General features: G+C 50.5%; 4 protein-coding genes across 11 annotated transcripts; 2 read left to right on the top strand and 2 right to left on the bottom strand.

Moving 5' to 3' along the window:
- Nucleotides 1-8,861: 8,861 nt before the first annotated feature.
- EMILIN3 (elastin microfibril interfacer 3) lies at nt 8,862-14,847 on the top strand. Its single transcript, XM_065754385.1, has 4 exons — nt 8,862-9,043; nt 10,544-10,666; nt 12,207-12,454; nt 12,956-14,847. Exons 1-4 carry the CDS (start codon nt 8,862-8,864, stop codon nt 14,845-14,847), a joined length of 2,445 nt encoding a protein of 814 aa, XP_065610457.1.
- Nucleotides 14,848-29,789: 14,942 nt separating this feature from the next.
- On the top strand, nt 29,790-52,666 carry ZHX3 (zinc fingers and homeoboxes 3). 5 transcript variants are annotated; one of them, XM_065754297.1, is made up of 5 exons: nt 29,790-29,911; nt 33,406-33,496; nt 47,732-49,984; nt 50,177-50,666; nt 51,475-52,666. In XM_065754297.1, exons 3-5 carry the CDS (start codon nt 47,894-47,896, stop codon nt 51,483-51,485), a joined length of 2,592 nt encoding a protein of 863 aa, XP_065610369.1. In that variant the 5' UTR covers nt 29,790-29,911; nt 33,406-33,496; nt 47,732-47,893; the 3' UTR covers nt 51,486-52,666. The 5 variants fall into 5 exon arrangements, with proteins under 5 accessions (XP_065610369.1, XP_065610365.1, XP_065610364.1 ...); XM_065754293.1 differs by adding an exon at nt 46,109-46,271 and having other exon boundaries at nt 47,732-50,666; XM_065754292.1 differs by having other exon boundaries at nt 47,732-50,666.
- A 4,488-nt stretch (nt 52,667-57,154) lies between these two features.
- On the bottom strand, nt 57,155-85,587 carry PLCG1 (phospholipase C gamma 1). 4 transcript variants are annotated; one of them, XM_065754288.1, is made up of 32 exons: nt 85,366-85,587; nt 74,258-74,410; nt 73,217-73,310; nt 72,918-72,965; nt 71,156-71,240; nt 70,722-70,805; nt 70,527-70,549; nt 69,869-69,941; nt 69,111-69,212; nt 68,432-68,550; nt 67,996-68,081; nt 67,708-67,828; nt 67,144-67,312; nt 66,392-66,514; nt 65,456-65,557; nt 65,152-65,339; nt 64,825-65,025; nt 64,541-64,660; nt 63,943-64,123; nt 63,586-63,663; nt 62,787-62,890; nt 62,495-62,591; nt 62,347-62,419; nt 61,726-61,883; nt 61,207-61,303; nt 60,654-60,878; nt 60,089-60,237; nt 58,898-59,012; nt 58,531-58,692; nt 58,334-58,422; nt 57,699-57,886; nt 57,155-57,373 (listed from the first exon to the last, which is right to left on the bottom strand). In XM_065754288.1, exons 1-32 carry the CDS (start codon nt 85,553-85,555, stop codon nt 57,331-57,333), a joined length of 3,840 nt encoding a protein of 1,279 aa, XP_065610360.1. In that variant the 5' UTR covers nt 85,556-85,587; the 3' UTR covers nt 57,155-57,330. The 4 variants fall into 4 exon arrangements, with proteins under 4 accessions (XP_065610360.1, XP_065610362.1, XP_065610361.1 ...); XM_065754290.1 differs by having other exon boundaries at nt 57,699-57,883; XM_065754289.1 differs by having other exon boundaries at nt 62,347-62,416.
- Nucleotides 85,588-88,714: 3,127 nt separating this feature from the next.
- On the bottom strand, nt 88,715-122,024 carry TOP1 (DNA topoisomerase I; the record flags this gene model as incomplete). The annotated part of the gene is made up of 19 exons (XM_065754508.1): nt 88,715-89,311; nt 89,700-89,849; nt 90,395-90,489; nt 91,598-91,725; nt 92,342-92,456; nt 93,079-93,147; nt 94,299-94,484; nt 95,563-95,706; nt 96,694-96,838; nt 97,219-97,406; nt 98,859-98,981; nt 99,669-99,790; nt 102,895-103,010; nt 106,562-106,659; nt 107,652-107,727; nt 108,939-109,034; nt 111,662-111,720; nt 112,317-112,443; nt 121,741-122,024. Coding segments are annotated over 19 exons (2,424 nt in total), but the record flags the coding sequence as incomplete, so codon positions are not given.
- Nucleotides 122,025-140,632: the final 18,608 nt, after the last annotated feature.

Here is a 140,632-nt window from a genome sequence, read left to right as displayed (position 1 = left end):
GGTATTGCCCTGAGATGGGCAATAGAGCCTGGGCAGTGGGGCTGTGTCTGGCTGTGGGACTGCTGCACGGCCCATCTGTCCTCCAGCATCTGGAAATGAGGCAAGGAAAGCATTTGTGAGTGGGAGGGAAGAGGGTGGACAGATCCATTGGGGTGGGAATGCAGGGACAAGATGGATCGCTGCGCGCTCCCGCTGTGTGTGTGCAGAGCTCCTGCCTGCAGCACAGATGCAGCGTGCTGTGTGTCCCCCTGCACAAATCAGTGAGGGACCACTGAGGGGACCCGGAGCAGTGAGTGCCCTGACAATTACCTCTTGCTGAGCCTCTAATGTGCAGGGGAAGAGGATGTGGTACCTGAGCAGATCAGCGACAAAGGGGTCCTGGGGGTGAGGAGTTCCTGTTTTGGCACTGCATTGGAGCAACACGTGTTTTCTCTGTCTTTCTTTTTTGCCCCTTTGGAACCACTCAGTCGTGCTGCTCCCAGGATGCAGCTGTGCCTTTCCAGCTGCCTCCTGTGCACTTGCAGCTCAGCTGGACCCGATGTGAAGGGTGCCATGGGGCTGTCTGCAACGTGCAGGTGTCTGGAGAGTGCCTTGGGGATGCACAGGGGGTGGGGAGCACCGGCACAGCCCACCCTCACCAGGAGCAGGCAGAGGGCACAGAACAGCCCTCCCTGTGCCAACGCAGCCTTGGCACTGGTGCAGTTTTCCCTTCCCACAGCAAGGTGCCCGAGCACTGCCTATATTTAGACACTGGGATTTTTTAGGAAACAGTTCCCTTTCCTCCCTCTCTCCCAGCACATGAATATTTATCCTTGGCCATCAGCATTCCTACAGGAATTCCTCTTTCTCCTGCTGCTGCCGTGGAGTGCAGCGCGGGGCTGGGGAGAGGAGGGGGGGCAACCCCTTTTCATTTCCAATCCCCCCATCCTCGATGGAGAGCAAACATTGTTCTCGCACAAAGGCAGGCATTGTGGCAGGGCCGGGGATACGGGGGATGGAGCGCGGGCGGGAGGGCGGCACGGGAGAGCCCCCGGAGAGGAGGGTGGACGGGATGTGAATGTGAATTCTGTAAATATTTTCTTTAAGGTGCTGTGTGTAATCCCAGGAAATAGATCTGGTTTCATGGGGAGTGGGGTTGTGCTGAGAGTTTCTCCCCGTCAACCCCGAGTTCTGGTGCAGGGCTGTGGGGCATCAGGGTCTACAAAACTTGGGGAGCACCCAGAGAGCCCTGCCCTGTCCTCTCCACGAATGCCCCTGTGACAACAGCTCTGGGAGGGCCATTGCCAGAAGGAGTGGGGTGCTCCTGCCCGGCCTCACTGGGCTTGGGGAGGAGGTGTTTGCATGCTGACCAGAGTGCAGCATTGAGAAAGCTAAGGTAAATGGGCTTTGGATAATGCTGTTAAGGATGTATGGCTCCACAACCACACTGTTGCTGAGCTGGAATGGGGGCAGGTTGTGCTAAGGCAACAGCAGGACCCTCTGTTGGGTCATACCCACAGCCTAGCTGTTGCCTGCTGACAGCCAAAAGCGCAAGTGCTGCTTCCCCATACATTGCCTTGGGCACTGTGCAAGGAGAGCTATGCACCAGCATGGCCAAGGGCCACGGCTGCCACCTGTGATGTCACTGCAATGTCCTCACAATGTCCCTGTGACAAAGTGGTGCAAGAACATGCAGCACCGCATACAGGAATCCCTATTTTCCAGGCAATCCCACATCCCACAATCCCTCTCCACCCTTTGTGTTTCCCAACCCTCACAGGTCTCCCCATCACAGCCAGCCCCAGGAACGGGCACCATTCACTGTGACAACTGTCCTGCAGGGTATTGGGGAGGTCGGAGGTATAAGCGCATTGCAGAAGAGATTAGGGAGGTGCAGGGAGGGCTGCTGAGCCCCTTGCAGGGTGCTGCACCCCTTTGCTGCCGGCTGCATCCTGGCACAGCTCCTTCTCCTGTCCTGGAGCACGATCTGGGAGCTGAAGCAGTCCTATGGCACAGCGGGCAGCCTGGCTCAGCCCTGCTGGGGGACCCTGCCCTCTGTCCCCACTGGGAGCCCCCTCGCTGGGTAGCCCACCTGGGCAGCTCCAACCTCACATGTGGCCTCCGAGCAGCCGCAGAACGGGTTTCAAATTTCACTTTCCATGTTTAAAATCTCCTCTCCCTTCTCATTTCCTTTCCCTTCCTTCCCCAGCAGATGTGCTAACCCTGGCTCCAGCCGGTCCCAGCCCATCCCGGGGTGGCTGATGTCCCCGCTGGCAGCAGGGCTGTGCGGTGCCTCCCTCTGTGCATCTGCAGGCAGCCTGTGCTCACACAACCAACCTGCAAGCATCCCTCACCTTGCAGCTACCCAAACGCTGTGACCCCTCCATCCCAAAGCAAGCGCTGCATCTCATATGAGCACCGCAGCTGTCCAAACAATATCATTTTGTCCAAAAACACCAAATAAAGAGCGGAGTGTGGGAACCTGCCCCTCCTGGCACCCAGGTCCGCTGTGAACCTCATCCCGATGGCAATCCGGGCACGTTGCACGGCCCAGCTGGGTTCGGCTCCATGCAGCAGGCTGGAGGGGTATGGGAGGGTGTGGGAAGGGGCCGCAGATCGGGGCTGATGGGGCCTGGCACTTTGGCAGAAGTTTCTAGGACAGTTTGTACAGTGTCCGCCCCATACAATGGCCGTGTCTCGCCGCCGCGCTGCAGCTCTCATTTCCATGAGCGAGGAATTCAACCGAAAAGTAAACAGGAAAAAACGTTACATCTCACAGTTTATAAATATGTGCAGCGTTATTTAGGCAGTCAGGCCAATTTGCACAGATGCCGTGTATATGCTGTGACAGATCCCCGTGTTGTTTTGCAGCCACCCCTCTGAATGGGAAGCAGTGCTGGTTCCTCGCCATGTCTGCGTGAGATATCGGCATCCTGGCTGCGAGCGGGAGTGCTGTGGCTCTTGGGAACAGGGCTGGGAGCTGAAGTGAGTTGTTTGCACGTAGTGCTGCGAGGCTTAGGCCCCCGTGTTCCCATCTCAGGCTGTGGGAGGCTTTGGGAAGAGGCAGGGGTGTTTGCATGGGGGTTTCAGGGCAAGGGGAAAACTCATTCTGGGGGAACTGATGCACATTTCCACCAAGAGGAGGGCTGCAGAACCCCGTTCCCTTGTCCCAGGGGCTCAGGCAGGGCAGACAAATCCCAAACTCCATGCAGGGCACCCAAACCTTGCTGCCCCAATGGGAGCATCCCGCTCACCTCCCCCCAGCATCATCCAGAGGCTCCCTGGTCCCGTGCCAGCTCTGCAGAGAGAGACACTGTGACTGCGCTTTTCCAGCAAAGCCCCTTCCTCCCCCCTCACCCCCAGAGGTTTATTCAAGCTGACAGCCGGGTGACTTGCTCGTTCCAAGCAACGTCTTAATTACGGGACGTCCTCCGTGGGGCTTTGGGCTGTGGCCGGCAGAAGGAACTACTCCCCCAAGCAGCACCGAGCCGAGCGGGCAGCTCACACAGTGGGGATATTGTTTTGGCCATTGCCTGAACAGCCCCAGCCTCTCAGCTGTAAAATTACCTAGAGGATAACTAAACAAACCCCAGACAAACACTCCTTTAAACACGCTGCTTGCTTTGCAGCGGCGGTTTCTCCCTCTGTGCTTGCTGGGTTTTCTTTTCCTTCCGCTCATGGGCAGCACTTTCACCGTGCCACGGAGAGGTGCTGAGGGAGAGGTGGCACATGGAGGGCTGTGGGGCACTGTGGGTCATTCTGGTCCAGGCTGGAGATCTCATGGTGAGGGAGCTTCAGGAGCAGAGATGCTTTGGGCTGGTTGATGCCAGGCCCTGTCCAAAAGGCTCCATCCTGACGCACTGCCTTGGGAATGGCTTCTCCAATACTAAGAGGATCTGGCCTCACCAGCCTGGCTCAAATCCTGCTGAACACCGTGGAAAAGCTGCCCCAGACTCCAGCATCACACACGACCCAGTGGGACCACTGATCTCCTGGGGCTGAGATCAAGCATTAAGGGATGACAAAGCCCCTCTGGGCAGCAGGGGAGGTCAAGACAGGTCTCCTCCAGGAGGTTTCTTCTCTTGCCAGCTACCCCCAAAAATAGGAGAACAGCTTCTGGCCGAGCCACTCTCAGAGCCAGCGTCAGCATTTCCTGACTCAGTGTTGATTTCACAGATTAAAGCTGGTTGAAAAGGTCCTGGTGGAAATCCAGACAGCATTAATTTGGGGGAAAAAAAAAAGTTGAGGAATTTCATGTGAGTTTGTTCTAAGGGGAAGGGCTGTGCTCTTCCCACCCAGAAGTTTGTTTGCTCTTAAAATCTGTGCAATAAACACACACGTGTCGAGCTCCCACTGCAAGCAGCAAGCTGCCTTCTGCAAACATCACAGCGTTGGTTTTGGTAAAAGCATTTTGGTCAGTGTGGGGCCATGCCTTTGCTTTCAGGTCAGCACGTGAACCACTGACACACAGCTTACAACTACACCAATGTTTCCACATTGGCATGAGGGTTGCAGCACGGCATGGGTCTGGCACAGGGAAGCCGTGTGGGATTTCAGAGCCAAACCTCTCCTCCATCCCAAAACAAAGGACATGGAATAAACCCTTGTGTTCCCACAGGTAGAGGGGCTTTCCTTCTGCCCTTCCCAACCTGCTCAGATAGAGCACAGCCCCGTGAAGACGCAGGTGGGAACCCAAAACACAGCACCGCAGAGTGTGCTCTGAAAATATCCGAAGCCCCATTGAGGCAGATCCCAATGTTTGGCAGATTCCTGAGATCAGGAAATTCCTTGAGAGTTCGGGAAGCCCTCCAAGCCTGAACCCAAGCTATTTCACTTGCAGCAGATATCGAGTTCTCCTCCTCTTTTATTTTTTTGGTGGTGGGTCAGTGGGACTTTGGCGAGCGCGTGAGAATCAGAGCAGCAAAACAGTTCGGAAGGCCAAGGGCAGACGTGGGGCTGAGGAACAGCTGCTCGCGAAGGGAAGCGGGGCGGCCAAGGCTCATCCACGCGGTCCCAGCGCCGAGCAGGGCTGGAGGCAGCCCAGCAGGTATCAGTTACGCTCTTCCCCGCTCCTTTGCGTGTGCAGAAAGCACTGCCTGTTATTTATGGCCGTTCCCACTGCACACGCTGCACGCGTGATGCGGGGTCGGCTCGGAGGACGGGGCAGGGCTGGGGACAGCCATCACCCCCTGGGCCCAGCACATCCACCTCAAACTGCCTCTGAGCTCCATCTCCTGCTGAGCTTAGCCCTCGGAGCAGCGGGCGGGATGCTGGGCAGCCCCTGAGCTCTGCAGGACAGTCAGAGACAGGGCTCGAAGGTCATAACTAGCTCAGCTGTGCCTTGGCACCGGCTCCTAAAAGACAGCAAAAAGGTCAGTTCATACTAGTGTCCTTCAGTATTCCCCAGCTCCCAAAGGAAAAGTATTTTCTTTCCGCTCCTGTGGTATTTTTCTTCCACCGTGTGCAGCAGTGAGGTCACCGAGCAGGGTTTTATGGTGAAGTCCCTGGGCTGCTGCCATCAGCTAAAGGAAAGGCAGGAGATGGCCCAGCTGAGCGTGCGGCCAAGGAGGAACATGGACCTTCCCAAGAACCGGAGGCACAGCTCCACAGAGCGCATCCGCTCTCGGCACAGGACACAGCCAAGCCCTGGAGAAGCAATCAGACACCCTGGTTTGCAGCATTTCCTTAAACCAGAACACCAGTCTGCCACTCCTTCCACTTCTAGTTGAACATTTCTTGCACCGAGAACAGTCCTTAGGCAAAAGCATTGTGCAGGAGAAATGGAAAGGACCACCCGAAGTCCTCTGAGCCCGTGAAGCAGCAGCAAGGAAAGGATGGAATTATTTGCCTAGCACACAAGGCCACCTTCTGCTGCAGAGCTCTGCTTTGGTGGAGCCTTCCTAAGCACACCCTGCAACCCCATAGCCACGCAGTTTCCCAAAGCCAAGTCTCCTTGCTTACTGCAGACCTCAGGATATTGCGTTGGGATGGAAGAGGCTGAGAAAGGCTTTTCTGAACCCATCACCCCTGTCCCACCCATGGGACCTTCCTCCTGCCTCTCGCCCTTGCTAAGTCCACCCTGCCTGCCCTGCTGGAGGAAGGACACCAACAGAGCAAGCTGTGTGCCCCCAGCAGAGCACTGTAACCCATGGCTGACCCCCCCAGCCCCAGCCCCAGCCCCAGCGTGTGCTGCCGCTGCTGCTGCTCTGGCATTTTTATGAATGGCCGCGAGCCCGGGGAAGAGATTTGAGCATGGATTTGGAACAGCTCCATCCCTTCTACCGCACGCGCTAATCTTGACAAATGATCAGCGTGTGGGTTTCAGAAGCAGAGATAAGGCCGTCCGAGCGCTCCGTGTCCCTGCGCTTTCCCATGAAGAAAGGGTGCTTGTTTTCAGACTGCAGCATCATCCGCAGCCCCCGCTGCCCCCACCCCACGGAGGGGCTCCGTCTGCGAGCACCACCTGGGCTCTCATGCCCACGAGACCCCTCCGAATCAACCAACAGGAGCCGTGGCTCATGTCCAGCTGGATCCATCCTCATCCTCAGCCCGTGCACTGGGAGCTGTGGTGTGGCAGAAGATGGAGAAATGAATTTGTACTCCGAAACACTCATCCTCGGTGAGCTCTTGGGAAGACATCCAGTCTATTTCCCTAGTCCAAACTGATCTGGAGAGAATTTTTTTTAATCTAACCTTTCCTTTAAGATCTCTAGATGGCTCAATACGGACTCCTCCAGGGCTATATTAATTTTACTGCCAGAATATCTCTTTCATTAATACCCAGCTTAAATTCCTCTTGCTGGGGACATGTTCCTTTCCCTTTGGCAGCACAGAGGGCAGCTGTGTTCCACCATTGCACCCCAGCACACTGTGGTGGCTGAGGATGGGCATGGCCAAAGGATGGGGATGGGAGCAGTGCTGCAGAGCCCCTGGAGAAGCCTGAAACCCTTCAACCTCAACATGGGAATGGAGGGGGATGTGAGGTGCAGCCACCAAACATCATAAGCAGGTGGGAATGGGGGGGGGTCAGAGCTTCCAGCTTGCTGATCCATGAAGGGAGGCAATTATATGGCTGGTGGGGCCAGGCAGGTGTTAATTAAAGACCACGTGGAGCAGAATGAGTCACTGTTTGGTGTCATCGGCTTGTGAAATTGGCACTGTCACCGTGCCTGCCCCAGGGCAGAGCAGGGGAACCGCTGCCCGTGGGATATCTGCTCCTGCTTCCATCCGAGCTCCTATTGTGGGCACCTCTGGGTGCAGGGATGGACACCTCTGGGTGCAGGGATGCTCACAGTGGCATCAATGGGCACAGACCCCCGCACCAAGCCCCACTGCTCTTCCCCTTGGTTTGCCCAGGAGCTGGATTTCACCCCCAGCAGCAGATCTGACATGGCTAGCCAGGCACGGGAGAGCTTTTGCCATGGTTTGGGGCATCTGTAAGGGCTCTCTGGTGTGGTTTCTTTCATGTCTTACAATAGAGTTGAGTCTGAATCTATTTCTTCATTGGGACCAAAGCTTGGCCCTCCCAGGTCTACCCAGCTGCTTTTATTTTCTTTACAAAACAGAGAATGGAGCAACATACTGGAATTTACTCTCCCTGAGGATCTTGCTATGAAATCCAGCAGAGAGTGACCCGGCATTTCAGAAATGGGGTCGGACCGTGGGACAGGCAGACTGATAGGCACATTCAAGCGTGGTGGCTCACACCTCCTTCCCATGGGAGCAGGTTGCTGAGCACCACGCAGCCTCGTGGCTGCCCTGCCGTGCCCGGCTCGGGCTCCAGCAGCGTGGCCAGGGCCTGCAGACACTGTGAAGTGGCAGCAGATGTTTTTTTCTTGAGGCCTCAGACATGCACGTGCAGCACGCTGTTATTAAAGCTGGATCGTGCTCCCTGCACACAGGGAAAAAAAATTAAGGCAGCATGCAAGGTTACTTCTCGGCTTTGGCATCCAGCGTTAAGCCATGCAGGCTCGGTAGGCTTGTGTTTGTTATTACAGAGCAGACTGTCCCTCCTGCTTGTTCCAGCAGCCTGGGATTTTCTTCCCCCCACCTGATGGCAAAGGCTCACACTGAGGCAGGGAAGTGTTGGCTCCAGCAGCCCCGTGGTTAATGGTGTGGTGTTGGGGTAGGGATCTGTTGCTGTGTGCGGGGTATGCAGTATGGGATAATGGGATCTCAGGAGGGCTAGAAGAGCAGGGTCTGCTTTCAGAAGCCACCTAGAGAAGCTGCAGTTCTGCAGGCATGGGCAAAGGGTCCCAGCGCAGCGCTGGACATGCAGCTGCATCCCTGAACTGCACATCTGGGCATCTGGTGAAGCAAACGGGGAACCTAGGAAGTGAATCTTCACCCTCTTTCTCCTTCTGAGAAACCCAAGTGCTGGGTTCACCGACCCTGAGAGAGCTGGTGCTACCGGGACAGCAAAAACTGCCTCGGGCCAAGGGGTTCCCGCAGCCTGCCCCAGACGCCCCGCAGCTGCACCTGCTGCCCGCGGGGGCAAACGCCCGCAAACGGCAACGGGGGGTGGGGGGAGGGCGTGGATCGGGGTCCCGTCACACCCGCAGAGACACGCGGCTCCATCCGCCCGGCAGCGCGGGGCTCCGAGGGGCGGGGGGCTCGGCTTTGTCTCCCCGCCCGCGGGGCCGGGGGTCGGGGGCCGGGGGAGGGCTGGGGGAGGAGCGCGGCCCGCCCCTGCCACCGCCCTACAAAAGGGGTCGGGCGGGCGGCGGAGCAGCGTGTGCCGGCGGGCAGGGCAGGGCAGGGCAGGGCAGGGCAGGGCAGGGCAGGGCAGGGCAGGGCAGGGCAGGGCGGAGCTCCGACCCCTCCGCAGCGGAGCCCGCGGCCGCCCCGTCCCCGTTCCGCCCCGTCCCCGCTCCGCCGGGACCATGCGGCGGGCGCTGCGCCGCGGAGCTCTGCTCGCCTGCTTCTCCCTGGGGACGCTGCTGGCCCTCGCCGATGCCAAAGGTACCTTCTATCCCCCCGCTGCCCCCCTGCCCTACGGCGGCAGGTACAGCCTCTACACGACCGGTTCCAGCCCGCAGCTCGGCAAGCCCGTGGGCAAGCACAAGTAAGTGACCCTGTGCGCGGCCGTCGAGCATCGCGGGGTGGGCACCGGCTGTCCTGGGCTGGGGGTGGGTCGTGGCCCCGAAAGGGACCGGGTTCTGCGTGCGGGTCCCGTAGGGGTGCGTGTGCTGCAGTCTCGGGTGGGATGGGGTGGGGAGCGGGTGCGGATGGGGTTGCATTTATCTGTGTACGGGGCTTACTGGGACTGAGATGTATTTTCTTTAAGTAACCTGGAAAGCTCAGGCAAGAGAGGAATGCGAGCTTTGCATGTTTGATACGCTTTTCCATTCCCCAGCAAAAAGGATGTTGTTATGTTTGTGGGGGGCTCTGTGCTTGTTTGATAGAGCAGTTTTGTATCTAGCCCTTCTGAAAAGGGGAGGATGTGATGTTAGAAAGAAGCTGAAATGAATAAAGTAACATTTGAAATGAACAATACTGGCAATGCCAGTGAGAGCTTTCCAAGCCCTGTAACATTTTCCAGCTGCTCACCCTGAAAACATCAGGCTGCAGCTATAAAGCTGCTACCCACAGGTGGGTGAGAAGGAAAGGGGTGTTTCTGCAAAGGGGAGCAAGCCAGAGCCATCCCAACCCAAGCAGCCACAAATGTGCACTGTTCATCAATAGTGGCTAGCAGATTGCCTGTGTTGGCTACTAGCTTTCTTAGAGAGGAGGCTTGAGGTGTTTTAAAAGTAAATCCTGGATTTATGGATAGAGAGTGATTCTAAATTTCCACATGCACACATGATCTCCCTTCCATCCAGCTAAGAAAAGTTGCTGGCCTTAGTTCTCGAGTAGCCCTGTGCATGGGTAAGTGACTCACCCTGGAGCAGCGATCTGCAGCACTGAGCCATGCACGTGTCCAGGGCCTGGCAGCCTCTCATGGGAGCACCGGGGCTGGAAATGACAGGAATTGCTGTGATTATCCCAGGGGTGCAAGGAGAGCTCCTGGAGAGGGGCTGTGGAGAAGGGGATGCACTGTGTCCTCCTGCCTTGCAAATCTCTGATCCAGCAGCTCGCTTCAGCCCATCTGCTCTGTCATGCTGACCCTCCATCACTGCCTTTGCCCTCTTCTCCTCCCGCTCTGCCATCTGCTGTGTCCCCACCCTCAACCCATGCCTCACCACACGTCCCCACTGCCTGCCCCCAAGGACTGCGTCCATCTGCTCCAGCCTGCTTCCAGCAGAGCAGCCTTGGCCTCCATCTGTCTAGCAGGACTCCTGCATCCTTTCTTCCAGCTGTCTCTTGCTCTGGAGCTGGTGCTACCCAGTGGCACCCAGCTGTGGTCATGGTGGCAGAAGGGAGGAGGCTCTGCACCTTGCACTGCTGCTCTGAGGGAACTGAGGAGGTTTCTTTGCGGCTGATGATTCCCAGAAGCCCTGTTGCTGGGGGTCTCTGCTTGTCCCCATGGTTTGTCTTGCTGAGCATAGCTCCAGGTGACTGAGGGCTGTCGTGCTGTGCCCCTGGGGCAGAAGGTGATGCTGCATTGCTGTTCTTCCCCCCACAGGAGTTACTGTGCCTATGTGGTGCAGCGCAATGTCACCTGCACGCTGCAGGACGGTGCTGAGAGCTACGTCAAAGCTGAGTACCACAAATGCAGCTGGGGTCCCAAGTGCCCAGGGAAAGTGCTGTGAGTATGGGGACACGAAGGGGCTGGAGGGCTGCCCTTCCCTGAGGGAAGGGGGAAGCAGGGTGGGCTGAGAGCTGCTGCCACGGGGAAATGTTGAATTTCAAGTTCTCTGCTACCTCCTAAATGCTGTGCTGGAGCAGGGCAGACAGTAAGGCTTTGTGCTTTCCCCCCCACCAGGCAGGGATGCTCTGCTGTAGGAATGCCATGCTTCCATCTCTTCCCTGCACCTCCTGGGAATAGGAGCACCAGGAAAGCAGGGCTGGAAGGGGCTGCCCTGGGAGCCAGGCATGGGGAAGGTGCCTGCCTGCTGGAGTCCTTGCTTCATGTCACTGGTGGTGGCTGTCACAGCAGCGTCCTGCTTTGCTGCTGGGCCTGGAACCTGTGGGCAGAAGGAAGGAAGGACCACGGCTCTTCAGCTTCCAGGAAGAGGAACAGAGCTTTTTTTAAGCTCGTTTTCCACAAGTTTGAAGCCCTGGGAAACTGATGCTGTGAAATGTTAAAATTATTCAAATAGTAGAGGATTTGTTGGGTTTTTTTTGTTTGTTTGTTCGTTTTTTTTTTCCCTCTCTTCCCCTCACTGTGAGCGACTTCTTCATGTGGTTCTTGCTGCAGAGGTTGCAGTCTGGGCAGGGACGCTGGAGATATGGAGGGGACAGTTATAGTGCTCAGATAGGGGGTGCCTGGTGTGATGGATTGGTGAGAACACTGCTCTTTAGGATGCATGTGCAGTCTCCTCTGAGACTTTCTGCTGAATGGGCTGAAGAACAAGGGCCCAATTGTGCACGCTGTTTCAAAATAAGGAACTTCAGGGTTTTTAGCTCCTGGTAAACTAAAATTGGAACTTCACAGAAGGCAGTGTCAAAGCACTGGCTGTGTGGAGGTGGTGAGAGATGGGTCTTTCACCCCCCATGAGATATGGGGACAGATGCTGGCTGGCTCCTGACCCAGCCCTGCCAGGGCTCTGGGCTCCTCCTGGCAAAGTCCATGGGAAGCTGGGAGCACACAGCCCTCACTGCTGTCTGCATCTTGCCTGAGAGGTGTGAGCTCACAAGGGCTCTGGTGTCACTTCCATCATTCCTACTCGTGCACCTCTGTGTTGGAAGTTGCCCAACTGTTCAACATCTGTCACAGTTCATCTGTTGGGGGACCAGAGCAATATACTTGCTGCTGCTTTTCCAAGCTGATATCAGGAGTCCAATGTTTAAAAAAAAATGATAATAAATAAAAATCAACCCATGCCTCACTAATAAAAAAAACCCTCTCCATGAAGTATAATGGCACCTGGCTATCACAGCTTATGATCCAGTCCTGGGGAGGCTGTGGGATGCTTTTGCAGAGCTGGTTAATGAGCTTGGGAAGGTGTTGCTGGTGCTGCACTGAGCATTGGTGCTGTGAGTGGGAGTGGGTAGGCTGTGCTCTGTGTGTCTCAGCCAGGTTCTCTTTAAACCCACCAGAACCTGTGGCCCCGCTCTTCTCTGTTACTCAGAGCTGAAGTTGCCTCTCTAAACTGCCTTCCCTTTCCCTCCCCTCTCCTGGAAAGGTACCGCACCTTCTTCAGACCCAGGTACAAGATTGGCTACAAGACAGTGACTGAGCTGGCCTGGAGGTGCTGCCCAGGTTTCATGGGAGAAGGCTGCCACGACACCCCCACTGAGCAGCCTGGCCTGATGCCACAGCACCCCGGCCCCAAAATGCCTCCTGGGCCGAAGATGTTCCCTCTCCCCAGAGTGCCCCCCCATCCGAAGAGCCACCCCGACCTGTTTGCAGGACCAAAGAAGAATCAATATGGTGAGACCTCACTCTTTGTGTCCTCGTGTTACTGCACCATTGGTTTTGGTCACAAACATGGTCACAGCTTTGTGTTCCAGCATAGGGCATGAGTCTGACAGACCTGTGTGACCAGATGCCTGACCTCTCATTGCTTTGAGGATCACTTATCTGCTACATTTCAAAATGTGTGGCTTCAAAATTGCTGTACCTCATTGCTTATAGTAGGTTGGGAGGGAGCATCCTCAGGCTGCCCAGGGAGGTGGTGGAGTTACCATCCCAGGAAGAAAGCAGGTTCTCCCCATTAAACTGAATAGATACTGGGCTATAAGGAGGAAGGGTGAGGTGATGCTTGGCTGAGACAACAAGAGGCAGCTGATCCCAGTAAGGAGAAGGGTTGGAACCAGATGACCCCTTCCAACGCAACCTGTTCTATGAGACAATGGAAAGGACTTGAACCAATTAGAAGCTCAGGAGGGAGGTAAAGGACACAACCCTGACCATCTCCTCTGTCCCCTGCAGGCAGGAAGCTCCCTGGGTTGGTTGGGGACCGCCTGGAGCGGCTGGAAGAGGAGGTGCGGCGCTTGGCCCAGGCCTACGACAGCCTGCACGTGCTGGTGAGTGGGCTGGGGGACCGCCTGCGCCTGGCCATCCAGGAGGACACCAGCAAGATGATCGGCTCGCTGATGAACAGCCCCGGCACGCCCGACTCCTCCGTGGGCTTTGGCATCATTCCCGACGGGCTGGTGGATGTGGCGGACAAAGCCGATGTCGCTTCGTATCCACCGGTTGGGGAGATCCTGACCAAAGTGGCGGAGGTGAGCGATGTGCTGAAGTCCAAGGTGGATCTGCTCCACGAGGTTCGCGGCATGGTGCTGGAGCACGACGGGCAGCTCAAACACCTGCTGGAGGCGGCACGGCCTTCGCCCCTCACCTCCATGGAGCTGCTGGAGGAGTACGTGGCGGCACGGCTAGGCAGCCTGCGTGGGGAGCTGCTCGATGGCTTTGAGAAGCAGCTGGGTAAGATCCAGACCGCCTGCGACTTCCGCATCCAGGAGGTGCAGCAGCAGTGCGAGCAGGAGAAAGCTGCCAACCTACGGCTGCAGCAGACGCTGGATGGAAAGGAACTGGAGATCAAGAAAGAGATCTCCCAGCTGGAGACCCAGATCCAAGGGCTGACGGTGGTGGAAAGCTGCTGCAGCAGCCTGGACTACCTGACTGACCGCATGAACATCCTGGAGAAGGGCCTGCACAGCATCTCTGAGTCACAGAAGAACTTGCACTCGCGAATGGATGGAGAGATGTCCACCGTCACCCTTGGGAACCTCTTTGAAGGGCGCTTCGAGGACATGGAGGCCAGGCTGAACGCTACCGAGAGAGAAACGGTGAGCTGCTGTTCCAGCATGGAGGACAGCATGAGAGGCACAGTGGTGGCAGAAGTGGATGGCATGAGGACAGCCTTTGAAGACAAAATGCAGACCCTGGAGGACAGGTTCATGGGCATCATTGGGGAACTGAACAATGTTAGTGCTCCCGTGGACATGGACGGGGCGGTGGTGCCCGTGCTGGAGGGGGAGCTCGCCAGCATGAGGAAACGCACGGACGAGAAGCTGGAGGTGCTGCAGAACCGCCTGGTCACGCTGGAGAGCACCTGTTCCTCAGGCTGCAGCTCTGCCTCCAAAGACGTGGAGACCTTCCGCACGGAGATCGAGGACTGCCAGAACAAGAACCAGGACCTGCTGCTCCGCATGGACAGCACCTCGGAGCTGCTGCGCAAGCTGAACGCCACCATCCTGGAGATCCAGCGGCGCATCGAGGAGGAGGCGGCGGGGGCTCTGCAGGGGGAGATCACCTTGCTGAAGATCAACCTGAACACGGTCAGCAAATCCCTGACGGGGCTCAAGGACTCCGTCTCGCAGTACTCAGACACCGTGACGCACGTCAACTCCTCCCTGGATGAGCACGAGCGGAAGATCGAGGACGAGGTGCACTCCATCCAGGAGAAAGTCAGCGACCAGGGCTCCCAGCTCTTCTTCAGCAACCGCCGCGTGCTCAACCTGAAGGGCGACCTGGAGCGCCTCAAGGCACGCATCGCTGGCGAGCTGAGCTCCTGCCGCAGCGCAGCCCGCAGCCTGCAGCACGACGTCGCGCACTTCGACGAGCGTGTGGCGAGGGTGGAAGGAGCCTGCAGCCGGCTGGGAGCTGTGCTGGGGAGCCTGGACGGGGTGAGGGGCGAGCTGGAGAAACAGGCAGGCGGCCTGTGGGACCGCATGGACCGCCTCAACGGGACGCTGGCTGCCCACTCTCAGGAAATAACAGGGCTGAAGGACAACCTGCTCGACTGCCAAGCGAAGGTCTTGGAGCTGGCGGAGCAGCTCGGCCACCTGGAGGAGCGGGCGGGTGGGAAGCATTAGCCCTGCCAAAACGCGCCGCTTCCTCTCTTGACTCATATCACACAGACTCCAATGTGACAACTTCTTATTTTTATTATTTTTTTTTAATGAAAAGATAAATTAAAAGCTGCTACACCCTCTCCTCCACCCCCTCCTTTTTAATTTTTGGATTTTTTTTTTTAATTTGTGTTGGTTTTGGTGCTTGCCTCGTGGTGCAGCAGCTGCGCAGCCCCCGCAGCAGCGGGTACCAGCACAGGGCTGGAGGCGGTGCGTGGGCTGAGGGGCTGATGACCCCAGAAGGACAATTCAGGAGGAAGCTGGAGGCAGGAAGGTTTATTTTTATTTTTTATTATTATTATTTTATTTTTATTTTTTGTGAATTGATTGCTTCTTGAAGAATAAAACGCTGTAGTTGTCAGTTGAGGGATAGAAATTCTCTGACCTAAAGACCACCTGCATCTTCATCCAGGGACTGAACAGAGCCAGGGCTCCTTCCAGGGAACAACTCACTGCAGGAACTGTGGATTTCAAAGCCAACACGTACTCGTGCAGCCCTGGGGAGCTGCACTCCCCTCCTCGGGCCGACAGCCCTCCCTGCAGAAGGTAAATCCATTTCTACTGTTGCCTTCTCCATGCAAACGCACATGCCTTATGGAGCACATGAGGATATACATTAGGAAAACACATGCATATATATGTATATGGTGTGTGTGTGTATATATTTTTGAACAATCTGCTGTCGTGGTTCTCATCCCCTTGCAAATCTTTCTCTTGCTGCCCCCATTTCTCTTGCTGTACTCTGAAGAGCTGCATGGAGCACCTCTCACCAGTCCCAGCAGCATTTGCATGAGCCCACGTGCTCCCTTAGTGCTGCTGTGGTTTGCAATCCTAATGTACTTTTCTGTCTTGTTCCACCTGGCACTGATGCAAAGGGTTATGGAAAAACTTGTGTCTTTCCCAGAGACACGTGTGCATAGATCTCTGAAGAGACAAAGCCAGGCATGGAGCAGCCTCCTGCCCTCCAGCTCTGGTTTTCTCCTGTTTTATTACTTCAACTGTGAACATGGTTTCCTCACCTTATCCAGAGGCAGGCAAGGTGTGGCTGCTCCAGGATGCGAGCATGAGGGCACACCTGCTTGTGGGTTTCCCCATCTGGGAGCAGGAGCGTGTTTCTGCTTTGGGATCCCCTGGCTCTGAGGGGATGCTGAGGATCCAGGGACCCCAGAGTGAGGCAGCGCCTTGAGAAGACTTCTCCTGAGCTCAACCCTGGGGAAAGGCTGAGCTGTGCTCCTGGGTCAGCACGGGGCTGGAGGTGGTATGAAAACCAAAGTGATTTACCCAATGTCATCCTGCTTTCCCATGAAGACTGGAGAAGGTCAGTGTGTGCCAAGCAGTGCCAGCCTGGCCTCATGGAGCAGGTGCCCACATTTCCCAGGGGTGCATGGGCACCCTCTGCTGCTCAGCCAACAGGGACATTGTTTCCAGAAAGGATGAAGAGGAGACTTAGCCTCCACCTCACCAGCTCTGGCACTTTATAGCAGAGGAACATTCTTCTCTCAGCTCAGTGTTGTAGCTCATGGGCCCTTCCAGCTCAGCTCCCGCTCTGTGCCTTTGCAGGTTCCCCTTGCTGCCCCACATGATGGGAACAGTGAGCAGTGCCCAGCTGCAGTTCTGCTCCCGGAGAACCTGCTCCAGCTGAGGAGCAACCTCCAGCTGCTGTTGGGTATCCCAAGAAACCTGCTTTTAAACAGGACAAACTCATTTCTTCCCCTCAGCAGAGGGCAGGGAGCTTGAGGCAGCCCTTTGTGATGGGCCAGGGCTGTCCTTGCCTTACAGGAGCACCCTGCCCCACGCCCCAGGAGGGCTGCAGCAACCAAAGAGAAAACCCAGCCCCAGGCTCTCCTCTGCCAAGCCGTGCGGCCAGGGCTGGGGCAGAAAGCAGTGGGACAGCTTCCTGCAGCACAGAGCCAGGGCTGGCACTGACCGAACCGGGACAAGGAAGAAGTCTGACCTTCCAGAACATGGTGCTATCTTTGGACTATTCCTGACTAGTCACTTGAAGGTAGTTTGTATTTCAGTTCTCAGCTATCAGTGTCTAAAAGTGAAAGTGTAAAATAGGGCATTTTTTTGCTTGCAGAGAAGGAAGGAGATGGTGCCCATGTGGTTGTCCTGTGCTGGGCAGCTTTCCGAGGCAGCTGGCAATAGGTACTGGTAAAAGGCTGTGTTTTATTGTTTTTAAAACCTTGTACATTGTTCAGATGTTAAAAGCTGAAAGACTGTTTGTACTGGAAAGGAAAAATAAAATATTTCTTGCTGAGGTTTCCGGTATCAAAACGACTTCTGTGGCTTTAGGAAGAGAGAAGCGTAACACCAGGCTTGTGTTAAGACAGGGAGCTCAAGTTAAACACTGAGGCTATTTAGACAGAAAGAGAGGGAATCAGGCTAGCAGGAAGTGGTTCACACACACAGCATCAGAGGAGGAAAAGCTGGATGCAGAGCTGAGGAAGGAGCCCAGCAGTGTTCCTGCCTTGTAGTGCATGGGGCTGCAGTGGACAAGAGGCAGCCTGGATTAAAGCAGTGTTCATAAATTATTGCTGCTAGTGAAAAATGCTCAAAGCTCAGCAGCTTCCATCTCGCTTTATAAGTTAAGCCACATGACAGCTTCACTCCAGCAGCTATGCCCACCACACAGGAGTGCTGGGCATGCCAGAGGCTCATGTATAAATAAGAGTGACCCATCATCACCTTTAAAAGAGAGCCGTGTTTAAAGATGAATAACATTAAGACACTTGGCTTACAGAAGTTTTCAGTAGTCAGAGCTCTCTGCTGCTTCCTCTGTGCCATGAAAAGAGGTGCTTTAGTGCAGACTAGGACCTGTGTTAGAAGTACAAAATGCCTGAGCAGCAAATGAGGATGCCTCTGCAGCACCCAGCCCTGGCAGAGGACTCACAGAGAGCCCTGGGACAGGTGATGCGGTCAGGAGAAGGCCTTCAAAGTCAGTGGCAGTCAGCAGGGATCTTCAGTAGGCTAAATGAGTAAGCACTGACATCCTGACCCAGGAGGGCCAGAAGGTGTGAGAGCTGCAGGAATGTACCACCACTGCACAGCCCAAGCCACCCTTTGCCCCAAGAGACACACACGCATTAGTTCTGTTCCCAAAGGCTGCATAGAAGGGCATCTCCCTGGCAAACAGGTTTTGGATATCTGTTAAGCACATGATCTTGAATGCCTCTGGCTTCTTCTCAATGACCTCTTTGGAGCACAAGGCAGATGGAGGCATGAGAGGTCAGAGTGCAGGCTGGACTACACACAGCCAGGCAGTTTGAGGGCTCAGAGAAGATTCTTGGAAAGCAGAAGAGGTTTTGTGCATTGCGAGAGCTTCACCGAAGCTCTAAGGAAGATGAGCTGTGCCCTGCTGCCTCCCAGGAAAGGCATCCTGCACCAAGGAAACCAACTTTAAGGCTGCAGCAATCCCCAGTGTAGCAGCAGGGAGGGGAATGTCATCCCCTGGGTACAGGACTGGGGATGGGGGAGGAGAAGAGGCTGCTGGGGCGAGCAGTCTGGGGCCCCTGGGGTGGGCACAGCCTTGCTCGTCGTCCCACTTGGGGTAGCCCTTGGTGATGTGTGCTGCGTTGATTGCTCGGGCTGAGCAGAAGAGGAACTTGTAGCCGTTCCTAAGGAGACACAGGGAAGCCCTCCTGCTTGTCCTGCCTTGCTGCTGAGAAACCCAGGGAGCAGCAGCCCCGCCAGCAACAAAGCGAGCTGGGCTCAGCTCCCTGCTCAGCCCCCAGCTCAGGCTGGGATGCACCGAGCTTTATAGGACAGGAGATGAGAAAAGCCAGCCGAGATGGAGACGAACCATCTGCGGCCCCACAGTGCCTCTCAGCGGCCAGAGAGGCTGCGAGCATCACACAGCTTAGAGGAAATGACCCCACTCAGTCTCTGCTACTGTGTTCCCTCTCACATGGTTTGCAACAAGGAGACCGAGGGTTATTTGAACTACTCATGCCACAGAGTTTGCAACAGTGCTGCATGTCAGGTGCCCCCAGCATCCCAGACAGCACAGCAAACCTCAGCCATTGCTGACAACAGAAAGTTAGGGCTGTGTTATCCAGCACCTGAAAGCCCCATTCAAAGGTTCTCTCCTCCCTGCAAGCAGATGTTGAAGGAGGAGGAAAACACATATGGTAGGTCAGAGGAGAGACGCAGGGATTTCTGTGCAGAGATATCTGTTGCTAATTCATCTCCTGGACACAGGGACTCATCACCACTAGAGGACACCTCCTCCTCCTGTCTACACGGGGAAGAGCATGCTGGCTTCATCCCGCAGCCCATAGTTCTCTGTATGAGGAACAAAGCAGAATCGGAGGGGACCCAGGACAACCCACCCACCTGGCCATGGAGAAGCTGGGCCAGACTGGGGCTCAGCCAGAGATTTATTATTATTTTAACAGAGCTTTCTACCTTTGTACAGTAGGTAGATTTGGGAATAACTGGTCATTTAGGAGGAGAAAATACCAAAAATCCACACAGACCCCTAAAGACAGCCTAGGTTCCCCAACTGGGGACATGGTGGGGCAAGGAGACCTGCAAGCACATGGCTAGAGGCCTCAATGTTGCAAGGGCTACATTACTGCATTATCCAGGCCTCGTTTTGCTGCTCAGACACGACCAGACCCAGGGGATAGCAGCCACCTTCACTGTACCACAGTGTTCCTCTGGATGCTCCCACACTCAGCCTCAGACCACTGTCCCCAGAACCTCAACACTCTACTCCCCAGCCCCTGCCAACCACCAGAATGACTCCTGTTCCCTGGGGACGTGGCTGTCACAGACACCACGACAGTGAGAGGACACAGCTCTCCTGAGCACCAGCGGTGGAAACCCACAGTCAGCAGCATTCTGCCAGGGCAGCCCCACTCACCACCTTCTCCCTGGAGCACAGCACACCCAGCTTCCTGAAGCACACGTGGAAAGGGGAGCACTGGGAGGAGTTTTCAGGCTGCCTCACCACCACCACATCAGTGCAGCCTGACAGGGTGGCAGGGTTCAGACCCCGGTACAATTCCTTCATGGTGACAAAGACTGTCTCAGCAAGCTGCCCCGCATAGTTCATTGTCTGTGACTGCAGGACACATGCAAGAACAGGCTCAGCTCCTGGACTGTCCTTAAAAGGCTCAGAACAGAGAGGCAAGAAGCCCAAGGAGTTGCCACATACACCATGCACTCACTTTGTTCAGAGCTGTAACTAACACTGTACACCAAAAGTGGTGCACAACACCCAAATGGTCAGATGCAGCCCTTGCTAAAGCCACAGCTCTCTGATCTTCATGCTTTGGCCACTGCTGTCATACAGCTCTGTGACATGATTTTCAAGAGGCATTAACATACTTTGAGGTTGCATGTCTGTGGCTTGTTTTTTCTTGTTAGCAAGAACATGCTCTAAGTAAGTCTGTCACTGCTGCCAGCGAGCAAGAAGCTCTCTGTGCTCAGTGCCCATAGGAGACGCACTGTTATCAGAGCAGGAGCTGGCAGCGTTGCAGCAGCACAGGAACACCTTTTCAGAAGAGGGCAGCATTTCTTTACTAGCTGCAGACATCCTCAGCTGAGCACGAAGAAGTAAAGCAGAATGCACAGGAGCACACGAGCAGCACATCCTTGCTCATCCCACAAGCCCCCATCTTCTGGACGCTGGGGCAAATATTTGAGACTCGAGCACCTTGAGGAAGTTCCTTCCCCATCCCATGTCTGCTTTGAGGCTCCTTGCTCATCCCTGCTGACCCTCCCAGCCTAACTCCCAATGCAGCGTGTTTGTTCCTTCCCCAGTACTGCACTGTGCTTCCAGCACAGCCACACGGCACAGCTGGGTACTCTGATGCTCCCTGGAGTGCACCTGAGGTACCCAAGGCTCCATGTTTCCCAGGCTCTGCCGAGTCCTCAGCAGCTGTCTCTGAGCCACACGGCATGCTGCTTACTGACAAGGTGAGCCCTGCAGATCCGTGCCTCTCTGGGCACCCCAAACTCCCTGCATCCTCTCACCAAGAGAGGTGCAGCAGGCAGAGCTTTGTTCTGGGACCTCCACAACCCACGGATGTTTGCAACAAGCCTTTATCAAACAAAACCGCTATTTATTACTCAACTGAGATGCGGCACTCTCAGCCCCTTGTGTTCCAACGGAAAAAACGATGCTCACAAGTACACGTCTGTCTTGGCAGCTCTCTGCTGCATCCTGGGGCTCCTTGCCTGCATTGGGCTGCAGACAGCAAGGTCAGGGGCTCCACCGCCCAGCAGCAATCTGGCAAGCACAATACAGCGTCCTGGAGCAACACAGAGCTGCAAGGAGGGTAGGGCCAGGGAATGCTCCTTAGGTTTGGGTGCAAAAAGGCCTTCCCAAGGGCCGCACTGCCGCCCACCCCAGCATCCTGCTGCAGGCTGAGCAGCGCACCAACAGCAGCAGTCGGGCTCTGCACCCAGGCGAGGTCTGGAGCTCAAAGTCGGATAGCTGGAAAAGCTTTTCTCTTCCACCCAGCGCCGGGCTCTTATTTCAAGACAGAAGATGTTTCCGAGCCACTCTTAAACACAACAATAATAAAAGAGCGAGCGTTTTAACGCACACGCGGCCACGGCACGGCCCGCACGGCGGCACGAGGCGCGCACCCCGCGCATGCGCCCCCAGCTCTGATGACGTCACCGCCCCGCTCGGCCCGGCGCTGGAGCTCAGCTAATGGCGCTGTGTGCCGCGCCCGCCCGCCCCGTTCTCGGCACCGCCCGCCCGCCCGCCCCGCCCCGCCCCGCGCTCGCCGCCGGGGCCGGGGCCTCCACCGAGCCGAGCCGCTGCGGCGGCGGGGGAGCTTGCGGCCGGTGGGTGCCGGGCGGCCGCCTCAGCTCCTGCCGCTCTCCACCTCCCGGGACCTTCCCCGCGCCCCGCGGAGCCGCGGGCGGACGGAGGTACGGGAGCTGTCAGCGGGGGGGTCCGGGGAGCGGCCCTGCGCGCTCGTACAGCGCTGTGGGGCTGAGCTGCCCGTCGGGGTGCGGTCCCGTCGGGGCGGCGGTGGGCGCGGGGCAGAGCTCATCCGAGCGGTTTCTGTTTAAGGGATGAGGAAGGAGGGAGGGAAAAGCCCTCCCTGAGATCGGGAGCGAGCTCGTCCGGGATAGCGTTGTGTTTGCTGTTGGAGAAGACGGCAGTCGAGGGATAGCTGTCGTTAGCGATGTGAGGTCCGCTGCTGCTTCCCGGCCGTAACGCCCGCGCGGTCCCCGAGCCCGGACCCGGCGGTGGGGGTGGGAAGGACGAGGCTGTCGGGCTGCGTTTGGTTCCCGATGCGGCCAGCTGGGGCTGGAGCTGGTTGTACTGGAGACGGCTGGAGCTTAGCAGAGGCTTTTCCGACAGGGCTCAGCTTCCACGGTTCCGGTTGCCGTAGGAGAGCCGGGGTGGTTTGCTGCCCCGAAGCCGCTCCGGGTGACGCGTGGCTGTCGGTGGAATCGCTGCCGAGCCGCAGCAGCGCGGAGCGGGATCCTGTCCCCACTGGTGGTCGTGGGGCGGGGGGTGCGAGCTGCTCTGAGGGTCCTTCCCACCCTGCCCTCACCGCTCTGCTGTTCTGCTCAGCGAAAGGATTTTCCCTTTCCTGTTCAGATCTCCTTTTCCTTCCCTCCGAATACTCGGTGCCTCCGTGTATGTGAGCTGTGCTGTTTTCTTTATCTGTCTCGGTTACTATGGTGCTGGTGTGTGAAAGCAGCTCCTCTCACAGCGGGTAAAGCAGCCAAAACTTGGTTTTGCCGTGCTGCAGCCAGCCCTCATCGCTCCTTCCTGATCGCTTTGCCCTGGGGCTGCCTGGGTGCTGGGGCAGCTGCTCCAGGGCCTTTTCTGAGGTTTCCAGTGAAGCAGCAGCAGGCAGGGCTGCAGCTCACTTGCAAAGCTGCTGGGAATGGAAACTAATGATGCAGGGCCGGTGGAAGTCCGTGCAAACGAAAGGCAGAGGTTGGGAACAGCCTTGTGCCAGGACTGGGACCGTCCCAGCTTTGCTCAGGCACGGGTCTGTACTGATGAGGGTTAGTGCCGTGTCCGAGCTCTGGGCTGCCTGCTGGAGGTGCTTCTCTGTGCATTGGAGCAGGATGGTGGTGTCTGTGATTTGGTCCAGATCAGATAAACGCAGATCCCACTCTGGGGGCTAACTTGGAGGAGATCCTTCTCGGGGTGCTGCAGGACCCATGGTTGGCACAGGGAAGCCTACAGCATCTTTCCCTTTCCAACTGTGATGGCTTTGTTGAGTAGGAGAGGGGTGATGTTTCTAATTAAAAGGAGAAAAACAGTCTGTCCTTCTCCCCTTCTTTGTTTGTTTGTTTGTTTTGCTCTCTTTTCTCTGCGCCAGTGTTCTAAATAACAATGCTTAAAGTGCAAATGGAGCGAGTTTGTGCAAAGCAAAATCCCAGAGCAGTGCTGCGGTGGGGCTGGAGCTCAGCGATGACAGCGTGGCACAGGGCAGAGCCGGGGCACTTGGTTTGTCACCGGGGGCACTCACAGGCACCACAGCCATCTTCGTGCAAGGGGTGTTCCCAGGCTTGTCAGAAATTCCATCCTTTTTCTGTCTCCTTTCAGAGCAGGACTGTGTCCTGATGTCTTCTCAATTTAGGGAAGCAGCTTCGGGGGAGGTTGTCCTGGATGAAGGAGAAGAGCCTTTCGGCCTTTTTTTGCTTTTCTTCTCGTTAATACAGGGATGCTTGAGAGGGACACGTCAGGAACAGGGTGAGGAGAGTGCCTTGGAACGTGGCCTGCAAAGCGTCCTTAACATGGAGAAGTGCCTTGGTGGGACAGGTTTAGGTCAGAGCCCTTAGAAACTCACAGAGGTGAAAGGCAGTGGAAAGGGTGTCCAGTACTGGGTTTTGTGTGGGCATCCTTAACTCTTCCTCTCCTTGATTCTTGTCTTGGGGTTAGGTTGCTCCCATAGGGAGATGAGGAGGGAGTGTCGCCCCGCAGCTTAGCTTGAGGCTCTGCCTTCAGCCAGGCACGTGCTCTGCTCCAGAGCTTTGGTAAATAAAGAGGTTTGCATGAAGCTACTAATAACTTCTCTTGGAAATGGGTCAAGCAAATATTTATTTGCCTAAGGTGTCATGCCAGTATTGTACAGATACTCAGATGGGGACTCACACTGCTTTTTTCGCTGCTTTTTGTGCCTGTTTGGTGCTCTGTGACAAATGACACCTGTTGATGGTTGTTTGAACCAGTGATGTACTTAATGAGCTCAGATCTCTGCTTTAAGGCTCCAACCACATCACTCCCAGGGCTCCAGGTGGCATCTTGGAGGTGAGGAGCACCCCAAGGCAGTGCTCCTCCACTGGGGGGGACCAAGTGAGGCTGCTTAGAGAGTGGCTTTTCCCAGTCCTGGCAAGGTGAGTCTGCGTGCTTGGTGCATTCAGGTGAATTGCCCCTGGTGTGTTTGTGGTGCTGGGTAGTCATGCGGGTGTGAGTGTTGGAAATGTGTCATCCTGCAGCACGTGCAGGGCATTGCGTGGGGCTGGCGTTGTGTTTGTTAGGAAGGGTGAAAATACAGACTCCTCTTCTGAAAGGGGTCTTACTCTCCCTTTCTTTGTTGAGAATCATTTCCGTGTTGGCAAATATTTAGGAAAAGGGGAGCCTTTCTAACAGGGGCAGAGCTACTTTAGAAAGAACTCTGGGAAAGAGCCCCAGCTGTGTGAGCAGAGCAGGAACAGGCATGTGGCCTGGGTTTGGAGCCAGATGGGGAATGGGAACGTTCTGCTGGGGCCCAGCACACCTGTTGCTGGCTGCTGTGTGCCTCTGCTGCTTGTGCACTGTGAGTGCAGCGGATGTTGGAAGGAACAGCCAAGTGTTTTAGAGAAGAGCCGAGGATGAGGTGCTTTATAATGGTGCTTTACAGGCAGGAAGGGCTGGGGTGGTGCAGCGGCCGTGGGGCATTTGCAGATCCCTCCTGCATGCTCAAGGAGAGCTGGAGGTGCTTGGCTGTTACCGTGAGATGCCACGTAGTGCTCGTTTGCTCCAGGTGGAAGGCCAGTTCCTTTGGTCCTGCATTGGCACAGGCTGCCCAGGGAGGTGGGGGAGTCACTGTCCCCGGAGGTGTTCAAGAGCCGTGGGTATGTGGCACTGGGGGATGTGGTTGTTGGGTTGGGGTTGGACTTGGGGATCTTAGAGGTTTGCTTCAAGCCCATGCTGCTGCTTACTTGCGTCTGCTCTTCAGGCGTAGTTTTCCATCTTACTCTGTGATTTGGGGACATGTATGTATTCCCGAGGGAATGTTTCCTGAAGGAATCTCCCATCTGCAGGTTGCAGTACCTTTGCTTTTCTCAGTCACCATCAGTGGATGCCTGAGAGCAGCGTGTGGATCCCCAGTGGTGTGTGGGGGGTGGGAGGAAAGCCACTGCTTCATAAGGAGAAGAGCCTCAGTTGTTTAAAGGGACTTTAAAGTTTTTGTGTTCCTGCTTTTATCTTCTCTGGTGTTTGGGATAGGTATCTTTCTTCTTTCTCTTTATTTATTTTTTCCCCGTTGTAGTTTGCAGCTTGCTGTCAGAGCTGAGTGGGTGAGGACAGGAGGAGCTGCTGCTTTCAGGGGCAGCCACCACTATGATGGTGCTGCAGGTGGAGGCAGCAAGTCAGACTTGAGGTGAAGATTGCAAACCTCTGCCTCACTCTGGCTGTGCCTCCAGGATCCCCAGCAGCAACCAGCACACAGCTGGCAGATCCAGCAGCTTGAGAAAGCAGCCCTTGCAGGTGGCATCTGCGGGCTCTCTCCCTTTCTCCCCTACCAGCCACCCTCTGGGGCCAGAACTGAAGCCATCGGGAGCCCTCAGGTGCTGGGATGCTGCTGGAGCAGTGGGATGTGCCTGCCTTCATCCTGCTGCTCCTGCATAGGCTGCAAGCATAGCAGCGGCCTCCTAATGCAACAGAGCTCCTGGGCTTGGAAGTTGAATTGCCATATATGAGGAGGGTTTTGCTTTAAAATTCTAGCTGAGTGGGAAAGAGTGCGATTAGTGTGAGGCAAGAGAGATGCTGTTGTGAGCATCAGAGAAGCTGGTAAACAAGAGAGGCTTGCATCGCCTTCCCAAAGGCCTGTGCCAGGGATGTGATGGTTGTTCTGCTTCTCAGTGCTTGGTGCCAGGGTTGTTACTCGGTTTCTTGTAGGCATCAAGCTTAAAAGAAAACTCAAAGGAAATTATGCTGAATTTCAAACATCCTTGGTTGGTGGGTTTTTTCTTTTTTCTTTTTTTTTTTTTGTATTTTCCTTCTAATTTAATCAATTCCCCGCGGTGTTGTAAATTCCAAATGTGAATGGGAAATAATCCCACCACCACGATAATTAGCGTGTAACCATTGCGTGCAGAAAGCCCAGACTGCTGGGCTCACTGCTGAATGCATGCTACTTTCTGAATTAATGGCAATAATCGCATCTCACATTAATAAGAAAATGGGGTGGGGGGGAAGTCTTGAATTTTCCCAAAGCTGAGCGCGGTGATCTGTGTATGAAGAGTGATATGTGCTGTTTTCCACGTGATCATAGGAAAAGAAAAGAGGGAGGTTCTGTACACCGGATTGTGGAGACAGAGCGTTGCCCATCTTGCAACTGAGAGTCTCCATTTCTTCTTTATTTCTTTAAATTGAATGTAAGAACTGTGAGTATAATAATTGTACACGTAATTGCGTGTGAATGATGGTGTGCTGGGGGGAGAAAGCCTTCCCCTGCGGAGGTGCTTTGTTGCAGTATGCAAACATAAGTCCGATGGCGTCGATGAGTACTTACATTGGTTTCCTTGCTTGGTGTGCAGCCAGCAGCTCCTGGACGCTTTGCTGCATGATAGCCAGGAGCTGCTTGGAGGGGAAGGCATCGTGAGCCAACGGGAGCAGACAGTGCTGAGGTTACACCTGGGGACTGCTGGAGCAAAGGCAAGAAATGGATGTGTTGAATGGGACACCCCGTGCATGCAGAGCTTTGCCACCAGATGCCTGTGGGGTGCGGTGTCCCCTGTGCCCCGCAGGGCTGCCTGCAGCAGCCGAGCAGGTCCCCTGCTCCCTCCCGGAGCCTCAGGATGCGGTGACGTCCAAAGCTGTCAGATGTTTTTAAAAACGTCCAAATGCTTTGAAACAGTATTTATTATTTTATAAAACCGGGCCCTGCGTTCTGTGGGAAGGTATGTGAGCGGATCGCCACGGTATTTTCTTTGCATATTTTCCTAATGTTAGAAACTGTCCCAAAGAAGTATTGCATTGTCTCATTTCCCTCTCCCCTAAAAATAAAAGCTAATGTCAGCAGCCCTTCGCTAATGAGTGGGTGAATCTGCACGCTGTGCTCCCGCTGTTTTTTTGGGGGGTGGGGGGGAAAAGAGCACGGTGTATCTGGTAATCACATTATAAAACGTGCATAGAAATGTATCTTTTAAACCAGCACGCCGGTACGGTTTGTTGTTTTTTCTTCTTTTCCTTTATAAAATGCCTTTAATCCAGTTAGAGGCAGAAAATACCTTCACAAAGTGGGCTGGGAAGGGTCAGTTGAGGTGAATAAACAAGTAGGCTTTTTCAGGAAAGGCCGAAAACTGGCCTGCTGCTGCTGCCTTGTGTCTTAGGGGCGCCTTAAATACAGTGTCCTTCAGAGCTGGAGCTGTGCTGGCAGGCATTACCAGCACCTGGTGCAGCAGTGATGCCCTCCTCCTGCTGCCTCGCACCAGCCTGGGTTCTGCCCGGCATCTCCCACCCTGGAGCTGATCCTGTGTTGTTTGAGGCTTGAGTTATGACTTTAGGAGCTGGCAGCACTGATCCTGATTCTTTTCTCCTCCGTTTATTTATTCCTTCCCCCCTTCATTTTAATCCCATCTCCTGGGAGATTCCAGTTGAAATCTATTCATTGCTGAAATATTTCTTTTCCCTCGCGCTGCGGATGCCCAGTCCGGTTCGATTGTGTGGTTTGTTTCTGGCAGGGGAGGAGGAGAGGAACGGGACGAGAGCTGCGCTTGGGGCCAGCTGTGTGCATGGACGTGCATACCCCAGTTGTGTTCCCTTTGCTCTGTTAAACTGAAGTTAGTGTTGGTGAGGCAGCTGCTCGTGTGTCCAGAATGAGAGCAGGCAGCGTTCTGCTGATGTGCAGAAGGTCCGGCATGGGCTGAAACCTAAGCAGTACCTCGAGTTTTGTTGGCAGGGTTAAATGGGCAGATCAGCTCAGCAGCCCTTCCAGGCAGGCAGAATGCCTCTGTCCTTGGCTGGAGGTAAGTGGTGGCACTGGGACTGCTCGGAGGGTCTGCTCAGTGTTTGGGATGGAAAAGTTCAAGGGGAGCTTCCATGGCTGAAATGCACAGCGTGGTTCTGCACCCGCCCAAAACCCAACAGTTCAAAAGTCAGCAGTGCCAAATCCATTGATAGCACATCAGGAGTTCCTCTGCTTGTCCTTGGAAGTCTGCACACATTCCGTTCCTGCTTGACACTTCTCCTCCAGAGCCGTGATGTCACTGATGTGTTGTCCTCCCACCTCAGCAAAACCCCAGATCCTCACGGCCCTGCGAGCTGAAGCTTTTCCCTGGGTGATGCTCTCAGCAAGAGCATCTTTTCTCTCTCCAAATGTTATGAAGCTTGTGATAAAGTTGCATGGCTTGGCAATGCCAGCTTGGTGCTGTTCGCGTGCCAGAACTGCTGAATGAGTCTTTTATCATGCATTTGTAACAGTAGCTGTCGGAGAGAGAGCTTCCAGGAGAAGTGCTTTCAGAAGAATGCTTTTGTAAAGGGACACTGTCCTGCAAAGAAGTGCTTTGCAGGGGGAGGAAAAAAAAACAAGCCCAACATTTTTCTTGTGTTAGCATTGTAAAAGTTGCCCATTAATTTGGGCAAATAAGTTCTTGCTTCCATTTCTTGACAATTTTGTCTGTCTTCTTTGTGCTAGCAAGCACTAGTCGAGCTCCAGACGTTTCAGGGAATAAGACATTTGGATTCTGAGCAACAAATGCCAAAGTGCTTGGTGTGTGCAACTCCCCAGGTGGGAGCCAGCAGTGTCCTGGCAGGGAGCAGGATGGGGCACCTCTCATGCTGCCCACAGTTCTGGGGACCTGAGCTGGCTCAGTGCATCACTGCCACGCAGAGCAGGAGGAGAGCATGGGAGCGGCTGTGTGCCCGCAGTGACAGACCCAGGTGACCTCTGTTGTGTTGGCTGTTGAGTTGTTTCCCATCTGAGCATGAGCACTTCTGGGTGGCAGGAGCTCCAAGCTTGTCCTCCCCAGCGACTGCCACACGATGAAGGATTTTTGGTGGTAATCCTGCTTTAAAAAAAAGAATCATGCTGATGTCTAGAAATGGTTCGGCTGCTGCTTTACTACCAGCACCTAGCTGTGAGCCTCCTGAAGGACCTCCCTGCAGCGGGGTGGGTTCTGCTCTTTTCAGCTTAATTTTGGGTTGCTGTCCATTGCTCTGAAGCCCCCAGCTCGCTGTGCAGCCGCTCGTGTCACTGGCACTGAGTCAAGAGGATACAATGCTAAAAGAGGAATGTGATTATAATCCTGTAAAAAAAAAATTAAAACAACAGAGGAATTTGGCAGTGGTTGCAGCCCGCGAATGTAACGTATGATATTTTATTCACTTTTAAAAACGATTAGATTTCAGGCTGACAGCTTAAATGACAAATCACCTTAAAGAGGTTTTTGTGTGCAGTGTAAGAGCTGTCGGCGTGGTTTTGCTTTCCTTTGCTGACTGTGGAGTGAGCGATGGAGTTCCTCATCCTGCTGTATCCGGGATGCAGCTCACTGTGCAGAGCCCTTCAGGGCCCGTGGGAGTGGGGTGTGTTCCCCACGTCCCCAGGGGATGCTGTAAGGCTTGAGGTTGCTTGGCAGAAGGGAGAGCAGTGCAGAACCAAGCAATCACGCTTCTGATCAGAGCTCCCGTTGTGCCATATGTAAAACCTGCAACAAAAGCAACTTCTGCTCTCAAATAATTGCTGTCCGTGAGTAAAACTTAGGTGGTCGTGTCTTTGGTGTGTAGGCCTTTTTTTGCATGTGTTTTATTGTAGCAGCTTGGTTGCCTAAAGGATGGGGAGTCCCAGCTCTTGCTTGCAGTCCTAAGAGCAGCTCTATGGGCCGGGAGGAAAAGGTGAGAGGAGAGGGATCCTGCTGTCCCTCTCCCTTTTACTGGGGGGTGAAGCTGGCTGCAGTTTGCTGAGCTTTCCTGTGTGATGCTGAGTTTGTAAAAATCTGACCTACATAGGATTGGAAGTTTTTAAAATGCCACAATAGGAATTTTTAAGCTTGTTAAATTCATAGCTCCTTCCCTTTGTGATGGAAAAAGTGACTCAGGTAGAGGTGAGGTGGGCCAGGGCTGTATCTGCTTGTAAAGCCCTGGAGATTGGCTGCTCCTTTGCTGCAAGGAGCTGCCCTGGGGCAGCTGGCTGCATGGCAGCCCACACTGAGGGAAGGATCCTTCCTCCTCAGCTGTTGGCATGAGAGGAGAGGACAGCTGGAGGGAGGCCAGAGCATCGTCACTGCGTTGACTGCAGGTCTGGAAACGCTCGTTTGAGTGAGCCTGGCTTGCTGGGCTTCAGCTAAGAGAGGAGGGAGGGAGAAGGTGAGTCTGTAGGTAGCTAAAAGTGCGTGGTGGGGAAGGTGGTCTTTCTTCTTCATGATCACAGCAGATAGGAAGGCACGTCAGGGTCTGATTTGTGGAGAAAAAAAGTTGAGATTAAAGTATTTCTCAACGTTCCCCTAAAAACACTGGACTTGGTGGTTTGGGGAGCTTGGAAGATTAAAATGCATTGGAAATATTTCTGCTGTTGAGTGATGATGTAGGTGCAGTTTGTTCTCCTGCATGTTGTCCAGGTGCTTTTCTGTGGTACGTGCAGCCCTGGACTGAAGGAGTTGTTGTCAATCTGAAATATAGAGGAGGTGACAGGTTATGTTTCACAGTGGTGACTCTTCAGGCCGTAGTTGGTCCTTGGGAGCTTGGAGCCTTTGCAGACAGCTCTGCTCAGCACATTGAGTGGTGCCACACGGCTGAGGGGGTTCCTGCACACAATCCCTCTGCAGCTCAGCGTGACATTTTGCAGTCTGCTGTTTGCTTTTGTCTACAGGAGTCTTTTCAAGGATGCTACCTGAGCTTCATCTGGAGGAGACAGGCATTTTATAGGGAGGAGCAGCCGAGGGATCTGTGCTGTTGATGTGTGTCAGGAAGGAGTTTTTCTGGGCTGCAGACATGCGTTGCAGTGCATCGTCGTAGGTCTCACAGTGTGGGTGAGCTCTTTGGCTTGGGACCTGTTGTGCTGTGGGTTCCCGGACTCACAGCAGCATGGTGTGGGAGCTGTTGTAGGTCCCCCTGCCTCGGGGATGCTCTGGGCTCTGTCAAAGCAGGAACTGTGTGAAGTACGTGCATGTCTGAGCTGCTTCCCTGCTTGGAAATGGAAGGAAAGCCAGCAAGGGAGAGGACAAAGATCCTGGTGCTGCTCTGGGGACCAGAGTGGACTGGTTTCTGTCATTTAAGGATGGCTTTGCACTCTGATGACTTGCCCTCCTGCAGGGCAGGCTGATGGGAGCAGTTTCAGGCTGCCTCCTCTGCTGTCCTCGGCACCCAGCTGGGCTGTGCGTGGCTTCTGCAGGTCTGTAAGGAAGCTTTGTTCTGGGACAGCACTGTGCAGGTTCCAGTAACGTCCAGAGGAGCCCAGAGCAGGGAGAGGGCTGTTAAAAAAAACTCAGAGCAAAACAGAATAATCTCTGCTCTTGGGGCTTTGGGTTCTCAGTGCTGAGACCCCATGTGTGCTCAAACACGGTGGTGGATCCTGCCTGGGAACAGGGGAATGCTGATGTGGGATTTTCTGTTCTCCCTTGCTTTTTTACAAACTCAGATGGCTCAGGCACTTCGGATTGCAAACCACAGATACATTAGGGTGACTGATCCTCTGTGTCAAGCCTTACGTTTCAGGAATATATTTGTCTTCATCCTTGAATTGGATGAGCCATCTATTCAGTCCCAAGCCTTGAGCCATCTATTCAGTCCCAAGGAAGCTGTAATGCTTGGAAGGAAGGCAGGAGGGAGGTTAACTTCTGTAATGAATAGCTCTGGCACAGAGTGGAAATCGCGAATGCAGAGGGACCTGAACAACTCCCTGAGTGTGTCATAGCTATCAGACGTGCCTGGGATTTTTGTATGTGAAAGAAGGTAGGGGAGAAAAGCATTCCTTGGTCGTCCTTGGCTGCCCATAGTTTCTGTGACAGGCAGCCGAGCTATTGGCATGCACGGCTCAAAGGAGCCCCCAGCTCATGCCCCATGCCCCCACCTCTCCCACACATTGTCCTGCTGGAGGCAGCAGCCTCAGGCAGTTCAGGCAGGAGCTGTGTGGTACAGCAGCTCATGCTGCCAAATGTGCAGTTCTTCTGCTCTGTTTTCAGAAGTGGGTTTTAGGAAACTGCGATTTGCTCTGCCTCCATCCCGAGTTTCTATTTAAAACGCCTTTAATTGCAGGAATTGAGAGACACTCAAACTGTTACAAGCAAGGTCACTCTTCTTAATTTAGGTACCCCAAGGATCTGTTTGTTAAAGCCTCAGATGTATGCTTCATTCCTAAAGGAGCATGCAGATGATGTCTAACCCGCTGCAGCCAGGTGAGCTTGTGCAGTGAGAGCAGCAGGATCTGCCAGCACCGCTCTGCAGCTGGCTCTGCTCCCCGCGCTGCTGTCCGAGCAGCAGTGGCAGATAAGCAGCTGTGGCTGCTCTGCTATCACTTCATTTGGGGGACTGCAGCGTTGTACAAGTTGTTGCAGGACAGTTGCACGCATTGCTGGAACAAAAAACGCTCCGTCAGCAGTCGGATATTTGTTTCTTATTATATGTTCAACTTTTGCTGGCGTGGAAGAGGTTGTCACCTGTTCTGTCAAGGTCCCTTCGTTCAGCACTGGGATCTTTCCAAGTGTGTTGAAACCTCATTGGTTTTTGATTTTCACTGGCTGAGCTGCAGCAGGAGAGTCAACACACAAACATTTTCCTTTAAGCTGCAGCTCCAAAGTAGCTTTCCTATTTTCCATCCCTGTTGCAACTTCTGGCTTACCTTTCTCCAGAGTGACTCTTTTGTTTTTAAACACGTTGTTTTTTCCCTCTGCCTGAAGTCAGACACAGAAATCCTTTTGGCTGTTTATCCCCTTCTACAGCTAAGTGTAGAAGTTATGAAATGCATCGGGCTGGCTTTGCTGCTTGTCCAGGAATGAGAGAATGGGGACTGGGCAGCAGCTGAGGGAAATGGAGGGCAGAGAGGAAGCGCGTAGCTAAAAGCAAAGCTGAAGGTTATATATAGATGCCTGCTGTGGCAGTGCTGCTCAGGTTGGCATTGCCTCTCTAAATATGTCCCAGCTGGGTGCTGGGCTGTGTGGTCAGAGGGCTTGGCTACCTGCTGGTGAGCCACGGCTTCACTGACCTGTGGGAAGAGGCACCTTTAGGGGTTCTTCACTGAAGGTTTGCTGTGGCAGATGGGATGGGTGGCATAGCTAAGGACAGAGGTGAAGCTGGTTGGACTTGCATTTGTACTTTTGGTGTTTACTAACCAAGGGTCACCTTCTCCTCCCTGGCTGCAGTGGTAACTTTTGGTCCAACGTGCTCTCTTCCAGGCCTGCGTTGACTACTGGCACTTTAAAGATGCGTGCAAGCAAAGAAGAAGAACTGGAAGATGAAGGGTTAAGGATGTGCTCTGGTTTGCAGGTAGGTCACAGCCATGCTGCCAGGATGTGCTGTGTGCATGGCTCTGCCTTACCCAGCTGGGACTGTTTGTTTTATAACTGTGGGATAATTGCTGATTTCAGTGGCTGACCATGAGAAGTAATTGTGAGGCACTGGGAAAGGGGAAAGATGGAAGAGGGGGTGAAGAGAAATTCCTCCTTTAAAGCTGCATAGTGGTTAAAATGATTGACCTGTGAATGGTTTTCTAGCCCAATGGCTGAGATAAATGATCTTGTGATGGTTTGCTCCGTTAACCTTTGAGCCATGCCCTGCTCTGTGCTTGATATAGCTCTTGGGTTGTGCTCCAGCAGTCTGAGGAAAGGGACCATTTTTTCCTTTCATCTGTATGTTGTGCCTTGGGCAGGACGGGCTTTAAATGTCCCATGCAGTTGTACTTTTCTCCTGGCTGGTGCTCATGTGTGTTTGTGCTAGACCCCTGATAGGTACTTTTTCCCCTCAATTCAAAGAATACATATAACTTAATAAGTATGTGTCTGCCCTGTGCTGTGGGTGAGGGGGCGAGAAAAGTGATGCATTTCCCTTTTGGCTTCTGTGGGTGGATAATGTACTCTTGAAAATAGCCCTTCCTTTTTCCATTTTATGCCATTCCAGAGCTTTGAAGAAAGAACTGCATCTTATACCAGAGCAAAACCATCTTCTATGCAAGAAACAAAGTTCTGTGGCTAAGCCTTGATGAGCAGACAGTAGCTGATGGGGAATTCATTCCCTCAGTTCATGGTTGTATGACAATATCCCTATAGAAGGGGGGATTTTCCAACCCTAGAATGATTTCTACCCCAGTTGTACCATGCCTGGAGTCTTCTTGCTACTGGGCTTCGGCAGTCCTTGATCCTGTGTGGAGTAGAACAGGACTGATGCTTCCACCATAACTGTAGCTTTCCTGCCACGTTTCCAGTTCTGCAGGCTAAATCCAGGCTGCTTGGCTTATGGAAACAAGCTGATGGAGCCCACTGCAGCATGGTGTGTGCTGGGGGTCTCCTGAGAAGTGTCCTCCTTTGAAGTTGCCTTGCTAGTTGATTAATTGCATACTGGATGGGTCCTCAAATACCATCTGTCAGTCACCTTGCCAGCGCAGTGGATGTTGGTGCTCTCTCGCAGCTTGGCACTGCCCTCCCGTTAGTGATAGAGAATTTGGTGAGAAGAAGAGGGGGAAGCTTTGAACCCTGTCAGCCTGGCTTGGTAAACAGAGTCAGGGCCTCTTGGGAGTAGGGAGAAAGGGATCAAGTTTTGGATCCTCAGTATTTGCCACTGAAATATAGTGATAGTGTACTTGGATTATTTGTATGGAAGGTCACTGGGTGAATGGAAAGGATTCCTCTGTGTTACATCTGCAGAAAATAATGTAGTTTGTTACTGGAGGCTTTGCACACAGAGGCAGATTGTGGTGTTAGAGCAGCTTGTGTCATCCTCTCTGCGTGCTCCCAGCCCCGCTCTGGCACATGCAGGGCATCCAGTATCTTCTGAAGGAGCTTTGAGAGCCAAGCTCTCAGAATCTCTGCTCTTAGGACTTGGCCCCTTTTCCTCAACTTTTCCTTTCCCCCCACCCACCTCTGATGTCCTCTCCCTCCCTGTTCATTTGTTTTTAAAACGATTGTGCTATTGTGCTCATAGATATGCACATACCCTGTCTTGTTTTTCTCTTGGACTAAAATTGCAAAGCAAATCTGTTTATGGTTTTGGTGAGCTAATTCTTCCCCACCCTAGATTTTTAAATAGACTCTTTCTCTACCAGGCTTGCAGAGCTCGTAGGATCTATTGAAGTAATGAGAAAAATATGTTGTGTGCTAACCTTCCTTTTTTGTAAAACGTTTATTTACAACACCCTATTCCTAGCAGTACATTTGGAAAGTGCATTTCTTGGTGCTGAAGCAAGTAGACAACTTGGAAAGAGGAAAATGGTAATTCATTGCATTCAGAGGTGAAACCCTTGGAGTTTTCCACTTGGATTGAGCAGCAGACTCCATTGAGCTGTGCCGAGCTGTCCTTGGGTTGTTCAGGGCTCCCTCCCTCCTGGGAAGCTCCACTGCATTGGCTCTGGTCAGGCAGCTGCAGCTAGGGGCAGGGGTGGATGCTGAGTACAGCTCGTGGTTTGCCATGCAGGGCCATGCAGCTGTGAAGCTGGTTTGGAAACTGCTCTCTGCTTTCATTTTCGTATCAGCCCATCCAGGATGTGTAGCTGTGAAGTTTTCCCAGCCAGCAGCCTGGTGCTTTCCCGATGTGCTCACATCCCTTCCCTCTGTCCCTCCTTTCCTGCCCCACCCAGAAGAGCTGCACTCTTTCTTACTGACATGTACGCTCAGAGTATGTATAAAACATCACTCTGACAAGTTTGGTTGCTTGTACATGGAGGCTGAGGCCACGAGATGCTTAAATAGTGCATGAAGTTCTTGGCTAGACCCACGCTGCATTGTATTGCACAAAAAGCAAATCCCATCCTGTGTGGCCCTTTCCAGGCCTGTTGCCTCATACTTTTACTGTTGTCATCAGCTGAAAATGATCTGAGTGCTGTAGATATCCACAGCTTGGTTTGACTGTCTGTTGGAATGGGAACACATCTGCTTTCTGGAAGGTTTTGCACCTGCTGCTGTTTCTGTGCTGGAGCTGAGCGGGGTTTGGGCTGGGGGTGATGTGGCTGCCTGCCCTGTGCTGGCCCCGGCCCCACTTCCTTGGGGGTGTGCAGTTTTATTACTGCCACTCTGCTCAGCCAGAGTGCCCGGAGGCTGTGGAAGGTGCTACCAAAGATTTTCCACTTCTGGTGTCTGGATGGATGAGCACACGCTTAGAGCCTTGGGGCTGAGGCATCGTGGAATCACAGAATGGCCCAACTTGGAAGGAACTCATAGGGGTCATCGAGTCCAACTCCTGGCTCTACGCAGGACCACCCAAAAATCAGGTTGTATATCTGAGAGCGTTGTCCAGACCACGTTCAAGGTGAGGCATCATGCAAAGGAAAGGCTTGTTGGCATTCAGAGCAGCACTAGAGCTGTAATACTCTGCTTCATCTGGAGATGCGTGGCAGCATTTATGAATGAAGTTGCAAACAATTCTCACACAGGTATGTTCTGACTTGTCGGAGGCCACCTTCAAAACAGAGTGATTAAGTGTGAGCCAAACTCACCCTCGTATCTCCAGCTGGATCTGAGGTCTGACAGGCCCTGCTGGTGGGGCTGTCTGCAGTGCTGAGGGAGTTGTCTGCTTCAGCACGCTGCAGTTTGGGTTTTATTTCCAAAGCTTTGGGCTTGTTGGGCTGGAAGGGAAGCTCGCTGATAAATCTCCGTCTCAGTATAATGCAATGTAATCTCTTAGCAGTGTTCTTGCATGCAAAGTGGGAGGGTTTCTGGAAAGGTGTCCCACGAGGAGGGTGATCTGTGATAGATAACGAGGTGGTGACTCACGTGTCCTGGGTTCATTCACTTCCCAGGACCTTGGGTGAGTTATTGAATATTGCTCAGTGCCGTGGGTCCGTTTCTGTAGCAGCATTTCCTTCCCAGTACAGCAGTGCTGTGGCAGTGAAAGCAGTCAGAGCCTCCTCGATGGATGCCAAATGAGAGCAGAAGGCCTGGGCCTTTCTTCTGTTCTCCTGGGGGAAAGAGAACAGCAGGTGGAGCAGGTTTCTGGTGCTCCTCTGCTCTCTATGCTTTTCCTTTAAAAGTATTCTGCTGCTTTTGCCTGGTGTATACCTGTGATTACGTAGCTGGTCACAATGTCTTGTGCACACAGATGAGGAACCCACCAAAGCACCTCAGTGGCAATCTTTTAGGAATGTGAGCTGGGGTCATCTCTTTCATCTCTGGGCCATTTATGACATGCAGTTCTTAGCAGCTGTGGAAGAGGCATGGCCCAGTGGTGGGGAAACCCACCCTTTCTGTGGCAACCCTTCCCAAAACCCCAAACCCTTTCCTCTCTGGGTATCTTTGCCTGAATTATTGCTCAATAGCTTAGTGCCCTTCGTGCAGAGGTGCTGGAGGCTGGGTTACAGCTCTTGAGGAATCTGGAAGCTGTTTTCTAGGTGGCATGGAGATTTCTGGTAGGTCTGCACCCAGGAGGTAAATCAGATCCCCCAGTGTAGGGGATGCACTGCATGCAAGCACTTCTCCAGGCTAATGCTGGGTTTTGTGACCCTTTTCCTGGGACAGTGCAGAAGAGATACTGGAGAAGTGTTCCTTGGCTGATGGAGAGCTGAAGTCCCATGGGATCATTGCTGAAGATGGCAACTTGTTTTAACTGCAAGGTGAGGGTATCATCCCTGCTAGCAGCTTTTCACCACTCAGCAGCACTTGCCAGGTGCAGTGAGGCGTGAGCCCGATTTAGAAGAGGGGAGAGGATTGCTATGTCCTTCGGGTGTGAAAGCAGATCGTTTAGAAGAGGCTCAAAAATTGGAGCATTGTAGCTCTGTAGCATTTGGAAGGCACATACAGTTTTGCAGCGTTCATCCAAGGAGCTCATTTGCTGCACCTCTGACTCAGCTGTTTTCCCCAACACTGGCCACTCAGGTAAGCAGCTCAGCACAAGGACTGGCGCAGTTGGTCTTGAAGGGGTCTGACTGTGGAGCTGCCTTGTGTGCTTGTGAGCTGATGGGAGCCTCGTCCCACGGGCTGCAGTGTTTCTTATCCTGGTTTCCCCACTGTTTCATTTATCCACCCACTTCATCTCTCATCTGCAGGTGATTAAGGGCTTTGTATCAGGGGGAATTCCTGCTGCCCCAAGTCTTATCCAGCTTGACATGCTGTCCTTTTGCTGCAGTGTCATTGAGATGCTTCCAAGTCTGCTTCTCTCCCAGCACAAGGAAGAAAGCAATTGCCTGGAGAAACAGTGCTGGGTTGTTGTTTCCCTCCTTTGTCTGCAGTGTCTGGATTTTTTTTTCCTTACCATTGGCAGTAGCTAAGTAACTTCAGCTCTGGGGTTTCCAACACTAAGCAGACTTAAAATAAAGTAACATTGACCTGATTTGGGACAGTCACTGAGAATGTGGCCCATTGGAAAATGGAGGTGCTGCACTGCCTTTATTCATGGTATGTTTCTGTGCCTGTTCTCCCATCGATGTGCACAACAGCTGGGCTCCTGCTGGCACCTCACCTGCACAAGATGCTCCTGTCCCAGGGAGTGTGGGTGTGTTGTTTACCTTGTCTTGATGCTTGCCTTCATCTCCGTGAACGTGGCTCTGGTTTGATGAGCTGCTGACCTGGAAATGAAAGGCTCCATAATGCAGCTATCGAGCCCCGAGGCAGCCCTGTGCTTGCAGGCAGCCTGCTGACACAGCACTAACATTATTGTTACTTTGGTCCTCTGTGCTGCCTCCTGGCTTCTGTGCCTCTGAAGGGATAACATGGGCTGCGATGCTTTTTGTGGAGTAGACATCTACAAAGGCCCCACGTAGGAACTCAAGAGAGAGGCCAGCAATGCGGCTCAGCAACTGCCTTAATTCTGCAGCGTGCTCTGCCAAAAGCATCACCCGTTCAAGGTGAGCCAGTACCTGTCTGTGGGGCTGAGAGTGAGAGTCCTAACACTTCTGGCATGCTTATGGGCTGAGAGCACCAGAGCCACATGTGGTAGAGCCCATGGGTTGGCTGCCAGAACTCATGGCAGTGTGACTGCTGCTGGACAGGAGGGGTAGCAAGAGCTGTGTGCCTCCCTGTGCCTGTGAACACAGAAAACAGCGAGTGCTTAGAGAATACAGCTGTTGGAGATGTGCTGATAACCTCACACCTGGTTGCACCCACAGCAATGGGGTTTTCCCCTTGCTGCCATTGATCCGTGTGTAGTTTCAAAACCTATGGCAGCGACCTGAAGGTTGGTTCTGTATGGCTTGGCAGTAATTGGGCACTATTTGCATAATGACAGTAATTTCCTTGTTCTTGTTTCCTTAATTTGGTTTGCAAGACCGTGCTGAACTGCGACTTAAAGCTGTGAGTATTTCTGTCTGTTGGCAGTTGGAAATGGAGGTTTAGTTGCGACTGTCTACAGAAATAAAATGCTCAGTGTTGGAGCTAAATTGAATAATATGGTGGTGTTCATGTCTTAATCTTCCAAATAGTGCTCTTAAATTCACCACACTGGTGTCTGAATAGCTTAAAAATAATAAACTCTATTGTATAGGGCTTTGAATGCAGAGGGGAGGCTTAGTGATTGCTGGCACTTTGCGGGTATGCTGGCTAATGCATGGCAAGGAAGCAATTCTCCCAGCACGCCTGAATTTCTTAAACAAATTTCCTCATATTAAGGCCTTGTGATCTGCAAATTAATGAATGCATCATTATTTGGAGTAAAGGATCACAGGAAACCTCAGTGCAAAACCCAAGCCCCTTTCCTTCGGCTGTCACACTGCTTTAAAATAGCTCCCGTGTTCCCCGTGCTCCTGCCAAGGGCTGCTTCCACCCCGCAGCTATTTGGGAGCCAGCTCGTGTTCCACCCCATGAGAAACATGTCCTGGAGGAGTGTCAGCACCTGATGATCCTCTGTTCCCTGCGGTAAGGTAACAAACCAACCTCTCACCTTCTGCTTTTCACGGGGAGAGCGTGGTGAAAACAGCCGAATGCTTCTTGTTGTTGTGGTATGGGGAACCCAAAAGTGAAGGGTCTGGGGAATCAAAAGTCTAAGGGAGAACGTGGGAAGGAGGGCTCTCCTGGCTTTGCTGCTTTTGGCCCGGTGCCTGTTACTGTGCATGGTTGTCCTGCGTCCTGGTGGATGCTGCTGCTGAGAGCAGCAGGCACCGCTTAAAAATCCAGCAAAAAAACCCACCCAAATCACAGAAGGGGGAGGGGAGGAGGACTTGATTTGTTTATCACAACTGTACTTGAAACTAATTTTAAATGTCAGCCTTTTGAGAGTAAGGAAATTCCTCCAGCTTCCAGCAGTAAATAACTGGGATGCTTTTAGCTCACAGCTGACCTACAGAGGATGGTGAGCTTTCAACGCAAAAATGATTGCCTCTCCATAGATAATCCATTCCAAGTCCCACTAAGCAGCCAGAGGAAGCAGAGAGCCCTGACACAAATGGTTTGTGCCACAAATAACCTTTGTACTTTGCTCAGTTTCTCCATATACTGTCTGGGGTGGCTTGACAAATGATGTTCAAACCAAAGAGCAGGTGTCAAGGATTGCTTCTGGCTGGCAGGTGCTCAGCTGCCACTCCTGTACTTTGTCCATGGAGATCTGGAATGAAATCCCCAATCCAGGGGACTCGTGGAAGTCTGTCTCTTTTGTAGGTACTTCAAAGGATACGGGCTCTTTTGGAAAATTGTGTTCCAGCTGAAGGAGCTGAAAACTTGCTGGTCTGACTGTATGCTGCTGAAGTCCTTGTGGCTCAGTGCTTTGGGTCAGGATGTTGTCTCTTGAAGGCAATGAAGGAAAACACTGCGCTCCCTCTTGCAGAGCAGGTATATGAACTCAAAGCTTTAGGACCAAATGATGACTCTAGAATTAGATGGTGTCCCTAATTTCCCTCTTCAGTTTTAAGTGGATGCAGCATTCTTCACTCACAGTCTCAACTGTTGGGTTGCATTGTTGTATGGGGTTGAACATCTGCCCCTTCCAGCCACAAAAGTGGCAGTGTTCCAGTGGCGGGTGCTTTCTTCCTATTCAGGGATCCTCTGGGGCTTGGAGAGGCTTCAGCATCAGGCATTACATACTGTCAGCTGCTGCAGATCCCCTGGGCTCCCCTCCTCTCAACATCTGCAGGGCCATCTTGCTTTGCCTGTGCACCATACGTAGCACAGGCGGACCTGGCCCTGCCAGCTGCTGCACAGCACAGCCAAGCAGAACTGCAGCCCATCCAACACAAAGCAGTACGATCCCAGCTTGCTCAAGCGGAGAGGAAGGTCTGCTCTCAGCTCCTGACCTTGCTGGGGTATGCTGATGGAGGATGCAAGTGGAGCAGCGCTGCACAGGGCCAGCCTCCATGGGAGCACCTCACCCCAAGTTAGGAATGGTAGGGATGTTGGAGCAGAGCAGCCCCACCCGGGTTTCTCAGAGTAGTGTTTTCTTCCCCCAGCATTGTGCTGGTGATTGACTGGTGTTTTCTCTGCAGAAGCCTTCATTTCATGAATATTCATTTGGCTGAGGGAGGTGAGAGGCTGGTAGCTCCCTGCAATCAGCCAGGGGAGGGGAGGCAAGCTGGGCGGCCTTTTTCCTGCTGCTATTGCTGCTTTAACTGTATCAGGTACATACTTCGTGTAGGTAAATGATCACAGAGACCTTTGCCTACCTTGGTAAAGCAAAAATTGTAGTGCCTGCATACTTGCCATCCTCATTGAAATCACTGTATACATATTATTGAAGCTCAAAATGCCGTTCCTCTTCTCCCCACCCATTTCCTTTGCTGGCTGTGACATACAGGAACTACACCCATTGCTCGCCTAGCCTCTCCTGACCTTTTGTAACTTGGCTCCAAACTCATTTTTTTGGGTCTTTTGCAAAACACTGTCAGAAGGGAAAAATCCTTTGTTAAAACACAGCCAACTCCTGCCTCAACGTGGAACAGTTTGTTCTGCTGAAAGAATGAGCCAGTTCAGTGAGCAGAAAAACATTGCCATAAACCGGCGTACTCAATAAGCTGCAAAAGCCATGGGCTGCACTCAGGGTCTGAAAGGAGGGCTCTGAGCAGGGCCCACAGGGGAGGAAAATCCACGAGCCCGACCTGCCAGCCCCGTTTCCTTGCTTTCGGCTGATGCGTTTTGCAGCTGTCTGTTTGGTTGTAGCAACTGTGAGGGGGAATGGGAGCTGAGGGTGAGCCAGGATGCGAGGCAGCATTCACAACCAGCATATTGCAAAAGGGCATGGTGAGTGAAGTAATGCAGGAAGGCTCTGCTAGGAGGGATGCAGCCTTGTCTGTGCTGCACGTGATGGGCTCCGGCACCCCGCATTTGGTGTCTGGTGCTGGTTTTAATAGGCCAGTTTGGTCCTTCCCACCCACGGCCCGCATCTTGTGTTAAAACTCGTGGTATAAACGCTGATGCTGGGTTTCTTTTCACAATGCGTGTTGTAACAGCTAGAGCTGGGGTTCTGAGTGTGGAGTGATGGCCCCAAGCTGGGGCACCCCTATGGGAATGGGTGTGTGTCCTTGGAAGGGGGCTGGGAGGAGAAGGGTGTGGGAAACGCTGCTTGGAGGTATCCCACAAAGTGCCTTTCTGTGGTGCTGCTGTAAGTCTTGCGTATTTTTCCAGAATTGGCCGAGATCTGTCGATGGTTCTCGTCTTGCCTTGGGACCCTGGAGCTTTCCCTCCGAGCTCCCCTGTTGTTTTTTGGCTTGGAGCTCTCTGAGCAGCTTCAGCTATGAAAACACCGAGAGGTATATTTTAGGTGTAATCTTTCCATTTTCACATGCGTTCCTAAGAGTTGATTTCTGCCAGAGCTAACGTGGCTCTGTCTAAATAGCAACACTCCACAGCGAGCTGTGTGTGTGTGGAATCGAGGGGTGCTTTGTAAAGGGATGTGGTGTTGCAGAATATCACCCTTTAGACCGTGTGTGGCTGTTTTAGGTGTCTGTGATCAGGGAATGATAATGCAAGCAAAGGCAAACCTGATAGAGAAAACACGAGGGGAATCAGAGCCCCTGTGTGTCTATAAATGGCACAGACCTGCTCGCTGGAGCTCACCGGCGGGGTGCCAGCAATGGGAGACTCGGTTCTGATGAGCAGGGTGTGCTTTGCTGGTCCCTGGGGCTGTACAGGTGGGTGCTGCTCTGCCTGTGTGCCCGTTACCTTTGGGGGAAGGCCAGGGATGTTCAGCAGTGTCGGACAAAACGTGAGGATGGAGGCTGTGTGCGGAGGTGGGAGCACCGCGGAGGTGGCAGATCTGTAACACAGCCCTGAAAGAGGGTTTTGTTTGGAGATGTCAGGGGTGTGATTGCATAACGCTTGTTTGGTCCCTGATCAAATGGATGAGAGCAGAGGAAAAAGAGCGAGCGAATTAGTGTTAGTGGTGTTCAAACAGAAGCACGCAGAGCTCGGAGGGATGATCAGCGGTTTTGGTTTGATGTGTGTTGTGTTTTTTATTCCCGACGTTCTGCTGGAATATAGCACGCAGGCTTGTCTCTGAGGGGGGCACGTTGCCAGTAGTCTAAAGGTTATATTATCCCAGTGACCTATTTTTATACTCTAATCGCGTTCTGTTTCAGGCACCCCTCTCCAGCTCCCATCGCGCTCGGGTTTGTGCTCGGCTGAAAAAGAGCAGAGATAATTACCATCAGTCCCCGAGTGCCAGCACACAAAGGCAGCCTCTGCCCAGGTAACGGAGACAAAGGCACAGTGCTGCAATTCTGCAAGTACAGCTCAGCCCGCAGCCTTATCTCCCAGATTGGAGATGGCTTGAAAGAGGTCAATGAAATACGCGCCGGGTGGAGGAGAGGTCTCCTCTGAAAGGCACATTTGAAATGCAGAGGTGCGGCAGCGTGTGGAAGGGTGAGATCCTGATGAATGGCTCTCTGAATGGAAATGACGCTCTGTTTGAGGCCTGCCAAGGAACGGAGAATGCGGGCGATTGTTTGGGCCGTGGGGTGCACTGCCTTCAGCCCGGCCCTGCAGTGCTAGGCCAGGCTTGGGCTGCAGCGTGCCCCGGCAGTCGGCATAAAGAGAAATTGTTCCTTAGCACAAACGTTGGCTGTGTATTGGGGTGTGATGCGATGTGTGCCCTCACCCCACGTTGTGCAGTACCCAGTGCCTGTGACTTGAGGTACACGGCTGCTCAAAGCTGCTGGGGACAGAGCTCACCTCTCCTATCTTGGTCTGGAAGCTCCAGGAGCCCGTGGCCTTCCTGCCTCCTGCCAGCCCCAGTAGGGCATGTTTTGGCAATAAGCTGGATAATTAGTGTAACTGGTAAACTCCTACATGATTTCTCTTGAAAGGACTAAAATGAAAAACAAATGTTAATGACTAACCCAAGAGGAAGAATCCTGGCACTGCAGGGCCAGTTGCAGCAGGAGGGGCTGCGTCCTCAGGGCTAGGTGCACCAGGTGCTCCCTCCCCTGCCCGCACCCAGGTAACTGCACCCCGAGGTGGGGCCAAGACCTCCTGCTGGGGAGCAGGAGGTGGCGGGGAAGGCACCAGCCCTGGGCTGCGGAGTGCAGGGATCTCCCCTTTGCTGGGCTTTGGCTGCTGCTGGAGAGCCTCGATGTCTTCGCAGCGGAAGGATTGCATCTTCCGTGCCATGCTGCAGGTAGAGCGTAAAGGAAAAGCTTTCCAGTGTCAACTTTTCTTCCTCTTTTAATTTTATTTTTCCATATTATGATATCAAGTGGGGCCCGCAGTGTTCCAGCTGAAAAACAAGCCGCTCTTGTTTGAAGTGCCAATATTATGCTTGGCTCTGCATGAGACAGACACATCAACTTTGTCCCTGACCTGAGGAGCACGTCTGCCTGCCTAGCAGGCACAGAAAGCATTGAGAAAACTGTTATTTTACTTCTATTTTGGTGCTGATCTTTCTTTTTTTTCTCCTCTAAGTGAGCATTTGCCCTCCAGCAGAGCTGCCCGCAGCAGGACCGAGCATCCGACGTGTCCCCGGTGCGAGCGTCGTGCTGCGGATGGCTGCTGGTGCTGCGGGGTGGTTTTCTCCTTGCTGTTTCTAGGGGAGGTTTGCAAAAGGTCACCGAATTAATCTTCTAACTGGGGACCTTGGCACCGCGCAGAATGAGTGTTTTGCATTAACGACCTAACTCATTAATTCACTGAAACATTTAAAACCAAACCAGTTGTATCCAGCCAAGCTGGAAAAAGCTGAAAGTTCATACTCAGCAGTGCCGATTTCGAAACCTCCCTTTGTTAATCTCTGCAGAAGTGCAGTTTCTGAAGCTCTGAGCTCCCTCTGACCGCTCTCTGGGCATTGTCCTCCTGTGCAGCTCAGAGTGACTGCGGGGCCGCGGTGCTCCCTGTCCCGGAGCAGGACCTGCACTGTGTTCTGGGACTGGGAATCCTGAGTTTAACAGTTTCCATCTTTCTCCTCCGATCCTCCTTTCTGAGCCACCAGACCTGGCCCCGAGGCTCCTGGCTGCCTGCCCGTCTGCTGTGAGCTCTCTCTGAGCATCTCTGATACCAAATTCCTCCGCTTGAGGTCAGTTTGCCTTCACATTTCCAACATCTGAGGCAGTTTTAAGTCCGTGGGTCATCAGGTGGTGGCTGCTGCTTGCTGGGCTGCCTTGCTGTTGAATTAGCAGGTGTGGATTAGAGAGGATGATCCCTTTTTCTTCCTGTCTGCAGGATGGATATTGCATTCAGCTTATCTTTCTTCCAATTAGTCATAACTCAGTACATAGGAAATCAAGCTCTTCTCACGTGGCTGTGCAGATGGGTCTGAGGCATTCACAGTGGTAGCACACTGAGCTCCACCGTAAGGCTGCTTTTTAATTGCATGATTTTTCTGCTGTTAGTTTAACCTGTCCATTAAAATAGCCTTGCTTATTTCAGCGACAGAGATCAGTGAATCGTGTGTTCTGTTATATATTATGGCTGTATTAAAGTGTTAGTACATTCCAGAAGGTGAGCAGTGAATAAAACATGCTCTTAACATGTGGTTATGCAACTGTTCCATGGAAATGAAGCGGACAAACAGTACCCTCCATTAATTTTTTTTTTTTTTTACCAGTAAATTGGCACTGTGATGTGCTTCCAGCCAGATTTGCAGTCTGTGTTCTCAGGTGGCATTAATATTGGATCCCCAGCAGGAGAGCTGTGTTGGCTGTGCTGCCCTGATTGCATTTTTAACAAAGCTCATCAGAGAGAGAGCTGTGCGTGATGCAAACGCGCTGGTAAATGAAACAGAGAGCTTTTAGGTTCTCCATAGGTGGGTCAGACCATGCACATTTACCCACAATAATACTGACTGCACACTCTGAAGAGGCACTCTGCTAACAGGGCACAGTGAGGGTCTTTGTGTATCTTAGTTGCTCTGTATCAGATTCACTCAGCTGACTGATAAATATAACCTTTTTGTGGAAACTCCATAACCACAACATGAGCTCTGTCTGGGACTTGAGCTGCCTCCAGCACCAGGGATGGATGCTGGCGCTGGGTCTGCCAGCAGCTTGCTGGAAGGGCCCAGCAGTTCCTGCCTGCCCTGTGTTAGAGCTGCAGGGTGAGACTGCCACGCCACCAAACTCCTTCCAGCCTGCAAAGGTGTCTTTTGTAGCCCTCGGGCTGCCCTTATTGTTTTTTTCCTAATTGACTCAGCTTGGAAAGGTCACCATACCCAGCTAGATTGTGTAATATTTAACTTAGCATCAAAAATGAGGTTCTTGGGATTGGTGTCAAATGGATGCTGTTCCCTGCTGAATAGCAGAGCCCATTCATAGTCATCCAAGTATTCCACTTGCGAATGCTCATGAATAACATTCTGGCCCTCTGTGAGGGAAAGGCTGGCTGTGAGGAGGTGGGAGAGGAGCAGCATAAAGCAGGTATTGAGAACTCACAGCTCGCACTGTCCAAATCCGATGCGTGGCTTTAAGGCTTTTTCATTTATAAGTTTGTCAAAGTTACCATTTCTAGCTTTTCATGAAGCCCTGTCGTAGCAAACAGTGTTTCCCCAATGCCAAGTCCAGTGATGACTAACACTATTTACTGGACTGTTTTGTAATCTCAGATCAGCCCACATTAACGGGAAGTTACGTTTTCCCATCAGTCCTTTAAATCGTGCCCGAGAGTCACTGAGCCCAGAATTGCCCATCTGGGCTCTCCTGTTTGCAAGCTGACATCAGTTTTTCCAGAACAGTATTTCAGAAACTTTTTGAAGAAGTAGTGATGGAGGTCAGATTGTACTGCATGGGATCATGCTGAGCTGAGCAGTGGACGGGAGCTGCGCACACTCGGATACCTTGCATTTCTTCACAAGAGATGCTGGGGAACAGAAGTCTTAGCTCTGCCTTACAGCACCTGGTGGGTGCTCCCAGCTGGAGCTGGGTGCTTTGTGGGTAGAAGGATGGAGCTGGAGGAGGTGGAGAAGGTTGGGGTTGTGAAGTGGACCAGGAGGGAGGAGTGGTGTGACCAGCAGGTTGGCTCCGCTGCCACGGCGCAGCTGGCTCCTGCTTGTGTGTTTCTCAAACAGGTAATTCATAGTCTGTAAGTCTAAAAATATGGGAAATCCAAGGTCAAGTTAATTTTTTTTTTCCAGCAAAAGGCACTGAAAGTGATTTATTGAGTGAAACAGTTAAATACAGATGTGCTTTGTGTGATGCCTAGGGAACTAACCCCACCTCCCTCTCCTTGTCCTCAGGTTCAGTGGCAAATATGAACATTTGTCAACATTTGACATCAGCTCCTTGGGACATCATGAATTTGCTGGAATCTAAAAGACCGAGCACTTGCAGTAGCGCTTTTTAAATATTAATTTAATTTAAGTTAAAGACGAGTAGTATCATCTGAATTAATCACAGTGATGGCTAGCAAAAGGAAATCCACTACTCCTTGCATGATCCCAGTAAAAACACTGGTGCTTCAGGAGACTGAACTGGAGACCGTCGAAGAGGAACCTGAAGGAGCACAGCATGATGCTCCCACTGAAGGGCTGGCCCCGAGCAGTGCCGCTGCCACCAGCAGCAGCAGCGAAGCACTGTCCAACGGGTGCCGCAGCATCGCCGATGGGGACACTTACATCTGCAAGTGTTGTGACTTTGGGTCTCAAGACGTTCAGCATTTCTTCGGGCACCTGGACTCTGAGCACTCGGACTTCAGCAAAGAGCCCGCGTTCGTGTGCGTCGCGTGCAGCTTTCTGGCAAAAAGCCACGAAGGGCTCTCACAGCACAACGCGGAGTCGCATGCCAGCGAAACGAGCTTTGTCTGGAGGGTGGCTAAGCAGGACGGCCGTACGGTCGTGGAGCAGAGCCTCTCGGATGCTGCTGGCAGCCACGACCCTCCGGGAGAGGTCCCCGAGGAAGTGGTAGATGGTCAGTCTGAAATCATCATCACCAAAACCCCCATCATGAAGATCATGAAAGGTAAACCTGAGGCCAAAAAGATCCACACGCTGAAGGAGAATGTGCCGAGTCAGTTGGGCGCTGAGTCGGAGACGAAGGATGGAGAGGCTTCGTTCAGCAGCAGCTCGGCACCGGTCAGCCAGGCCACCACGAGTGCCACCAAATCATCTCACGTAGTGAACGGCTCCATCATTGGAAACGTGCCTGTTCTGCCGGCGGGCGTTGCACAGCTCGTTTCACTGCAGCAGCAGCCTCCCCTGCATCAGCAGCTGCCTACATCCAAGTCCCTTCCCAAGGTGATGATTCCCCTGAGCAGCATTCCCACGTACAATGCAGCCATGGACTCCAACAGCTTCCTGAAAAACTCTTTCCACAAGTTCCCCTACCCAACAAAAGCTGAGCTCTGCTACTTGACCGTGGTGACAAAATACCCCGAAGAGCAGCTGAAGATCTGGTTCACTGCTCAGAGGTTGAAGCAGGGCATCAGCTGGTCCCCGGAGGAGATAGAAGATGCCAGGAAAAAGATGTTTAACACGGTCATCCAGTCCGTGCCACAGCCCACCATCACGGTGCTGAACACACCACTTGTCGCCAACCCTGGCACCGTCCCACATCTCATCCAGGCCACTCTACCAGGCCACGTGGTGGGGCAGCCTGAAGGCACGGGTGGGCTGCTGGTCACGCAGCCCATCATGGCCAACGGGCTGAAGGGCACCACTTCCTCCTTCACCTTGGCGGTGAGCTCCATCCCCAAGCCCCCACCGGCGGCCCAGCACAGCACAGTGAGCTCCAGCAGCGCCTCAGCACTGAAGGTGGTCACAGCCACCCCGTCGGTGCTCACCGCCTGCCCGGCCATCTCCTCGCAGACCTTCCTGGATCCCAACATCTTCAAGAACAAGAAGTCCCACGAGCAGCTCTCTGCCTTGAAGGGCAGCTTCTGCAGGAATCAGTTCCCTGGGCAGGCTGAGGTCGAGCGGCTGACGAAAATAACTGGCCTGTCCACAAAGGAGATTCGGAAGTGGTTCAGCGACAGGAGATACCACTACAGGAACGTGCGAGGTGGCAGGGCCATCTTCCCTGGAGACGGCGCCCTCGACTCTCTGCCCGAAATCCCCTTTGATGTGCCTCCCAAGGGAGCGGAGCTGACGCCTGTGGCTGCGGCCGCGCCGGTCCTGCAGCACCCGGGCAGGAGGCAGTCCTGGCACCAGGCACCTGACTTCACACCCACCAAGTACAAGGAGCGCGCGCCGGAGCAGCTGAAGGCCCTGGAGAGCAGCTTTGCCCAAAATCCTCAGCCCCCGGAGGAAGAGGTGAATCGCTTGAGGGGGGAAACAAAGATGACACGGAGGGAGATTGACAGCTGGTTCACAGAGAGGAGGAAGAAGAAGGTGGCGGAGGAGAGCAAGAAAGCAGAGGAAGCAGGGCAGCAGGAGGAAGAGGAGGCTGAGAATGGCTGTGGGGAAGGAGAGGACTCTTCGGACGACCTGAGGGCCCTGGGTGAGAACGGCTCGCTCGACGCCTCCACCAGCAACCCCAGCTCAGCTGTGCGCAAGGTGAGTCCCATCAAAATCAACCTGAAGAACCTCCGCGTGACAGAATCCAATGGCAAGGGGGGGGCCCCCGGCACCGCTGCGGGTGAGAAGGGGGACAGCGGCAGCAACCAGCCCCCCAGCCCTCCCAAACCCAAACTGAACTTTAAGAAAACAGCCCAGCAGCGGCACTTACTGAAGCAAATGTTCGTGCAGACGCAGCGGCCGACGAACCAGGAGTACGATGCCATCGTGTCGCAGACCGGCCTGCCGCGGGCCGAGGTCATCCGCTGGTTCGGCGACAGTCGGTACGGCTACAAGAACGGGCAGCTCAAGTGGTATGAGAACTACCGGCGCGGCATCTTTCCCCCGGGGCTGCTGGAGGTGAGCGCGGCGGGGCGGGAGGTGCTGGAGGAGCACTACAAGAAGCACAAGGCGCTGCGCGAGGATGACGTGCCCGGGCTCTGCGAGCGCGCCCAGCTCAGCGCCCAGCAGGTGAAGGTATGGTTTGCAGCCAAGGTGGAGGAGGAGACCCGGAGCGCCTCTGAGGATGCCTTGTCCAGCAGCAAGCAGGTGGGGAGCCAGAAAGAGCTGCCTGACGCCGGCTCGGAGGTGTTGGAGAACAGCGAGCCCTGGGAGCCGGGCGGCCCAGAGGGGGCAGCTGAGCCCCCTGGCGCCCCTGTTCAGCCGCCCACCACGCAGCTCGGTAAGACCCTGAGGGCAGGGGGATGAGCACTGGGTGCTCCGCTTCCCACTAGAAGCTGAGGCTTTTTGGGTTCAAACTGTGGAAGCCCTTCCCTGGGTTTGGAGATCGGGGCGGGGGGGGGTGAGAAGCACCCGGCTGCAAAGCCGAATCCTGACTTCAGGGGTGAAACCAGAGGGCGTGCCTTTTCCATATACCTTCACCTGGGGACAAGTGGCCCTTGGGTTTTTTTCTGAAGCGGTGGCTGTTTGAGAAGGAAGGGGTCTGGCTGCTGGTTGCCAGTACTGACAGCAGTTTCTCCCATGGCCCCAGGCAGCACACATGCCCTTGTGTGCCCTCACTCCCAGAGCAGAGCCTCTTCCCTGCCCTGTCCTGCTCCTGTTGCGAACCACTGTTGGCTCACATCATTATCTGGAGCAGAGCAAGACTTGGGCATAGATAGAGACTGCGAAGAAGGAGGGGACGTGCAGGGCTAGCGTGGCATGTACAGCTGCTAGCCCTATCCCTCCTCTAACTTACTTTTGAAAGGCGTGTGTGGAAGTGAGGAGGTTTCCAAGCTGGCACCCTCCAACATGGCCTTCTGCCATACAGTGAGGTCCTGATGCCTGGCAAGGCATAGAGGTTTCTCTTATGTCCTGCTGCTGGGTAGGACTGTGTCCTGCTCCATCCCAGCTGGATGCTGAGGCTAGCTTTTCTCTGCAGCTGCTCCTGGCTCCTGGTTTTGCTGTGATGAGGTGCACCCGCTCCCCTGCTGCAGTCACCTGCAGCATGCTGGAGCATCTCTGACACCTGTGTTGTGTTTCTTTTCTAGAAACAGACTGAATTCAAACCACTTGTCCCAGAGGATCCGCTCTTACCTTTGAGATGTTTTGGTCTTTAAGAAGTCGATGGGCCGGTCTGTTACAGACGTCAGGATCAGGACGTGGTGATAAAGCACTGCTGTAATTGAGACCTTTGAGTGCAGCACGAGAGAGAGTGCGAGCGCAAACTGGGCACTGAGTGCAGAGCTCTGGCCCAGCCCAGGAGATGGCTGAGGGCTGGCAGAGGTGGGGGCCGTGAGCTCAGCTCACACCCAGGAAATAGGATGCTCTTGTTTGCTTTTCAGTGGACAGACTTTCAGATTTCATATTCATATACCGATGCCTACAGCTGCTTATACAAGCATAACGAATCTCAGACATTGTGTAAACAAGATCATTGCTTAGATATGGACTATTACGGCACAATACATTTTTTTTTCATCTGTCCATTAAGGTGTTTGTTCTCTAAAGGCTGGCATGGCTGCATATATCCTCTCTGCCTTTTTCAGTCGCTACGCTCTGGCATTGAAGAGTTCTGCAGGATGCACATGCGTGTGTATGTGTGGCTGCACGCTAGGAAGGGTACATGAGAAAGAAGCTGCCCGCCTTGCATTGAGGCCAGCTGGGAGCTCAGAGAGGTGCTCATCCTGAGAGGTGAGGTCAGATTTAGCACTGCATACTCTCCATTAAGCAGCAGCAAACCCAGGAGAGGGAGTTCGCTGTCGTTCATCCCTTGTTGGCCAAATCACGTTCAATCTTTTGCAGTTGGATTTTGACCGCAGCAGGGCTGTTCAATCTCCAAGTCTCCCTTTAATCACCGAGAACTAGCACATAATAACTTTTCCATCCCGACCTGGAATCCTTTTCATTGTTCAGAGGGAACAAGCTGTTCTTCAGAGAACAAATGCGGAGAACGCGCAGAGCTGCTGCGAGCGGTTCGAGCCATTGTTGTCTCCCAGGGCTCTGCGAGGCAGCAGTGCTTGGGAAGTTTCCCTCTTTCAGCCCTCTGTGACTATGACTGATCCTCCAGCAGCAGCGCTGATAGCTTCAAGTATTTGCTTTTTCTTTGTTGTTTGCTTTTTCTTTTTTCCATGCACGGCAGTTCTGCCTTCACGCAACAGAGCCAAGCAAGTTTCTCTGTTAACCTCTCTGCTTCCTGAACCTGCTCCTTTTGGTCGTGCTCACGTCGTGCTGGTGGTTGCTGCGTGACACGGCTGCTTGAAGAATTAAATTTTAACATCCCTCCCTAGCAGAACACAAGGTCTGGGAGAGGGCTGAGCCGCAGCCCAGCCAAGTGCTGTGTCAGTCCGTCCTGTCGTAAACTAATCACTTCCCAGCTCAAAATTGGTTCCATGTCTTGCCTTCACTTTTGCTCTTGGAAGGCTGCTGCAGAGCTTCGCTGCCTTTGAATGGTTAGAAACTTTCTTTAAGTTTCTAGTTGGAATTAATTCGTGGCCGGTTCGTTCCTGGTTTGTTTTGAAGCCAGCATTGTCCCTTGACTTAAACAGTTCTTGGTGTTTACCCGCTGATGTATTTATGGAGAGTAGTCGCAGCTCCTTATTTTTGCCAAGCTTTTTCTGTAGAAGGGTTTTATTTAGTGAGAGCTTTTTAATGTGGGAGACTTTATTGTTGTTGGTAAATGATATTTATTAGAAGGGTGGGTAGCAGGCCTCAAAGGATCAGATCCAGAGATTGACAAAAAAATCTGTTTTAAAAACAAAAAGCTCTTTCAGAATCTCTTCCAAAGATGGTGTCTGATTTCTACCTTTAATTGCTTTTGCTTTTCCAGTTCTTTCTTTGTCCCCCCTTCACAAGGCCACCCGACGTTCTGGGGGGAAGCTCTGTGTGCCGCGCGGGGCTCTCACGGTACATGCCTTCCTGGTGGATGCTCAGATGCAGACACACTGTTCTAACCCCCTTAGCAGTCACAAATCCCTCCCCCGTGATGCCATGAGCTAGAGCAGGCTCTAATTTCTCTCTGCAGCAGCACTGTTGCCTGCATGCCTTGGTTTGAGGCACAGCAGCGATGCCACCTCTGCCTCACCCAGGTGCCTGCGTGCCCCACAGTGCCCAGGTGATGGGGGACAGCGGGGTGCTGCCAGAGACAAGGCTGCCTGAACGGAGTGTGGGTGCATGTCCAGTGCTGCCTTCAGAGAACAAATGCAGGTAGGTAATTTACTCTTGTCTATGTACGTGCAGGTTTATTTAAGTACACATATATACAGTTCAGATATGGCATTGATTCTTTATTGCGTTAAGAGGTACATGAAACATGTACACTTCTACTAACTACTCGCTATGTAATTATGTTGGAAATGTAGTTCGCCCATTCAAGGCGGTTTTCTGTGGGATTTTGGTGTGCACTTAAAGGCCTGTGGCTAATTGGAGGAGTGATCCCCACTCATCTACAGAACTGCTTAAGGATGATGGTGTGGACTGGTCCCTTTGAACTGTTTTTCCATGCACTAGATGAAACGTTTTGCACTCGGGTTGTTCTTGGCCAGTTTTCCAGAAAAGGGAGAATTCTTGCGAGCTAGAGAGAGAATTTCCCAGTGTACACAGAAAAACAGCCTTGAGGGTTGGAAGCTGCTGAGGGTTTTGAGCTTTGTCTGCGTGCATTCATACAAGCACAGCAGGAGTTTTCTTTCTTTTGGGTCAGAGGAATTCTAAGAAGTGGTTCCATGCAGGCTGCCCCCGTCTGCAGGGCCGAGCTGTGCGGGGCGGTGAGAGGGAGGGACAAAAGCCAACATCAGAAAGTAACCGAGTTTGCTTCCTAACTCCCACACGTTCCTCGTTAGCTGCATTTTTAGTTGACTTGAAATCTCTGTGCAAGTATAAGCTGAAGATGAGAGGGTTTTGCTCTGTGGTCCTCTTGTTTCTCTATCACCTCGGTTTTGAAGCTGAAGAGAAGCAGGTGTCATCTCCAAACAGGCCAAGGATTGGTGCAGGACATTAGAAGTTCTGTGTTTTTGCATCTGGGACTTAAGTAGTGGAGGTGGCTCGCCAGTCCTAGCACAGCTCTCCTGGTGGGGAGGGGAGGCAGTCCTGCTCTTAGCGTGAGTGCTTGGCATCATGGAATCAAAGGTGATGACTTGAAAGGAGGAACGTAGGATAGAGGTCATGTAGCCAGCATCAGTAGGGAAGGGAAATCACTTTCTTCACCTCCATCAGCTGTGCGCGAGCTTGGGCTCAATAAGCACAGCACTGAGCATCCTTTGTAATCCATGTGAATCTTGTTACTTCTGTCTCTGAGGCTGCTTAGATGCAGGCCACAATCCGATTGCTTAATGATCTGAGGCCCTGATCTGTGCTGTGCCCGACTCGCTCACCTACACAGCTCTGGTTCTCCTGGTGCAAGATTCATCCACATCAGCAGCCAAGCTGTTTCATTTCTACGTGTGCTCTGCGCTCCACGTGAGTCTCTAATTCTTCTGTTCCTTAACTAGCATCCTGAAAATCATTCCTTTTTTTTCTTTTTTTTTTTTTAATTATTATTACTATCATTTTTGAAACAGAACACTAAACCATGATTTACAGGCTCCTGTTTCCATCTGCCTGCGAGCTGAGCGCTGCTGCCCATCGGGCTCACAGCCGTGGCAGGACGAGTGGACACAGGCACACGTCCTGCAGCCATCAGCATCAGCACACAGAGCTGCAGTGCAGGTGTTGACAGCAGCAGTGTCCCCTCCTGCTGGGGGATTCTCCTGGGCACTGCTGGCAGCTGTGATCTGAACCCCCCTGCAGCTCAGTGCAAGGCTGCAGCCCGGCCGAGCGGGAGGCAGGAGCTGCAGGGTGTCTGCTTGGCTGTTTGCTAGGCTGGTTTTGCATTCTGGGTTTTGGGCTAATTTTTTTTTTTTAATGAAAAGTAATAGTTTTTAATCACAGGGAATGTTTTGCGCTCTTCCTTCCCTGCAGTCCCTCTCTCAGAGACAGTTCAGAGGAGATGTGATCAGAAGATGTTTGGAGGCCAGTGGGGTCGCTGGGAATCAGAAGGGAAAGATGACTTCAGCACTTCCTTAGGCACAAATTGGAACGTTAATTTCTTTTTCCTGTTTCCCAGATAACCATGGCTTCAGTCCTTTCAAATCAGTCTGATTCAGCTCACTGCATAAACCTCAATTTTAATTTCTCAGTTGAGCTCACAACCAGTGGGGAAAGATCAGGCAATGGGGGATGGCCTCTCAAGCTGTACTTTCATTTTTTTGCAAGTTTAATTTCTGCTGTGTCTCCTGCTGGCAGCAGTCCGTGCCAGGAATGCTGCACTGGCATCCCAGGCTGTTAGAGCAGAGCAAGTGAACACTGTTACTGAAGCAGCAGTGGTTTTCCCTTTGTTTTTTGTTTTTGTTTTTTCTCATTGCCTATTTCAGCAGAGAGCACTCTGCTGGCCGTCCTCGGCCAGGTGTGGATGGTGCAGCCAGGGCTGTGGATGAAGGGCAGGTCAGCAGGACTCTTGCTCACCGGTGCTAGCGAAGGTTGGGCTTAGGAATCCGTGGCATAGAAAACTTCTTGCTAAAGATTGCACTTTCTGTCTGCCCCATCTGGCTGGCGGTGTTATGGGTACGTGGCTGTGATCCCCCTTGCACATTCGAACATTGCACTAAAGAGAGACTTTGGGAACAGCGTGTTGATCACTTTGTTTCTCAGCAGACCACAAAGTCAGCCTAATGGGGTCTCTTTTTTTTTTTTTTTAATTATTATTATTTAGAAATCATGCTGGTGCTGAATGACCTGGAATTTTTTTTTTTTTTTTGCTTGGATTTATCCAAAGGAAAATGTAATTGTAGCTGCACGGGGACCTTTCATAAGGGTGGCCGTGTGGCTGGGGGCAGAGCAGCAGCTCTGCTGTGTCTTTGTGCCGGGGGGTTCCAGTGGGTTCTTACTGTTTTTTTTTAAGACCAAAATTTTAGATGGTCACCTTGGCAGCCGTGCGAGACATGAAATAGTTTTTACTTTTGGTAAAGGTTTTAAAGAGAAAACAAAATGAAAACAAAACAAAAGTGAAGCTGCCTGTGACTGTGGGCTGTGGCTATGACTCGGGCTGGGGTAGCTTGCACTGCTATGGACTTTACTGCTCTCATTCCGAGGGCACGAACTCCCTGTAGCAACAATGCCACTTCTGAGAAGTGAACGGCAAGTTTCCCTTCCTTTTGTATATGTGGACGTGAGGGTGGGAGAGGGAAAGAGCTTGCTTGTACAGTTTGTTGAAATGAAACCAGACATTTTTGGTTGTTCCTAAATAAAGAGTGTAAAATACGAATGTGAGAGCTGGCTGGTGATTGTGGGGCTGCGTTCCCACGAGCCCTCCCTGCATTGCAGCCATACAACTGCCCCTTCTCACCCTGGCTGTAAACCCAGGGCTGCTTCTGCCCAGCAGGGAGGAAGGGGAGGGCAGTGCAGCCGGGGCACAGGGCCAGCAAAATGAGACAGTATGCACGTAATACTGACACGTTTATTGGAGTTCAAGCTCGTGGCCGTGGGGCTGCAGCTGCACACACCCGAGACAGGGCAGGGGGGTGGGCAGAGCTGTGGTTGCCTCATTCCTTGTGATTATAGACAGTTCTGTCTCTCTCCCCCACGGCTGGCAGGCTGTGCGCATCCATCCACTCCATTAAGGGCTTGGCGGTGAAGGTGGGTGGGTTTTCTGTTGTTGTTCCCCCCCCCCCACCCTCCACCCAATTTTTATTTATTTATTTATTTATTTTGTTTCTATTATTATTATTATTAGTTTTTTAGTTCTCCGCTCGAACACACTTCAGCGGAGAAACTGGAAAAGCTGCCTGAAAGTAGGCCATAGCAGTGCCGTTTCCATAGAAACCAGTTCGCAGCGTGCCGTGAGATCCACAGGCACGGAGGTGCTTCCGCCGGCCCTACAGCCGGCTGTCCCCGTTGACCCTGGTCCGTCGCAGCGCCCTGCGGGGACACACAGAGGACACGTGCTGCATCCCTGCTTCACCTCCCTTCAGCCCTCTGTGCCCCCCACTCAGCTCCCATCCATGCCCAGCAGTGTCTGAGCCAGCACTGACTCGGGCATGGGGCACAGAAGCACAATGGGATGGAGCTCCCCCATGCATCCCCTGCTTTGCATCTCGTCCCCCTCCACTAGCAGGGAGCACCCCCGAGCCTCGCCATCACTTCCCCACTTAATTTAGGGTTTCCAGAAGGCAGACAAAGCTGCGGCTCAGCTCTAGCAGGTTGCAATCCCCAGCCTTCCCTCCCTGAGGACCCCCTGGCCCACCTTCGCTCCCGGCTCTCGAAGTGCTCTGCCAGCTGCTCCTGTGACACTCGGAAGTCCTCGAAGGGCTGTTGGTACCGCACCTCGAAGGAGCCCTCCCTGGCTCTGCTGGCCAGCAGCTGGCTGGCCACGTCCCCACCTCGCTCCCGCAGCACTGAGCCCCCAAAGAGGCCGATGTCACCGTTCTCCTGCTTGGGTCAGAACACAGGGCAAGGGAAGGGTTGGGATGGTGCAGGGATGCTCCGGCCCCCAGAGCCAACCTATGGTGGTGTCCCAGTCTGCCAGGCACTGGGGACGTGCAGCTGTGCTGCCTTAATAACCATTGTGGGCTCCCACCAGCGTGGACAGATCACAGGTTAGTGACCTCAAGGGTGTTTTCTAAGTCTGACCACCAACCGGACCTCCCACGTGCTAAGCCACATCTCCTAGTGCCACAACCACAGCCCCTGAACTACCTGCAGGGACACACCACCACTGGGGGCAGCACATTCCAGCATATGATTTTAGGTGAAGAAATCAAAGATATATCTATCTGCAAGAGCCCTTGTGCACAGCCCTGAGCCCAGGGTCTGCATGGGAGCAGGAGCCAGGACAGCACAGCTGCCTGCTGCAGGGTGGGTGCAGCAAGGGCCTCTCACCTTGCTGGGGAAGATGTCAATCTTGACAAGCAGGGAAGCCAGCTCCAGGTTCTCGCTGTAGTTGTTCTTCAGGGGTACAGCTCGGAACCCTGCAGCACACACAGCCCGTGCTATTTGCAGCACAGCTCCATGCCCGCCCCGTGCTCAGCGGATGGATGAGCACCAACACAGAGCCCACAGCAGCCATGAGACCTTACCGGTCTTCAAGCCTTTCACCAGGAAGGTCGCCTGGGCCAGGAAGTTCTCATCACTGAACATGTCCTCCTCGTACACCACGAAGCGGAGGAAGGCGAACTCGGGGTTGCTGACCTGGAAGTGGAACTGCTTTGGGCTCCAGAGGGGGTTCAGGCCGTTGTCCGCTGGGTACAGAACACCGCAGTCAGAGGGCACAGTGAATGCTTTGCTCCTTCCTCCCTTAAAAGCGGGGGACACAGCCCCCAGCCCCACCTCTTCCCTCACTGTGGGGGTGTCTGAGCATCACCCCCTGCTAGCACTGCAGCCAGCAGAAGGGCTGCATCTGTGGGGAAACCAACCCACCCGCACCACCTTTCCTGCCACACTTACCCACAATCTCAGTTTTCTGCTTTGCGTTGTCATACTCTGCCCCGGATACTTCCACCTCCACAAAGGGACAAACGATTCCTCTGCCGTTTTTGGGGAGGTGCCGGGCCCCCAGAACCTGGGCAACAGAGACCATGTTGAGCAGTGGGAGCCATGGAAAAGGCTTGTCTGTATGCACAGAAACCTGCTGTCTGGATAATTCCTTCCCCCCCCCGCCCCCCCGGGGCTGCACTAAGTGGAGAGAGGAGAGATGCTGACACCTGGAGGAAGCAGCATCCAGAAGCGGAGCTGCTGCGTGTCACTAGTCCACAGTTTGCCCTGGAGCCAGCAGCAAAGCAGCTCAACTGACCATGGCATCACTCCCCTGAGCTGGGCTCAGCCCCGTGGCTGGAGATTGGCACCAGGCACCCATGGCTTCGTTAGAACTTCTCCCTCTTGTCGCTTAGATTGGAGGAAGCTGTCCCTCCCTGCAACCAGCAGCAGCGGGTGCTCAGCACAAGGACAACCTGCTTCCTCACAGCAGAGCTCCCTGCTCCTCCTGCCAGGGGCCATATGCCACTGGAGCAGGGGAAGGAGGCACTGCAGCACATGCTTTGAATCATGCTGCGCTCGAGGCGGCTTCTCCAGCCATGAAAGCTGGTGTTGGTGGGAACACCAGGCAGCTTTGCCAGGGGACAAGAGGCTGAGCTCATCCCTGAAAGGAGATGGCTGTGGCATGGGGGACCCTTGATGCCTGGAGACTGCAGCTCTACCCTGAGATGCAGGAGGAGTTCGAGGGGCAGCACTTTGGTAAATGGAAGTCAAAGAGAAATGGTTCTGGGGATTTTTAGAAAGTTAAGAAACTGATGGTGCCAATGCCATGTCCCCCTTGAGCAGGGCAGTGGCTCTCTTGGGTGCCCCAGCCTTGGCCAACGTCTGCAGTCCAACCCTGCCTGAGCAGGAGCAGGGCTGAAAGGCCCTCCCCAAGAGGGCTGTGAGCATGGCAAAGGCAGCCACCTCAAACCCTTACAGCACAGGGGTCAAGGCACGGCTGTGTCCCGGTCCTGGCAGGGATGTGGCACAGCACAGCGCATGATTGCCACCTGCTGGCACCAGGACCCTGGGCATGGAGCTAGTGGGGTGCAGCACCTCATAGTGCTCAGGGTGTCCTGCTGCAGAGCAGGAGCTGTGAGCTGGCTTCAGGCTGCTACTCACCTCGATGGAGATGGACAGTGGCTCGATGCCCCGCAGCGTGCTCTTGTCAAAGGGGTCGAAGATGTCATCCCGCATGTTGGCCGGCTGCAGGACGTATCCACACTGCCCACTGGACAGGAACAAGGCCTGGTTCATCTGCATGGGCTTGTCTGGGGAGCACAGTGGGGGAAGAGGGGGGTGGAGAAGGTCATGGGGTCACAGACTGCCTCGAGCTGGAGGGGACCTCAGTGATCACCTAGGTCCTAGGCCCTTCCCATCTGTGTTCCTTGTGCCTTGCTCAAGCCCCCACATCCCCCGTGCAGCATTACCTTGCTCAGCCATGTCACGTGTAACCTGCCCAGGGGACCCATACTCTCCTCCTTCCAGCTTGTCAAACCAACACACAAAACGCTCCCATTCATAAAAGCAGCAGAAAACCCAGCATAAACAAATACAGAAGTCATTCTTTCTGCTAGGTCTAGAAGTGGGCTCCCAGCAGGGCTTGGCTCACATGCAGGACCCTCCTCTCCCCTGTGTTCCCCACGGTGTGTATGTGGGAACCCCCTCCCCTGCCCACTGCTCTCACCAGGGGTCTGGAAGTTGAGGGCCACCAGCTGGCTGCCGCAGATCCACATGGGCAGAGGGTCGTAGTTGGAGGAGTCGAGGCGCTGGCCCTTGGGGTAGATACGGGAGAGCTGCAGGCGGTTGTACTGCAGGAACTTCTTGCCTTTGATCTTGTTGACGTACTTCTCTGCCTTGGTCTCAGGGAAGGAGGACATGTCTCGGTAACAGGCCCTCTCCGTGCCGATCTCTGGGAGGAGGCAGAGCACAGTATAAGCCAGGAGCTGTGATGGAGAGCAGCCACTATGGAGAGATCCAGCTCCTGCACAGGAATGCATTCCTCCACCGCCCCAAGCCTGAGTCAGTGCTGGCTCAGACACTACCAGGCACAAACAGCCCTTCCTCTGCCCTTAAAAGCATTTGGTGGGTGATAAACACTGAAGGCTCCCTGCCCCCCCCTTGCTGGGGCTGCTCTGGATGGTGCCACATCTCAGGAGCAGCGTGGCAGAACCTCCACAGCAGGGTCTGTACCACCACAGTGACCGCCTGTGCTGGCCATGTGTCCAGCAGGTGCTCACTCTCTTCATCGAAGGGCACGGGTCGGCAATAGACCACCAGCTCCGAAAGCTCCAAGGCGATCTTCTTCCTCCTCTCCATCATCTTCCCTTCAGAGAGCTGCCAAGAGGGGAACAGAGAGGTGTCAGAGAATCACAGAACCATTAGGGTTGGAAAAGACCTCTAAGAACACCAAGTCCGACCCCAACCCACCCCACCGTGCCCTCTGCCCACGTCCCTCAGTGCCACATCCCCAAACTTCTTGAACACCTGCAGAGACAGTGCCCCCACCACCTCCCTGAGCAGCAGTGCCATTGCACCATGGCACTTTTGGAAAAGAAATGTATCCTAATATCCAACCTGGCACAACTTAAGACCATTACCTCCTGTCAGGGCAGCAGTGTGGGCCAACCCAGCTCACCAGCCATGGTCAGCTCTGCGTGGGGGTGCAGGCAGTCACCTCACTGCCACCCCCACCAACCAAACCTCTCCTTGTGCAACCTGATTTCTTGTCTCCACTGCCAAGGGCTCTCCAGACTCACCCGTGCATCAGCTGTCTGGGCTGCCTCCCGGATCTTCTTCACCCAATCCAGCAAGTCTTCATGTGTATCAGCTGCCACATCAAGGGACAAGCGTGACACCGAGGCCATGCTAATGGAGAAGACGAACAGGCGGTTGTTCTTTCCCTCGGGGCGGATGGCTGCATGAGAGAGGGAGCAGAAGAATGGTCACACCACAATGGGAGGGGACAGGCACTGAGGGACCCCCGTGACCAGCCCACATTTGAAAGCTAGGTGGAGAAGCTCCTGTTTCTGCTCTCTCACACTCCCCTGGGGTATATAATGCCTTCTGGGTTTGTGAAGCAGAGATATGGCAGAGCAGGTTTAGAGTGTGCTGGAACAGCTCCTCAGCACAGCACCAAGGTCTGCCCCCTGCCACCAAATATTTGGGCTCCTAGGAGATGCCCAACACCCAGCACCTGAGCCCACCAAGCATGCACAGTGGCCATGTGCTCAGGCACAGGGTGCCTAGAGGCTAAAAACCCCGCAGCAGCCCATAAAACCCCCTGACAGAGCAAAGCATCTCCTCCACTCCTTCCTTGGAGCTGGACCTCTCCAGAGGTCCCCTCCAACCCCTATGATCCTGTGGTTCCCAGTGCTCACCTATCTGGCAGGATGGCACGTCCAGGACACCTCCCAGCAGGTCTCCCAGGGGGCTGTTCTCATCCAGCTGCTGCTGGGAGCAAAGCACAGGCACTGTCACACCAGGCTCTGCGTGCACGAGCTGCCCCCACCACCTCCCCCAGCTCACCTCCCGCTCTGGCTCCAGGCTGCTGGGGCTGCTGATCTCCTCCACATAGTTAGAAGGGAACCACAGCTGCTTCTTGCCACCGTAATCTCCCCTCCACCTGGAGGAGAGGGAATGGGACACATCAGCACCCAGCAGAGGACCCCAGGTCACCCTGACTCAGCATCCCAGGTGACAGGCGGATGCTGCACCACCCGCTTCCAGGGTTCAGGAGATCTGGGGCTGTGCAGCTTGTGGGCAATCCCTACCCCAAAGGAGGGACACAAGGTGACACCATGGGTCAGAACCGACTCACCAGCCTCCTTCCTGCTTCTCCACATTCTGGATGATGGCATTTTTGGTGAAGGTGAGCTCGTCCTCCCGCTGTGCCTTGTAGTCAAACAGAGCTTTGACTGCACACTGCAAAGAGAAGGGGGGGATTCAGTGAGACTGGGCACGGAACAGGGACAAGGAGGTCATCTCCATGCCAAGAGGATGTGATGAGCAAAATAACGAAGGTCTTGGGAAATGGAGACACTTGCTGAATGCTCAGGCCCCGGGGATGCTGAACCCTACAAGGGGCTGGGGCATATTCTGCAGGCTGGCTGGATCAACAGAGCAAAATTCAGAGCTGGAGGCCGAAGTGTCCTCCCTGAGCTACTGAAGATAACAGCTGCAGTGCCATGAAGGTCTCAGAAAGGAACTGCTGCACAGTGAATTTCTCCAGGAAGCCTGCAGACCAAGGGCAGGCACAGTGCCACCTAGGCTGGCACAGAAAATCACGTGGAATAACTGATTCACCAAGATATTTTAATTTTTAACCAAGTAACAAACCCAGACTGGTCCAGATATTCAGCCTAGCGTGGCTGAGCTGGAGAGAAACCCAGTCTTCATATTCTATGGAGTTATCAGTAAGAACAACATTTGTTTGGCGATGAAACTCAGCAGCTTTGAGAGAAGAGCAGATGGCAGCAGAAGGCACTGGGTCTTCTCTACCCTACAGAAGGTCCTCCCTCATCCTCACCAACCCCTGCAGAGCCCAGGAGATGGGGCATGGGGTGAAGGGGATGGGGAGGGGCTGTGGGGAGCAGCTGGCACGATGCAGTGGGACATACCTTGAAGGTTGGCATGGGGTTGGCCTCAACGTAGAAGCCAGGATGGCGTCCCTCGTAGAGGGCTCCGTAGTCTGGCTCCTGTGAAAGCAAAGGGCCAGCAGTGAGAGCTGTGGCTCAGCAGGACAACGGGGCCCAGCCTGGGGGGAGAGGGGGAAAACACCCAGGGAGGGCACACTGCACTGCTGTGATGCTGTACAGAGCAAATATGCATGGTCCACAACCCCCAGAGCCTTGCTCAAGCAACGGGTTGCAGCGAGGCAATAAGAGATGGCTCACAATGCTGTTCAAGGCACCGGCTCGCAAGCAACCCATCCAGCCCCCTTTGGCTCAGCCCTTCCCAGAGCTGCCCACGCTCACCGCTGTCCCTATCTTCTCCAGTGTCTCCTCGTTGATGGGGTACCTCAGCTTCATCTTGCGGTACAGTGGGTGTTTCTCGTAGTAGCTGATCAAGTCCACCAGGCTCTCGAACTCAGAGTTGCCCAGCAGCACGGTCTGGCCCTCCTGCTGCACGCGGCAGTGCTTGATCTTCCCTTCCGCCCTGGCATGTGGGGAGGAAGAGGGGCTACTTGGCATGGGGCCGAGGGTCCGACCCAAAATAAAGGCACTCAGGCTGGTTGCTGTGTGCAGCCATCTCCTAGTGCAGGTGTGTCACCACGGGGGTGCATCTGCATGCCACGAACCACTAGCACTGGAGCGGGGATGCCCCACAGCGTGTGGGGCAATGGGGACAAGCAGCCAGGTTCCCCTTTCCTTAGGGAAACAGGGATACTGGGCAGGGAGAGAGGTAGAAAACGGCACATCCAAGGAGCAGCAGGGTCCACGTGAGGATGAACACTCCAGCAGCAATGTGCCCAAACCCCCAAGCCACAGCACCTCTCGGCTCCATTGCTCTCTGCTCTTTCCTCCCCAGCATCCCCTCCCTCCCCTGTGCCTGCCCCACCGTGCTGGGACGTACCTGAAGGAGATGGCATAGGAGCTGGGCTCACTCCTCTTGCGCACCAGGAAGGCTCCATCTCGTGGGACCCGCATCAGCATGTGCTCAGCTTGGGCACGAGTGAGGTTGGCGTGGTACCACCTTTTGGGAAAGACACACGGATAGACATGATCCCCCACGCAGTCACTACAGCTCTGACCCCACAGGGAATCAGTGGGGACCACCACGGCCCGGATGGGACTGGGGTAAAGCCAGGAGGGCTTCCTAATGGGATCCACAGCACAACTCATCACGGCCACACTTACTCTTTGCTCTCGTGGGCGTTGGTCTGAGGCACCGGCTCCGTCAGCCTCATCTCGAACTCGTTGCACCTCAGTGGCACCTCCTGGTAGTGGGTGATGAGGTCGTAGAGGCTGTCAAACACCAGGTTGTCAGTCAGGAAGAACTTGGGGCTGCCGGCGTCCTGCCGTGAGTGGATGCGGCAGTGCTGCACCTTCCCATTGCGCCTGTGGGATGCGATGGAGGGGGGGGGTTATCCACGGAGAGATGGCACCTCCCAGACACACAGCTCAGGGGGGACACCTGCCCAGCAGCACTGTGAGACGTGGCAATGCAGGGAGCAGGGCCCTCACCAGAAGGACAGGGTGTAGTCCCCAACGAAGGTCTCGCTCTCCCTGACGAGGAAGGAGCCGTCGGGGGCCCCCGTCTCGATGCAGTACTCCGTCAGGAGCCGCTCAGCAATGTGCCGCCCATCGCGGCCCGCTCCCAGCTTGCCGTGGAACCACTTCTCTGTGGAGTGCAGCTCGGTGCTGTTGCTCACCTAGGAGGGGACAGGCACGGGCTGGGGTCACTGCAGGGGTTGCTGAGGCTGCTCGGACTGGGGGGGCTTCCACCAGGTCGAGGGAACAGCTTACTGTTGCACAAGGCAGCCCTCACCTCCTTCTGCTCCTCCTCATCCTCGTTTCCCTGGTCACTGGTGGTCTCCCCTGAGTAATAGATCTTGCTGCTGGTCAGGACAAAGTAATGCGGGTTCCACTCCTGCAAGGAAACACATGTCAAGTGAGTGCCCCCCAAGGCAGCACTCATCACTGGGACCTTCTTTCCCTATTGAGCACAAGCAGTGAGGGATGATCTGTTTGTGCAGGAGAGGCACCAGCAGCACCAATCCCAAGAGGAACATCCACAGCATCTCCCTGATCCAAAGCACAGATTGATCTGTGGCACAAACAAACCTGCACGTGATAGATCTGACAAACAAACTGGCTGCAGGTCACGCTGAAAGACACCCCACTACAAACTAAAAGATGATCAAACAAAGAGCAAAGTAATGCCAAAAGATTGGCATGGGTTTGGCAGAGGGGTGGAAGTGTCAGAGATATAGCCACGTGGCCATTCTCCAAAATCCTGGTCCTTCTGCAGGGGTTTCTGATGAGATCCTCATCAAAGCAAAGCAGCTGAAGAAGAGGACTGCACACAAGCAAATGCACATGCTGCAGTGCCTGCTGGGCACATTGCAAATGCTGGGCACATTGCAGGACGTGAGCATCCTCTGCTGCAGTAAGCAGTCACGCATTGACAGGAGGCAGTCAGGCCTGGAAACCGAGTCTGGCCCCAGAACTTGTTACTGCAGGAGCAGCTAGCAGTTACAGGGACTATGGAGCAGCACAGCAGCTCCCTCTAGCTCAGCCTTCTGCCTCTAGCAAGCCTGGCAGGAGATGCCTATGGGAGAGCACAGGAGACAGCCAGCACAAAGAGCTCCCAGCGCTCAGCTGCCCGAGCAGCAGGATGCCCACCAGCCCCTTGCAGTGTCTGCATGGTGTGGTGGCATTTGTAGAGCCATGCACAGGACAAGGTGGTGGTGGCTGCACCTACGTGGTTGATGGGGTCTTCCAGGTAGAGGATCCCGTTCTTGATGGAGTTGCTGATGTCATTCTCTGAGTACATAACAGAAGTGGGCAGCTCCTCGTAAGCACTGCCCTCTGCCAGCTTCTTGTGCTGTGGGACAGGAGAGCAGGTCAGGCTCCCTGAGAGGAGCAGACACCCAACAGCAGCACGGGTTTCATGCTAAACAGCCTTAAACCTCCAGGTCTGCTGCAGAGAGTTCCTCCCACCTGCAGGGACCAAGGTACAACCCATGCCACTGAGATGATCACCAGATGGCACAGATGTCCCGCCACCCTTCCTTTCCAGAGGTGATTTCTGCAGCAGAAATACCAACATCCTCCCAAGAAAGGCAGCATCCAGCTGCTGAGCAAGAGAAGCCCTCCCCTTGCCTCCAGCAGGTCTGGTCTTCCACCCCTCACACCATTGGCCAAGCTGAAGGCATTCTCTGTGGTTGGGATGGGGCCATGGTAACCCCACACCAGGACAGTGAAGAAGAGGTAAGCAATCAGTGTGGGGAGAATGGGGCTACAGCTGAGACCTGGAGCCAAACTGCCCTGAAATTTAGAGAGATTCCTACCTGCACTCAGATCCAACCCTTTTTCTCAAGGTAAAATTAACCAGGGATGTCAACATCAACACAGCCACAGTTGGCTCCAAAAGCAGGCAATTCCCCAGGGTACCTAATCTCAGTTTGCCCCCATTCTCTCCAATCAGCAGCACTGCTACAGAAGGAAGCTCACCTTGATGAGAATCTTCCTCTTCAGTTGGTTTGGAGAGGGAAGCCCATCTGCAGAAATATCCACGGGTTTGGTCAAGAGCATATCCCCAAAGACCTTCTTGAAATTCTGAGCCATGTTCCTCTGCTGAGCAATGCTGCAGTGGTCCTCAATGGACAGAATGACAGGGAAACTGCAGGGAGGAAAGAACTGTCAGGACCAGAGCGGTGCCTGGAGGGGAAACTCCACTCAAAACCTGGCTGCTGGGCCCTCTGAGAGCAGTGCACCCCAGCACCCATCTGTGCTGTGGCCGTGCTGTCTTGAGTCCTCAGTGAAACCCTCCTACATTGGTGTCTCCACCGCTGCTGGAAGCGAGCAGACAAGAACCGACCCACTGCTGAGATTTGCTCTGGGCCTCTCTTCCCACAACACTTCTCTGGATGAAATCCCCCCTTGGCCGGGACCACACCAGCAAGTTTTCATCCCCGTTGTGCCAGGTCTCTGGGTAAAGGTGGGCATCACCTGGCAGCAGCCCGGTCCTGCCCACTCGCTGCCTCTCCTAGCAATGCAGGTGCCTGCTGTACTCACTCAGAGGTGACAAAGGCATGCTCCTTGATGGTGACCAAGACGTCAGAGAACTTGATCTTGGTGGTTAAGGTGTGCCCGTGGTAGATGACCGGCATTCCATCGGGACCATCCCAGCAATCCACTGGAAGAGACCCACGGGGAAAGATTAGTCCAAAGGCAAACCTCACCCCTTCCATCACCTCACCGTGCTGATGCTGCACCCGCAGCCCTGCCCTCTGCACACAGTGTGTCAGCCTGTCACTGCCCTCACTCACAGTGGCAAAGCTGCTGGCTCTGCTGGGTACTCACGCTCGATACAGCGGCATCCCATGCGCAGGCAGCGGGCGTACGCCTCCAGCGAGGACTCGCTCGAGAACTGGTCCCCCGTCAGGTACCTCGAGGTGAGAGAGCGTTGTCAGCCACAGCAGCAGGGCAAGGATGTGTGCTGAGACACGGCGGCCCTGTGCAGCCCCATCCCTACAGCAAGGGCTGCAGGCACAGCTCGAGCTGGCTCTTGAGACAAGCCCTGAAGGGTCCTTGCACTTCAGCTGACGTGCTGCCACTGCCTCGGATGGACGGAGCACGGGCAGCGTGTGTGCCCCCGAGCTGCTCCTACCAGTTTCACCCTGCCTGGCTTTTAGTGCATCTCTTCTTAAAGACAGGGGAAGGCCCTGCAGCACCGTGTCTGTCAGAAAGCCCTCCCAGCACAGGCTGCGTGGAGCTGCTCCCACCCCGGGGTCCTTACGTGTTGTGTGAGGAGGAGATCCAGTAATGGGACAGGGGGTTGTTCATGTGCTCCGGACACACCATGTCCAGCTGTGAGTTCCAGATGCTGTTCTCTTTGGAAAACAGGAAGGTGAGAAACTGCTCAGGAAGAAACAGAAGGGTGTTACTGGTGGGGAGGGTCCGGGTGCCTCGGATCATTTTCACATGTGCCCCGAGCGTGTGGATGAACTCACCCTAAGCTGAGCACAGACTGCATTCTGCAGGGGGAATGCCAGCTGGCCCCACAAGGACCAGGAGACAAGGACCTGACTGCACCCTGGCCGGGGCAACCCAGACAGCACACAGCTCCCTACCCAGCATGCTCAAGCAGCCACAGCTCTGGGCATTAGCACCTATCCCTGTGCCCTGCCACGTAAATGCATGCACACCCTCCAGCTGACCTAGCTGCAGATAAATAAACAGCTCTGCCTTTCATTTTGTACATGGATTGAGGGACTTTTGAGTGCTACTTGGGCCAGAGTGCCAGTGACATGGAGATGGTTTTATTGCATGGCTGCTCTCTGATTTCCACGCTTTGACAAGATAGATATGGATACATGCTGTAAAGGGACACCCACCCCTCTGTTACCTCTTACTCCCACCTCCCACTGGGGACATCCCATCCCACTGCATGCATGTTGGTGTTGGAGGTGCCTCACCTCGTCCAGGGAGAAATAAGGCTCATCGATCTCTCTCAAAGGGTCTCTCAGAAAGTTGAACATGAATTCCTGTACCTGAAGGCTGTCTGCAGCCCAGAGCTCCTGCAAACCCCCAAAGAGACATAAACAAGAAAGCATTTTGGGAAGCGTGATTCAAAACCGCAGGCAGCTCATCCAGCTAGAAGCTTTAACCACCCCTGCCTGGGAATTCAGCTATTAGCAGGAATAGCAGACGGACAGCAGCAATCCGAATCATTTTTAAGTGGTCCTCAGTTTCTTGGCATTGTGCATTTTCTCTCTGAGTGCTCCTTTGCACACATCTGCCTTCCCAGCTCCCCCTGCAGCAGAAGCCAGCACGGCTTCCTTTTGTCTCCCGCTCTCTGGCTGTCTTTCATGACCTCATCCAAATGGCTGCTGCTTAATTTTCTGCTCCCTGCAGCTGCAGATGGGGAGAATGGTGCAAAGCAGGAGGTCCTACGCTCTCACACGGAGCGTGGCATTGCAAGAGCCTACACAAAGGGTCTGCAGGGTCTGCAAATATCCACGTGTGTGTCAAAATGTGCACGCTGTGCTGCTGCTTGCCAGAGGTCGATGGCTTTTAAAAGCACAGGCAGCAAGCGGATCCATCAGCTGCTGCTCAGGGGGGACCATCAGCCAAGAGCATGAGGTGAGTGAAGCTCCAGCCCTAGGAGAAGCACGGCCCCACAGCCCCCTGCCCCTGCCCCATCGCCCGGCCCCACAGCCAGTGCTGAGCTCACCCTCTGGTACTCGAGCAGGAACTTCTGGAACTCCATCAGTGACACCCTGAAGTGCTCGGACCGTTCTCCACCCCTGAGAGCACAGGGAGAGAAACTTCAGTCACTGCTGCACCTCCTGCCCCCGGCACTGTGAGAAAGGCTGCCCACGAGCCATGCAGCACCAGCAAGTGAAAGCAGAGCAGGATGCAGGGAGCAAGCAGAAAGGGGTGGCAGAGGGCACAGGATGGAAGGGGGGGCCATTTGTAGCTGACAGTCTCAGCAGACATCCAGAAGTACTGAGCTGTAACAGCCAACAGGGGCCATCCGTGCCTGGGACTAAGATAAGAAGGCAAAAGTGACTGCCCTGGGCACAGGGATGTACCTGACCAACTCTTATGGGATGTTACCCGGTCAAATCATCAAATCTTTAGCTTCCATGACTACACTGAAGATCATTTTTTATTCATAACAGATGACCTGAGCTGGACGTCTGGGAAGAAGTGCCCCTGCTGACACAAGCTGAGTGCCTACAGCAAAGGTGCACAGAGCACAAAAACATGAGCAGTGCTGTGATAAGAAGCATGCAGCCACATCCCAGCCAAGCTGCTGCAGGCATCCAAACACACCGTGGAGCAAAAGGAAGCAGCTCCTTCCCCTGCCAACACAGAGAGGTACCCACCTATCTAGGAACGGGACATCCATCTGCAAAAGAAGAAGCATGAGCATTAGGGCTGCACTTAGGTGAAAATGACAGCTTATTTACACCCTGCCCAAGAGGTAGGAAACAGGAGCCCTTAGGTGAGGGAGGCAAGGTTAAAAAGGCAATGAAGAGGGGATGCCCAGTAATACATGCACTGGAGAATTGAGCTCTTACCATTTTCTGGGCACTGAACATCAGGCTGCGGTACAGCTGTGCAAACTGCCCATACGTGATATCCCCATTCCTCTGCTCCATGTCCTACAGCCAAAATAGAAACAAAAACCAACAACACCAGAGCTGTTATGGGGCCATAAGCAAGGACTCTGCATGCCTGCGGCCTGGGGGTGCCACCTGCCCCCAGGATTTGGAGGAGGAGAAGGAAAGGGACAAAACTTGGCCAGACTTCACCTCCTGCATGTCTCCATTGGTGTCAATGGGACCATGACAGCGCCCAGGCACTAACCCCCACTACGTGCTTCCCCAAGCTCACCCACATAAAAGCAGGGACCCCACCAAGCAGGGGTGGGAGCCTCAGCAGCACCAGGTTTTGCCCCCAAAAGAAGGACTGCCTCCCAGTGCAGAGGGAGCGCAGCGGGGCCACGGCTCACCGTCAGGCGCTCCCGCAGGAACCTCATGTTGGGGACGCGGTAGTTGACCTGGGACAGCATGTTCTTCAGGTCCTTGGCAGAGATCCTGGCGTGGGACAGAGGGGAAACATATTCAAGAGCTGTGAGAGCGAGGGGGTCTCACCCTGGGACTGGGGTGATGCACTCACGCAGTGGTACCAGCTGTTAAAGTGTTGGATGACCATGGGTAAATAGCTTGGTACTATTTTGAGACTGGAAAGTAAAATAAGTAAATAAATCAACCAACCAACCAACTTCTTCTAGGGAAGTTTTTTTTTTTAAGGTCTTGCCACAGCTAAGCCAAAGGACAGATCCAGCCCTCTCAAAGGGCATGACAATATTCCCTGCTCCCAGTGCTGTGACTGCTCCCTGGGCAGCTTTCCTGGCCAGAGGTGAAACAGCCTCCTCTGGAGCTAGGAAGAAACCCAGCATCCTGTTATCCACCTAACTTCCCCTGGACAAACAAAGAGCCAGCAGCCAGCACCAACTGTCTGTGCTTCCAGGGGATGGGGCAGGACGGGCTCTGCTGGGTGAGCACCGCACTTCCAGCACTGCTGGAACCCCGTAGGGCTCTGGAAAAGGCAGTGGGTCCTCAGCCTCCCCAGACCTGCCTGGTATGAGAACCCAGCTCCTTGATTCAAAGCCAGCTCCCTGGCCTAGAAGCAAAAGCCGAAAGCCCAGTGACAGCACAGCAACTTCAGCCAAGAGCTCATACAGGACCTGAAACTGCTGGCTCTGCTTCATGGAGAACACGTGGGTGCCTGTATCTCAGGGAGGCCAGAACCTTTCTGCATTCCTCCTCCACGCTGTGGCATTTCTGTTCTGCTCCCTGCTCAGCCTGGGCTGGAACGCTTTCTGCTTTGCATGTAACTCACTTCCCTTGACTGACAGGTAAAGGATATTTGGCATTTTCCTGATGCGATGCCAAACAGCATCACAAAGATGTTATTAAGAAAAACAAGGAGAGATGCAGGAGCCTGGCTTTCACCCCACTGACCACACCATGGGCAGAGCAAGCTGTGCATTCATCCCCTCAGTTCTGGGGCCATTTCAGCAGCGTTACTGCGTAACTGGATGAGAACAAGGACCAGTTTCTTCCATTTCTCAGGCATATACACTCCAAACCCCCCATGCAGCTGCTCCCACATGCATTCTCCATCACCAAATTAAACAGTTGTCAAACAGCGGGGTCAGTGATGCACCTGGTCAGAGGATGGGTCCCCTCCAGGGACCGAGGGAGCAGCGCTGTGTTCCTGCTGCCTTTCCCTGTGCCCCATTGTTGCATGCAAAGTCCGGGCTTTATTTGATTTCTGCCTCCAGCAGAGACATCTACCCCTCACTAACACAGAAATCAGATCCTAACTTTGGCAAGGTCAGCTCTTTGCAACAGCTACCCAGGACAGAAGGGGCTCAAATGTGGAAAGATTCAAGTACCATCCCAGCACCTGAGCCCCCCTCCAGGCTGCCCTCAGCAGGGGGAGGTGGGAGAGGGAGGGACCCTTGGGACCTGGGGAGAATTAACAGCTGAAAACATCCACTGCTTTGGGATTTCAGCCATGTGGTTCTTTGGGGTCTGCCCCTCTGGTGATGCTGGTTGGGGCTCTGGGGTCTCAAGGTCTTCCTGGGTGTGAGCGGCTGGGAAATAAGGCTCTCATCAGCACTGGGACTCCAGCACTGAGGAAATAAGCCTTGGTCCTGGGAACACAACATGTCTGCACAGATGGTGCTTGCTCCCTCCTTTTACCTGTCCTCCCGGTTGCGGTCCAGTGAGTAGAACTGCTTCCGGAGCCACCTGGAAGGAAAGGAAAGCAGGCAGTATCTGGCCATGGATGCTGTAACACAGCTGTCAATGGGACACGCTCACACTGACAGGACACGGGGTCACCACGGCTCTGGGGTGGGGGGAGATGTCACTGCACAGCCCACCCCAGCACTGAGGATGCTCCTGAGCACGTGCTCAGCTCAGTGCTCTGGTGGGGGGCAGCACAACAAGTGATGGAGAGGGAGAATGACACAAGCACAGGACAGGGCTGAGCTGCCCACCTTTCAATCTGCAGGGGGGTGGCAGCCCTCAGAGTATCTGCCACCAGCCAGTTCAGCCCCTTGATCCACATGTTGACCTCATCTTCAGAGGTGGCTGTGGAAAGAAGAGAAGAAATGGGAGAAAAGGACACAGAAGCCTGTCACCATCCTCCCGAGGATGTCTACAGTGCCTTGGTTCCCTTTCTTCTTCATTCATGCTGCTTGGACACCTCCCTCCCATGCAGATGCTCTGCTAGCCTCCTCTCCCTGCTCACACCTGGCTGTCAGGTGCCCGTGCCCTGCACTCCTGCATGCCATTCTTGAGAGCTGTGCCACCTCTGTCCCCAAGGAGCAATGCCCAGGCCTGAGTGACAGGGTAAGCAACTCCCTGTGAAAAAAAGACAGTTGTCTCTCTGTCCTCGTGTGCTGCGGCCCTGTCCAGAAGGCAGATCTGACACAGACAATCAGATGTCAGCACAACTTGCCTACACAGGTCTAAATGAGACAAGACTGACTGCTGCTGGAAGAACAGGACATCATCCATCAGCTGAACTGCAGCACATGACTATGAGCCCATCCTCCACCCAAAGAAGAAGAAACTCAACAGCAGAAAGCACTGCATTAGCAAAGCACAATGCTGGGAGCTCCGAGTTTAGCCTAAGCCAATGGACAGGATGTTTAGGAGAGCTGAGAGTGACACAGAGTCCCCCCGTGCCAGCAGCTGGCAGTGTTCTCCCACTCTGAGCTGCAGAATGGGAACCAGTTTGCTCGGAGCACTTTGTGTGTGGCTGACAGAGCTCAGCTGCTGCGCGCTGATGTGCCCAGCCGAGATAAAGCACTGCATCAAGTGCTTTGAAATAAGGTGGTCCAGTTACCCAACTCGTGGCTTTACCACATCAGTTACTGATTTAAGCAGTGCTTTGTCACCGAACTGCTGCCATCTGCTTCCAAAGCCATGCCCTCTGTGTGGCAAAACGAGCATCCACCCAGGACATGTCCCAGCCCCCCCTCAGAAGGATGCCTGAGAAACAGGGCCTGTGGGGCCTGCCTCCTGCCCTTTACCTTGCAAGCTGAGGGTCTTCAGCCTGAACTCTGTGCCATAGAGGACCACGAAGCAGTGGGACTGGTCTGGTCGAAAGCACGGATCCTCCTGGTACCGGTCGAAATCGCGTGAATTCTTTCCAGGACGAATCTCTTTGATTTCACGAATATCCACTGAGAAAAAAAAAAAAACAAAACAAAGGGGATTTAGGCAGAGCTTGAAATTCCTGAGAAGGCGAGGGTCTGCAGTTCCCTAGAGGAGAAGGAAGGGCAAGGACAGTGCAGTGCTCACACAGCCACCATGGTGAGGGGAAACTGCAGCACGGCGGGATGGAGCATGCCAGGATGATACACGGGGAGAGAAGAGGGAGCTGAGGGATGCTGGAGGGGGAGACCTCAGCCTCCTCCCCAGGGAAAGTTCTGGGAAAGGACACTCATTACCATCAAACAAAGAGAAGACAACAGCAGCAACAACAGCAAAAAAAGAAACAAACCCGAAAAACAAACCCCAAACCCAAGAATCTTTGCTTCCTGGAAAAACAGTCTCTGAAACACTCGGGGGAATCAAATAACAACATTTCTGAGTCACGTTCTCAAAGCAGACGATGCCTCTGAGCAAAGCTGGGTGGTGATTACTGCAAACCTGGAGTGTAATTCATCCCAATTAAACTCCACTTATCTCCACATCCACTCTCCTCTCGCTTCCGCTTACTGCAGTTTGAGAGCAGACAGAAGTGTGAGCGGCCCATCAGCCTGCTGAGGCCGACAGCACCAAGCTGGGCCAGGAGATGCTCGCTCCCAGCAAACCCAGCAGCAGCTGGGATGTGGCCTGCCACTTGTCACAAACCTTGCAGGGGAAACCTGGGATGGCCACAGCTTGCTCGCTGCCCGGCACAGCCGTACCCTGCTGCAGTAACCCAAAGCTCAGCAGCCAAGTGCAGATCCAGCTCCCCAGGTGTAGGGACAGCTGGACAAGGTCCCTAAAATGAGCAGATGCCTTTGTAAGGCATCAGCTACCCCTTGGAAATTGGCTGCTGGGAGGTTTGTGTCCCATTGTAATCTGTCCGTGTGTCACATCCTTAGTGACACGGCACATCACCTTATCACTAAAATAAAAACACATCACAGCTGTGGTCTTTGCATCCACGACGCTCACAGCAAAGACTGCTCCTGTCCCAGGACCTGACAAAAATCGGTGGGAAAGAATGCATTTCATGGCAGCTTACCAGGCAATAAGTGCTTGCTGCAAAGCATGCCTGTGGGGCTGAGCTACCCTTGCAAACTGCAAAACGAGCCAGAGAGAGCCCCTGGAGCAGGAGGGGTGCCTGGCAAAGGAACGTGGTGCAGGGAGCTGGGGCTCCGAGCACCATGCACACTGAGCCGGTAACGAGCTCCGGCCCACGCCTGCCTGCAGCTGCTTGCTCATCTCTCATCCTCCCAAACATGCCCGCGCTCACCGGGAGCACTCCGGTTTGGTTTGTGCAGCCTGCACCTCGCCGTGCTGCAGCTCAGCCTCCTGCAGCCCCCACAGCCCCCTCGCACTGTGGAAGGAAATGAGCTCTCCGCAGGAAGCGCAGCGAGCACAGATGTCACCATCCCAAAACCAGGCAGCGCCTCGGTGCTGTGTCCCTACAGCATCCCGTGCCCCCTGCAGGCCCCCGGCAGCAGGGCAGGACCTGCGTGCAGCCTGCAGGGGCAGGGGGAGGGGGGCAGGGCTGAGCCCCAGCTCTGCTACATCACCGAACCCCACTTTCCTCTTGCATCAAAACCGGGCGTTGTAAGGACAAGGACACCCTGGAACAGGGCTGCAAAATCTCCACCTCTGGAGAGCCATCTTTTGGAAAGATGTTGGATTGATTTAATAATAAATTAAAATAGAAATAAAAATAATAAAATAAAAATAAATAAAAATAAAAATGGATTCGGGCTGATTACCTTCTGGGATGGATTTCCCGGGCACAGCCTCCAGGAGAACACCCATCCATGAGCACCACGGCCCTGTGTTCATTGTCACTGCAGCTTGACCTCAACTGGTGTGGACTGACCTGCCCTAAGCAGGTGGAGAAGCCTGACATCTACTCCCTCCCATAAACAGTGAGAAATGTCACCTTTGCACCACAGATTCCCCCAAGAACACCCCGTGTGACAACTTCTGGTCTTCCCATAGCTCCCAGGGAAGGTCTGACCCTTGGGGAAAGCACGCCAGGTGAGGAAGATGGAAAAAGAGACCCAACTTGTAGATGAGAGCAGGTAGAAATGAGAGAAATCTGTTATGCAGAACCACGGGGAATAACGCAGCAGCACCTCCCTCTCAATCCTTCAATAGGAGGCCACTGAACACGCTGCTGGGGATGGTGCTGGCCACCAGGAGAAGGCTTTGGGAGATGGGTGAAGGGAGCACTGAGTGCTGTGCTGGAGCAAGGCCAGGAGCTCCTGCACCGCATCCCACTGCACGGTGCCGCACTGCATCCCTGGGCACGAGCCAAGTGCCAGGTGTACTGCAAGGACCATGCACCCGTGGGCCACATGAGAGTCCAACACTTGATATCCCAGCTGAAAGAAGGCAGTAACCTTGACGCAACAGAAAGCTGCTGCAGGGGGATGAGCTCTTGTCAGGATAGGTTTTCACGGTGACAATAGCTCAGCCTCTCGGCCCTACATGCTCTCCTTAATAGATGAGACTGAATTGGAGATGTGGTAATGGCAATTAACTCTGTGCACAGAGACGCAGTGCCTGCTCTCTGCTCCCTCTCCCAGGCCATCAGGGCTCAGGTTTCTGGAGGAAGACAATCCCACAGCATCAGCAGATGGCTGATCTGGCCAGAGCAGCAACGAACCAGCCGAGGCCTCTCATCCAACCTGACAGCCTGGGCATCCTCAGAGGCCAACCAAACCACCTGCACAGCACAGCCCTGAGCCCCAGCAAGTTTCTTGTCCTTCTATGAACTGGAACCAGACGTGCTGCCATCTTAGCAAGGCACCCAAACCCCTGCCAGAAGCTCTCTCCTTGCCATGGCTGTGCTGGGGGGGACGACACAGCAGTCCTGGTGCCCAGCAGTCTGTTGATCCCACTGCTCTCACTGCTGTGATGTGCAGGAAGCTCTCCTGCCTCAGGAAAGGACACAGGTTAAGCTATTTTTCCCTCGAGCCTTGGCTCAGTTGTGCCTCACCTAGCTCTTGTGAGCTGCTTCATCTCCCCCACTACCCGCAGCACCAAACTCAACCTTTGCTCTCAGCTGCTGCACCTTGCTATGAAGCAACATCTGCGTTAGCTCTACAGCAGAGGCAGCTGCATCCACAGCGAGCACCATGGCAGGGAAGATGCTCAGAACAAACAGGTTGGAGGCAGCAGGGAGCTCCCAGTTAGGCAGGATGGCTGTGAGTGGCCTGATCCCAGCTGACCACCAGCAGCAGGATAGGGCAGAGCACTCTGCTCTGTGGGAGCCCCAGTACCCCCAGATGCACAACCACAGGAGCAGCTGCTCCGTGGGCACAGAGCTTCCTGCCTCGCCTCGAGCTGCTGCTGCACCCCCGTGTCACATGTCCTGTGGCTTCTGAGCTCTGACTCCTCCCTGTACCCCCAGAAATCCTCAGCACAGCGAGCTGAAGGAGATGGGCAGGAGTTGAGGAGGTGGTTCACTGTACCCTTACAGTCTGGAGCAGAGAGTTGGTTCTGCCCAACACTACAGGGCAGCACGGACCCCTCCCAGGCGGCCCCTGCCTCGTGTGGGTGACCTTCAAGATCTCATGAGCATCCTCCCGATACCAGGAACAGAGCTGGCTGGGGGCTGACAGCTTGCCTATCCTGCATCATCAGCACATCTGTCCAGATTACTCTCAAATGCAAGAAAACGCGCATTAAAAAAAAAACAGAGCTGGTCCCCAAAGTGAGCGAAGCAGGATGCTGCTATCTCACCATCTCTGCCCACAGCCCAGCAAACAGCAGGCACGTGAAGCCTGTCAGTTTCCACCCCGTGGTCTCAGTCTCCAAGACCTTGATTTCTGCCCTGCCCCCCCCCCCCAGCACCATCATCCTTGAAGCAGTGCATCCCCTCTGCAGATCAAACACAGCCTGCTGGGCTGCCCTTCAGACACCAGCCCGGCCTGTGTGAGAGGCAAAAAGCTTCCACTGACTCAAGTGGAAAGAGGAAGCTCTGCAGCAGTGCTGCTGGATGGATGGCGGGCTGCGGACGGCTCCACGAGCCCCCCCAAGGTGACCTCCACGAGCCCCCCAAGGTGACCTTCTCCTGAGCAGCGTGGAGGACTCCGTTCCTCTGCCCTGCCTGGGCTAGAAGCATCATGGCCTCATGGGAACACAACAGTGGGAGGATGGGGAGCTGAAGGTTGGAGAGCTCCGCCAGCCCAGCTCCCTCCCTTCCTCCGGAGAGCAGCGCAGTGGTAACCAGATCTGAAATGTACTGCAGAGGACACGGACGGATCGATGGAGGCATCTGACACAGCAAGAAGCTGAGGAGAGCTGCCCAGCCAGACCAGGCTTCTGCGATGAACGCAGCAGGCAGCAGCTCTCTCCTTGGGCCTCGAGGGATGCTGAGATGTGCCCTCCCAGCTCCCACCCACAGCCCTTAGGACCATCTGAGAAGGGAATGGGATGGGACCAAGTGCAGGGGACAAGGGCTGGCACCACACTGCCCTAAGGAGAGGGGTTAGCCAGCAGCACTGCTGCCATCCACGGGAAGCCATGCTGGAGGTGGGGCCGAGGAGTGGGGTGCTCCTGGGGAGCTCCATGGGGATGTCTGTGTATTTTACACTTGAACCCAGGGAGCTGTGCCTACCACAAAGCCTTGCTCAGGATGAGGAGGGCACAGAGGTGAGGAGCAAAAACCAAAGAGCAGAAAAGAACTGTTATGCTTGCAGCAAATGCCAGCGGTGCTCAGATGCTGTGACTCAGTTTTCACCCATCCCACCCATCGATGCAACTGAGTTTCCGTGACAGTAATTTACCAGCAAAGATGACTGCTACCCAGAACCTCCAGCGAGCACCAAGGAGATGCCTTATTTCTGTCTTTGCAAGCACCTGAGTTCTGCATTTCCAGAAGAGAGTTGGGAAGAAACGCACGTGGTACAACACCATGCAGCAGAGGAGCTCCAAGCACCGAGCAGCCCCAGTGGGCAGTGTGATCTTCACTTCAGATGCAAGGAGCAGGAGCTCTTGGTGATGTCCTTCACACCCTTGCAGCCAGACTCCACTACTGCTTGGCTTCACCTTGTCTTAACAGCCTCACCTGGGATTTATTTGGTCTCCAGCCCTGGAGACGAGCTGCTCCAGGGCTCACACCAAAGCTGACACGCCAAGGCTCTTGTCTCTCGGTGCTTTCCCTGACCACGCTCCAGCAAGCAGCAAGGCCTCTCCAACAGGCTGTCACAAGGCATTAAAATGACTGATGAGACACTGAAGAGGAACGAAAAATGAGGAAAAACCACTTTCTGATGCTTCCCTGAGAGCCAAGCTGTGTCCCAGCCAGAACAACCAGAGGTGGACGAAGGAAGCCTGCACGATGGCAGCTGGCCCCAAAGAGAGAGCAGATGCACCCCGCTCGGTATCTGCTGCCCATCTGATAGGGGCTGGGCTATCTGCAGCTCGCTCTCAGCTCGTGCTGAGAAAGGTCACGCTGTCAGTCGGTGCCTGAGCGTTGGGCAAACAAACACAGCCACCCCCACCAGCTGGAAGGCAGATTTATGGGGTGCAGATGTACAGGGCGGGTGCTGAGGGGGTGAAAGTCCCCTGGGACAGCCTGCGCTCTCATGGTCCCACATCTCCACCCAGACCATCCCAGGAGCTGATGCACAGCTGGGACCTGTGTGCTGTGTGGCTCCGGGCAGCAGCTGGGGCTGGGAGAGCAACGCAGTCAGCAGCGTGGTCCCTGCAGCTGGAGAGCAGAGGGGAAAAATAGGAGGTGAAGCAATCCAGAGAAGCAACCAAATAACCTGCACCATCCTCACGATTCTCTGCAGATGCAGCAACAGTGTGACCCCGCAGCAAGGGCCCGGAGGAGGAGGGACAATGCAGGCACAGCCGGGAGAGATGGCTTTTAATCAGCACGTTACCCGGCTCTTCTTGGAGCAAGTAAACAGGAAAAAGCCTCTTGAGCAGCTGCTCTACCCAGCATCCCTGCGGGGAGCAGCCTGCCTTGATGTCCCTCCAGCACGCGTGCACTCGTGAAGTCTTCTCGGGGACAGGGAACGCAGGGAAACCACTGGCCCTGGCACGGAGAGCTGACCTGCTGGCATCACTGCATCCAAAACCAGCCAGGCCGCTGCTGCCCCAGCCCAGGAGAGCCCCACACAGAGATGCAGGTCCATATCTGGCACGTGTGTCCTCGCCCTGGGCAGGGCTGAGCAGGCAGGGCACAGATGCTGTGTGGGAAGGTGAGCACTGGGGTTTCAAGCCCAGGCTGATGCGACCTCAGTGCTGACAGATGCTCACATGAGACACGGGAGAAGAGAAAAAGGGAAACCTACTGTGCAGCCCTGGGGTGTCAGCTCAGCCACCTGGAGCAGCACCTCAGACAGAGGTCTTTTCAAAATAAATAAATAAATAATAATAAAAAAGAGGGATGCTCCAAGAAAAGGAAAATAAATGCCTTTGTGATGGGCTGGGGAGGAAAAGCAGCTGTGGGGCACGGCCTGCAGCCCTGTGCTGCTCCTCAAGGCTGCAGCAGTCGGCTCAGCAGCACATCCACCGTGTGGGAGCTCAACTCCATGGACTGCGACCTTTGTCTGGGTAATCTTTAGAAAAACACCGTGGGCTGGTTTGCCTGCAGAATGCCAGGCACGCTACCGGGCACCGCAACAGCGACCAGAGAAGGGATTATTGACTGCAATCTCAGAACCACAAGTTTTTGTAAATAGAAGGTACGAGCTGCAGAGGAAAGCAGGAGAAAGGTCCATTTGTGAGTCTGGGTGGTTTTATGTGGCCTTCCAGCTGGCTGAACCCAGAACCCACAGCTCCAAACAGACTGAACAGCCACCCCACCACACAGCCAGCATGAAAAAGCAACGTGACAGTGCCAGTTCTGGTGAGCAGAGCCCTGCAGTGCCTGACCCAGCAGCTCAGCAGCACGGACACGCCGGGTGAAGCTGTGAGCCTGGCAGCACTCTGTCCCCACGCACAGCACGTGTGAGATGTTCAGGAGATCTCACATGTGATACCGGGATGAGAGACCCAGCAACAGACACGGAAATGAGCTAGCAGCTTCCCGGTGTGAGCTTGCTCACAGCTCATTGCAGACAGCAATTCCCCCCACACTGCCTCAGCTCTCAGTTGAACACACAAACCTTCCTCTGCTCCATGCTGCTCTTCCCCTGCCCTGGCAGGTGCCCTGTACCTTGCTCTGCTGCAGCATCTCTGAATTCATCAGGCCGAGGGGAAGAGGTACGAGTGGATGAGGTGTAACTTTCCAAAAGCATTCTGAGCACCTTCCAAGAGTGCTCTTCCTGGCTTGCCCAGCTCCTCTGCCTGTTTTGCACTGGATCTCACTGCCCGCAGCAGCCCAGGAGCAGGGATGCGGCCCTTCCTCCCCCACTCCCGTTCAGCCCTTCCCAGCAGGGAGATGCTTATGGCTGCACTCGAGGAAGCAAAGTCTGTCCCATGGACGACTCTGATGGGCCGTGCCCCCGCTCTGCGCCCTCATCACAGTGCAGCAGCATCACTGAGGCCACCTCCCACGGGACACAGAGCTCTCCAGAGGAGGAGGACTCAGCCCCAGAGCAGCGCCTGCATTCCCAGGACCGACGAAGCCCAAGAAAAGCTGCACCCTTTCCTGCAGCGTGGCGGCCACACGCAGACCTGAGCACACAGCACAGCCTTCGTGCCTCCCTCTGCAGTCTGCCAGATAGGCAGAGGGCCGTGCAGGGCCGGGGGACAGCGATGGATATCGGCGGCAGCCGCACGCGGCGCCCTGATAAGATAACGGGGGAGCGAGCGCTCTGCTGGCACTGATAGCAGTGACCACCGCGCTGTGTCCCGGCAGTGCAAAGGGCAGCGGAGGTCAGAGGATTGGAGGGGGGGAGGAGGGGAGGCCGGGGCAGAGGCAAATAGCATCGCTGCTGTCCCTTAGAGACGGAGCAAGCCGCCCTGCGGGGTCACTTCTCCCGTTTCACAGTTCTGCCGTCTTTCTGCACTGGCACAACCACCTCCACCGGACTGAACTCATTTCACCGAGAGCCAGAATGCACACAGGGCTTTCTCGAGGTGTTTCCCCCCCTCCCCACCCAACCTTTCCCATAAAACAAACATCTGCTCCGAATTTGCAGCTTGTGCTCTGAGCAAACTCTCTGGGTTCAAGGGAAACAGTTCAATTAGGAGCCGGCCCGCAACCCCCCCAGGATGCAGAGTTAGGGAGGCAGGACCTTCTTACATTAAAAAAAAAAAAAAAGAATTACATAACACAGGAAGTTAAAAAAACGTGCATAAAAGACAAAGGACTCCGGGGATCAGCTCTGCTGCGCTCGGGGTGATTAACAAAAAGAACTGAGAACTGTTAGGGCTCTTCCCACCTTAACAGCCCGGCCCTCGGCGGAGTTATTAGCGAGAAAGCGCCGCACTGATCATTAGAGCTGGCTGAGAGCGCTCAGCATAAAGACAAATATTAGTGGAAAAATGACGACTTTTCTTTTTGTTCGCACAGATCGCTCTTTTTGCACGAGATTTTGGCTTTGGAAAAGCACAGAGATGGAGCCCACAGCTTTCCAGGAGATGCTCCCCACCGCCCGACCCACCTCCTCCTCCTCCTCCTCCTCTTCCTCCTGCCCCAGCGGAGCAGCCTAAGGAGGAGCAGAGATGGGCCCAAGCAGACAGAGGAGGTTCTTCATCCCAGCCCAGCTGGCCGTGCCCGCTGCTGAGTCAGAGCTGCTGCAGCCGGGAGGGCAGGGGACGCCCGCAGTGAGCGCTGCCCATCACACAAGGTCACTCTTTATGTGACACGCACAAAGCTCTACACAAGGGTCACCCAGACAGGTCCCCCCCTCCTCCTGGCACCAAAGGTATCGGACCCCGAAACCCCAACCGTGGTTGTGCTGATGGTGATGTGCCTGTGCCTCTGTGTGCGTGTCCAGACCCACAGAGCAGCAGCACCGCCGCCGCCCACCCCATGGGGCACAGTGTCTCTCCAGCCCAAGCTCAGTGCTGCTGTGAGTGCAGGACGTCCTGCACACGGGGCTTCACTCGTGGAGGAGGGCACTCTCCCAGATGTGGATGTGACCCAAGCCTGAGACGGCTGGGATACCTGTAGATGCTCGCTCACTCTGAAAGGGTCTACAGAATCATTGAGGTTGGAGAAGACCTCTGAAATCCCCAATCCCACCCCACCGTGCACACTGACCACGTCCCTCACCGCCACATCCCTGCAGCTCTTGAACACCTCCAGGGATGGGGACCCCACTGCTCCCCGGGCAGCAGTGCCACTGCATCACCGCTCTTCCAGAGAAGCTTTTCCCAATATCCAACCAATCAAAACCCAAAATGGTTCCTACCTGGACAATTCATGTCCAGGGCCACCCAAAGCTCTCTGCTGCTCTCCATCCCCCAGCAAACGCCCATTCCCAACCCGCAGCAGTGGCAGCAGATGCACAGACCCCACGCAGGGGGGTGGAAGCACAGCACACCTTGAGGGTTACATCTGAACCAGCGCTGCCTCGGGGAGCAGCCCCGGCTCCTGCTCACACCCCAGCACAGTTTGGCCATGGGGGAAACAGCGCAAAGCAACAAACAGCCACGTTCTGCCCAGGACATCTCACAGTGAGCAGGGCAGGACGGCTTCGATCTTGGAGCTGGGGGACACCATGGGGGGAAGCGAGGGCTCCGGCCTGGGGGTGGGCCACGCTGGGACGCTGAGCACGAGACCACTGGTCCCAGCAGCAGAGTGCAGCACACGGGGTGGAACCTGTGATTGGAGTTCGTCCATTCCCATTTTTCTGTTGCTAAAAACCCATGGATCTTTAGCACGATTCTTATTTGATCGCCTCTGACCCCGGGACATGCTCTCTGCTTCTTCCACCCCGCTCCTGGCTGTCAGCACAGCAGCAGAACCCCGCAGGCACACCACCAGCACGGCTGAGGTTTGGGAGATGGATCCCTTGGGATGCGTGGTCCCAGCCCCACATGGGGGTCTGCCCGTGGGGAGGCAGCGGGGGCACCCCCCTCGCTCCTACTGCCTGAAAGCTCCATGGAGAGAGGGGAGAATGCCACGGGGAGCTCAGCATCTCCAGGGCACAGCCCCAAAACGAAGCAGCGTTCTGGGGTCCCACTGCAGGAGCACAGAGACCACCACACCTCCATCCGAGGTCACAGCAGGGCTCCCGATCTCACCACCCTGGGCCTGCAGCTCTCGCATAGGACCACGGTCCCGCCACACCTCCTCCGTGTCACATCACCCACGGGATGAGCGGGGCGACACAGCGCTGGGGATGGGGACTCAGAGCAAAGAGCCCAGGCTCGGAAGTTTCCCAGCGCAGGGCCTCCCCCCCTCCCCTTCCCACCTCTCCCTGTGGTCTCCCGCAGCTCTGACAAATCTCTGCCCCCGCAGAGCGCCGTGTGCGGGAAAGAGCCGCCGCTAAACCGCGTCCCACCGCAATCCCGGGGGGGTCCGAACCGGGCGGTACCGAACCCGACGGAGCCCCATCCTCGGGGAAGCGGAGCCGCGCTGCCGCATCGCGCCCGGTTCGTGCTCCTTCCATCCCATCTGTTGCTCTGAGTCGCAGCCCCCGAGCGCTCGTACCGCGCGGGACGGGGACGGGACCGCACCGCACATCGCGGAGGGGCTCGGGCTGCCCCGGGGGGGGCGGGGGGGGGCACCGAAACCGGACACCATCACGTGCGGCCGCGCCGCGGGATGCGCACGGAGCTGCCCGGGGGAGGGGGGGAGGGCTCCTTTTGTCTTTTTTTTTTCCTCCTTCTTTATTTTTTCCCTCCCCTCCCCGCCGATCCTTACCCCGGGTTGGGGAGGGAGGGTGCGGGGAGGCTCCCGCCGCCCCCAGCCCGCAGGAAGCAGGAACACCTCGTCCTGCTTTTCCTGCCCGGTGCCGGGTTCCCGGGGCGGGGAGTGGGAATTGGAGGCGGCGGGGAGGTGGGGGGGGGGGGGGGGGGGAGGATGGGCTCTGCTCTCACTCACCGGCTCCCTCGGTCTTCTCGGATCCGCGGCTCCAGGTGACCTGCCGCGTTTCCAGCTTCACCTGGAAAGTTTTCCTCTCGGGCCGCTGCGACTTTTTGGAGTAGAAGAGGGTCATGACGGTGCCCACCTCCAAACTGCGGCAGAGGTGCGCTGCCTCCGCCTCGCTGGGCGTCCCCGGCCCCGCCGCCATCAGCGCCCGCTCCGCTCCGCTCCGCGCTGCGAACAAAGGGGAGCGGAGCGCCCGCAGCGCCGCCACCGCCGCGCCCCGACCCGCCCGCCCCGCGGCCGGGAGCTGCGGGAGGAGGAGGAGGAGGAGGAGGAGGAGCGAAGGGGAGGAGCGCGGCCGAGGGACGGCGCCTCCACGCGTGGGGCCCGCGCGGTGCGGGGGGAGAGCGGGGAGGATGCGTGGAGCGGCCCGCGGGTGGGTGGGTTGGGGACGCGGGGGTTCGCCACGCGCGGGTGGAGTACGGGGGGATGGGGGAGGGGGTCTGCGCGCCCACGGGCGCTGTAGAGATCGCGGGTGGGCGGCGGCGGAGGGCCCCGGGTGCTCCGATGGGCGGCTATGGGCTCGGATTCGCGGGGCTTCCGTGGAGGGAGGGGGGACGCACGGAGTTTGGGCCGCGGTGCAGCTCTCCCTGCTTCAGAGGGACCCACGCGTGGATCAAACTCTGCGGTGGAAGCGCCTGGAGGTGGCGTGGAGAAGCAGGTGATGGGGATGGCGGCGGCACGGGGGCTGCGGGTAGGGAACCCCCCCGGCCCCCCAGCCCGGCCCCCAGCTGCGCTCAGCTGGCTGCCAGATGTGTGCTGCCAAACAGCTGCCCCGGGCCGGGGGGGCCGAGCGGTGTGGGAGGCCCGGTGTGGCAGAGGGCACGGCTGTGGGGTCAGTGGAAGGGCTTACAGCTTGTGGTGTCCCCCTGCGTGTGGGGCAGGGCATGGGGTGGGCGTGGGAGTGGGTGGGTGCCAGGTGTTCCCCACGCCAGCAGTGGGGGCAAGTGGGAGGCAGTGATTTGCTGCTGGTAGAAGCTGAATGCAACGTGTCCCATATAGCACCTATAGTTCTGTGGTGATTACGTATTTGCCACGCACGTCTGTACGTTCTATAGGAACACGGCGTGTGGCTGAGCACTGCCTGGCACAGGGCTGACCCCACAGAGGGCACCACTCACTGTGGGGGCACCATCTCAGATGTCTGGTTTTTTAGGTGGCCCTTCTGATTTTTAGGTGGTCCTGCATGGAGCCAGGAGTTGGACTCGATGATCCTTTTGGTTCTCTTCCAATTTGGGATATAGGATTCTATGATTCATCGGACCCCAAAGTGAGCTGCTGCCTCCACCAGGCTCCAAAGGGACATGTGTGAGCATGCACCCACTGCAGCCCCACAAGTTTCACAGCTCAGGGTATCTCTCAGTTTTGGGATGGACAGAATAAGATACAAACCTGCCCCCCTGTGCTATGCGAGGCTCATCCCAGGTCCCAGAGGGAAGCTGCTCCCCACTCATCCCTGCTCCGGAGCAGCAGGAAGCAGCCTGCTCCCAGGGCTGCTCAAATAGCTCTGATAGCAGAGTGCTGCAGGCACTGCATTGCTTTGAGGGCCCCAGCTCCAGAGCCCACCTTCTTGGGGGGAGGTGGAGGTACACAGCGAGAAGGAAAGGTTCAGCAGACACCTCCAGGTTGGATGAATGGCTTTTCAGACTTGTGCAATCCTTCAGCATCCGTGATGCTGCATTCTGATTCTGTTGGCCAGCATCTTTCAGCTCAGCCCTCTCCCCTCCCTGGGCTCGTTTGAAGAAATCCCTCTCCACGTTCCCCAGGTGGGCGGGGTGAGCTCTCCTAGCAGGCACAGCACAGAGAAGGGCCCCAGGGCTGGGGAAACAAAACCCTGCGGCCAACCCTGCAGGATGCTCAGCATCCCTCCTACAGAGAGCCCAGGAATCGCTGCGTGCTGTGGGAGCAGTGCTGAGGAGCCCCATCCTCTGCTCAGCGCTCTCCCCCAGCGGTCCCCAGTGAACAGCAGCACTGGGGCAGCCACAGCCCAGGATGGAAAGCACGGGAACGTGGTGCCTCTCCTCCCGGGCTCTCCAAAACCCTGCAGGATTATAGCAGCACTCGAATGGGACCCACTGCAGCCCGCGGTTCCCTGCAAGAACTGCAGGCTGCTTCCACCTCCCAGCTCACCTGGTTTCAATTTGCAGCCTGTGAGGCCATGGGGGGGGGGATGGGGCTGCAGCCTTCCCCAGGCTGCCTGCAGCACAGCTGGGCTGGTGGAGCACGAGATCCAGTTCCAGCCCAGCTCACCCTTTGTGGTCCCATCAGTGCTCCCACCCAGGAGAGGCTCAGCCCCCTGCAGCACGGGATGGGAGCTGCATTGTGACCCACACCCCACGAGCTGGGGCTGCAGGGCTCACCCCACGGCCCTGGGGAAAGAAGACGCCGACGCCGACGCTGCGTTAAGTTGTAGGAATTTATTTTAAATAACCTACAGTTGATTAAAAGGGAATTCATGATAAAAATAGAAGATACTTGTTGAGGAAAGGCTGCAGGAAATGGTCTTCGCACACACACTACGCTAACAATGCCTCTAAAACTAATGATTATAGCAAAAAAAAAAAAACCAAAAAAGGTTTCACATTAAAATTCTGCTTTGTAATTTTTTTTTAATTTTTTTTTACACAATTACAAAAGAAAAAAAATAAAATAAAAGCCCTAAAATCTTAATTATTTTCCTGTTTTGGACCGATGCTCATTCGCCCTCGAAATTTTTGACCTGTGAAACTTCTTTTTTACACAATAAAATCTTTCAAGTAAAAGAGAGGGGGGGAGCAGGGCTTAGAAAAAAAGGAGGGGGGGATGGGGAAGGTACAGCGGTCTGAGAAACCTAAAAAGTGAATATCCTCCACATGTACAGTGTGCTCAGAGCAAAGCGTGACGGGGATGGTGCTGCTGCCCCTTCCATCTGTGCTCAGATCCCACACCAGCTCCCATGGCCGCCCCCCCCACCCCCCCTCCATCGAATCAATGTGATCTTTAAGATCAAGAAAAAAAGAAAAAGAGGTTTAAATATTTTAAAATAATTAAAAGAAATAAAAATTCACATTTGGAAAAAAAGAACACGCCGAAGTTGGGCGGCCCATCCTCTGTCCATCCCCCATCCATCCCTCCCTCCCCACCTCCCCAGTCCATCCCCCATCACGCTTTGCTTTGAACGAGTGTGGTGGATATTTGTTATACTCATGTCCTAATGCCACGACCGTTTTCAAGTGACAATTTAAACCAAAAGAAAAAAAACCTCGGGTGGTTCCAGGACTGTGACAGCTGTAAGAGGTGCGTTGGGTCTCTTAATCTGTATCTGTTAAATTCTGAAATGGGGCAGGAGGAGGGGTGGGGGAAGGGCGGGGGTTAAGGAGTCCATTTTCTATTAAAATATAGAAGTTATTGCAAAACCCTAACTGTAAAAACGCACCAATATAATTGGATTTTGTATACAGTAGCTAAAGGTTCCCACGCTCTCAGTGTGATGGTGAATTTGCCTGGCGGAAGGTTGACAAATCCTCCATCCACTTGCTCTGCCTCAAGAGAAAAACCACACAAACCAGACAGCTAGAATTTGGATCTCTGAAACATTTTTAAATAAGTTGTCCATAGGACAACTGGCTCAGCTCCTTTAGGATATTTCCAGGTTATGCTTTCTACAAGATGTTGGCTGTTTTATCCAATGCTCACTTGCCCCTTTTCTCCCCCCTCCCCAGCATCCAAGGACAAGTAAGGCTCACAGTTTATCAATCTTCCTAACAACCAGGCTACTCCTCCTTTTATTCTCATAACATTCATCTCATTAAAAACAGGTTAAAACTCATAGTTTTCCTCTGCCATGTCGATAGCCCAGGCAAATTTCTCTCGCTGGGTTTTGTTATATATCTTCTCTATAGGAATTCCCCACTTCTTACACCTGCAGAAGAAGAGATGCTGTTAAGTGTCAGCCCAGCACAGCTCTCGAGCTCTTGTGGTGCAATGCTGCTGCACCTCCCTCGCTCCGTTCCATCACAGACACACACCCACCCGGCAGGACCAGTGTCCCAGCACCACACCCTGCACATTCTGACCCATCAGCTCCCAGCACAGAGCTGCCTAGGACTGCCTGGCATGTGGCACCTGCCCCAAGAGATCCATTTCAAACTTCCCCAAACCATGTGAAAACAGAAGGGAAGGCTGTAACAGGACAGAGCTCCCTGGCAGCACAGGGGCACCGCTCTCAGCCACAACCCTTGCCTACAGACTGGGATTACATGCACGTGGAGGTGTGGTTCCCTTCCCCACAGTCCAGGGCAGATGCTTACCAAGCAACAGAGATCCTAGGATCCAGATAGTTGAGTTTGGAGGTGCTCAAGGCGATCTGCTTGTTCTCCTCCCTGTCTGTAGCCTGAACCTCCAGCTTCATCAGCTGCTCCTCAATCCTCTGCACTGCTTTCTTCTTGCTCTCCACCGCCCTGGGATGAGGGAGGAAAACATAGTTAATGCCTAATGCCCTGCTGGGCTTGAGACAACGGTGCAGAAGGAAGGCAAAGGGACTCTGCTCCATGTAAGCAATGCCACCAGCCTCAAAAGGCAGTTGTGTCAGCACAGATGGTGACACAAAACACTCAGCACATGCAATTAAGAACTGACATTTTCAAAGATGCAGCACAGAAATCCTAAGCAGTAGTTTTGTTTTAAAGGGTTGGAAGCAACAGCCTCAACTACACTGATGCTACACCCACTTTAAAACCAACCCACCTATACCTCTGTAAATAGTCATGTTGTGATTCTGCCTTCAGAGCTCCCTTAACCCAGCAGCCCTGTGACTATTCTGCAGAGCACAGATGGCTTGAAGGCCATTTCTTCATGCACAGAAGAAAGAGGGGATAAGAAAGCTTGAGAAAGTCTTCCCAAATCAATTGGATCACAGGCTGGGGAAACAGAACCGAGGGCTGAAGCACCCATTTGGAGCTCGAGGTACTGGGAGCATTGCACAGCCTAGTAGCACCAGCCTTACTTTTTAGACTTCTCATCCCTCCGGACCTTGGCATCAGCTTTGGCGCTTTTCAGTTCTCTCCTGGCATCAGCTAACTGCTCCTTCTTGGCATCGATCTAGGAGAGGCAAAACCAGAGGGCGGCACTGTCAACAAGCTGCAGACAACTGTGGCAGTCACCCCTGGGCAGCATGACCAAAGGAGTGAGTTCGTGACCAAGTTCAGAATTTATCAGCACTCGGGTGCACTTCTTCAGAACAACTAGGCCAGTTTGCTGCAAATCCTATTGTGGTGAGAAGTTTCCATCGGAAAACAGGGTTCCAGTCACTGCCAAAGACACGGTGGAGTGCTGGTAGAAAGCTCCTGGAAGCCTTCTCATAAAGCTACAACGAAGCAGGCAGAGGGACTTGCCAACAGCCCATCTAGGCAGCCTGCCTATCTCCAGTGTATCCCACCAGTACCACTTCTGAACGTACCATGGAAGAACGATCCCTTTTCCCTCAGCAGGTATCTGTTCTTACCCCCAAATCCTTCAGGCTGAAAAGTATTAAGGCTTCAGACAGTTCTCCAGTGGTAAATTTAGGATTCAAGGAGATTAAGCATTATTCATCCCCTTCAGCCAATCCCCTTAAACATCCCCCGGCAATAAGATCTAGGGTGAAGGCAGCCATGTTAGGTGTTACAGAAGCAGGGGTCACTGCAGTGCAAACCAGAAGTCCTGATTGTGAAGGTTATTCTAAAGCCAGACCAGAAGCAGACCTAACCCCTTTGGACCTCACGACCTCCACCAGAAACAGTTTGCAAAGGAAGAAGTCAAGTCAGAGGGGCACAGTGTGTCACATATGCAGCCGGCACTGACAGTGGCCTGGGATCCACACAACCAGAGCAGGTGCCCACTCTGGGTTCTTCGGGGGATACAAATCAGAGCTAGGCTGCTGCTCTGCAGTTTTGATGGTAGCAGAACTCACTGTCTGATCAGCAACAGAATAAAGGGGCTGGTCATCGTCTTTACGAGCATAAGACTTCTAAGACTGAAAGGTGGCCCTTTCAGCTCAACACTGTGCTTCTAAAGTCTGCCTCTCCAAGCAGGCCCACCTGACACAGCACTAACCAATTCCTGACAGGGAAAAACAGGCTCTGCTTCCATTTCACCTCATGTGAAAGGAAACACTACTCTTGGGATGCAGCACTTGGAGCCCTGCCCCAACCCAAGGGCAGGGGGGTACCTTGCTCTGCAGGTTCATCATGGACTTCTCAAAGGTCTTCGGTGGAGCCCTCTGGTGGTTACACAAAATGGCAACTGCTCTGTTGGCACGGTTATAGGAGAGGATCTTCGCTGGGATGTTATCATCCGCTGCAAATGTAAAACAACGTGGTGAGCAACAGGTGCTCTACAGGGCTGAGTGGCCCCAGTCAGCACCCCCAGCAACTCTACAAGCTCACAATCACTGGGACGGTCTCAACACCACACTCTAATCAAAGTGCTAAGAGCCTGACCATTCCCATTCCCAACCTTAACTCTTTCAACAGCAACAAAGACAACATTTGTCCCTCAAGAAACAGGGGAAGTACACCTGTGCTCAACAGCAGAGTGCTGCTCAACATGCTGTTGGACTTCAGTTTCCTCCAACGCATCCACTTTGTAAAGCTGATGAAGTGCAAGCTAGCAGTTCTCTGACTGTATGTGAACGAGCAACCAGAAACACGGGACTGTTCAGAGACTGCCCATCACCCACAGCATTTCACAGTTAACAGGAAACAAGCAGATTTGGTTAAGGCCAGGCATAGCTTAGCAGGCAAACCATAGTGTGCTCACAGATGAGCTCTGTACCACCACACCACTGGGCTATTCAAGCACTCTCACACGAGGAGAACAGTGACCAAATAGTGGCAGGCCAATAGAAGGTTAAGCTATGTGTGTACTGCAGGATGGGAACTGTCCCCCTCAGTGCTGCAAGGATAGGACTTACGATTAGTGAGCTCCTTGAGCTGCTGCTGTAGCGTGATGGAGGCATTGTAAGTACGGAATACCTTGGCTGTCAGTCCCTCCATAAGGTCTTGAAGATGTTTATTTAAGATACTGGTCTAAGAAAGGAGAAAGGAGAAAATAGAATTAGGATTGACTACAGAACTGACATCTCTGGACACACTGAAGATGATGGTACAGCTCATGGCTGAAGCACAGCTCAAATACTTGGACCTGATACCCAGTGGCCAAAACATCACTGAAGTCACAAGAAAAGTGAAAAAAGAAATGGAAAGTATTAGACTAGTACCAAGCACCACGAATGGTCAAATAACTTTCCTTCATTGTGGAGGTTTTGTTTCCCAACAGGTAGAAATGTGCCTATCCCATCCCAGGGAGTGTGCTTACATCACCACTGTGCTCCCAGAGAGCCAGATGTGTTAGGGATGGCTTCTGAAAGTCTGTCAACTTACAATCATCTTTTAGGAACTGTGAAAAAACCTATCCAAGTCAGAGCCAGCCAGGCTCTCCAGAGTAAAAGCCCATCAACTTCAGGAACCTGCAGCCACAGTGAATACAAACAACAGACTGAGACTTTCACTCAAAGACCTCCAGGCCAGCTCTGGAAAAAAAACCAACCTGCCACTGTAACCATTTCTGGAACAGAGCAGCTGTTATTGCCTAGTGCAGAGTGAGCCTGTTCATGTACCACCGTTCCCTCCCCAATAACTGTGTGCTTACATTGAGGCGGTCAAAAAGGTCATCCTCAGGCTGCTTATTCTCCATGAACAGCTGAAGATTCTTAAAAACCTGCAAGAAAAGAAAACCCACATCTTAAGGCACCAGGGCTGCACAGTGCTGGACAGCATAATATGTGAGGAAGTAACACTGCCAAGATAACATTTTAACTCTTTTCAGGCAACAGTGACAACACTGGGCACAACTTCCTAACAGGCAAATACCCAACCCTCAAGATAATGCTTGTGTTTCAAGTTCTTCCCCGGCAACAGGAGTCCTGGGCATTTATTAATTCTCCTTTTGACTTCTGATCCAGATTGCAGGAGACTTGATTCTGCTCTGCTCAGCTGCCTGAGGAGACCCCAAAGCTATCACCTGCTCCTCTTTCTGTCAATAATTATTCCAACCATTTCCCACAGAGTAAAGCTACCAAAACCCCATCCCTTTGCACTGCAGCATTAGATGTTTCAGCCAGCTCCATCTTAAACAAGTCTCACTGGGATGGGAAAATAATTGAAACCTTTTTGATTATACAGAGATGACAAATCCCAGCTTTTCATCAACACATATTCTTCCTCTATAGATACCTCATACTGAGAGATTTCTAGTTCTACAATAATCAATTCCCCTTTGTAACCTCTGAAGAGACACAAAGGGAGACCAACACCAGTACGTTTAAACTGAAAAACATTCTCTTCTTCAAACAAGAGAGCAAGAACTCCAGCGTATGTTCATTTCTATAGCAGCCATAGTTTGCAGTTCTTCTTCCCCCACTTTGTTTGCCAAGAGGTCAACATTTACTGCAGTCTGTCATCACAATTTATATAGTACTGTATGTGTGTTATCCAACACACAGTGTTGACTGCAGAGGTGTGGGCCAGATGCAAGGTTTGATCACATCTACAAAACCAAAGTCTTTTTGGACAGTGCCCCTCCAGCTCAAAGTGGTGGATGGGGATTTATTCTGGAATGAGTCCAGGATCACAACAGATGTGAAACAGGTAGACAACAAAGAAAAAAAGGAAGATAACACTGCCCAGGAAAGTTTTGGTTGGTAGGTACCAACCAAAGGTGCTACCAGTAAGAAGGGAAGAACATCAACTAATTTTCTGGCTCACTATGCCTGACCAAGGACAAAGCATGCTATTGTTGCCAATAAGATGGTGCACTGACCACGTTTTTCTGCAGTTCAGTCTGTGTGCACATCTGAGAAGATACCTTACCCTCTTCTCAACAGGGACTTTGTTGTAGTATCGGATGGAGTCTTTTCCGAGGAAGTCAAACTCAACCACGTATTCCTGGCCATCCAGTTCAGGATGCAGCTTGATATGTTCTACTCTCAGAGAGCAGCAGCCCACAGTGTCAGCTGTTTCTCCTTCTTCTTTTTCGTTACCAGCTCTCAGAGCAAGCTACATTGATAATAAGACAAGAGAGAAAAACGTTTCAAACCATCCCAGTAAAGGAGAGATGCTAAACAATTCCAGACATGGGGCTACAGGTGTGAGCATCCACAGCAGAAAAGGGAGAAAATGCATTTGAGTGGAAAAAATCCAAAACTTAGAACATTTTTAAAAACTCCGTAGCTTTTCCTGAAATCTGTTTTAAATAACTCTAAAGCCAAAAAACTTCTACCAATCTATCAAAATCTCTTTTTCCAAAATGTTAATTTCAAAATAGTTGACATTTAAAAATAATTTGACACCCGTGTGAACTCAATGTGACCCAAAATCAAGAAGTTCAGTAGTAATACACCTGCTGATTCTACCTTTTCACTGCATGCTAAAGAAACAAACTTCAAACAACATATATGATACCTTCTTTAGGTTAATTGAGTAACCTAAAGGCTTCAGTTGGCTGCATAAAAATGTATCTTAACTGACCTGGCTAATCCAATTTCTAATTGTTTAAGGAAAACCTTAAACAGTCATACGAAAACACAATTATTCAAATAAAAGTTCCCTGATTTGCATCAAACCATTCTGAACAGGAACTGTTAATTTGGCTGGTCAAAATATCATATAGTAGCAAGGCAGCAGCTCTACGAGAGCAGGCTTTAAACAGCACCAAGTAACTTCAGTTTTCTTTATGCTATGGTGAGAAATCTGGCATAATTATGAAACCTCGTGACTATGAGGTCAACTGAAGAGTTGACAAAGTAGCAGAAATTCCCAGCAGGAAAGAGCTGAAACAGCTGGAGACAAAAGGTCCGCAAAGGTCCCAGTAATCCAACTGGGAGATTCTGGGACCCAGCTGTGAATTTTGCCTGAGCTAAAACAATGCTGCCTGAAATAACCACAGTCAGCACAATAGTTTATTGCTCTTGATTTACAGGTAATGGGAAAGGAAAAGGAGATGGAAGCCTGAGCACCAGGAAGTCCCAGGATACCTTGGTAACTGGGCTCAATTCTGCCTTAGGAACGCACACAGCAGTGTCAAGCATCCCCAGCAGGACAGGGAGGGTAGCAGTGTGCTGGGGGTGAGCCTTACTTTATCAATGAAGTACAGTGCCACAGCCCTCTGCCGTACTTTCATCTCTTTGGATTTCCAATCTTCTCGGTACTGATTTCGGATTTTATCTACGCACTTCTTCAACCTCCGGGCTGTCTCATACTTTTGCCAGTCCTTTTCACCCTGAGAAAATTGAAATACAGTCAGCATCAGGAAGCAGGCAGAGAAGCAGCTCCAATCTGCCTCTCAAGGCGTTACAAGTATGAGGAGCAAAGAGCCTCACTGTACAAAAGCACTGAGATTTCACTGCTAAAACAGCTCAGCTTCAAACCACGCTGCCAGGCAGCTGTAAGCCATTCAGATTTCCAGGATATTAAATGCTTGTATGGAAGCAACTATAAAGCCACCAGAGACATCACGTTTTCCTTGCTTCTCAATATATAAACGGTTTCCTCTGCTTCACTCAGATTCTTTCAGCTGTGTAATTAAGCACCCATAAAATGTAAAGGCAATATCACTCGTTCATCAGTATTATTACATATTCAAGCCATGGCAAAAAGAGGGCATGAATTTACAAGGAACAAAAATTTCATCTATACTTGCAGGACAGACATCTTTCCAATCCAGGAAAAATCCCTTACCAAAATGATTTCATGAGAAGAACTTAAATTCTAACCCCTGAATCAAAGATCACTTCTATTTCAGCAGGCTTTTATGGAACCAATCCATTGTCCAGTTATTAGCTCCCAAAGCATGGTTTGTTTTCCTTCAGACATGAGCTTCTCATGCCATCTTCTCAGCTAGTAACATGGCCACATATTTTTATCTTAGGACTGACTACCCAGCAGCTCGTGGTTAGAATTTCACTACACGATCAAGCAGCTAGAAGAGGACAAAATACCCATCAGGGCAAGTTTGTTCTTGAAGAAGTTATTTCCTTTTCAGCTTATAAAAAGTAAAGGATTCCTATCAGGAATGAGACAACGCTCTTCAAAAGATGTATTTTTTAGATTTCATCTGCTGTCCTGTGCTGCTGTTGCATACTCCTACTTCTTTCAAGGGAAAACAGAAGTACACGTACTTCTTATTACTCACCTAACCAACAGCTACACTTGCATCATGGAGACATTACCAGTAATTTTTGTAGGATGTTTTCAACTAATTTTTTACCTTAATTCTTGAGCTAGGGTTCAACATTATGTATTTGATAGAGCCTTGGATGTTCTCTGTCCACGACACTAGCCAGGTGACCTTGTTATCATGCCGGACCTCCTTCCATTTGTGTCCTGGTGGTGGGAGAGGGACCCTGGAATCCCTGCACAGAATTAAAGAACAGTAAATGAAAACTATTCCAAGGTATTTTAAACATCAAAATGCTTTAAGTAATGGATATCATTACACAAAGAAAGCACAAGTAAAGGAACTGACACCAAGTAACTACAAATTTTCACAAGTAGGAAATCTAGTCAATCAAACTGAGTAGTCAAAGATAAATACAATTGCTATCAGTGAAACACACATCCCTAAGAAGAGCTTTCATTTACTGACAGTGCAACAGAACAGATGCTTATCAGGGCAGGACTGAAGACAGGCCCACCAAGATAAGGAGCACGTGTACTTCTACATGATAGATATCAGCCTACTCAGAAAAGAAGCTATCCTAACTCCAAGAGGTGCAAAACACCCAACGCTCACTTGCTGCAGTTAATGATGATGTCTTCCGGCATGATGCGTCTCTTCAACATGCCCATTTTGGGATGGTTCCCCCGGCCTCGGAAGAGACCTGGAGGTTCAATCTTAAAGTTAGCAATCCTCTCTTTGTGGTTGTCCATCACACAGTAACCATATTCCTTCAATAGTCGCTCATTCTCCTCTTTGATTTTCTAGAAAGAACCAAAAGCATAAATGAAACTGCATGCCCAGCTCCATATATGCCTGCATTCCAAGACTGAGAACATTTTGATATTTGCACCACAGTAACACTGAAGACCAACTCAAAGCCAGATTCCCATCATGCCAATGCTGTACACACAGAGCAGCATACTGCCCAGATAAGTATTCACAACAGACAAGCAGCAAAACAAGCAGGAAGAAGGGGACGATGTACGAAACCCCTTAACAGACGAGGGCTGGTGAAGGTGACTATTATTTTGTCCCAACAGAAGTCATCACGTAACACAGCTACAAAGGCTGTCTAAATACAGCAGCCCCACTACAGTACTGACAATTTATATTCAATCCCCAAAATAAACATATGACATCTACTGGATGTTACAGTTTGTTGTTATAATGCAGAAAACCTCCAGCCTTCTGTGTCTGAACTCAGCGTCAGAAAGCAAGCAGTGGAATGTCTCCAGTCTGCTACTGAAGGCATGTCAGGTCTGTGTCAGCAAATGGTCTCAAAGGCAGAACGTGGTCTTCTAACTAAGAATGTGCTGAGATTTCAATGTATATTTCTTTGCTTGAACTCAACTTGGAAGGAAAAGCTTGGAAAAATACAAACACTGCAGCCCAAAATAAACTATCTGACCCACAGACAGCACTGTTGTGCCAGCTATGAAACTTTACAGTAAAATCCACTTCTGCTCCATTCTAAGTAATAGTTACTAAGGCTGGGAACTGAGAAAGACTCATGTTTATTGAACAGAATCAGCAACATGACACGAGCTCTCTCACTTGGCAGGACTCCTTTGACTCCAAGGGCCAAACTTTCCAACCTACCAGGCCCTTCACTTTAAGGAGAATTACTGTAACATTGTAAAGGATCAACTGAGAATTTGGAGAACACTTTCCAACTTCTATTTGTAATGTCTCAGTCATTCAAAGCAAACAAGAAGAACACTAGTTTTCTCCTTACAAGCCACTGTAGTTATGCCACTGAAAATAAAACTGGATTTTTAGTTGGAAGACTGCATTAAAAAGAGATCTGTTCTCAAGACATTTTATTCACTATGTGATAGCTGCATCCCTTCCACTATCCCTGATTTTTCCCCTCCAGAACTAAGGGCACCCTAAAATAAAAATTAATCCTTAATTGAACAGCCAATGCTCATTACTGGCCATGGACCAAGGCTCCCATTGACATAACACCTCTGATTCCCAGCATTTACTTAAGATCAAGAGCCTTAACCCTATCAATATCATTCTGAGTCAGGATGAAGTTCAGCTGTAAACACAGTGCTCTGTGCTACCTGAGCTGCAGAGAAAATATTCCTACAATTAATATGAAAGCTAATAATTTGAAAGCTAGTAAACATTGGCAGGGTGAGTAGAGAAACAATTACACAAAGATGTTGACAAGTCAGCACCAACAATTCTGGAATCCCTTTTGGTACCTGTTTCTCCTCCTTGGACATCTGTTTCCTAGCTTCCGTCTGAGCTTTGAAATACTGGCTCATGTGGGTGAAGTCACACTTGCTAAGGCTGGTGATAGTGCTCTTCTCTTCAGAGGTCATTTCCTAGCAGAAAAAAAGCAGTGCTTTACGTTTTCATATGTGGATAATAGAGCTTATCCAACCCTAGACAGTTTCAACAGGGAGTACAGATAGGTTCTCACAATAATCCCCCAGGAATCCTCAAATCTTGCACATGCTGACTCCAGCTAAGGTCAAACAAAGACAAAAGAAAAAGAAAGAGAGCTCATGCAACACTGGTCCTCCAGTGGTATGATCTGTGTGAGCCCTGTGTGATGCTGCACCACCTTGCAGTGTGCTCTCAACTGAACAGTGGCTGGGACTGCTGAGAAGGTGAAATCTAGAAACTTGTCTAGAAGAACTGTGTCAGGTGATCGACAGGTTTGCTTATCAACTGACAACTTCACTGAGGAAGCTGTGGCTTTTAGGCCCTTGGAAGGGGCTTCTTACTGCTATAAAGAATGCTCTCTAAGGGATCTAACAGTCAGATCAGCTCCACCCTTCAAGCTGCAACAGGCAAATTTGGTTTGGAGAAGCCTGACTTTGTCAGTTTAGGAAGGTATAAAATAAAATATAAATTAACTCCCTGGTAAAACCACAGGATAAACTGGAAAACTACACTTTCAGTCGCCAACAGCTAACTCTCTTGTGCACAGAACCCTTTCCACTGTCCTGCACTGAGGGGACACCACCTATGCGTGCAGTTGCCACAGCCCAGGATTACATGCATACCTTTCTCCAGTCCTTAAAAAAGTTTTTCCTGAAGATCTCCTTTGTAGTGTATTCATGGTCAAGCATTTTTGCAAAGAATGTGGCAACTTCTTCTGCTTTGGTGCTCAGCTTCATGACTTTACCTACAAAGAAAGATTTTTAAAGCATGTGGTTTCCTCTGGAATTTAAACATTAAAAAAAGAAAGCAAGAGAGGCTGATGTGAAACAAGTCAGAGATGCATGGCAGGAAGGGGAAAAGGCCTCCTGCAGGAAACCCTCTGCTGAGGCAGCCTGGTGCTGCATACACTCCTGGGGAGATACTGCTGTTTGAAGTGAAAGAGGCAAAGAATTTTATTAGCATTCATATTCTGTCACTTGGACATATGGGAAATACAGACTCTGTATTCCTCTTCAACCCACAGACAGACACGCTCTGGAAGACCCCTTCCAGCCTTCAGTTATTTCTAGCCAGGAAGAGCACTTCCTATATATATACCACACATAGGCTGAAAATTGATGCCAAATACTTAATTCCTCTTCACTGCAGGGAAATGTGTCAGGATTCTGCTAAAAGTCCGAGTCCTTTACCACAGGAACATGTTCCTGTCTCCCCAAATCAGCCTCAAAATACAGTCATTTTTAAGACAGACTGAGTTTGCAGCGAGCAAGAAGGTCACATTTCAGCTTATCTGCAAGACTGCAGTGCAAACTGAAATTGCTGCAAGGAAAAAGGCTAAGGCACAAGAGAAAAGAGGCTGCTGCAGTATCGAAGCTGTGGATCTAACATTCCTATCGAGTCTTTTTGGTCCAGATTGCACTCCTGAGGTGCCAGTGATCCCTGAGAAGGATTTTGCATGCAACTCACATCTCCAGCAAGTTGCAAGGAATATTTGAAGTCCCAGTGGGCTGGCAGACAGTCAACACCTGTGGATTCTGTAATGACTCTTACTGCATAAAAGTCAATACAAGAAGCATCACTGTTGGCTCTAAGTTATTGGGAAAAAAAGCCATGCTTTTGATGTTTATTTTTGTTTATGTTTTTTTTTTTAAGTTACATCTCCAAAAATAAAGCACAGGAGTTTTCTATAAAACCTTAAGATCTATAAAGCCTTGTAAAACAGGACTTCGCCAAAGGTCCTCCCAATGATCTAAGAATATCCCCACAATTAAACGAAACTAACAGAAACTCTGCCAATTTGTAAGCTGCAACCTAAAATACTGCATTTGTTTGCCTACAACAGGAAATGGGGGAAGGGAGAGACAGCAAGGGAAGCCGTTTTTTTCCAGGCTGCAAGTCTAGCTTGAAAGAAACTACCGTGTAAATAACACATTATGGGGTTTAAATGACCAGAGTTGTTCCTAAATTGCTAAGAGTACTACAGGCTCAGTCATGTGTATCTTACCACTTTAAAATAGATTTCATTCTACTGAATTTCTACTTCTGATAAAAGTTTGAAAAGGCTCTCACTGACAGTAATGTATATTTTAAAACAAGCAAACAGAAAAGGAGATGGATTTCAGAGCCCTGAGTGTTAGTTACTGAACTTAAGTGAAAACCAGAAGGCAACCCAGGGACATGAGGAGCAGCAGAGATCACACTGCTGGATCAAACACCACTGCCATCATCTACATTCTTACCTTGCCCCATCTGCACAAAGAACAGTGCAGGTTTAAGGGACCTTTGTGATACAAGAGCAGCTTGCTAACCCAGTCACTCAAACATATAGCCAAGTCCTACAAGATGGCTTTTAGCATTTCAAGCTCCATCACCAAATCTGGCATTGTAAGCAGTACCAAGAACTCTGGCAGACATTAGTTAGATGAAAATGGGCAGTCTCCCTGCAGTGCAATCACGAGGCAAGGGATGGAGTCCTCCAGTGAGATCTGGCAGCCTGGCAGCTGGCTGGACTGCCATAGCGTGGTTATTGGATGCTACAAATCATCCTTAGATAATCTTGAAATTAGACAATGCCTTGTAAGCACAGGGAGCAGCTCTCAGCAGCTGCTGCATAAATCAGACATCTGATTTTTATTTTTCCCCCTAGCTTCTCAAGGAAGACTTATGTGATTGCTTTGTTTGCCAGAATCCATCCCTGCCTCTAATTTCTGTGCCTATTGATCAATTCTTACCATGACAAAGAAAGAGATTGCAAAAATCCCCACATTTCCTAGAGGTTTTGTGAAATAGGTGGCAGGATAGAAGCTTACTGCTGCCTGTGCTAAAGGGATAATTATAGCATAATTTGCCCTTCTCCTCCAGACAGCAGGAAAGATCACACTTTCTTCAATAGAGGGGAAAAATATTTCCAATGTGGTAACAAGTTCTTATCAAATCCTTAGACAGACAGCTGTAGGAAAATAGACATCCTTGATCATTGTGCTACTTGCTTAGAGACAATCTTTACAGGATGAAATCTGTTTATTTCACTATACATGAATGTCACCTATTTCTTAGTATTTAAAAATGTGTCATGTCACATGAAAATAGCACACTGCTTCTGGAAGAGTTCCACGCACAGATGTCCCCTTCACCAAAAATTACACTTCTACCCTTCCGAATGCCTCCCACTTAATTCAATCCTGAGCTAATTTGATCCTTCATTTAACATGATCACAGGACTAAAAGGAAACACACGGGTCATCAAGTCCAGTCTTCAACAGGCATCACATCATATAATCCCTTCCACGTGAGACTAACAGCCAGAGAAGCCCAGCACACGGGAATCCCACAGCAGTTAGTCTTACTACTTCCAGTAATTGGTAAATGGGACCATGACATACACTGGAGAGGTGTATCCTTGGGCTCAGGATGATCTGCATTTTTACAAAGTTATAATCGTTTGTATCAAAATTCAGTAGAGTACTCAGTTAATGTTACCAAATGATCACAAAATTCATCACAGATTGTGGAAACTTCAATTAATGACACTGAAGAAAACAGATGACCAGTGGTGAAGTAGCTACAGTTACGTACTGGGTCACATACTTCTTGGCATAAGAGCCCCTCACACTGTTAATAAAGCTGAGAGATTTATCACATAAGAGTGAGCACAAGTTCATCTCTGTGTCAACTCAGCACAATTCAGCAGACCGTTCCTTTCGCTCTACAAACCCTTCCTTTTCTCAGCAGTTGACGAAGAACTTCTAAGCTAATCACTGTAACAAAATCACCTCCTCAGTCCCTAAAAGATTGCTCCAGGAATGTTTATTTCCCTTCCCAACCAGCTGGAAATGCGGATTAACTCACCATCATAGTAAAACTTGACATTTTCAGGCAGTGGTTCATATGGAGGAGCAAATACAGGACCTTTGTGCTCTAGGAACTTCCATTTAATTCCATCAGGGTAGCGCTCTTCTTCCCACCTTCAGAAGAAAAACACACAGCAATATAATTCAGTTTCCACTCTTTGCTTTGTTACTATGTTGGTGTAAGAGTATGCTACAGAAATTCATAAAGTAATGACTGCTCTCTCAGATACTGACCAAGCACAAATATTCACTCTATTCTAAAAGACAAAACAAGTAGAGGAACATCTACAAACAGGACACCTTTGGTCACAGGTATCTGATGGTCAGTCCTCACCTCCCACTTGCTGCTCTTTTCACAAAAACACATAGATGAGACAGCTTAGAACTTTAGAAAATGAAGAATTCAGTCTTGTAAAGCAGTGAGAATCATGCCAAATTAGAGTCAGCTGTGATCTAACATCAGGTCCAGAATGCCTGCTCAGCAAAGCCAAACAATTGTGGCATATTATGCAGCTGCTTTCAGATGTGGGCAAGTATCCCATTAAGGGCAGAGAGAAAGAAACAGATGTTCATTTACAACCTAAATGAGAGCAAACCTGCTTGGACAAGAAAGAATAAAACCTGCTTTGTCATTTTAAATTCACTTCTGTGTACAAAAAGCGTTCTTGAAGAAAAGCAGAGTAGCAAAGAAGACAGTGCCTTAGAGCACCTCTATAGAAGTGTTTTGTAAATGATGCATTAGGCATCACAACACAGCAAGGCAGGCACTGCCAATCCCAGGTTCCAGCTGAACAAACTCACAGGGCCAGCAATTCATCTACAGAGTCATGCCAGGCCTGCTTCCTCCCCCCAGCTCCCAGTACCCACTGCCCAAGCCACTGATTCCACTCCTTCCCCTTATACTTCTTTCCTGATTACTAGGACATTACTGTTACATACTGCCAGCACAGGACTCCCTGCTGAGACAGGCTATTTTACCTTAGTGATTCATCAACTGGAAGATCATTAATCTGTCACAGTGTTCAGTCTTTGAATTACACAGACAACTCTGTTGAGCAGCCACGACAATAAAATACGTTTAAGCTTCCCTCTGGTGTCAGCCCCATGAAGTAGTTTCCTCCTCAGCTGCTGTGCACCCAGAAGAGATGCACATGTACCTCCAGAAATGTGATGCACAAATAAATACTACATTCTAAAGAGATATCATGAACACTGCACAGAAGATGGGCACTGTCCAGAGAAAAGAGCTTCTGCTAGAAAATACTCAAAAATGCTTCAGTGGTGCCTGTATGCCAACAGTTCAGGAAGAACAATAGTAGTATGAGATAGCACTTTACTACAGTGAGATAGGTGCCATCTCTGACTGAAGCACTAATCCTGAATTTTCCTTATGAGAAGCATAGTGACATCTTTAACAGCAAAGCACACAAGCCCAGCTGTCATTACACAACCTGCGTGTCACATTTCAGTCCTTGGCTGAGAAAAAGGCTTTGAGTGAACAATGAAAAGAAACCAACATTGACATCTGGTTCAGATCCCGAATATCTGCAGTCTTAATGATTGTTCTTAAAATCAATTAGAAATCGGAAATAGATTTTGTCAGAGATACAGCTTAAGCTCTTCTACCCACAAGCTCTTTCCAGCAAGACGTATTCAGAACATCAGTCTCTCCTCCTAGCCAGGGAAATGTTCTCTCCAAGAGTATTTTTATTCTGCTAAGAAGTAACAAGGGAATCATGTGCACTGACTGCTGCTTTATAGAACAGGTTTGTCATTCCTGAACATTTTGTTCTTCTGTCCCTGTTTTCTTATTAAGGATGCACGTGCAACAAGTACTAGAAAGGTAATTGTTTAAATAGATAGCTGAAGCACACTATGTCTGCTGTGAGGGCTACAAGGAAACATGAGATCCACATGGTGGTTTCTAAGCCCACAGCCACCACAAAGTTTGCTGCCAAAGACCACAAATAATTCTGAACCCTACTTCCACCTTCCTAAACCTCGTACATAAATACCAAGACAAAAGATTAAAAAAAAAAAGAAACTCCACCACCACAGAACACCAGTTCACAACCAAACTGCTGGAGGCAGCTCCCAGGCCCATAGCAACATTTGAGAAATTTTCAGCAGGAGTAGGGAGACTGGTATTTATGAGCAAAGTCACTTTTCCAACAACAGCAGAAACAGTGTGAATTGGTCACCCAGGTTCCATAATTAGGTCTCATCCAAGTAAGATTGCCAGGGTGGCTCAGGAAGAGAGCTAAAGAGGGCTTTTTTCTTGGAATGCAAATAGAGAAAACTCTTACTAGAAACACAATATATCTCAGGAATATATTATTTTAAAGTAATTAATTTATCGTAACACAAAGTGGGAGAAATGTTTATAAGGTGTAATCCTAGCTCATATCCTTCACAGTGACAAAGGTTTGAAAATGATCTCTGAAAAACATCTTCAGATGTGATGCACAATGCCAGTGTCCTGGGAATATGCAGTGCCAAGCATCCACATGAGTGAGGATGGAAATACTCAAGGCAGAAAGCACTTCAGGAACCAGCTGAGAAAAATGATCAGATTTTCAGAAAACTGACTCAGATGGAACTTAAAATGTCCTTAAGAGACACAACTGAAGTGCAGATGAAACCCTGTCCAGCAAAGCCACGCTATTCAAAGCTGCAGATGGATGACAGGAATCATCAGCAGAAGGATGCCAGATTTTGTAAAACATGCTTTCAAAGGCAATTTTCCCTTCAACAGCAAGCAAAACTTGCAGAGTTTAATGCAGCCACCTAGGACTGTGCTGCTGAGGCAGATGAGGGGAGAAGCACAGGGCTTTCCAGTAAAGGTTTGCTGTTGAAGGATACAGAATACAGTAAAAGGGAGCTGTGGTAACAATATAGCAATGCTAGAACCAGTGAGGACAGTTGAGACAAAGCCAAAAAGACAGAAGATCAGGATGCTTTAAGAGATTTTCTGTGCCCCCTATCTGTTCAAGTCCTGCAGTTTGTTCATGTCAAAGCACATTATAAACAGGCTGTCAAAGGAAGTTTGAGTTACGAGGTTGTAAGCAAAAAAGAAAAAGTGCTTTCCATTTAAAACTTATTTTCCAAACAGCCTGAGCTTAACCACTCTCTTGACCAGCTTTCACTCTTGTGCCTGAGGCAGGAGCAGTTTGGAGAGGTGCACAGCTGACATCCAACTAGAGGAATAAAGTAGACACTCACTCACATTGCACCCTTTCTGTAACACAGAACACCTACTGGAATACAGCTGTCTCTCACAGCCAGTTAAGACAAACACACACCTCTATACATTCCTTCTGGTACCTCAAGCTCACAGGCTTTCACATGGCTTTGAAGGGTGTCAGTAAGGGACAGGTTCTAAGCACAATAAAACCATCTTTTTTATGGGTAGTCTCTACATTCTACAGAGGGAAAATTTCTCACCTTTGGTGTAGGAAAAAAGGGATTTTCATTTCCATTGCAGAGGATGAACATACTGAATAAGAAGTTTACTTAAGAGTTTACAAGAAAATAAGCCAATTATTCAGAACAAATCCTCATGAATCAACAAAAGAAAAAGGCAGATGTGCTTGCTTATTCAGCATGGGAGGTAACAGTGATAGTGCAGGTGCTGAGAGTAGCCTACAACATCAGTATATACTTACCATTTCCATTTCTGCTCCTCTTCTTTTTTCGGCTTCTTTCTTTTGTCTACTTCCGGGCTTTTCTTATCTTTGTTCTTAGCTTTCTTTGCTTTGCTGTCCTGTAAAACGTTAGAACAAGCTACTGTATTCCATTGCTCCTATTCTCCAGGAAAAGGTGCTTTAGTACCAAACAAAACTGCCTTTTGGCATGCACTAGTTTGACCAGAAACAGCTGAATTACTAAGGCCTAAATACAGAACAGGATGATCAAAGAGCATGTTTAAGTCACAGGTTGCTGACAGTCAAAGTTTTAAACAAATTATTTACCTTAGAAGTGGAACATATTAAGTGCACACACAGTCACTTATTCTGCCTCACCTGATAAGCAGTAAGTTTGTGCCACAGTAACATGATTGCTCATCATAGGAACACCCTGCCCAGTGTGCATTATTTATATCTACCCTGGCAAGTGCTACAGAGCACAATTACATCACTATGAGGTGTCTTCTGGGAACGTATGTTCACTATAGTGACACTTTCATTAAACTAGAGAATTAACCAAGTTTCCAGGAGCTGCCTGCAACGTGTGCCTCACAAAGGTGCCTTTGCTACACACAGCAGCATAGTTCTTAAGTCTCCAATTATGGCTAACCTCAACACCACCTCCCTTCCCAAATGTATACCCTTGGTTTCATCCAAAAGCTTTCAATGTCTTTCCAGCAGCAAATCTAAGTCTCATCTCCTCTGTTTCTGAACTGTCCTATATTACCTGGGCAGTTACCAGGTGTTGTCAGTAAGGTTCTTCTACTCTCTGCAGACTATTCTATTTAGAAAGACTGAACTGCTAGGAACAGACTATGAACTCATGTTCTGAAGACATCCTCTCCATCACTTATTTTAAGTGTAGGAGACAAAGCTCCTCTGACTTTCTACATTATGGCTCAGACAAGTTAACTTGCACTCCAAATCTGGATCTGCTACATGCAGCTTCGTCCCAGGACTGATCCTTGCCTTTTTCCCTTTGAATTAGATTCCTCTTACTCTGCACAATTCAATACCAAATTGTCAGTCTTGCTTTTCTTGCAAGGAACAAACTTATCTTTCACATTACCTCTTCTTCTTCTTGTTTCCTTTTCTTTGCTTTCTTTATGTCTTCAGTTTTGATTTTCTTGGGTTTGTAGTCAGCACTATAAGAACAAAGAGTAGCTGATGAAAATGATCAATACTGGAAAGGATGAAAATACAAAGTCATACATGTGCAAACTTTGTGTGTTCAATTTCGTAGTATTACTGACGTGTTTAGACTCTGAGTAATATAATGTTGCATTCTGCTCTCAGAAGGCTGAATAATCCTCAACCAGCAGAAGGTCCTACAAAAAGTCTTAAACCCTATAACTGCAAATAGTTGCCCAGAAGATGTTTTCAGACTGCTGAAATAATTATTTTACTCGATGAAGAACCAATTCAAGAGTATTAGCAGTCACCCAGTGATTACATGGAATAGAACAGATCAGGAGAAACTCAGTGGGCAGGTTTGCCCAAACCTCTCTGTCCCTCTTGCAACCATCCACCTGTGACCTGCTTCCAAGGCCCACTTTTTGCATCCCCCACTAGTATGAACAAGAAAATTGACTGCTGGCAAATTCTTAATCTTTCCATTGCAGGCATGAGATGGGAGGCCACAAAAACTTAACAGAAGGCAGCGAATGATTACACAAAAGAAAAGATGTCACACCCATCTCTCATGGAAACTGAGAAATACCACATTGGGACAGAATGCCACTATGGGAAAGCTCTTCCAAGCCTTCAAGTCCACACCACTAATAAGGTCATGCTATCTAAAAATCTAGACATGCATAGATGGTGATCACAGCATGATGTAACTGGGCTTGTATTTTACTGTGCAGGCTACTATATATCAGGCAAACATCACATGAACTTTCTTTAGACTTAGAGAAAAATCCTCAGGATAATCCACATCATATTTAGATATTTTTAAAAGGGAATCATGCTAAGTAGTGCACATGAGCCCCTCCTGTCTGCTGAACAGGCTGACTGCATTTTCTTCCTCTTGTGTAGTCATATGCTCACCCAACAGAAGCCACTGCAGTCACTTAGCTAGCATTAACACCACACTTACTCAGACTTACGTTTTGCAGTCTTCATCAATCTCTCTGCTCACCTGTTTTTTTTTTTTTCCCTATTTACTAACACTGCTGCTCTCTGGAGAAGCAGACAATTTTGGATTATTTTTCCATGGAGAATACAAATACTATTTGGACTCAGACCTTCAGTCCCCCAGTACATTCTGAATATCTTATGTCGTACTTGCTCCCTTGGTGTTCTCTTTTTAGAGACAAAGGCAAACATTCAAGTTACCAGCACTCAGGCCACTTACTCATCATCTTCTCGAGGCCTCTTCAGGGGTTTGGAGTCCTCTTTAGGAGAAGCATAAAATCCGTCATCATCTGGTTCATCTTTAATACGTGGTGGACTACAAAAAGAAACAAATAAAGGTGCTTCTGAACTTCAGTCGCACATTTCTCAGTTTAAGAGATGATCAGATGCAGAATAGATAGGTCTTCTAGTTTTAGAATGAGTCCTCTTCCTCAGATCCCAAAGACTCAAAGTGCCCCATTCTCTGAACTTCCACAGACAGCACAAGCAGAAAGGCCTTCAGTGCCAACATATTTGCTATTTCTGAAGCAACACCAAGATCAATTATTTACAAACAGCTTAGATTTCACTTTTTCTTTGAGACTCTCAGTAAAAACAACTGCAGCTTCCAGCACTTTTAAAACAGAACTGAAATCGTGTATGTGTGGATCAAATAGGAATATTACACAATTCCAGCTCAATATCCTTACTGAGTCTGGAAAAAGATTGTCAAACAAGCAGATTTGAAAGCTCTATTACTGAATGTTTTGTGAACTAAATATTGATGTACACGAAAAAGTAGAGAAGGAAACAAAGATCCAGCTAACTTAAACTCATTAGCCTCTTTTCACTATCCAAACTGTGGGAAGCAAACAATCCTGTCCCTCTCAAACCACAAAGACTAAATTAAGCTCAGTGCTTTCAGACATAATATTCCCCTGAACACTAGTAACAAAAGAAAAATAGAGTATGAGTGGGTACAGAGACTCTCTTTAAACAAACTCATTATTTCTAGATTTCACAGAAGCATTTCACTTATCTTCAAAAATAAAAAGATATCACAAAGAGTGCAAAATCACATTTGGAAGCACTTAGCACTGTTTCACTCAGGTACAAAAAGTAACAGAGCCGTCTTGGGCTTTCCTATTCATATTCAATCAAATTTCTATATCAAATTGACTCAGTTTCCAAGTCAACATGCAGAATCTGCAATTGGGTAGAGTGGGAGAAAAAAAAAGAAGCATTCTGCTTTGCAGATCACAGCCAGCAAGAGACATTCTGGAGTCTTATTTTAGCTGGTAATGTGTCCGTGAAGCAGAACAAGACAGTTTGCTCTTTCACAGCTGTAAAGCACTGCAGTGCTAGAAGATATAGCTCAGAGAAAACAGGTACGTGTTGCTGTAAGAAGCCATTTCTGTGGCACTGCTAAGACATGAGTCTGCAGCATACACAGTCACAAAACATCTACAGAAAAAGAGGTATTCATCCCATTTAATTTATTCTTACTTCCAGGCAGAAACCTAGTACTACTGTTTATTAGGCTGTCTGGAGTTTTATCTATTTAACACTGAAACATTTCTCAACGTTTTGTAATAGCGGGAAACAAAGTGTGATCATATTAAAAGAAGTATGACCAAGCTGAACCTTGACTTGCATTGTTCCCAAGACTGTAATACTGCTTCTCCAACCAAGTCCTAAAGGAGCAAATCAAAACCATCTGAACTTGTAAAAGAATGTAACAGCAGGAGATTGATGGCTCTTCACCAGACTCTGGGCTTGAAGAAGATACAACTGCAATGATTACACCAGGTTTCCTTTATAAAGGCAGAAGATGCTCTTAGACCATAAGAGTTACTTTGACAGTTACTTTGACACCAGTTACTTTGACACGAGAACATCCAGCTTCTCTGGCGAGACTACTGCATGCATTCAATTCTGCTAAATAGCTGGGGCTAAGAAGCATCTCTTACACCATGAAGATCATTGCTTTTCGTTTCCAGAGCATTCCCAGAAGGACCTGGAGAGGGCGCCTCTCTCCTGTGCCAAGCACAGCCACACAGCTTGCATTTTTGAACAGGAATACAGAAATAAAACCAGATGAGGGCACAACCAAAATGTGGAACGAACCACTAAACAGGCCCTGGCTAGGCAGGGTCCTTCTCTTACTCCTTCTGCATCATGGTGACACTACAGATTTTTTTAAGTGGGCTCATGGATTGAACATATGATTGAGAACTATATTAAAAGCTGATGTGGACACATTATCACACCATGGTCATCTCCAGTGTCCGTGGACCAGAGGCACCACTTCAATGATGACTGATGGCTGGATTTACACAAGAGACAGATCTTACCTGGTCAAATATTAAAATAAATTAATATTTTTTCTATCAGTCACTCACTTCGTGATTTTAGAAATGAGATTATTTAGTAATGAGTGACACAATACTTCCGTTCATTTGGTTCATAGGTACTTAAGTTCATTTCTATGAGTGGTAAGAATTTAGTAGGACGTCCACACTTTGAGGGTACTTCTCATTTCACATAAGCACACTTCTTACCCAGAAAGGCTTTAGCCTCTAGCCACTTACAGAAAGACAGTCTGGACTGCCTTCACAAGCCCATCTCCAAAAGATGGCTTACAGAGCTCAGGTATCAATTTTACAACTACAACAGAGGTTCTTTCAATTCCAGCTCATTATTTTTTTCCATCATTTAATCTGATCTCAGCAGAATTTAACTACTTGATACTTGGATAAACCCAGCACGTGCAGGCAGGTACCAGGTGTTCAGCAGCTCCATCACAAGTCAATGAATGTATCAACTACTAATTTCCTTAGCTGAGATGCATATATCCTCTGAAGGGGTCAAAACCATTCAATTCCTCCCAAGACCAAATGAGAAGAACCAAAACTCTGAACAAACAAATGCTACTTTTTTGAGATCACAGGCCTTATTACTTACCTGGAGAAACCATTTTCCTTTTCCTTCTTTATTTTTATATCACCAGAAGATAATTTAATCTGAAAAATATGAAAAGTAGGAGCTGATCAGTACTGCCCAGGGCAACTTGTTTTTCCAACACAAGCAGAGCATTTAACTTAATGAGGGAACTAAAGGGCACTGTGACTTGCAGCTTCACCACCTGCAGACCTGAGAGAGGTACATGTCACAACAAGAAGAGCAATAATTTTTGCCAAGCACTTGTCAATACAGCACTTTCTGGCCTTCAGCTATTTATTGAAGGAACTGAAGTGCATAATTCAAGCAGCATTCACTACTCATCTCTGTTTGCCTTCACAACAATGCAGCTAACGGATTTTCTTCATTTTGTCTCTGAATCTTAAGCTTGTCGAAACACTAACATGGAAAAATGTACTACAAGTGGACACAGCTCTACTGTGGAACCATCTCCACTCACAATACCTGCAGAAAAAGCCCTTGAAATCTCTCATCTAGCTCTCCACAAACCACATCTGTGGTCATTGGTGTTGGAATACATCTCTCCAGGTCCAGAAAACTTGGAAGTGTAAGTCACACATACCCACTGACTTTCTCTTTGCCATTCAGTGGTGTAAAACAGGCTCATCATCTTGTCTCTCCTACAGGAGTCACCTACCTTTTCTTCCTTTCTCTTTTCCTTGTCTTTGTCTTTGTGTTTGTCTTTGTGTTTCTCTGAGCTGCCATCTTTGTGTTTGGTTTTCTCCTTGTCTTTATGTTTCTTTTCCGAGGAGTCTTTGTGCTCACTGCAAGACAAGGGCATGTTTGGGAATGGCTGAGAGGAACTGAGCGATGCAGTTAACTCCCAATAGTAAAAACAGAGCCATAAGTTACATCCATTACCAACCCCAAAACAGAGTCCATCACCTTAGCAGGAAGATCCAGCAGTCTCCCGTTATACGTCATCCATCTTCCCCAAGAGGAGGAATGGGAAGGGAACATACCACAAAACCACAACCACCAAGCATTTCTCATCAGGAAAACCCTGCTGGTCCGCACCGCCAGCAAAATCCACAGTAGCTACAATTCAAGTTCAATGCTTTAGGTTGAGTTACCACTGTTTCTGCTTTTCTTTACATCCGTATAAAAGGTCAGTGAAATAGATCTGTCCATCTCGGCAATGCCCATAGGAGCTTTTGTTCAGACATACATTTATCTTTTTAACAGCTCTCATCTCTCGAAGTAAGAGAAAAATTGCTGATCTTTACTATTCCCTAACAGATGGAAAAGTAGTGCAAACAGGATATGCAATGTCCCTGTGTTTACACAAAGCCAAACAGAAAAGGCTGTGAAGACAGCCTGAGCCCACACTGAGCTGAAGCAGGCCAAAGGCACAGTGGAAATTGGTCCCTTTTCTCACTGAGCAATGGTTAGGCACTAAGCAAGCTGCCTTGCTCACGCTGCTGGTTCCCACTCCTCCATCCTTGGCTCGCTCCCTGCTCTCTGAAACACGCTGCTCAAGGCATTGCAATACAAAACAAAGCCTTACTAGAAATAGGCACTTTCCTTATTTTGGTTATTTTGACACTGAAGCAGTAAGCGCTAACCAATCTGGGAGAACGCAGCCCTGGAGAACATCAAGCCTGGAACGTCAGGTAAGAGGGTGACTACTGAAAAACACATGCTTCAGGTGTTGCTTCTATTAAAAAAAAAAGTGACTGTGAAAGGCTTGGCAGTTTGATGGCTGCATAAAGCAAGCAGCACATTAGCCAGCTCCCATGAAGCTTGTGTGATTAAGAGGAAGGCAACTAATCACAAATATTTCAGTCCACACCCAGCTGCAAAGTCCAGTGAGTTTCAGCACCCCAAGTAACACTAGCACCAACAGCCTGGGATCTACAAAGGGTCTAAATTATTCACGGCTAAGGCAGCACACACTGCAATAAATACACACTTGTCCTTCCAAGCTGAAGCAAGAAAATTCATCTCCAAAGGAACTCAATACACTCATACGCTGTGTCGCATCAAGATGTCAGTAGGAAGAGAAACCAGTTTCATTTTTAACTCTCTAGCAACTTCTCTTTATACTACACATAAAACTGTACTGAATTATGTGAACATTAAAAGTCTGGTGGCACTCTAGAAATTCCTGCAGACAGGCACACAACACATGTTGTCTGTGAGTGAAGATTCAACAACTGCAGACTATTCTTACCCAGCAGATCGTGTTATGTATGCTGCGTGATCAAGACATGTGAGTACATACAGAACATCCTGACACTGGATCTCAAGACAGCCAGGAGATGCCCCTGCTGCTCCTGCTCACATCTCACATCCCATTTTCTCTATCCTGTTCATCACTATCGCTGAGGCTAAGATACCCACTTCATTTTATTTTGCATCAAGATTCACCGAGCTTCTGAAAGAACAAAACCCCATGTGTGTGATTAATCATTTTTAAACTTAGAGAAATCTGACAATTCAGACCCGCTAACTTGTTATCTGTATGCAAGACAGGCACCTCATCTGCTGAAGATACAAGTTTTTCCATTACAAAGCTATATCATCATATACGCACAAGGAAGCCCAAAGAACAAACACACATGGCTTAGATCCATTTTATTCTCAACAAGTTTGCTTGTGTCTATTTCCCTACCCTTTCTTGTTCCTATTTGGTATTTAAATTCTACCTGCAATAACATGTTTTACTCAGACAACAATTTGCAGCTCCAAAGCACAGCACACACTGCCACCAGTGGAGTTGGATCTGTAAGGTAAAGTTACTTCATCATGGTGACTGCTGCTTGGGATAGCAAGAAAAGAAGAAAGGGTTTAAGTTTTTAAAACCATATTCTTTCTTACTGGCCGCTTTCAGTATGATGAGTAGAGAGCATTGTGAGGTACACAAAGTGCTACTGAAACACACCATCATTGATCAGTCTACATCTGCAAAGGCAAAACTGAAAAAGGCAGAAAATCCCACTGGCCTAGAGAAGCGGTGACAGTTTCTGTGTGTGCTGAATGCTTTCACACATCCTGGAAAGAAAAAAATGCTACAAACTTATGCTTGCTTATGCAGAAACCCAAATTATACCTCTTATTGGAAAGGAATTGAAAGGGGCCACCATTAAAAAGCAGCGTGTAATATACAGCTAACATTGGCCAGCACTGGGGTCAGAATCATCGAGTTTGGATTCCTGAGTTGGCTATTTTCATTTAAAAAAATCTCCAGATCATCCTTCCTCTTCACTTGGCAGCAAGCAGTAGCATTTCTCACGGAAGCACCATGGGCTCAGATAACCCAAGATAAGTCAGTTTCTAGTTTCACTCTGCTGTTCGTTTTCATGACATCTGGTGCTGGTGAGCTGTCCCGAGGTCTTGGCTTGTTGGTCTCAATATGTGACGAAGAAATTCCCCACATAAACATCCGATTTGGAAACACCGATAACGAAGACCTCAACAAACAATCCTGAGAATATGTACTTATTCTCCTCCAAAAGCAAAGCAAGTTTCTCACATATGAACGCCCGCCAGCAGCTGAGCAGTTGTGGTGTTTCAGTTGGCTGAGACACTCGGGCGAGCCTCCAGGGGAACACCATTTAACCACCACACGGCTCTCAAAAGAAAAGAGAGGGCAATGGGATGCCATCATCCCTGACCTGAGGAAGAGGTTTCAGCCTTCCATCAGAAGCTATTTCCAGACATTCCCAGTGCTATTATTAGGAGGCATTGGGAACAATTTAAAGATCAGAAGTCTGACTTTATTGTACATTCAGAATTGGAGGAAAAAAATGCTTTTCTTTAAGAAACAGGGCAAGGAAACAAAAAGGGCTCAAGACCACACACACCCAGGTATTTTTATCCCAAATCCACTTCTAAAAGCACTGTGCACCCTTTGTTGTCTTTGCTGCACATACCCTCTGCTGAGAATTCAGCCTGAAGACACTCAAGGACAGTAAAGCCCCTGTTAGATAGAGGAAATCATCACTGCAAGTCAGCCTGACCAGAGGACGTGGATCCTAACACACTTGCCCCCAGCCTGCCTTAGAAATACCCAGTCCCACTGATGAATCACAACTTCCTTTGCACGCAGACCTTTACAGCTGACCCGCAGCACTCCAGGACTCTCACCTCTGATGTTGCTAATGCTGACATCTGTTCATTTGTTCTTATTGTAAGATACAGCTGAGTAGGACACCACACCAACACAGGCAGAAACAGAGACTACATCATCCAGAGAGATTTCCTGGTGTTGTCTCAGTTCAAACAAAGGCCAGATAAGCAGTAACCCTTCTCCTTGGGCCCTGCAGCCCTTTTGTTATCTTGCTGCCTTTCATTTCGTGTATTAGAGTGAACAAGGGCATTTGAAGGCTTTGGAGGTCTCAGGCTGAAGCACAGAGGTGATCAATGCGACAGAAGCAACTGTATCCCCTCGAAGTGTAGCTGTCTCTCCCAGCGAGGGGGCCTGCAGGAGGCGGAGAGCAGGCACCTGGCAGCAGCTGCTCAGGCTTCTCTCACACTGGCAAGTCAGAAGTGGAAAGAACTGCAGATGTGCAGATCACAGCTTCCTTCTTCAAACTGCAACAGCTTTGCCACAATTTAACACGGCATTCTTCAGGTGCCATTTATGCGCGTTAATAATCCCTTCCCAGGCCCTTTCCATTCCAGCTTCAAAATCACAAGCTGGGAAGGACGCTTTATCTGAAGTGTCTCTTATTTCTGCTCTCTCATTTTCTCAGCTGTAATTAGCTTGTGACTGGGAATCTGCTACGAGCGAGCATCAGAGCCTGCTGCAAGCTGAGCTCTGCTTGCCTACTCGCTAACTGCTACACCGCAACTGGAGCGTAAAATAAAAAGGAAGCTGTGATTTTAACTAAATCTAAAAACACAATAGGGACAGAGCGTAGGTTACACAGCCCATGTCGCCTTTGACGTACTATAGCACTAATGGAAAAACGTGACCATCTATGAACGCATACCAAGGAAGGGCTGACAGTGCAGGGAGCGATTCAGAACCAGCAGGCACCAAACTGAAGGACAAGGTTTCAGCTGGCTTGCAGAATTTCACGCCCGCTCTTAGCGGGTTATCATACAGTATTACAGGGTATGAACACATGAGCCCCAGCAGTTCTGCTGCAATTTCAGCAATGTAATACATAAAATTGAAACTGCTCTTCCCAGAGTCAGGCAGGGTCTCTCCTCCAGTGCTTGCAGATAACAGATTGAGCCTTCAGCGAGGGGAGCAAGATAAAAAGCTGGGTTAACCACTAGCTGGTACCACCAGGAAGCAGAACGCTACAGGCACAGTGAGGCATGTACTTTCATTTCAATACATGTGCTGGAATCAAACAGACCAGCAAACAAAGCAAAAAATTTTTACTACTAGGAGGCATCACGTTAGAAAATTGATCAAGGTCAACTGCGCGCTTCGATGTGGAAGGAAAACAGGCACACACACAGGGTGCAGAAATCCTCACTAAAATGGCATTTTTTCCCCTTTAGGTCAGATCTCTCTGCTTCTTCATGCCCCAAATGCACTCAGTTCTTAGCAGATAGGGATGTAATAAATCACCAGGAGCTGCAAGGTGTCAGAACTGAAATGTATTGCTATTCTCCACTAACAAGTGTTTGGAATCTGTTTTTCCTATCGAAACCATAAATCGAAGAGGATGCCAGCAAAGATCAGATCTATAAATCCCTTATGTTCCGTGCTTCCGTTCATCTCAAGCTGCGATCACAAGAGATTTAGTGAGCAGAGGGAATATGCAGTCTGACAGAGGATGTCTTCCTGCAGCGGTGATGCTCGTCACACTGACAAGAGGGATCAGCTCTGCAGGAGCAGAAGCTGCACTCCCATTCACTGTCACAGCCATTTCTGCACCGTGCAGCACTGGCAGCCCACACCGTGCACAAAGCCCAAGACACCGAGCAGAAAGACACTCGTTCCTGCAAATGTTTCTAACCCAATCTCTAACAAGCCCTGGCTTCAAAGAGCCCATTAGTTCATTATTTTACAGCCTCCTTGTTTGAAAGGCTCGTCTCCCAGAGATCAGAAACTCACTGTCACATTACATCCATTTCGTTTTATTTCATTTTTTAACTACTGACATTTATATTTGATGGATGTGTGTAAGATTTTCCTTCGGGGATCAGGAAATGAAGGGTTGAGAGAAGGAACAAAAGAAAACAATTTGCTTGATAGTGATGTAAATTTACACTTTGATAAGGATTTTTTCTTAAATGGACTTTGCATTTTCTTTCTTGGAGGGGTGACCAAGAAGAGCTGAGCCATATGAATGATCTCTCCCCGTTTACTACAGCTGCAAATGAGAAGTTAAAGCACAGAGCTGTCATCTTGTGAGTGGGAGGGGAGGAAAGCAAGAAGTAAAATTAAAAAGTTCCATACCAGTCCACACACTGCTGCCACATGAAATGAGGATTATCTATTTTAGATAGATAATACATAGATAATCCTTTTCTGAGACTTATCTTGGCACTTTAGATCCTTCCTTCAAAGTCTGCGTACAGGAAACATCCGTTCTCCTGCATAGCAGTTTTTCTGCCTTCCTGATGCAGGCTTTGTTTTAGAAGTCTTAAGTGCAGGGCAGCAGACAAAACTCCAATTATTACAGACAGATAAAAATGATCTGCTCCAGGCACACCGAGGTTTACACAATATGCAATGCAATGCTGTGCTCCCCAGAATGCAAAGATGGGCTCTTCACACTCTGCATGGATAGTACAGAAGTACCAACCCAAACTTTCCTGAAAAATGGCTTGGATTTCTGCTAAATCACAGAAAAACCTCTTTGAGAACTAAAAAAAGATACAGAATGCTTCTTGCAATAACAATACAGTTATTTTTTGTTGTACTGAATGGATTTTCTGAAGATTTAATGTGTAATTCTATTAATTTAAAAATTTCTGAATGATTCGTTTTCAGTTTTAGGGACAGGCTCCTACCAGATGCTGTAAAAAATCCCCATGCAGGTAAAAATCACTGGAAAACTTCTCATTTTTAATGAAGCAACTGCTATTTTTTCACTGTTGTTTCACTGCCAAAGGAGAAACTTCACAATGAAGAAGCAATTTTATTCTTTCAGGTACTCTCAAGAGAATGGCTGCTAGGATTCTCACCAGCAGGGCAGGGCCTCGCAGAGCCAAACCACCACCACGTGCTCCCTTGCTCTGCTTCAGTGCTACTTCCCCACAAAGAAATAACCCCTATTCCAACTGCTGGTAAAATTAAAAGCAATTTAAACAGCAAAACAATTGAGAATCCACTTAAGGTGCCCAACCTGTTTGCTGAGCAGTAAGAGAGGCATGGACGCTCAGCAGTCAAGTGATTCCCAACCATTTCACACCAGCTGCATAGCCAGACTTGTCACTGCACCTTACTAGTGTCCAGGCAAGTGGTTTAGTACAGTGACTTTAATGACAGCCCCATAACTGCAGTTATACACAAGCAAGCCCAGTACAGGATGGCTGACACTGCTTTTTGTCCTCTTCCAGACTCACATTCTGTTTAACCACAGAAGTTTTTTATCAGCTTGAAACTCCCCGTTTTCAGCAAATGCACACTGCTCCACGTTCAGCACACTTCAGTCCTTCCCCACTGTGCCCAGCCACTCAGCAGTGTGCTATGCCATCCCTGGGGTCTCACTCTGCACATGAACACCCGGCAGTGCCAGGCCACTGGAATGCACTGCATTCAGAACCTTCCCACCACTCTGCTCCACATAATTAATTCCCAGCTCACCATAGATCTGCCTCCACCTCCACCAGTATGTGGTGAGCTGCTGGGATATCTCCTTCACAAGACAATTGCTACCTAAATCTATCCCCTGCAGGCACAACTTAGTATTTACAGAATTACATGAATGACAGACAAATCAAAAGATTTAGGGAAGAAGTGCTTGCATTTCAATTATGAGTCAGTTATTTCTGACAGGTTTGTTAGAAGTCAGCTGGGTTTACACAGCAAGCAGCCACACAACTCGTGCATGACTGAACACGAATGGGGCAGTGCAGATTTTAGGGGACTCCTGAAGGAGGCATCCAACACGAGCACTGCATGTGTGGCTGTGCACATTATCCTCCCTGAATGACATCTTCAGGGCTGCATGCCTCCTGATTCAGCAGTCTGATACATTCACCTTTGAGGTGCCAGTTTAAAAGACAGAAAATGCTATAGAAAATGCTACAGAAAATACTTGGAAGCTGCTCACTCAGCATGGGGAACTGTCCCACCTCCTGTAGGGGCCTGGGGATCAGAGCAACGTCACAGCCTCTCCCCACAACAGGCCCTGAAGCAGCACTCTGCACATACGTGCAGCAGTCAAGCTGTCTACGCAGCTGCATGGAAAGGAAAAAGTGCTCCATTTTATACAGGGATTTCAAGGCAACCCTGTAGGGAGGAAGGAATTACTTCCAGATAAAGAACGTTTACATATCTCGTGGCAAAGCTGCAGCTTACACAAAAGATTAGCCTTTTCACTGTTTTGTTACTTACTATTTACACAATCAGTGCTGGGCAGCTTTGAGTTACAAACCATACGCAGTTGGTAAAAAATATTTCTTCTAGTTAAAAATATCTTTCTACCTCCCACACAAATAAAGCCAAATCATTAATGAGTTCTGGAAGTTTAAAGACTGTGCTTACACAGCTCCTTACAAAGGAATGCATTTTGCTAAGATTGTAGGAGAATGGTTTCCAAGCAAAGCAATAAACACTTGAAACTGCCAGGCAAAATCAGTCCTGGGGTACATGCTTGGAAAATCAGAGAAATGAGAAACTAAGGCAATATGCATATATCAGCAGAGAAAAGTGCAACCAACACATCCCAAGCGAGCATTCTTTGCCATGAAAGTCAGTAAATGCTGAGAATTATTTGCTGAGATTTTTTTTCCCGTCAACTATTTATTTTCAGAAAGAAAAGAAAAAATAGAAGGAATTTCTTATGGAGCAGCAAGATTGTGTCACTTTTCTGAAAGGTCACAGGAAACAAAGCATGACTCCAATGAAACAAACCTGCTGCTCTCTAAGGACTCACTTTTCCCTACCCTTCTCTACAGAAATTTTTAATCCTGTCTTTGATTTTAGTTTGCATTATCACAGTTGCACAGCCTTTAGCTACTAACATCTGCCTGGCTGTAACACAAACGCTGTCTGCCAGTTACCAAGTGTCACAACAGAAACCTCCCCTCCAGTGACTGACCTGCAAATAGGCGACGTGGATTTCGTGGTGCTCGCATGTCAGGAGATATAAGCAGCAAAGCTCTTCTGAGTAACACTGTGTGTGTGACACTTGCCCTGTGCTGTGTCACACCAGTTCACCGAGCACAGAGCTGTGCATCCTGGTTCTTGCAATTCGTCCCCTACACATGGTTACTAACTGACCCGCAGCATCCACCTCCACAGCCCCACCACCATGACAAATGTTCATGCTCAGTGTGGTGGTATCGCAGGTGACAACAGGTTCCCCAGGCAGTAGGGGTGGAGTTAGCATTCAGAGCAGACAAAGCAGCAGGAGATCCTTGCACACCCACCATGTAACCCAGCTCAGTCGTGCTCAGAATGCCTGACAAACCCAGGCTGCCCCACAACACCGCCTCATAGCGCTGACATCTTCAGCCACTGTGGGACAAGGCCAAGGGCGATGTCATCACTCTGGGGAACATCTCTCCAGCTACTGCTAATTATTAGGAAGCTGAGTAGTCACATCAGATTCCACAAGCTAAAAACAACGGGGTTTATTTAAGCCAACACTCATGAGAGCTCCACATTTCTGACAAACAACTGGAAACACACAAAGGATTACCAGCAATATCCATCAATCTTCACGAAGATGGGGTTAAACTAGCTTTCAGCACCCACACTAAGCTACAATAATCTTTCATACATAAGAATTGGCTAAAATCTGCAAGCAGCATAAACTTCAGCAACGCACACAGAAACACATGCAATCACATGTCAGGCTTTAATCACCTACACTCATAAGACACGTTCAAAACACAGTGATTCTGACCTCATCACAACAATTCTAATGCTGCATGAGCAGCTGTGTTTCAGCCTTGGAGGACTCAGTCAGTTTTTTCCTCACCTATTACTGTGCTTGGACTTTTCCCGGTCTTTTTCCTTGTCCTTCTTGTGCTCTTTGTGCCGGTGTTCTCGGTCTTTGTGTTTATCTTTGTGTTTGTGAGATTCTGCAAGCAGAGAGGCAAAAAAATAAATTAAGGAACGAAGGTGGGAGAAAACTCCGTGCCTCCCTCGCAAACCTCTGCATTTTTCCCCACCCCATTTCACTGTTTTGTCAGATTCAAGATTTGTAACAAGAATCTTAGTTTCCAGAGGTCCTAAATGAATACACTGTTCCTGCAGGACAAGTTAATTTATCTTGGCAACAGCTGCATTTATACAGTCTTTAGTTCAGTGATCTTTAAATGCTTTACAGACCCTGAGGAAAAGCAACCCAGTTTGTTACGTAGTTAAGTATGGGAGATGGGAATCCTAGCTCACGTCTGTCAGTATTTCACATCAAACATAATACAAGGATACAGAGACACAGCACGAAGCTGAGATGTAGGCTGGCTAGATCCTAAAACTCACACCACCTCCATAAGTACATACTTTAGATGAAAGAATCCTCCCACTGAAACCCCAGCCCTCCCCCTGCTCCCTCCCACTAAAATCTTATTTTTAGACCCATGTGGCATGACAGACACACAACAAGAGAGAGGGGGAGAGGTGAGGGAAGAGGAAAAGTTGGGAGAAAGAACAACAGACCAGGAATGCTCTCTCTGCACTCCCCTCCTGCAGGGACACTCACCTCCCTCCTGCAACAGACCCAAGACAGTCCAATGCAAGAGCTGTAATGAGTAGGTGCAGGAGGAACCCCCTACGCAGTTAGGGCTGCTCCAAATTAAGTGACACGTCAGAAAGGGGAGGATGGCACTCAAGTGTACACGAACACTGTAATTTTAGTGCTATCAATTTCTACTCTGCGCAATGTTTTCCATCCTCAGCAACAACTGCAGCGTACAATAAACAGTGAAGTCCTTCTCAGGAACCAAAAAAGGGAAGATCCACCAAAGCAGAACACTAACACAGTTTGAATTTTAACTTTTAACATTTTTCAATGCTTATGAGCACTTTTAAAGTCCACAAATGTCCTTTATAAGCAGATCAGGAAGGAGCTCAGGCTGATGGAGCACCTCAAACCCACCCCAGCGGGCACAATGGCCTCCAGTCCAAGTTGCTCCTGTGATGCTGGAAAGAGTGCTGCGCTGATTTTGGCAACTGCCTTCAGATAACAGTGCCAGCACTTCCACCACAGATCCTGGATATAAGGTATTAAAGATTAATTAATTGTAAAGACGTTAACATGCTCCTAAAAAGGCTGCCATCCCCATACGAAGAACAGGAAACTGCAAGACAAGGGTTCTGCAAATTCCACAGCCACAAGGGAACAGCCTCATCCTCCTCAGTCTCACCACAAATCCATTTTTTCTCCTTAACCAACACCAGCTCTTGTAACCTCAAAATACCCAACTGGACACACCCTTGCTGACACTGCCACACAGTATAACCTACTGCTCCCCTAACTTCAGGTATTGTTGTCAGACACTCACAGTCAGAGAGCACAAACCAACACATGAATGCTGCCGGTGAAGCATCCAGTTTGCCTTCTGCAACTTCCCTTGATCCTCCTGAACCACGCGACGCTTCTTAGTGCTTTAGTTTATACAGTACATACACCTGAAGCTCCAGGTTGAATTTTCTATGTTTTGATATACAAGATCTGTGGAACATATGGCGTTACAGCATAAACTAACCAAGAGTTTTCAATACCTGTGATATATATTTCACAGGAAATACCTTTCCTGTGAAGGGAAATCTCCTTCACAGTAGGTTGGATCTTTGCAGCCACCTCCAACAAACAGTGGGACCGGACGCCCACTCTCTGAACTGTTAGGAAGCAATTCCTTGGTAGCCCTCTCCTTCCCACCAGGACAAGGCACATTTGCTGGCACGAATGTTTTTGCAGCATGTTTCATGCTTCGGGTTCTGCAGTTCAGCAGGAGCTGGGAGCTCAGGCTGTTTGCCTGGGATTTATTCCACAGAGACTGTACTCACCAATTCCTAAAGCTCGGGCTGAAGCAAACAGCCACCTATTGATGCTTGATGAATAGGTAAATTGCTAGAAAAAACCATCATGATGCTATATACAGGCATATACATTTTATAACACGCTCACTTCTTAAGGAAGCACATACCAACAGAGGTCATTTCTTTTCCTACCAACCAACTGATGGAAAACACACACAACTGTTCAACACTATTTGCTTTAGAGATTCGGTTTTTTTTGTGTTTTTTTTTCTTTTTGCAAAACACAGCAAAATGGAAGTCTTCATCCTTTACCTCCAGATGTCCTTCCAATTGACCACTGCTTTCCACATGAAATGTCTATTTGCTATCAAAAAGTAGCTCTAGGCCATATCCTAGAAACACCAGAGTCCAAGTCAGTCCTCTGTTCTGCTCACAGCAGCTTGTGATTTTCAGGCAACAGAGGCCTGCTACACAGTGAAAGACCACACTGGTTACACTAGTGATGACTGGTGGCATTTCTCTGTGCAGCTTTCCACTTCTCCCTGCTGATTTCCTGCACGTGGCCTGGAAAGCAGATGGGGAAAGCTGGCAGGAGAGCTTCAGTCTGTACACAGTCAGCACTGGGTATGGACTTGGCCTCTCTGCAGGGCAAGCAACCCCTCAGATTCCACGTACCGCCTCCCAGACACATCTCCTAGAAACTGAATTACTCTGCAAGATTTGCTCGGTACTCAGACTCAGCAGTGCTGCTTTCTGACGCAATGTCATCAGGTAGGTTAAGACTGAGTTTTAAAAGCTTTCATTAAATAATCTCAAGCTGACATATGATTGTCACCAGGAGGCATTAAAGCTCTCAGACCTTTTCTTTCTTTCTTTTTTTTTTTTTTTTTGAGGGTTGAGCTGAAGGTAGCTCAGGCAATAGATGCTAAGAAGAGGGACAGAACGTTTTGGGGTTTTTTTGGCATGTCAGGGGAGACTGGGTTTTTTTTTTTTTCAGGCTGACTTTATCTAGCAGACCAAATTGATGATTATCTGGTGGCTGACAAAAGGAATTCAGCCATTTTCCCCCAGCCAGTGCTCCACCACACAGACACCAGGACAACATCCTCAGCACTGGGACACACAGGCAACAGAAAAGTAGACTTGGAAACTTTAAGGCACCATAGGGTATCTCACACCAAACCTCATCAGCACGGGAACAAGGAACACAAGTGTTTGTAACTACTGCCCATAGTGTACCTCCTCTATCTATGTATTTATGTATTGATTCCTGGAAGGATCTCTCAGCCTCAGGTAACACCCCCAGCTTTCAGCTGACTAGACCCAGCCTCATTAGAGCTGCTGAGGTCAGACACTATCATACATAAATTAGTTTCCTGCCTTTTATGCCTTCCCTTAAGTCTCCTCCCAGTGCTAAACAAGGAGATAAATGCTGCTGTTTCTACAGGACCATTAGCAGACTTCACTATTCATTGTGAGCAAAGTTCAAACCCCAACTGGCTCGTGTGACATTCAGAGGATGGCGAACTGAGTGTCTCCACCACCAAGGCTACAGCAGGGACAGGGGTTATGCTGGCTGGGCAAGGCTCCATCTCCTCAAGGCTCTCCCTTCAGTATCTGCTAACCCAAACAGAGTTTGGCATCTCCTCTGTTCACAGAGCCCGATGTCTCTGGCAGTCAGCACCGAGCCTAGTGCTCCTCCAACAGCTTATCAGAGTCCCGTCCTATTCCTGCCTTCCCCTTTGCACCTCCAGCAACCACGAGCAGCTCTGCATTTTTGTATGTTGATTCATCTCTGAACTGTTTAATTACAAGGACAGCCGAGTTAAGGATGGGAAATTCTAAGCACTTCTGGTCTGTGGCCCTGTTCCCTCCCCCTCCCCCCCCCAAAAGGTCTCCAGGGAAAGGCTGAGTCATAACCCTATTTGCAATACTTGTATGCACGTACTACTGCAACAACACAGTTCCACTCTTCATCTGGGATCAGGGCTGTAGGAAAGCTCAGCAGCTCCTGTGATGAGCAGAAGGGCAGTAAGGAGCCCCTGCAGCCTCCTCCTCCTCCAGGCAGACCCTGCCCCAGTGCCCTGCTCACAGAACCCAGCTATATGGAATTACACACAACTCATATGAAAAATTCATTTGCATTCAAAATCCTTTTGAGCACCCACTTCCTCAATAAAGATTACTTACAGATCAAGGGAAGCACGTCTGCTCCCCATGTTAATATTTCAGTTTACATGGCAACTTTTCTAATTAAACCCTACAGCTAGCAATAGGATCTGGGAGAGCAGTGCTGGCACACAGCATGAGGCATGCAGACGCCACTGGATCCTGCTCCCACCACTCACTTCCACCCCTCTCCCATTCTGTCCCCTTCTCCCTCGGTTTGCTTCAGAACCACCTTTCTAAGCGCTGAGAAAAGGATGCGAGCAACAGTCCTGTCCTCCTCATTTCTCCTAAATCAAGTGAAATAGCAGGCAAATTAACACCTGATAACCCCAATTCCTGGCCAACAGCAGCTATTTCAGATAAATCTATTTGCCTTCTGTATTTGCTGTAGTTGGGTTCACGTTCTTGTAAGCTTTTGCAGGCACAACTTGAACACATCATCTCCCTGCATACAGACAGGTTTCTGCCAGTCTTTGCCCTTTTGCTGTATTTTGCTAAGTCTTAGGGATAAGGACTTTGTGCAATTTCCTTTCTGGTTCCAGCAATACTCCTGTAGTTTCTCTTATTAGACAGCCTAGAAATGCCCCAGCTGCTGTATTCTGCCTGTTGTAAGCATCACTTCAACACGTCCCTGTGCTGATGTCCAGGGCAATTTAAGCTTAGTTGATTCTTGGGACTGAAATCTATGTCCAAATCAGAAGACACAGTATCAAAAAACGCATCATCATACCACCTGAAATCCGCTTCTAACCACTTGTTACTCCCACCACACTTTTGCTTTAGCTGAGGGGTGCCATTTCTGCCTCAAGCCCAGTGCTTCACCATTAGCTACTGCTAATACAAGAAGCATACAAGCTTTGAAGACTTCTTCAGAATCGTTGGTCTGCATGGGTGTGGTGTGCTTCCTATTACTGCTACATTCACCCATCCTGAACCTGAGGAACATCAAGACACCCTTCCCCTTCCCAGCAGAGGATGTTTTGTGTAACCAGCAGGGTGACTGCATGCATGCATCTTTTCAGCCTCTCTTCTGGAAAGCAGAAGAAAAGTCTTTTAGGCTTCTCCAGTTCCACTGCTAAATTATGCAGCTCAGGAGATAGTTCAGTAACACTGGATTGAGTTCAAGAACTGGTTGAGTTCAAACCTTCTCCTGAGCTGTCCTGTCATCTAAGCAATGGTACTCACTGTGCAGCTGAAACACCTCACTCCTGGACCACATAACTACATTATTTTGACAGTTTAGGCTAATTTCCTTCTCACCTGCAGGACACAGCAAAGCACAAAGACCCTGCATGATTCCAATGAAACAATTTCACAGATTTCTCTCCTCCCTCAAAAGCAGACACCTTAAAGGTGCAGATCAGAAGAAGGCCTCTTCACTTTCAAGTTTTACTGTTTGGCACCATTTGTTCCACCAAATCATATTAGGGATTTAATTTCCTATACCCTGGGAATAAAAACTGTTGAATTCATTAAGGTTCAAGTGCTAAAATGATGCCTGGTAGAGCAGTGAATCTTCAAACATGTGAATGCAGTTCAAGGTGCCTATAACACTCTTCGTATTCCTGGCAAAGAACATGCTTTTGCCTCAGGCATCTGATCAAAAGATTTTAGTAGTGGAGTACTGTCTACAATATAGAGATTATGTTAGCAAGTAGAAAGACTGTAACAGTCAATATCCAAGATCTTCAGCATGAATGGCAGTGTGGTTGGCAGGTGATCTAAACAAGCAGCAGTGAGTCCACGTGTGTAAAGGTTGCACTGGCAGGCTCTGGTTTGAGGCACATGGGACTGAGATCCTCCGTGCTGGATAGGTTAAGGCTTTGGATAAGTTATCTGATTTTGCATGTTTTAACCATTTTCAAAAGCACGTACAATCTCCTGACCAGTGTGGAAGTTTAAGCTCTGCAGTATTGGTATTGCAGCAGGAGGAAGTCACAGTATGATCACGCTGTTCCAGTAACTGATTACACTGTCTCTGGACTTTGTTTAAATGGATTGTCATTGCTGTAGCCCAGAAATGGAGAGGAAAAGCCACCGGGCAGAAAACAAAACTGCACCCAGGTATTAAGGACAACATCTGTGTGCATCTACAAGCCTGAGAAGCAAGAAACACACACCCAGAAGGCAGTGAACAGGGAGCTGATAGTACTGTGACGATACTGTGAACAGCAAACCATAAGCCAACAGACTGCCCAAGTGAAACTGGACAAGCCACTCACTGGCCTAATGGTCCTATTTACGCAACTACAGAACACACATGAAACGTTTATCCTGGAAAGGCACTGCAGGTCTGTTTGCTGTGCTGCCTAATTTCTGTAACAGCTGACTGCGAAAGCCCTGAAATGAAAGCAATTAAAACACCGAGGCCAGGATTCCAGCCCCCATAGCCTGTACCTGGATCAGAGTAACTGATAGAAACAGAGCTTTGAGAAACAGTTTCCTAAGCATGACATTCAGTAAGGAAGCAGGAGGTGGTGCTGACACTAAACCGCAGCCATTCCCCAGCAGTCTGCTGGCCTTCTGCTCCACGCAGTGCTATACTTATCTGAACAGGTACAACTTTCAAAAGCAACTTCACATCCAACCCTTTAACCAAGAGTGTTGAAAGATATCTCCACAATCAACACTGGTACAGACTCCAGCTCGCTGAGTTTATGTTTTGTTTTGGTGGTGGTTTTTTTTTCTTAAACACTGAAGCACCTGTACCTAAACTACCAACAGAGACAGCCTGTTCTGATGCTAAGCAGATAGCAGAAAGCTATTTCTAAATCCTTAAATCCTTCCCTGAATCCAAATTCAGAAGGAGTACCATTTCTGGGCCCGGTGCACCAGCCCAGCAAGGCTGCCACTCCAACAGTGCTGAAGAAAGAAACCTGCCCATCCCAGCCCTCACCCCCCATAAATCAGAGCAAATCCCAAGTTTTCCTCTTTGCTGCCAAGCCTAAATCTGTTTTGACTGAGCACAAGGAGAACAGACAAAGCAGCTCATGGTTAGGAAGCTTCAGATCCTCATAATTCATTTTCCAATCATGCAAGGGAAGAAACAGAGGGGAAAAAAAGTATGAAAGCTGCATGAGTGACTTCTCCATGCTTCAGCAGTTACTTAAGGCAAAAGATACCATAGGGGCAGGAGATACTATAGCTTTTTCCTTAAAAGGGCTGTGCTGGGATACTTGGCTTACCCACAAGACAGACCCCTAAGTTGCTGCATTCTTGGTTAATCTCGTAATCCGATAACAGATAAATTGCTGAAGAAATGTCTCTAGTCTTCCTCTGTCCCTCAGATTACGAAATGACTGAGGGGTTCCACTTTCTCTCCAGCAAAGCTTTAACAAGCAAAGCAAGGATCTTACACAGCTTTTTAAAACACCAAGTTTGCAAAACAAGATGAATCCACCTCCTGCTTCACTGAAACCCCAGGGCACCATCAATCTAGGGGAGAAAGGTAAACAACGTGACAGCAGTGCTAACAAGGAGAGAACATGGTGGCACAGCACCAAGCGTGCAGGATAAGCCATGCTCTCACTTAACCTTCCAAACCCTTAAAGCTTGACATGGATAGGCTAAGGAGGCCAGCAACACCCCACCGACTGGTCACTATGCATGGCTGGAGGCTTCAGGTTGTGAATGTCATCACTGTCAATCCTTCAGCCCAAACAAACCAGCAGAAGCTGGGTGGATAAGCAAGAGCTTACTCAGAATGGGAAGGACATCCTTACTCTACAGTGCATGTGTTCGGAGTCTCTGTTCAAACTCCCTTTCAGCCAGACTGAATTAATCACTCATTTTCTATGTGCAACATGTTTTCGCTTGCTCAGGAACTGTTCCATACTCTGGTTATCGGTAATTAATGCTTAAGTAATTGAGATAGCTATGTGGTGTGATGACCTTATACTGCTACAGTGAAAAGATTTTGCAGTCAGCGCTTCCCCATGGCCTCCTGGAAGAGATGGCACGTCCACAAACCCCTGTCCTGCAGTGTATCTTACTAACAAACACATGAAATCACTGCAAGAACAATTGTGCTAGAAGATATTACACAAAGAACAAGACTGGGGAAGCCTTATAAAGCATGAAAATATATGTTTGATCAGCACAGAAGGGCTAAATTAATAGCTGCCTCTTACACAAGCCAAAGGGCCCCTGACTGAGAGGCAACAATGAAGTTCCAATCCATTATTTGCATTCAGCCAATAAATAAATAAATAGAATCAATATGAACACAAACATGTTTCCAGGGATTCCCAAGATATAAAACATTCTCCTGTAATTGCAAAAATCAGAATGAGGGAATGAAAGCCATTAGTATGTTTCCATTAACAAAGCAGAATAAAACAGAGAAGAAGGTGAAGACTTTAGGGAAACCATCAGCATGAGTATACAGCTTAAAAAGCCCCTGGCATGGAGGAGATGAATATCAAGCATGGATAAGAGCCATCCTAATGAGCTTTATTCTTTAAGACTACACATAAAATCCTCCACTCTTTTGAGTTGAGTACCTTGCAAACTAACACAGTCCTTCCCCTGCTGAGGTAGAAATGCTTTCAGCGTGTTTTTCTTGTTAGTTTATCCACCTGTAGCTCATGCATAACACACTGCACTGCACATACCTCTTTAAAGCAGCAGCAAAACAGAACATGTGCTTCCACCTTGAGCTTCCAAAACTCATCACACCTCAGTGCAGCAGAAGGCCAGAGCCAGGCAAGAACAGGAGAAAAACCCACCCAGTGAGCACGGTGGGACTCAAGAGTGCTCCAGGATACCAGCAATAAAGCCCCATTGGAAGCATGCATGAGTTATATGGTATACGGCAGCTTCACTCCTAGCATTTATCGTCTCCAGCTTGCCTACCACAAGCATTTATTCCTCCTCCTCCCACCTCAGACCAGCCCAGAATTACTCCTCAGGGTCAACGAAGGGGACCAAATAGATAGAGAAGTTGAAAGCCAGCCAACTGTAGCAGACAGTGATCCTTTTCTGTCAGCTCTGTGTGCATCTGAGTATCCCAACCAGATCCTGAGCATCAGCACCAGACCCAAAAGGTAAGCAAACAAAGGGCAGCTACAGGCCTGAGTTTCATTTCCTCACACTCATTACAAGCCAATCTGTGTTCCAATTAGCTCACAGACATCTACATGAGACAAGCTCTGAAGAAGGGTAGGTATAGACGTGAATGTGAATGTTGCTGAGGAGCACTCAAACAAGAACCAGCTTCAGGGAAAAGGTTCCCGATGGATTTTCTTCATGTCCCCTAACACTGAATGCGTTTTACTTGACCATCTAAGCTCAAGCTTCTTCTAATTCACATCCGTTTTGTTCCCATTGTGCAAAAAGTGGTTAACATCGCCAGCACAGCAGGAAGATCAGCCATGGAGAAAGCCTGGACAATTGCACGTGGGCCAGCCTAGCATCTAAAAGCACAAAACTAGCTTAAAATAACGACAGAAGGTAAAATGTCAGCCCATTCAAATGGATAATGAGAGGGAGCCTAATCCCATTTCCAGAGTTCAAAGGCAAGAAACCTTCAGCACATCCCTGAGGTCCAGTACAAGCTGCAGGGTGCTGTCACACACAGCCATCCTGTGGGGAGACAAAGGAGAGCGACAAGAGAGACAAAGGCAGCCAAACAGCACCAGGCAGATCGAGGGCTCTGGTCAGGGGGTGCTGGGAGCCCCGCCAGCCCCACGCACCTCCTGGTGCTGCTCCAGTCATTGCAACACACAGTCCTGTTTAGACTGTGGAGTAATCGGTGACAGCACAAGATAACCTATCCTCTACTTCAATGTAATTCAAAGCAAAATGGCTCGCTTAATCCTTGTTTTCATGCTAGCTAACCCTTTGCTTTTCTTGCTCATCTTGCAGTTCAGCTGAAGAATTCTGCTCCAGCAGTCCCCCTTTCCAGAAGGATGTGCAAAGCCAGGATGCACTCACTGCTGCTCGGCCACACCAGACACCTGCAGCCTGCACTGTGGGTCCACAGCCTCCTTGTGAAAAAGGCAGAGCATCCCTGGGGCACAAATCCCTCCAGTTCTGCCAGAGCTCAGAGAATCTTGTTCAGCCTGTGCTCTGCTGTCAGTTGAGAAACAAGCAGAGAGCCTGCTCCTCCCTTGCTGTCACAGGCAGGAGGGCTCCATCACCTTCTGGAGGCTTTTCACAAGAAACTGCCCAGGGACACCTTTAAGAGGTGCTCTGGCACACTGGATCAAGAGCAAAGCAAACCCTTTGGTACAATCTGAGACACGCTCACAGCGCAGTCAGGAACTTGATGTACTGTGCTCCACATGCAGACTGAGCCAGTGCCACACAGCAGAAGACTTTTCTGCCTGCAAGTGCTCCTCATGCCACCTCCAGAAAGGCGTAGACACTTCACAACGCAACAGCAGCAGCTGCATTCAGCAGCCAAACTTCCAAGGCAGGTGAATCAGAAGGAGGAGAAAACAAATTCCTAGTCCTTAAAGAGGATAAGGGAAACTCCAGCTGTATTAAAAAAATACGGAGATTCATCTCATTTTGGAGCATAAGAAGAAAACTTTCAGCCCTTAAAATTGCATTAGGCAGCAGGAAAAGTGCTGCGTTGTCAGGAATAATTACACTGCAAGCGATGTCAACTAGGACAAATATTTTCACTTGCTTACTGTGTAAATAACTGGTACTTTGGGACTCACTAAGAAGAGGTTTTTAAAGATCCCCTGAAATCCTGACACTTCCTTGGCCAAGTGGAGACCACACACATCCCAACACCACATGAGGATGGGGCTCAGCACTGCTTCACCCATTCACTGCCATTATTCTACATCCAGGGTGTGCTGGATGCCTGCAGACCCACAAGTTTACAACACACAAAGCTACAATGGCTGTACGTAATGAGCAGTATAGTACAATTCCTTGAGGCAGCACACCAGCTCCTCCAGAAGTCATCAATTTAAGTCAATAGATAAGAAATGTTACTTTAAGTCACTGATTTTAATCTTGTTATGCATCTGTAATCTGTTTATTCTGCTAAATCCAGGTCAAGTCTCGCTAGCTGGCAGCTGTAAAGTCACACGGATGCAGATAACTGAATGCAGAATGTAACCTCTCATTGCAGTCCAATATGCATAATGAAGCCCTGACTTCAACTAAAGCAGCTCCACACTTCCCCCCCTTTTTGAATGGCTTGCATCTCTGGCTAGAAATCAAAATTTTACTAAACTCACAACTAACCTCTTCGGATTCCATTAAACACAAAACTCACATCTGCCTTGAATGACTTAGGAATGGGAGAAAAACATTTACTTAATTTGTTTTGCATCTGAAGCCTATTAAAAGGATGGAAGCATTATCCCCAAGAACTGAGCAGAACCAACTGCTACTGCTCACCTTGCTTCATTGGTGTTAAGAGCAGACCCATCCTTACCTATGCAGAGATAACTACGTGTGAAAGTGAGCTTACTTTTCTCAGCTTTCAAATATCTTCCACTACCACAGTTGCTAAACGAGCTGTTTAAACTGAAGAAAACATTCCTGCAGGTGCAACTATGGTTCATCACTGCATTAAATGTGAGTGCCTGTCAGAGGTTCTGCTTCACAACTGCAGCAACAGCACCGCACTCCTCAGGTTTTCGAAACGTGAATGCTGACATTATTTAAATATTTTAAATCTGTTGATGAGGCTCAGGAAGGTGCTTGAGGAGCCCCTGAGCACTACCAAAGCACCCACAAGGGTTGGTAATTCCTGGTTAATGTGATCTGAAGTGAGAACACAAAATGGTGCAGCTGATTTGCAGCAGTGCTCCAAAGGAAAAAGATTTTTTGTTTTGCACCTGCTCACTTGTTGGCAGAAGTAGGCACAGGAAGCAAAGACAAGAGTGAAGCATATTTACAAACTAATTATTTATTCCTGAATGATTCAATTACAGGCATGGGGAAAAGATATTTTTAAAATGTTCCTTGATTGCCAGCTTTATTTCTGTTGACACAAATTTTTCAGGAGTTTATTATGAATCTTAGTAGAGCTCAATCCCCACACCTGGTGAAGTCTCACACAGGTATAATAAGGAAGGGCCGGTGCCACTTGCCAGCTGCAGCAGGACACCCCCTGGCAGAGCAGCCGTGTCCTGCTGTCCTTGCCTCCTCTCCTCAGGCTTCAGGTCCATGCCCAACAGGCACAGCACAGCTCAAGCTCCTGGGGCAGGTCCTGCTGTGCCCAGAGCAGCAGAGCAGCCCCAGGGCCCACTGAACCTGCAGTACCACAACACATCCGAACCCGTTTGAGTTGACAAGTGCTTCAGCAATGCTATTCAAGTTTTATGGTACATGAGTTTATTTTTGACCTTGGATCTTTTACAATTCACAATTATGTTACTTCCCATGCTCAAGGAGATCAGAATAAACTCCCTGTTTTCCCTGTGATCGCAACCGTGATCTGCGATCAGCTTTGCTTGATACTATCAGATGTGAAAAGGCACTGACGCTGCAACACCAGAGCCTGAAGCCTTTATTAATGCACAGCAGTAGCATTAAGTAAAGCCAGGAAGTGAGAAAACTATGTGATGAGTACTCCTTGTAAGAATGAACACAAAAAACCTGTGCTGAAAAAAATGCACCAATGGCATGAGATATTTAACTTCACATTCCATCCCCAAAACACCGCACAGACAGATTCAAATATCCCTGGAGATAAAGTTGTAATCAAATTGGAAATTAAATTAGCAGGATTAACAACAACGTTTTACTTTTAGTAATGATGCACTGAGCACCCTGCACTAGCTGAGGACAGTGCTAAGTCAAATCTGGTTTCCTAAGGACATCTGTTTGCACTCCAAGAGGTGAAGTAGTTCAGTAATCCTTACTCAAACACTACAGATGTATCTGTGAACTGAAAAATTGTTTGAATGTTTTCACACGGGACATGCAACAGTTACCCAGTGATTAAAATAAACAGCAAGGAATACTGGAACCTCAGTAGCACTCTACTAGAAGACAGCTACTCAGATAGAAAAACTGCACTTTTATTTAATGCAGGATGCATCCACACAGGAAAAAACAAAGAGGCAGTTTGCTACAGCAGCAAATTCTCAAAAATCTAACTTCACCACAGGTAAGTGTGCAGTTATACCAGCACCTCCTTGAACACGGAGCGAGCTTTGGAAGCTGCTTTATAAGCCACATGCACATCTGCCCACAAGACTAACTCTGGTTTGATCAAGTGCAGGATCACACTGCAGCAACCAACAGGGAAGAACCATAAGTCTCCTGGTAGACAAAGACAGCAGACAACATATTTCCATACTGATGTCCTTGGTAATAGTATCAATCTCTACTGGTAATGTGACTACAACATAGTTCTCTATGTACTTAGAACCATTCAGACCACAGGACTTGGGAAATCATGTACCGATAGCAAAGCACTACAGCTCTACTGCTACACTGCTTGGTTCCCTGGGAATGACAAAAAGGAGGTGGTAAAGATTTAAAATTGATTATGGGACGAAGAAGTGAGCAAACACCACTGACACTGCTGACCAAGTGATGCTGACTTCAGAACACAGAGATTAGATCTATGTGACACTGAGAAACGTCACAGATCTGTGTTCTTCCTAAGCCCCCGTGGAGGCTGAGAGCAAAGCCCTTCTGCATGTCAGACTTCAGACAAAGTGGAAACTAGTAGAATGCTTACCTTTTCAGCTCTGAAACAACTGGAAGAAAATACCACTACAGCTGTCTGTAGATCACAGACCACAACAATGTTAATACTTTTTGTGACACTGGGGACAAGCAATTGAAGTGAGCACTTCTTTCACTGTGATCTCCTACTGAGCTAATTGCCAAAGAGTAATTCCAGAGCTCTGCTGAGTTTAAACACCATAAGGCATTGCAAAAACTCAGCTTAGAAAAATCTATCAGCATTTTTACTTCGGTTCCATTCCAAAAAATTAATATTTGCCATGTGCCAGCAGTTACCAGACTTCTTCCCTGGGACTTCTCTATGAAAATGAAACTGAAAAGCGTTCTCCCGCTCAACTGCCCTCTTAAAACAAACACACTGGTGTGATAAAAGAGGACGCCTTGAACTGCATGCTAACAAGCTCCCCTGGGGATTTAAGGTCTCATAGTCTGGGTTAGAGACTGAGCAGGAGGCTGCCGTGCCTGGCAGACAGACAGGCGGGGTGTTTACAAAAAGGCAGAAAAACAGAAGAACTTGAAAACAACCTAATTCTGACATGAATAAACGAGGATCACATCTGTTTTGAACACTGCTCATTTGTGGGCAACACAGCTACAGGGGATTCATTTCACAAAACAATGCTCGCAGCTTCATTGTCTACAAAGGACTTAAGTTTAAAAATACACTCTGAGCGCAGCACATCAAGCCCCTGTAAACTTGTCAATCCTTCAGAAACGTGGCCAAGGGTTATTGTTTCTCATCCCAACCTAGCACACAGTGAGCCAAGCCTAAGCACAGATCAGCTCCTAGCAGACCCAGCCCACCTTCTGAGCCAGATATCCTTGCCAGCACCAACGTCACCTGTTTGCGAAACTGCACACAGTTTCAGCTGGCTTGCAAAGACAGCACCAGCAGCTTCAAACAGAAATCTATCAGACTCCTGAAAAAAAATAAAATACAAAGTTTCATAGGATGAATGTTGTAAAGCGTGACCCTGGGCACAGGAAAACGTTTTTAAAATCAGGCCGTGGTTCAACAGCACACTCACTTCTCTACACACTCAAGCTGAAGCTTGACAGCAGGACACTGAGTAGTGCAGTGCTGTAAGCTGAAGATCACACACCATGGTCAAGCATCTCAGCAACAGACCTGGGCAGGAGGGAAAGGGGCATGTCACTGAAAGTAACAACCAAAAAAGCCGAGGAGCAATAGCTTTACACCTTCATTTATGAAAGAAGGATTGATGAGTCCATCAATCCAAGTGCTTGCCTTTTGCATAAAACTCAATTAAAACTACGTGGCTGGATAGCCAGCTTGCTGCCTGCTGGCTGCTCTGCACCATACACTGCAAGACATGCTATGGGTCAGAGCAAATACGCTCTGGACTCTCTCAAAACCAGACACTGAAAGCTAAAGAAGCCAAGTACAGGGCATCGAGTTCCAAGCTGTATTTTCTCTTTATCTAGATAATTAAAGCAGGCTAAAACCTAAGAAGAAGCTTGTTTTAGATGTAAGTGATGCTGAATAAGCCCACTTGATGATAAAAGAAAAGCTTAATTGTTTATGACAGCCATCAAACTCCAGAGAGAAGCACATTTTAAATTAGAAGACTGCATCTACTCATAGAAACAAGTATTTCAAGGACAGCTCTTACTCTTCCCCTAATAAAGCACAGGTGACATATGCAGCTATAATACTGTGACTCAGACAAGATGCTAGCTCCTCAGAGAGGGTTCCTGCTTCTGGAGTAGGAAGAACACAAGAGGATGTAAGAAAACTAAGGAGGAAAAGACTATTGAAAAAAAAAATACATTATCTACATTCATGTGCTGGGCAGCTGAAGGGCCGTTTCAATCTGCAGGAGGAAGATGAAGCGACCCAAATGTCTCAGCAGCTCCAGGATGATGGCTGGCAGGAATCAGAGTTAACAGCACTGGTATCCCAACTGATTTGTACTGCTGTTTCTTTGCTAAAAGATACGGCTCAAGACACTTACATCAGGCCCAGGCAATACCGCAGAATTAGTGTCAGTTCTGCTAAGAGTTCATTTCTCACACTGTATGTCCCATCACACAAAAGCTGTCACTGCCTCCGGATCTGGCAGTTGATGCCTGGTGTGCTGGAATACAGCTCACACATTGCTTTTCTACCACGAGGAAGAACTCACGGCTTTGTGCTGTGCACCTCTAACAAAACAATCAAACAACACTAAAAACCAAGCACAGAGGGGAAATGCCAGGGAGGAAGGCTTACTCTGATCCACACACGAAGGGGTTCACTGTGCACGTGGAAGCGTTACAACAGACACAGCACATTTTAATAGCTTCATGACATTCTCGGTCCTCTAAAGAGGAGCAGGCAGCTTTTATTCCCCATCTGGTGGTCATTAACTCTGGAGTACAAACCTCAGACTACGTCATTAGTGCTACTCCATCCCTCCATTTTGTACACGCTGCCTCTGTTGCAATGAATCACGCTCTCAGATCTCTCTGTAGCTCTCCTGCTCCCAGCTTCCCAGACTGCTAGATTCAAATAGAGAGCGCTCGTCTAACCCGTAAGTGTACCTGCTTAGGCAAGTTCAAACCAGAACCTGCCCATCCTTGCTGTTTTATCTCTCCAGTAATTGATCTTACTCACACATTTGCTAGGATTCACAAACTGGCAAGAGGCATAATATGCTGCGTTGATGCTCTTCCTATTGCTCAAGGCAGAGTTAGCAGACACTCACACCAGCTGGCATGCATGGTGCAGACGAACCTGAGAAGTGCTCGATGCCGGCACCCTGCACGCACACCAGGCAGCCACTCATCTCACTGCCAGAACCCAGCACCCTCACTGAAGTACCCAACAAGCAACATTATCCAATAATTTAGTACAGAAAAATAATAATCATACATATATACATATAGATAGGATTTAGCTGCTGAGATGCATTCTGCGTATAAAAGTATAACAACATAAGCTGCAGAAGGTTTTATTATCCTGCTCATTCCTAACCACCTCAGTCCTCAGCTGCAGAAAATTAAACATCAAAAACAAAAGTCCAGGCTGGAATTCCGCATTAGTCCCAGCTCTGGATGTATTCCCAGCTCTGGGACATTTCTGCACTGCTCTTGCTCCTCCACCTCTGAGCACAGCACAGTCCTCCCCCCACCCACTGTGCGGTCTATTTAAACACCACGGCCTTAGGACAGCATAACAGTGTATAGAGGACAGAAGACCTTAATCCCAGACACAGGCTCCACACGTAACAGAACGTCCCTCCCCATAGCTTCCTGCCTCCAGCTTCAGAAGGGTCTCTTTCTGCATTCAGCCCTTCATCTTCATGGCCTCGGACTGCTGGCAAAGCAGCACTGCACACAACCCAAAGCTGGCATAAGAACTGTCAGATCACTGAGCTACCAAATTATCTGGGGACAGGGCAAGCTCATATCTCACTTGCACCTGTGCTGCAAAGACAGAGGAGGATGAGGACAACCCTTCTACCTGGATACACCATCTCCTTCTGCAATCCACACCACAGCCTGGTCCCTGTCATCATGTCTTCTTTTCTGCACAAAAGTCTGCTTGCAGACCACAAAAATAAAAACCTGCCTCCTAGTTATGCTATTCTGGCTCCAGAAATCCCTGTGTTTGGGTTAGAAGACCAAACTTAGGAGTTTCTCAACTCTATCTCCAGTAACTTCAAAATCCACAGCAGACATATCTGTTTTCCTTTGATGTACAGTATGTTTACTGTCTACTTTTTCCTCATCCTCTCCCCAAAAAGGTCTTCTTAGGCCACTTCAAACCACTTCTCCAAAACAAGAAACTGCAACCTCAGAGGAAGACAAGCAGCTGTTTTGACAGGTCTGGCCCCTGTTCAAATATTGCAATACAAGCCTTGAGCAGTAATACATTGCCATCAATAAAAAGTTCAACTGAAGTACACTGCCCTGCCCCAACACACCGATCATCTATGTCAGGTTACACACAAAGACAAGAAACTACCATGCTGTCATTCAAACCAAAGGTCTGCAGAAGTAAGGTGGCAAGGAAAGGAAGAACACAGGCCCTGGGTGACAGCGCACAAGCTGTGCTCTCCTATGACAGGAGCAGTGTTAGGCAATAGATCAGAGGAAGTGACAAACGCCAGAAGAAATTAAAACGCTATCTGTGCCTGGGCACTGCTCCACTCTTATTTTCTTTCTTCCCTCCCCCCCCCCCCCCTTTTTAAACCACAAACCTCTGCTCACTGGGTAAAAAAATAAAATTCCTTCAAGAAGTTAACACTGTCCCATTTAGACACTGCCACACAAATCTTCCGGCTGCACCAACGTGACAGACATTTGGATGGAGACAACATCCAAAGGCAACATCCAACCCCCTGCAGTGCACACTGAGCAGTGCACAGAGGCAGCCCAGCAATTCAGGAATCACAAAGCACTGGGGAAGCTCCTTCCAGTATTAGATAACAGCACTCGTGCCTTAGCCTGGTGGCTGTCAGACAGGACGAGCTGTACATGGCTTCTGAACATCAGAGCTCATATTTCATCTCTGCCCAATTCCCCCGTACTGCAGAACCCCATACTCCTGAAATCCCAGGTGCTTGCTGCAAAGATGATTACAAAGCTGCAAATCAATGAGAGCAATTTCAAACTGAGCAGCAAGTGGCCAAGTCTTCTTTTCAGGAAATACCTGAGAAACTGTATTAAAGCAGAAAGACATTTTGAATTATGGTTACACTGAGGATGCCAGTGTTGCACTGTATGCTAAAATATTCTGTCTGTGTAAGACTATATATTACACCACCTAGCACACACAGCCAGCATCCTTATCACAGAGCATTCACTAAAGGACACAGATGTGTCCTAGTCAAAGGTGAGCTGTGCAGGTTGATCAAAATATTTCAGCGAAGCTACAAGAACCCTCCTAGCTGTCTCAAGGCAGAAATCTCTCTCTTCAGTCAGAAAGATGCAGCCAGCTGCAGAACTGCTCCGCTCCAGTGCTAAGTGCCACACTCATCCATCTGTCTTTAACGGGCGACCAGGCAGGACTAGGAAGCAGTCTCCATTTTCTGGTGGGCACC

This window comes from Cyrtonyx montezumae, unplaced genomic scaffold (genome assembly GCF_038088225.1).
Source record: "Cyrtonyx montezumae isolate F1298 unplaced genomic scaffold, pur_monq_1.0 scaffold_9, whole genome shotgun sequence".
Taxonomy (NCBI): Eukaryota; Metazoa; Chordata; class Aves; order Galliformes; family Odontophoridae; genus Cyrtonyx; species Cyrtonyx montezumae.
This window is presented reverse-complemented; position numbering and strand designations above follow the sequence as displayed.

What these genes read in the sequence shown, in the direction of transcription:
- EMILIN3 (XM_065754385.1), top strand. Translation starts at nt 8,862, where the DNA reads ATGCGGCGGGCGCTGCGCCGCGGAGCTCTGCTCGCCTGCTTCTCCCTG. An exon ending in AAGTGCCCAGGGAAAGTGCT is followed by an intron (nt 10,667 to 12,206) that starts GTGAGTATGGGG and finishes TCTCCTGGAAAG; the next exon opens with GTACCGCACCTTCTTCAGAC. An exon ending in ACCAAAGAAGAATCAATATG is followed by an intron (nt 12,455 to 12,955) that starts GTGAGACCTCAC and finishes TGTCCCCTGCAG; the next exon opens with GCAGGAAGCTCCCTGGGTTG.
- ZHX3 (XM_065754292.1), top strand. Translation starts at nt 47,894, where the DNA reads ATGGCTAGCAAAAGGAAATCCACTACTCCTTGCATGATCCCAGTAAAA.
- PLCG1 (XM_065754288.1), bottom strand. Translation starts at nt 85,555, where the DNA reads ATGGCGGCGGGGCCGGGGACGCCCAGCGAGGCGGAGGCAGCGCACCTC. An exon ending in TGGAAGACCCCATCAACCAC is followed by an intron (nt 65,558 to 66,391) that starts GTAGGTGCAGCC and finishes GTTTCCTTGCAG; the next exon opens with GAGTGGAACCCGCATTACTT. An exon ending in GCAGAAAACTGAGATTGTGG is followed by an intron (nt 58,693 to 58,897) that starts GTAAGTGTGGCA and finishes TTCTGTACCCAG; the next exon opens with CGGACAACGGCCTGAACCCC.